This window comes from Diospyros lotus, chromosome 5 (genome assembly GCF_014633365.1).
Source record: "Diospyros lotus cultivar Yz01 chromosome 5, ASM1463336v1, whole genome shotgun sequence".
In the NCBI taxonomy this organism is placed as follows: domain Eukaryota; kingdom Viridiplantae; phylum Streptophyta; class Magnoliopsida; order Ericales; family Ebenaceae; genus Diospyros; species Diospyros lotus.
Window position 1 is genome coordinate 8,257,484 of NC_068342.1, and position 144,179 is coordinate 8,401,662.

Here is a 144,179-nt window from a genome sequence, read left to right on the forward strand (position 1 = left end):
CGAATACGACGCTCTGTATTATCGGAGTATGGCCACTATAATAATCTGTTTCGCTTGCCGCCAAGCACGTGCAAAAATTTCATACTGTTTGGGTATCTGAATCTTAGAATATTTATTTTTTAATATTTTATATGAATTGATATTTTTTATATAAATATTTGATAAAAAAAATAAAAATATATTATATATTATAAATTATACATTTTTTATTTATATATCATAATATAAAACATTGTTTTATACATTAAATAAAATAACAATAACGCAAAAAAATATCATTTGATTTTGATAAAATTATTATATTATTCATATTAAATAACATAATAAATAATTATCCGATGTAAATAATTGGAGAGAAGGGACGTGGACCCCACACACCACCAGTGGAGCCCACACTCCCTGACGGGCAATTATCAATCCTCATAGTTTTGGATATTTGTACTTTAAAAAATTATTTGTAGCCCCCTCCGTTCAATATTTGAACTCTTCAGTTTAAAAAGTTATTTGTGGTATTTGGACTCACTCTTAGTGTTTTCATCCTAATGTAATTTTTAATTTTATGTTTTGAATGTTTATTTTAAAATTATTGAAAATATGTGTTTTTTTTTAAATAAAACACTTTACATTCACGCCTCATTTCTATTTCTATTTTTATTTTTTAATTTCTGATGATATATTCTCTTTTGGGCCAAAAACACTTCAAAATATTTCATAAATTCAACATATTAAAATTAAAATTCAACATATTTCATAAATCTCCCAATTATTGAAAATAAATTTGTCCACGTTAATTGCCCCATTTCAAACTTCTGTTTCTTTTTAGTTTCCCTGATTTTCAGAATAAATTAAATAAGATACTCAACGTTAATATATATATATATATATAATTTTGCGTGGATAGGATAAGGATGAAGTTGTATAATTATTATATATTATCTTTTGGGAACTGGTTGTTCCTCAGTTAATTATTACCTTTCTTGAGATTTGTTGTAATTGGAAAGACTGACCATTCACATTTTGATCAAGTTGTATAATTATTATACATTGGAAAAATTCTTGAGAATTGGTTGTTCCTTTGTTAATTATTATTGTGGCCGTGCCTCCATTAATATCGTTCACGTCTCTCTCTCTCTCTCTCTCTATCCTTGTCTTGTGCAATTAATTCAAGACAGGCTGTACTTAATTTGGACTCTTAACTTGTGCAATTTTTTATTTATTTGCATTGCTGTAATGTCTCATGCTTTCCTTACGTGCCATTATTGGTTGACTAAAGATTGAAGAAGCATAATGAGAATTCCCGTACTGTAGCAATAGTATTATTTTTCAATTCCATCACATCATTTTCTAAGTTATTTTTCAAACACGGACTCTTTGTGGCTTATAATTTATTAATCTCAAATATAAATTTATTTAATCATCAAATATATATTCTTAAATAAAATTATTAATCAATAATATTTATTAAAAGATAAAAAAATTTTAATTACTCAATTCACCCCTACTCTAAAATAGTTAAGCCACAATATAGAAAAAATAAATAAATGAGACACAAGACAATTTATAGTGATTTGGTGTCTTTACATACACTTAGTCCACTCTCCCAAGGTCTCAACCATCATAGGGGTTCTACTAATCTCACCACAGTTTTAACACTAGTTTACATTGGAAATTAGATACATCTAAATTTTCAATGGTTCTAGGAAATCAATATACTAAGGTTTTCTTTTTATCTCACATTGAAAACTAAATTCACCTAGATTTTCTACAGTTTTAGAAAACTAATATAATACTCAACAAAAGTTTAATAGTTACAATATTTGTCCACGGTTGGATGCAATACCTTAAGGGACTAATAATTGATATAAGAACAGGTTTCTAAAATAGTTAAACCCCTAGTTTATACTTTAACTTAAAAGAGATCTAGATGGTTTCATTCACCAACCAAGCTATAGCCGAAGTACTTTTACCCTCTAGACCACCATTCTTTGATGGCACAAATTTTGCTTATTAAGAAATGAGGATAGAGTCATATTTATTTTCAATAGACTATTATTTGTTGAAAATAGTTAGAGATGGTTTTGTTTCATCTAAAACCGAAGAAAAAGATTGGAATGAAGAAGACATTAAAAACACCAAATGAAATTTTTTGTTCAATCTTTCTTAGTGAATATGAAAAATTATCTATTTGTTCTACATCACATGAAATTTAGAGAAAATTAGAAATAATATATGAAGGTACCAATCAAGTAAAGGATATTAAGATTAATCTCTTAATGTCTCAATATAAAGAATTTAAACTACTTCAAAATGAAAATATTAGTGATATGAATGGTAGATTTCAAAAGATTATAAATAATCTTAAAATGGTAGGAAAAATAATTTTAGAAGAAGATCAAATTAAGGAAATTCTTAGATCTCTAATAGTATCCCAAGCTAAGAATCTAAAATAATTAAAAATTGAAAAACTAATGGGAATACTATTAACTCACGAATTAATATTAAGTAAAATGAATGAAAACATGAAGAGTAAGAAAGATAAGAAAACCTCAACCCTAAAAATAAACGAAGAGAAATGCTTTATGACTATAGAAGAAGAGAAAGATAACATTGAGCTTGAAGAACTCGAAAAAGCATATAAACAATTATACAAAAAATACCAATCTACTAAGAAAGAATTAAAAAACACTAAGAAATCCCGCAGGAAAGAAACCAATAAATTAAAAGATGAAATAAAAAAATTAAAAGAAAAAGATCAAGACTTAAGAGAAGAAAGTAAGAACAAGGGTGATGATCATGTGATCAAAATTTAAGAAGAAAATAAAATATTAAAATCTTAAAATAATAAATTATCAACAGAAAAGAATGTAATTGAGAAAACTTTAGTCACATTAATTTCAAAAAAAAAATCTAAACCCAAACCAAGGTACAAGGTGCCTAATAGAAAATTGAAATAAACCCCATGGAAACCTCAATCTAGGAAGAGCAATGAGGTGCAAATTTGGATACCAAAAGAGGTAGTCCAAAAAATGAAATCCTTAGATCATAAGATCTCAAAAATTGTTAATGACGTTAATGTAAATGCTTCAAAAGCATTTGATTTAAATAAAGAGAAATTTAAGGGACCTACCTCTAGATGGGTACCCAAAAATTAAAAAGTGATTTTGAAATGGCAGATGTGCGTGAGGGCCACAATGGGTAGTAAATGATATATGAATAAGTGGATGCTCACTTGGTGAGAGATCTATTTATAAGATCTCACTCCCAAAGATGGAAAGTCTATTTCTTTCCAAGATAATGCCAAATAGTAAAGAATGAGAATATTATTTTTGTGGCATAAAAGATATATTAGATCATGCAAATCTAAACTTAATCAAGAAAATTTTGATCTAGTTGTTGAGCTTACTAAAATGAAAATCAGTGAATAAATTTTTTGTGATGCTTGCTATTAAAGAAAGCAAAGTAGAGCCTAAATCTAAGAATAAAATATCAATCAATTAGCAGTTACAACTTTTACACAACATCTAAAAAAGCATAAATAGAATATTCAAGGGATACAGTATCATTACAGAATTCATAAAGCAATTAACCCACGTTGATAGCTAACCATTCTAACCATAGATCCAAGGTTATACAACATCTTCAAAATATTTCATATTTCAACATATTTCATAAATTCAACATATTAAACTTAAAATTCAACATATTTCATAAATCTCCCAATTATTGAAAATAAATTTGTCCACGTTAATTGCCCCATTTCAAACTTCTGTTTCTTTTTAGTTTCCCTGATTTTCAGAATAAATTAAATAAGATACTCAACGTTAATATATATATAATTTTGTGTGGATAGGATAAGGATGAAGTGGTATAATTATTATATATTGTCTTTTGGGAACTGGTTGTTCCTTAGTTAATTATTATTGTGGCCGTGCCTCCATTAATATCATTCACATCTCTGTCTCTCTGTCCTTGTCTTCTGGAATTAATTCAAGATCAGTGCGATCCGCATGTGAAACGGAGAAGACAGGCTGTACTTAATTTGGACTCTAACTTATGCAATTTTTTATTTATTTGCATTGCTGTAATGTCTCATGCTTTCCTTACGTGCCATTATTGGTTGTTTAAAGAATGATATATTGTGTAAAATGCACAAAAGTCATTGTCCATCCCAGCCTTCTTGCTTGTTTTATTTTTTCCCCCCTTAGTCAAAGTTTTACGAAAAAGTTTATAATAATAATAATAATAAAATGACACCTCCCCGTTGTTTAATTTTTTATTTCTATTAAAAATAATAAAGGTGTGTTTAATTATAAGTATAAAATTTGTATGGAAAGAAAATATTTTTTAAGTAATTGAATTACATATAATTAAATTTTAGAGAAAATGTTCATTGAAGATGTTAAATTGGTTTAATTTTTTTACTTAAAAATTGTTGTGCTTTTTTTAACTTTTAATGTTTGTTTATCATTATTTTCTATCAAAATAATCACATACACACATGGAGATAATTAATAATCAAATACACAAATTAATAATCAACTACATAAAATAATCAAATATACACATATTTAAAAAATAAATCAAATATACATATACAAAATAATCAAATATTTAGGCAATGGATCTCTAGTTGACCAGCAAGTCCAGCCACAGTCGCCGTCACTGGCTGCCGTTGTCGATCGAGTCACCATTTATCGTCATCGTCGCTACCTACTGTCAAGCCGTGGAATCGCCACCCCTGCATTGCGACCTTCTATCTTCCTCCTACAACGTATCTATTCGTCTTCTCTAGTCATCGCTCACGCCTTCATCGTTGCCTATGCCTTAGTCGATCACCGTCACCTATGTCTTCTCCAATCACCGCCCACACCTTCGTTATTGCCTATGTTAATAGCAAGTCGCTGATGGCCACCGCTGCACGTCGTCGCTACTCATTGCTCGTCGATGGCCGCTGCAACCGTCGAATCTAGTTGATCCTTCTCTTCTCCACCAATCCTTCTCTTTTCTTCTCCATTGATGGGCGGTGGTAGAAGGGGAAGGCCAACTATGTGGTGGGTGGGTTTTTTTATTTCCATGGAAAATTGCATCTACCCCCTTCCCCATGAGAAAACCAATTCTAGGAAAAGTGAAAAAATAGCTTCACCTGACCACAAGTGAGAAAATATTTTTCATGAAAAATTTGATCAATCAAACACCTCAAAAGTTAGAATTTGAGTGAAAAATGATCAATTTTCATGAAAAATATAGCCAATCAAACAAATTCTGATTGTAAATTTGAGAGAAATAGAATGGGTAAAGGAACAATTGTATTTGGATTTTTATGAATAATTCTTGTCCTTTGCAAAATTGTCAAAGAAATTTCCGAAATCATCTTGTTCGCGCTTTTAGTTCTAGGAATACCCAACCAAAGACTCCTAGGTCTCTTGGAGACTCTTTTCGTGGGGGTTTATCAAGACTCTCCAGACAATCCTCTTTTCATTGAGAGTCTACTGAGTAGATCATCCAAAAACCTATCTCTTAATAGGGTTTTTTAGACCGTTTGTAGCTCTCTCTTATGTTTTAACCTATATTTTATATTTAGCTTGTGAATTTATTTTTCCTAGGTTTTGTGATTTTGTCAATATGTATTCGCGAAATTGATTCTTTTGCTCTAAGTCTTTTTCCCTCTTTTTGTGCTTCTCTTGGGACTTCCTTTTAAGTCTCTGTTAAATATATTTCATTGGGCTTTGGTTAAGTACATACACATCAAATATAAATTCAAAAAATACTTGATTGTGGGATTTAAATTAATTGCACAAAAATTCGTGAGATTTGCTGTAATTGGAAAGACTATTCACATTTTATAAAATAGCAAAAAATTCCTTTCTTTCTATTAGTCGAATATTATGTAAAATGAAAAAAATGATAATTTTACCCTAATAAAATAAAATAATTTCTGATTAAAATGAAAATAGAAAAGTTAATTATAAAAACCCCAAAAAATTCATTGTAGATAGCTTAAACTGGATCCTGAAGTTACAAAAATAGGACCAATATATGGATACAAATTTAGATAGCAAAAAAATATGTGGCCAATCACCACTAATAAAACTGAATGAAAATGGCCATGTCTACTTTAAATGATATCATTTTAAATTTAGTTATTTGACATTTATATAGGTGTCGTTTGAATTTTTTCTAGTTTTTGGATCCATGTCTACTTTAATTAGGTTTGAGTTCATATCAAAATACTTTTGCAATAAGGATGAAATGTTAAACTAGTCCCTCAAGGTTAACAAATCCAAATAAATAGTTGTACTTTTAAACTTAGAGCCACATAAATCATTATGGTTAATGGTATCTTGATTTGATTTGGTTAAAGTACTAAATTTTGACTACTATACTTTAAATTGATCAAATAAATTGTTATACGTTTAGATTTGAGAATGCATTAGCCATTATAATTGATGATAGACGGCATCTTAGCGTTGTGAATGATATTATTTTAATTTCATTGAAGATGCTAACTATATCTTTACCTAAACTTTAAATATTTAAAAATTTCATCCAAAATCATATTTCAAACATTCATGATCGTAATTATTGCATTGTGAGGACATTGCGCCATGGAGTATACTTCAAATTTTGATTTGAGCTACAATAGTTACTTTATTAATACCAAGATACTTTTTTCATTGTTCATAATGGATACTTGGACCTAAGTGGTGGAGTCACGTTTTGATCAGCTGGGGCCAAGGCCTAGCTGACTTTTTTATTTTTTTGATTTTATATATATATTACTATAAATAAGTATAATTTTTATAATTTTGTCAGGACTAAAATTATAATTTGGCCCGGATTGAAATTTTTTCCTAACTCCACCACTATTGGACCTCCTATTTTTAGAGTCAATACCATTATTCTTTCTCGAATTTATCCTCATCTTTAAGGATGGTAACAAGATAGGTTCAAAGTAGAGATGGCAAACGGGCCGACCCGGCCTGCCACCAAGTGGCCCGCGGGCCAAGCGGGCCGGGCCAAATTGGCCCGCTTAAAAACGGGCCAGCAGATTGTTGGCCCTAGCCCGGCCCTACACGGGCCCGCGGGCCAAACGGGCCCGCCCAATTTTTTTTTTTTTTTTATACCATTTTTGGCCCAGAGACAGGTGGCGTGAGTGAGAAAGGGCGAGGGGCGAGACTGAGAGCGAGGGGCGGGGGCGACAAAGGGAGAGCGAGGGGTGCAGGCGAGGGCGAGGGCTAGACAGAGGGCGAGCGAGGGCGAGAGTGAGGGCGAGGGCGAGAGCGAGGGGCGAGGGCGAGGGCGAGACAGAGGGCGAGTGAGGGCTAGAGGGAATGGCGCGGGCGAGGGCAAGACAGAGGGAAAGCGAGGGGCGCGGGCAACGACGACGAGCGAGGGCAAGACGAGGGCGAGACGAGGGTGAGGGCGAGGGCGAGGCAAAGGTGAGGGTGAGGGCAAAAGGCGAGGCTGAGGGGGGCGGGGGGGGTTTGTGGCCGATTAGCGGGCTAAGCGGGCCGAGCCAAATCGGCCCGGCCTTAAATGGGCCAGCAAAATACTGGCCCTAGCCCAGTCCCGGGCCGGGCCCCAACTGGCCAGCCCGTCGGACCGAGCCCATTTTGCCATCTCTAGTTCAAAATGGGGCAACCTTTCTCATCCCCAAACTCAATTCTGTGTATCACTCCCCATCCTTATCCCCCTACCTCGGCAGGGCAAAGAAGTTAACCCCCAAGCACGAAAGGTGGGATGAGGATTCCCCATTGCCTTGACAAATAATTTTAAAAATATTTTATTATTAATTTTTTTATAATAATAATAATAAACAAAAAAAATATAGAAGAAATTATGACATTATTAAGAAAATGTTTGCAAAACCTATCAAGGATTTTTGGAGATTAAAGAACAAAAAAATAGCAAAATCTCTCAATTAAAAACCACAATAAATTAATTATCCACAATAAACCTTGATTCCTTCACAAGTACAGTGATAGATTATATAATGTAAAAAACAATTTATATAAATCTAATTTAATTTTTTATATATACATTTATCTAAATTGCACTGACTACTCTTATATTTTTACAAATGTTATTCACCTTCCTTATTGTTAATAGATTGAATAATTGACCATTTTATCTCTCTCTTTAAACTATATTTCTTTCTTTCTCTCTTTTATCTCTCATTTCATCTCTTTTTATCTCTCATTTCCCACACACTAGCAACTATCTCTAGCCATATGCTCTTTCTTCCCTTTTCATCTTATTTTTTCTTGAAAAAAACCCTAATTGATAGAGGGTTTGGGTTTCTATAGAAATCTTGACCAATGGCAGTGATGGTGGAAGAGGTTTAAATTGTAAATCAATCAAAGTTTAAATTGGATAGCAATGGTAAAAAAAAACCCATTGCTATCCAAATTGAGGGTTTCTTCTTTTTTCAATTCAAGTGGGTTTCATGATATGGTCATTGGAGACTTTAGCACGAGGCATCATTAGTAGAAATGGTACTAAGTCTATCCCAATCGTAAGTATGTGTGTGTATATATATATATATGTATAGCTACAAAGGCGAACCCAAATTTTTTGACATTTTGCTTTAATTTAATTTTTCTCTCACTATGTGTGTGTGTTTTGGGGGTGGGGGGTGGTTCTAGGTTCAAAGATGAACTCAGATTCTATATACATACGTGTAGGTGCAAAGACGAAATTCTTCAATATCTCTCTTTGATTTAATTTCTCTCACTATGTATGTGTGTTGGATAAGGGTGTTCTAGGTTCAAAGATAATCCAGATTCAACTCCTTTCTTTTTTTATCTAACTTCAAAAACAAATCTATATTCAACTTCTTTTATTTATTTATTTTTTTTGGATTCAAAGATGCAGATTCAATATTTCTTTTTCTTTCTCTCTTCTTCAATCTCTCTGTCTTTGTTTTGGGTTCAAGTACAAACCCAAATTGAACCTATCTTTTTCTATTTCAATCTCTATTTCACTATTTTTTTCTTTTTTGGGTTCAAAATCAAACCCAAATTCAACAACTTTCTCTCTCTTCTTCAATATCTTTCTCTCAATTCTAGATTAAAGACAAACCTAGATACAATTTCTCTCTCTTTCTAGGTTCAAAGAATACCCAAGTGGCCAATGATGACATTGCTAGCTACCTACATCACCTTTTTATTTGTTTTGTTTTTTTATTTTTTAAGGTATGTTGGAATTTTTAATAAAATGAACCCCTACTACTTAATTATAGGGTATATGATGGACGGTAACATATCTCAATGGAGATTGGTGATATTTTTAGAAAGAAAAAGGTGATTGATGCAATTTAAACAAATCTCAAGGATTATATATGAAATTTATACAAAAAGACACAATCAAATGATATCCACACAGACACAAAAAAATACAAATAAATAAATAAAAGTTATAATGAAGAAAATAAGTATACAACTGAAGAATTGAAGGTTTGTTTTTACTTTTTCTGAACGTACTTGATAGGCAGCCGAGGATACGCCAAATCCCTTTAGAAAGCACTTGATCGATACCGTATAACTTGAACGATTGCAGTACTCAAATCATTAAATCAGAGCTACCTTCAGGGTAAAGATTGCAATAGCAGTTCATCGGATCTGAATTTGTAAATTATGTTTATAGCAATCCTCACATGACAATAGTGCTGCATTTTGTTATAAATATCTAATATATATATATATAGAGAAATATTTGTGTGTATGCACTCTGTGCTAAAAATAAAAATAGATAACAAAAACTGAAGCCACTTGTATGAGGCGAAGAAATTGCCAAAAGTAATGGAACAAGCTTTTGGGTTACCTTATCAATAGACATTCATGTTTTCCCATCAGCCCAACTCCCAAAGGTCGGTCCAGCAGCGGCCGCCATTATTGGACAATGCAAATCCAGTCCACATGGAAACTTTCAAGTGGGCTTCATACCAAACCCATGAGCCCACATGCCCTCTCTAACCCAAATCCCAGCCAATCAAATCTCGAAGAAAGCAAACGTATATACTAGAGTTAATGAACCATCACCCCACTGGATGAGAGCACGAGGGCAGACGTGGATTTTGTCCACTCGTCTGGCATTCCACACAATTTTTATTTAATTTTGGGTTGGGGTTATCTGTATTCACCTCTCGTTGATAATCTTTTAACAAACAGTACATTTGAAACTACAGACCATTACTTGGCTGATTTTGTTTATGAAAGGAAGCAGCTTCAATCATTGGACAACTAAATTACCTGCGCTCGTAAGTTAGAAATTATAGCAGCAAAACGAAGTATCTTAATCCATGGCACAACCCATAAAGAGAGAGAGACAATGGCCTGAGTTAAGCAAATTGCTGGTGATGTGCTTGACGAAAACAGGCATCTGTGGAGCTATAGAAACGAAACTTGAGAAGAGAGTGGAAAGGCCTCACCTATCCCTATTTGTCTTCCCTTTTTTACCACTTCTACTGAACTTCTTTCCCTTGGATTTGCTCTTCATATAAGAAATTCTGTTTGACTTTTTCTGCCTTTCCTTGCGAACTTGTTCTACATCTTTAATTTCTGAACGGACATGAGCATTGGGTACTGATCGATACTTCTTACCGCCCCTGATGCTTCTGTTGTCTCTTCGTAATCCATTACCTCCTGCCAGAAATATATTAAGCATAGATCAGAAAGTCCAGCCTCTCAATCTTTTCTGGAACTGTAAGTGTCAAAATTAGAAAAGGCACGAGAAAATGAATAAAATAGAAGATAAAAGAAAAAGCACCCATCCAAGGCAATGAGCTCATTGAACATGCCAACATAAAGCATATGCAGTGAGCCTATCTGCCTTAAAAGCAAAAGGAGAAAAGTATCATGAACTGTTATAAGGAGACTGCAACCTTTTATGATATAGAGCTTAGATTAAAAAAAAAAAAATCAACGCATTTTTTAACTGTGTTCTGATAACCCCGTAATTCATGAAAAAGCAATGGTATACCTACTTTGTATTGTCACCACTTCTTTAAACCCAATTCAAATAGAATTCCTTCATGACAGAATTTTTGGATCTATCAAAGTTGCCATTTGCAACCATTACTATATCAAAATCTTCCTTTGCATAACAAAAATCCCCTGAGAAGAGGATACGCTGACATATTTTCAATAACCATGATTTAACCTTCTAGAAAATACCAAGGCAATGATATTGTAAAATTCTTGGAATTTGTTGACTGACACATTTGTTAGTTCTCGATTATCATAGCTTCAAATTATTCATCAGACATTATCAGTAAACAAAAGAATTAATCTCACAAGATGAAAACAGGCCAGCTAATATTCACCATGTGAAAAACCATATAATCGAAATTCTGACAGGGAATTACCATTAAAATCACATTGCTGCTAAAAAAACTAAAAGCATATAAATCAGACCAAACAATAAAGAAGAAGAAGAAGAAGAAAGGAACTATAATTTACAAGAGGGAAAGAAAATTAACATTTGCACAACAATACTAGACAAGAACTAATGATCAATAAGCTTCCAAGATAACAAAAACTTCAGAACAGAATAACTTCCAATGAAAAATTTACCTGCTAAACCCGTAGCTTCTTCAGCATTGCCCTCACTATTGGTTCCTTTAAGAGAGATTTTGTTGTGTGACCTCTCTTTCCACCTCTTGTATATTCCAGTTTTTTTGGCTTTGACTTTCTCCCCACTCTCTGTCTTTATCTGCTCAGATGTAAAACAAATCCTAGTTATAGCAAAACATAGCAATGGATCACGCATATTAAATGAAGAAGAATGATTTAATACGGTTTAGATTCATAGTCATCAGATAAGACCTCATCTTATAATAAAGATATAATATGGATGGTGTTAGATATAAGCCTTTAACACCAGTTCTAGTAACACAAAAAGGCTTGATATTGTAACTTTTTAAATTTAATTTAATGGCAAGTTTTATGTTTAATTTAAATTGCAATATGGTTTGAATTAAACATATATATATATATATATCATTTAGTATAATAAAGAGTGGATACCATTCTTAAATGTTAAGAATAGCCGTGACGGTTAATCCACAATATGTAATGCTATAAATGAGTTTCTGGCCATAGAGTTTCTAACCCAAATATTAGCAACTCACAAAGGCCGGCACATCATTTTCCTCCTTATTCGGTATGAGATATTGAAAGATAAGATTAGTGAATCTCGTGCCATTCTGTATGAAATATAGAAGGAAGATGAGTGGGTGCTTGTTATAAGAACGAATTCCCTAAACGGGACTGTTAAAATTGAATCACATGGATCAATAATTCAATATTAACTACGGATGTACAACTAGTCCTTAGACCTGAGATGATATGGATATCTGTACATTGATGGATTAGGATATCAGAAATACTATATGGTTATTCTAATCAGGGACGATCATACGTATCTATGTGCCTAGTTCAATGATGCATGAGGTATGCGTGCATCAGACATGGAATCTATCATCTCGAAATTTATGAGGATATCCTATGCGATCCAATAATCACTTGACTATAAATTTTTGGCCGAGGTAATATGACGATGGAATGTGTGTTCCATAATGATTGTGTTGTATTAGTCAAAATTAATTTTGAATTTGGTCATATGACGAGATTTGATTTGCTGACCATGATCTCATATTTTGTTGGGATATAAAATGATAGAAAGACCGTATTGCAAGGTATCATAGTAAAAGGTTCACAATACCCGCTACACGTTAAATTGGGTAATAATGACATATTGTTAGATGTCATTCATGATTTATGAGAATTAATAATTAATTAATTTTTGTTGCCAATTTAATTATGAACTTAGAAAGTCCCACCCAATAAGAAATCACTTTTAAAGAGAATAAAGATAAATTAGTAATTATGGTGCATTTATTTATTAGATAAATAAGAATAATTAAATGATTATATTATGAATATAATTATTTAATTATTAATAATTGGATCGGGCTTTTTGCTAGCACATTAAGCCCAGCCCAATGGCACCTAGGGTTTTCAATGGTGCTCTATAAATAGGACCATAAACACTAAATCAGAGCAATGTGAATCCAGATTCAGTCAAAAAAAATTTAGAAAAAATTTCTACTTCTTCTCTCTAGACTCTTGGATCAGAGTGGTTTCAGATGGACTAACTCAACATCCTACACTTGGAGGATTTTACAACGAATTACCAACTGGTGGAATTTGATTTCGTCAAAAGGTATTCTTCTATCTAGTCTTCAGATTTTGTAAATCGTATTTTCTAAAAAACATGATACTTGAAAAATCTAAATTTTATTCCGCTGCACATGATCCAATCATCGTAATCTAATAGATGGGTCATCCATGTATCTCGCCATGCGCTAATTGCACACTCCTCTACATATTATGATAACCAATCTGTATGAGTCTGCATACAAATCAATATCATCATAGACTATTGTCAGATCCGTAAGGATCTGGCAATACTCGAGGATTGATCTCTCTCGATTTATAGAGATCTCAAGAAGAATGAGAAGAATCTCATGAAGCAAGGGGAAAGAGAATTAAAGAAACAGAGAGATAGAGAAGGATAGAAGAATCGAGAAGGGAATGGGGAGGGAATCAAGATTTCATTCAAATTCTAGATTATTCCAATAGTAGGGTTGGCCACAATTTATAACCTTCCCCCGCATGCTACATCTCCCGCCAAAATAACTGCCTAAGTATTACACACCACTACTACCCGTGTACAATGGTTTATAGCACCTATTACCACTAAATTCTATTTATTATAGTATGCCCTCTCGGTACATGACAAATACCCTCCCCTTAAAGACATTTCTTGTCCTCAAGAAATGGTTAGGAGACTAACAGCTCTGGGGAACTGCTTAAGTAAGTCCAGGAGGTACTCCCAAGTGTTGCTGTCTGGAGGCATGTTGGACCACTACTCCAGTACCTGCATGATTGGGGCCCCATGTTGATAAATGAGACTGCGATCTACAATAGCAACTGGTTCTAGAGGCAATTCAAAGTCCAGGGGTCTCTAGGGCAACTGGTTGGTTCCTTACCGACTTCAACAACGAAACATGAAACATCGGGTGGGTTTGAGTTCCCTCCGGTAGCTACAGTTTGCAAGCTACATTTCCCGTAGCCACACTAGTGGGGCTAGGTAGAGCCACCAATAAAGGGGGCTAGTAGCCAAAGGGGGCCTCGAAGGGTGACATTTTAATGGCACTGTGGTAGGTGGAATTATACCTTCACTGTGCTACTGAAATCCACTTGTGCCAGCTCTTGGGGTGTGCAAAACACAAGCACTTGAGGTAGGTTTCGAGGCATTAGTTGACTCTCGGTTTGCCCATCCATTTGGGGATGGATAGGGAAAGGAGAGGCTCAGCTTAGGTCCCAGAGATTTTATTAGTGACTGCCATAAGAGGTTGGTGAAGACCTTGTCTCGGTCTGACACTATAATCTGCAACACCCCATGCACTTTCACCACCTAGCCTAAGAAGACCTAAGCTACCTCTTGTATTGTGTAAGGGTGAGTAAGGCCCAGAAAGTAAGCAAATTTGGAGAATTCATCCACCACCACAAATATGCAATCCCTCTCTTCCGACTTCAGGAGCCCTTCAATAAAGTCCATGAAAACACTCTCCCATGCCAGCCCCGGAATATTCAACAGTTGTAAAAGCCCTAGGTAAGCCACCGTTTCATATTTGCATCTCTTACACATGTCACACACAAGGACAAACTTCATCACCTTCTCTTTCAACTTAGGCCAGCTAAACACTTGCTTTACCTTGTGACAAGTTTTTTAGACTCCTGAATGGCCTCCAAGATGGGATTCATGCAAGGAATGTAGTATCCTCTTCTTCAATTTTGTGTTGTTCCCTACCACCAGCCTACCCTTGTATCTTATCATCTCATTTGCCAGAGTATAACCCACCTTACTTGCAGGAGCAATTATCAATTGCTCCAAGAAGGCCTTGGCCTACTCGTCCCCCTCATAACTATTGGCCACCTCCTAACACCACTCTGGAACTAAAGCTGAGATGGCAACAGTTGTTCCCTCTTCATGGCATCTAAACAGAGCATCTGTCGCAATGTTCTCCTTCCCTTTCTTATATTGGATTGCATAGTCCAGGCCCATCAATTTAGTCATCCCCTTTCTCTGCAAATGGGTGTAAAGTTTCGGTTGTAGTAGAAACTTTAAACTCTCATGATCGGTCTTTATAATAAACTTGTTCCCCTAAAGGTAATGTCTATCCACTACAAAAATGACTGCTAACAACTCCTTTTCATACACACTGAGGCCCATGTATTTTGGGGCTAAGGCTCGACTTATAAATGCTAATGGTCTACCTTCTTGCATGAGGATCGCACCTATGCCCATTCCACAAGCATTTGTCTTCACCACAAATGTCTTGCCAAAGTCTGGTAGATCGAGCACTGGGGTTTCACTCATAGCCCTTTTCAATGACTCAAAGGTTGCCTCTGCCTTATGATCCCACCCAAAGTTGTCTTTCTTCAGCAGATCCATGAGTGGCCTACTTATGTCTCCATATTCCTTTACAAATCTTCTATAATAACCGGTTAACCCCAAAAAACCTTTCAGGGCCTTAACAGTTGTCGGTCTCGGCCAATTGGTCATGGCAACCACCTTTTTGGGGTCTGTACTCATTCCTTGGCTCAATATGATATACCCCAAATATTCCACTTCGCTTTGTGCGAAGGCACACTTTGATCTCTTAATATAGCTTGTTGAACTTAAGAATTTCAAATGTAGTCCTCAAATGTTTTAGGTGGAGGTTAAAGGTTGGGTTGTATATCAGAATATCATCAAAGAACACAAGAATAAAATCTCTGAGGTATGGCTAAAAAATCTGGTTCATTAGAGATTGAAAGGTGTCCGGGGCATTGGTCAAGCCAAAGGGCATGACAAGGAATTCATGATGGCCATGGTGAGTTCTAAACACGGTTTGGGAATGTCAATAGGATTCATTCGAATCTGATGGTATCCAAATCTTAGGTCCAACTTAGAAAAAATAGTAGCATATTTCAGTTCGTTTGGCAGGTCATCAATGAGTGGGATGGGGAATTTGTTCTTGATGGTTATGTCATTTAACTGGCGGTAATCAATACAAAATCGCCGGGAACCATTTTTTTCTTCTTTTTTTTTACCAACAATAATGGAGATGCAAAAGGGTTGTGGCTGGGTCTTATGAGGGACTTGGGGAGCATCTCCTTAACCAAATTTTCAATCTCTGTTTTCTGGTTATGAAGGTAGCGGTAGGCACAAATGTTAACAGCTTCTATGTGGGGCTTAAGGTTGATGGTGTGGTCAATGGCTCGAGTTGGGGGCAAGGAACGAGGCTCTACAAATAAATTCTCAAATTCAACTAGGAGCATATTAAGTAGATCAAAATGATGTAACTTAGTGTGGGATTGTGAGAAACTTCTGATAGTTAACATGAACTCCCCCTCTGTGCCCAGCTCCTCCACCCCTTTCTCAGTGGCTTGATCAGAGAACAACTGAGCCACTTGACTCATCTTGTGCTTGAATAGCTTCTGTAACCTCTTGCCCGTAATCATTTTGCATATCCCCAATTCCTTGCTACCTCTTAGCGTAATCTTCCTTCCCTCCTTCTCGAAGGTCATCTCCATCTTGTTAAATTCAAAACAAATTGGGCTAACATTTTTCATCCAATCGACCCCCAATACTACATCACATCCCCTGAATTTTAGTAGCCTCAAATCGGCCTCGAATCCCTCTCCTTGCATCTCCCAACAAGACCCTGCACAGGCAGACTTGCTCATCACCTTCTTCCCATTGGCTACCATCACTATCAATGGCTAAGTGGAAATTAAGGGACATTTCAACCTCCGAGCTGTACTCTCATCCAAAAAACTATGGGTACTCCCACTATCAATCAAGATCATTAGCTTACTCTCCTCCACCTACCCCTTCACCTTAATTATCTTCTTGTTGGTGAGTCCTTCTAGGGCGTGCAGAGAGATCTCACCATTGTCTTCTTCTTCTTCCTCTTGCGTGTTTGATGCTTCCCCCTCTTCCACTCATAGTTACCTGGTTCATGGAACGTCCGATACGTGGAACACGGTACGAGAACGTGGTACGCCACTTTTTCCGGAACGCGGTACGTGGGGGGTAGGCTTCTTCGGTTCGCCACTTAGTTTTTTAAATATATTAATAATAATAAAAATATTAAATAAATAATTATTAATATAATAATTATAAAATCATAAAATTTAAAAAAATAGAATGAGATGTTGACTCCCAATGAAAAGCTTTAGCCAAAAAATGAAATCAGAACTCACGAGAGAGGCTAAGCTTTATTGTCTCCACCAGCTAATGCAAGTGGGAGTCTCCACCAGCTGATGCGACAGAGCGAGAGAGCCAGAGAGGCAGCAAGCGAGAGACCGAGGGGAGAGCCGACGGCCGGTGACGGCGAGCGACGATCGAGGGCGAGGGGGTGAGGTGGCGCAGGCGAGCTACGGAGCTAGAGAGAGGCAACAAGGAAGAGCGATTGAGTGAGGCGAGCGACTGAGGAGGGCGAGCGAGTCAGCGACCTTGGCGACGGTCTGAGTCGTCCGACGAAGGCACAGAGGCCGGAGCGAGTGAGAGTGAGAGACAGTAGCCGCAGCCGGCAACGAGCGAAGCGAGAGAGGGAGAAGGGCAGAGGGGGTGGGCGGCGGGCACTTGAGCGAGAGAGGGTCTGAGGAAGGATTAATGGCGGGCCTGAGTGTAGGCTAAAATTAATGGCATCAAAGATCCGGGTCTTCATTATAGGGGAACTGGGATGCGTCCCCAAGCGTTCCAAGACACAAATGCACCGCATTCCAGTGCGCGCGTACTAGAATGTGGTTCCTGGGGGAGAGGGGCATATTAGGTAACTATGCTTCCACCAAATCTCCTTCTTCCCCTTCTAGTAGGAGTTGTTTCTTGCATTGATGCCCCACGTAATACTTGTCTCCACTCCTGAAACGAAGGCCCACCTGCCTCCTCTGTTCTAGGGTCTTCCCACCTTGGGGGTTGGGGATTGGTAATGCCAAATTCTTCATGCCTGGAGATCCCCGTCCCCATTCCTTGGTATAACTCTTTCCTGGCAGTGAATTCCCTGGGACAACACTCTTAGTCACCGCCCTCTACTTCTTCATTAGTGCTTCTACTGACATCTCATGCAACCTAGCACTGTCAATGGCATGCTCTAGGGTCCAGGGTCTTAGCACCTTCACCAGAGGTCTCAATTCCTCATTCAAGCCACTTATAAAGCTTGAAACGAAATAAGCCTCTATTAAGAATGGGTCGTGGTTGAGCATCACGGTCTTCAACTCCTCAAATCTTAGTTGGTACTCCAACATCGTTCCTACCTGCTTAATTTTGTTAAATTCCTCAACCATGTCCGATAGCCCTCGATCCCCAAACCTTTCACATAATTCTTCTACAAAATCTTCCTATCTGCAGAACTCCTGGGCCTTCGGCCACCCTTGGTACCAAGCGTCCTCTGCATTCTTAAGGTACGTTGCTGCTATTGCCACCTTTTGCCTCTCGACCATTCCATACCACTCGGACACCCTTTCACATCTCCTAACCCACCAGAGGGGGTTCGCCCATCGAACAAGGGAATTTTCAATCACGACATAGGTAAACCATGTGGATTGTGGCCTACCGACGCCTCCTGCCACCGTTCCCACCTAGCCTCCCCTAGCTCCCCCTGATCTTCTCCTCCCACCGAAGTCTCAGTAGTCCTCTGATTTCTTCCTCTCCCTAGAATAATTGGATCCGTTCTGCCCTGCCCTAGCAGAATTGGCTCTGCTCTCTCTTGAGGGGGAAAATCGAGTGGACTGCTTACCTAATGTTGCCTAGCGAACATCACCATAAATCTTTACAACTCTTCTCAATTTACGTTACCGCCACATCCAACTTCCTGTCAACAGCGACAATCGCCTCATGGTTCCTGTCGGATCCCAACTCCAATTGGTCTACCCTTGCCTGCAAATCTGCCATCATGCATCCACATTGTTGCATTTGAGTCTCCAAGCTCTTCATCCGCGTGCCTTCAACCATTGTCGTCTCCTTTGTTCACGAGTCCCAGAATTCAGCTCTGATACCAAATTGTAAGATCCACAAGGATTTGGTAATGCTTGAGGATTGATCTCTCCCGGTTGATAGAGGTCTCAGGGAGAACGAGAAGAATCTCGTGAAGTAGGGGGAAAGAGAATTAGAGAAACAAAGAGATAGAGAAGGGTAGAAGAATAGAAATGGGAATGGAGAGGGAATCAAGATTTCATTCAAATTCTGGATGATTCCAATAGTAGGGTCGGCCACAATTTATAACCTTCCCCCACATGCTACATCTCCCGCCAAAATAACCGCCTAAGTATTACACACCACTACTACCCATGTACAATGGTTTATAGCACCTATTGCCACTAAATTATGTTTATTACAATATGCCCCCAGGTACATGACAACTATTTTGATAAAAAGTAAAAAAATGCATTCCTCTAACATCACAAGCGTCATCCAAATATTTCCAAGGAAATATTGCATTATCACAAAGGAAGCAAAAGAAAGAAAGGTTACTTTTCTTCCCAGTTCGGGGTTTGATTACAGGACGTCAACAAGTTACAGGTAAAGTCGTCTAAACAATCAAATACCTCCACGAAGACTTTTCTTACCTAATACTGAACCTCAATTTCAAAGTCATTGTCAAAGACTCGACAATTGTCCTAAGAAATTTACAGCAACCCACATTTCATTTCCTTGATGTCTTTTGACATAGAGTTATAAGTAAAATGATCAAAACATTATAATGGATGATGCACTATAAATGATAGTCAACCAGGCAATTTATTTCTTTCCAAAACTTGGATTCTATAGATTCCACTGCTATGTAGATATTAGCTATGAAATAAGGCATCACTGTTTATCTAATTTTTTACTTCACATAGCAAGCCAGAAAGAAAGACAAGGATCAAGGAGAGAGAAGAGACTCAGCCCAATACATGCACTGGTTACTAAAAGAAGTCAAGAATAAACACAAGGTGGGACCAACAAGGACGGTGCAAAAAGTCAGCCATTGATCAGTCTGTAAGCCAAAATGCTGTGCTGTGATTGCGAAGCTTTAAATATTCAACACTATTAAAAAATATAAATAACATACATAATCCTCAATGACCTGGCAATAATATTTCCAACAAGAAAATCACCATATCTAATCTTGAAGCAATGCTTTTGTCTAAACTAGTTTCTTTATATGCCAATCATACAATGAAAAATGATTTACATATATGTAATAATACAAACGTGCTCAGTAAAATACCTTTCCACTAGCTGTCACGTGTTCCCCATTATTTAACTTGATATACTTCTTACTCCTCTGCCAGCAAAAAGATTGAGGAGGGTAAAAACAAGATACTTCAAAACAACGGAAAACAATCATCTACAGCATACCTTATCCCAGTGGTATCTAGATTTTTGTTTCCGCAAGCCCCCATTATCATCTGCCACTAGATCCAGTACAGCAGCTTCCAACCTATTCCGATAATTAATCATGATATATAAAGACAAGTCTTTTAGTAAGACGTAAAAATAACATGCAAAAATTCAGTAGAGTAATAAACATCTCTTAGACAAGAACAGCCAAGGCAATCATACAGCTTCTTTACAGTTTACTACTGACAAATTCTGTGAGGAAAGTATTTACTTATTTAATTTTTTTCTATTAAAACATCCACAGCATACTATCACCACTGATCAGAGTCATTGATGTACAGTTTAGTACATAAAATGTTACCCGTCCACAGTAAATTTATTCAGAAATTAAAATTTCAACATATTAGGTGGGGTCTTCAACATACATCCTTCATGCACTCTAATTATTTAACTTGGGAAAAAGAATATATCCAGTTAATTAAATTCAAAGGGTAAAACATTTTCACACTTTTCTGAAATACTTTTAAGCCTAAGTAAGCATAACCACCAAACATTCTCTTTCAGGAGTACACACCCCCTGATGCAGAAAGATTTTGGGGCTTTATAATGTCATCCTAGAATGATGTACAGTCTACAGACTTCTATACCCTTCACAAGTTTTCTTTCTTTATTTCTTTTCTCAGATGCACTTCCAAAGAGAGACACTAAGGTTTTACCAATGGCAATTAGATTAAAGCAAGAATCGGCACGGAATCCTTACCTTTTTACTCTTAGTGATGAATGAGCCCGCTAAGTATTTCCAAAAAAGGTGCCTAGTTATATGTTATTTGTGGCTGACATTGTCTTAGTTGATTAGACCAAATAAAGCGTGGATACTAAATGCAAGTTATAGAGGGACATCTTAGAATTCAAAGGCTTCAAGTTAAGCAAATTAAAAACCCAATATATGGAATGTAATTTTAGTAAAAAAAAAGAGGATGGACTTGAAAATCAAGTTATTCCAAGAAAAAGCTAATTCAAATATCTCAGATCAATTATTCAAAAGACATGAAAATTATTAGGGATGTTACTCATAGAATAATGCAGGATGGCTAAAGTGAAGTACTTCCATCATCTTACATAATTGTAAAAACCTTTTAAAACTAAAAGGAAAACTTTATCAAATGCTAAAAGACCAGCTCTATTGTATGATATGAAATGTTGAATAATCAAATACTAAAAAGTGCAAAATATAAGAGTAAGCTGAGGAAGTTATTGTGGATATGCAGTCATACAAGAAAAATAAAATTAGAAATGAAGTATATGTAATAAAGTTAAGAGTGAAGCATACTAAAACAAGATTCATTTATGATGGTTTGAACATGAGGAGAAGACTAATGAAGTATAATTAACACTACAAATATTTGGTCCTGGATAAAGATAATTGATGACCTAGAATACATATAAACAACCCACCTAGTGAGATTAAGGTTTGGTGTTATTGTAATAAACAGACAGAAAAGGAGTAGAACATTTGCATACTTCTGCCTCTTGAGGTTTTCAATATAACTTAAAGAATTCTCCATGATCCCGAATTCATCACTTTTGAATGCTATTTATTGCATTGAAGGATGCACTATGGTCTTCAATATGTTCACAGGGGCGATAGAAAAGATAAAACAGTTACAACAGCCTGCAGAGAAATGTGCACAAGCATGTATTAATCCTTACCTGTTTGATTCAAATCCTTCATTAGCTCTTACAGAGAGTCCTGCCTCTAAATGCTGCAAGGAATAAACCAGCCCAAGTTAAATAGTAAGCTTTGAAATACCCCAAAGAAGTTAATTAAAAGCCACTTCCGAAGGAATGGATTAAGCAGATGAACCTAATGACAAACTAAACCATAGTAATTGTTTCTGCACTGGCTGCTTTATTAAACACTAAACTTGGAAGCATTACAAAATCAGGCAGAAAAATGTGACATACGTGATTTGTTGGTATTGCACTTATAAAGTATTCCTCATCCTTGAAGGTTCTTGCCTTCCTTTTAGACCCAGAAACTGCAAAAGGTGAAGGAATGCCTCAGCACCAAGTAACATCAGTGTAAGATATGTGATCACCAACATGCAAAATAAAAATGAAATTATTCAACTGTAGCAAGTGTTGCAGTTCTATCATCAGCCAGATATGAGGATGTCCCCCATGCCATCTATGTCCTGTAATTCTAGCTTAAAGATTGTTGTTAAATCTTATTTAGGAATGTTTTCCAACTGCTACACAACTAGATTTACATAAAAACTAACCTCCTTTTTAAGTGTGTCCATCAACTCCTGTTTGACCACCATATCTGTAGGTCCCATTTTTAGGATAAAAATAACTCGCTGCTGGAATTTTTTATAGTTTGATATTTCCATGTTTCTTACATTAAGTTTAAAGATTGTTTTATGATATTATCCACAATAATCATCAATGAGTTATTTATCTTCTCTCTTTTTTAACATAGCCTATTTATGTTTCTTTCTCTATTACTATCTATTGCTTTAAAATTCATAAGGGCTTCCTTTTTGGGAACTTAATACAGTTGTCTACTGCAACAAAAAAGCAACCAAAAACCAAAATAAGATCCTTTACTTCTAAATAAATCCAATCATTCCAAGCAATTCTAACTCTTTATCCCGTTACATAATTCATACACACACACATATATATATATATATATATTTGTTATCTGGGTAGTATTGATTGAAATGTTATAGCATTCTTTCTGATAAGTGTAAAAAGTAAAGACTGACTGAACTTTTCATTTTGTTCAATCTGAAATACCAGCATTTCTTATATGCCCAGGTAATTTTAACCTTGAAAATCTTTATAGAGATTCGGAATTTCAAATCAAAAGACTTTTGTCACTGTCTTTTTTGAGTCAAGCCTTCATATTATTACAACTTCCAATTACTTATTTCTGTATAGAAAACTTGGGTTTGGGGGGCCCAACAAGCAAGTGGGGCCTCTGTTGGATCTTCAACGTTTTCTTCAATTACATCACTTTTTAAAGTTAAAGGTGGTCCAATTTTGCCTATTGGACCAGTTCAATTTTCTCTAGACTTTTAACCGCCTGGGGGGGCGCTTCTTTCTCTCTGTGTGGCTCAGGTGCCAGAGCCACTGTTTAGTCACCACTTTATAGGTGAAATTTCTGGGATTGGGACTACCTGTCTCTCTGAGACAGAAGGAAGAATAGCTTTTCTTTTTGGTCCTTCTATGAAAAACTTAGGGCAGGAAGGAATAATACCTTTCATTCTAAAGCTATCTCGAAAGAAAGGGAGCCAACCAGAGTGGCTTCTTTGCCTTCACATGACTCCATGCTTAACATTGATAACTTAAGAAAGAGAAGCATGTTGCAGCAGACTGATGTTTAACGTGCACAGAAGGCAGATAACAGTTCTATTATTACATTGCTTGATGGCTTGCCAATTGTAGGATCTTGTTCTTACACTCATTGGTTCTACTTGGGAAATGTCTCTCTGTTCTAGATTTACTTTTTACTTGGTGCTCGAGTTGACTACAAAGAGCTTGAAGACTTCTATAAAACATCACTTGCAGTTTATACAGAGAAAAAAAATAGCCTTTAAAAGTGTAGAAGTCTTTTGTATTTTTTGAAGAAATTTGTCTCATTTCCTTTTTGATGATAAAAGTAAAACTCCTTTTTTTGTATTTCTTCTCTCCTATTTTGCATGCAAGTTTTTCTAAAGACAATTAGGTTCAATAGTTTGCAGCTTTTGTACAGGGTTCATCACCTTACGGCATGCTTTCGGGATAACGTATAACATTTACATTTTACTTATCGAAGAAAAAAGTGGCAGTCTTAGACTTGCCCAAAAAAGGGAACAACCGCTAACCATAGGGGCCTTGGCACATGTGTTGAGATTGCTCCAGAACAACCTATGTTTCACCAGTCCAAAACATGGAAAAAACCTCCTACCTACAGTGGCTGTCTGGCTGAAGCTCTGTGCTACTTAAAATAAACTAGCAACTTCATTAGGATAAGTGCAGGCAATCTAACACCTGTTTTCTTTTTTTCCCCCTCTATGATTTCACATTACTGTTAGGCACCAAAAGGAGGATTCTAACTTCCAGATTCTCTTCACGAATAGATTGTTAGTTCTACCACCCCGGCTCTAAACCTCAAGGTAATCTATCTTCAGCTTTTGCTAATAATGTCTGGATAAGAGAGGAAACATATCATTGCCGTCAATACTTATATTAGAAGGATGTAGCAGATATATTACATGACAAAATTACTTGTAAATCTATATTGCCAGGATAGAACACAACTAGAATATTACAAGACAATGGCTGGGATGTGCAGCATGTGTGTTTGTGTTTGCGTGTGTGTGTGTGTGTGTGAGTCAGAGAGAGAGAGAGCAACATGGACCCTTTTTTTCTTTTTTCTTTGAAGAAGTGATTTCAGGCTCTGCTTCCTGCAACAAATATCAAGAGCGTTGTTTAGCTCAAGAAAGAAAAGAAATATCTGAGTAGTGAGATATATGCAAAACATGCTATTGGCCTGAAAAATGCATTGCCAGACAGCTACTCACCCCTCATCCAAGAGAAGCAAAACAAATAGAGAAAACAAAAACTAACCGAGAATTTTTCCAGTTCTGAATCAAAAGACTGGCGTGACATATACACTTTATTTAGAGATTTTACCTTTACCACTTGATTGTTAGTGTGTCGCTGGTGTACCAGATTAATTATCTCCTCATGAATAGCTCTTTTCTTCTTCATAACATCAACCCATTGACTAGAAGGGCCCTACAATCAAACCATAATCCACTAAATAGAATAAGAAAGTAAAGAAGTAGACCCAAAGACAAATGTAACTGACAATTCCATGAACATTACTTAGAATACACACATATAAATGAGCATTATGGAAAACATCTCCAAAACTTATATGTTCAAACTGCTGAGAAATTTAAGGGATAGGAAGTATTGAAATTCATAATATTATGACTTCCATAAAATAAAATACCACAAAAACAAGAAAAAAGGTGATAAAACTCCTTCATTATTGTCAAGGATATTATAGTCAAAAGAGGGTTTCAGCTTTGAGAAAACAATGCTATTGATATAATATGCTTCCTTCACAGGAGTATCAATCACATGTCCAATTAAAGGGCATGAACTTTTTCAAGCACTAAAGCAAACAAACCTCAAGAAGTGGAAAGGGAAAAGTCTGCCTTAATAGGGAAAGAAGTGTCCCACTAGAAAGCAAATATACAAGGAAATCACTGGGACAAAGAACTTGGGACTGTTTTTTATTATTATTATTATTATTTCCTTTGGGGTTGTTTGTCAGTGCCAAAGAAGTTGAGACCTTGGATTTAGAATGAGGATGTCAGGACCCTTATGGTAGCTAGATGTATAGAGTAAGTTGTAGCAGGTAAGGGGTAGCATAACAAGAAGTTGTTAGCAAAGCTGATACAGTTAGATCAGTTAGAAGTCTGTAACAGAAATAACAGTAGGAGCCAAGGGCATTAAGCGGGTGAAGGTAGTTGTAATGAGGATGGGCCTATATCAGGGGTTTTTCCTCTCAATGAGAATTATCAATGAATTTGTTGATGATATTCCAGCTCATCTCTCTCAATTTCTCTCTAATCTCTTTCTCTCTCAATTCTCTCCCTCTCTTTCTCTCTTAGAATCAAACCCTAATTCTCCTCATCAAGGAGAATTCTCGTCAGGATTGAGATCCCGACAGAGGATGAGTTCTAAACTATTAAGAGGGGACACTAATGGCATAAGATACTTTACCATATAAGATACATTGAGCCTAAGTCAACAATAGGATTGTATTTTACCAATGACTAAATTAGAAAGTAGTTTAAATTGGGTCAATCACTAATGGCCATGAGAGACAAGTTTCAAACTTCAAGCTGAAGGTCCTTAATCAATTAGTTCTAGCTGTCCTCAAACCGCATTTACTCTTGTACAGAATTGAGATAAGTTTCTCCTACAAAAGCTCCTTTAGCATGAATTTCTAAATTATATTAACTCTTGTTGCCTGGCTAAATAGTCAAGCTGACAATTCTAGTAACTGAATCTTGCCGTCATTTAGTACAATTAAAATAAAATCAACTTTTTTTTCTTTTGTAAAAATTTTTTTACAAGTATTCTTATACTGTTTGCAAAAGGCAACTGAAAATTTATTTATTTATTATGTTAGCAAAAATTTTAGAATCTTTGTGCCACCTTGTGAAAAATAGGGAGACACAAAATCAAAGAGAAATCACAGGAAAAAAGAGAACGAAGAACAAAAAGATGTAACATAGATTCAATTGCATACATGCATATGTACAAGGGCTGAGACGTGTCACGACCCCAAAGGTATTGTAGTAAATGTAATAGAAGTTATAGTATAATGCATTTATTGTATTGTACCTTAGGCTGCTGATTCATGTTGTACCTTTCAATTAACTACTAACTGAAAGATGGAATAGCCTATAAATACGCTAGATTAGTTCGAGAATGTCATTGTGGAATGAAAATCTGAATTTCAGTCATCTCTCTCTACATTTCTCTCTCTCGATCTCCTTTGTTCTCCCTCAATTCTCTCTATTCTCTCTTTCTATTCTGTTACTCCCTCCATTTCTGCTCTCTCCCCCCTGGTTTCTTCCAAATTCCTTTCTAAACCCTAGGACAACCCAAGGTGCATGTTGAAATATTGTCTCGAGTATATGGTATAAGAAAAAGAAAAGTGAAAGCAGTGAGTGATGGCAGTGTGCTAGAGGGCCATTGAAGAATTAGATAGAAGTTTATATCCCAAACTGTAATTAGTGGAAATTTGGGGAGTTAAACTGTAAATATCTAATGTCTTCTCTAGAGATAACCGCCAACTCTATAAATAAAGTGCTAGGGGGTGTGTGTGGCTATTCTATTCTATTCTCTTCTATTGTAACGAGTGCATTGTATTCTCTGAGAGGAATGCTAGAATTCTGTTTCTTAGCTTTGTAATCTTGGGAGAGAAGTTGTTGTTTTTGTACTCGGGAATAGGGGGAAGATCTTGCTACTGTACTGGTCTTTCTTCTCCTTAATAAGACTGCTAGGAGGGCTCTTTGAAGGCTGGATGTAGGTTTCCTCAAAGGAAACCGAACCAGGATAAATCCGCACCTACTTGTGGTTTGATTGTTTCTTGTTTTATTTTCATTCTGTTTTGATTGCTTATGTTTCTGTTCTCAATTCCTATTATCGTTGGGAAGGGTAGAGAGTGTTGAGAGAGGCATATTTCATCTAAGGGTAATTCCGCATAGTCCTAGGATAACAAATTGGTATCAGAGCCTATCCCTAGGATCAAGATTTGTCCAAGAATCTTCAAGATTTCATCTGTTTTGAATTCTCTATCATAGAACAGTGTCATAATGGCTGCAACTAGGCATGATATTGAGAAGTTTGATGGCCAGAATGATTTCGGCCTTTGGAGGATGAAAATGAGGGCATTGCTAGGGAATCTAGGACTAGAAGAGGCTTTAGATGAGGAAGAAACACTGCCTGAAACCTCCACTGAAGAACAGAAAAAGGAAAAATCAAAAGAAAAGAAAGATATTGACAAGAAAGCTTTTAACACCTTGATTTTAAGTTTAGGGGACAAAGTCTTGAGGGAAGTGGCCAAAATGACCACGGCATCAGACCTTTTTGAAAAGATTGGAGACCCTTTACTTGACTAAAACCCTGTCTACTAGGTTATATTTGAAAACCAAATTTTTCTCCTTTAGAATGGATGAAGGTAAGAAACTGCAGGAGCACATAGATGAGTTTAACAAGTTATGTTTGGATCTTGAGAACATAGACATTAAATATGATGATGAGGATAAGGCCTTAGTCTTATTGCACTCTCTACCAAAGTCATATGAAACCTTTGTTGACATCTTAAAACATGGTAGAGACAAGTTGTCTCTAGATGATGTGACCGGAGCCTTGAGTTCCAAGGAATTACAACATAAGGTTGAAGGAAAGAACTCTATACATGATGCTCTTACAGTTGGGACTAGACCAGAAAACAAGGACCCTAAATTTAAGGGTAGGTCTAGGTCAAAGTCTAGGAATGGCAAGAAAATGATAAGATGCTATCACTGCCATGATGAGGGACATATTAAGAAGAATTGTCCCAAAAGAAAGAGTGAAATCCTAGAGAAAAACCCTGAAATTTTCTCATCTCTGTGTGAGGCTGACTATGATAGTGCAGATGCCCTATAAGTGTCTAGAAATGCTGGAAATGTAGCATAGTTTCTAGGTTTAGGGTAGACTTATCATAGGAAATGGTTTTTTCAATTTATAGAGTCATAGTAGGTGATAAGGTGTTAGCACGCAATAATCAAGAGTAAAGTATCAAGCCCATTAGAGATCAGTTTCTAGGATCTAGGGGGACCTATCTAGGCCTTGTCTCATGGTGGAGCTAGGTGAAATGAACCTAGTGAAGATGGTGTGTTCCTAAGGAAGTCCCAAGCGTATATGAGCTTGCTGGAATTTAGGAAGCTTGCTAGAAATTGCTTCTGGTGTGAAGGGTTAGGTGTGTGGAGTTGTGTAATAGGTATACCTAGGTCTCCTAAAGCTAGGGTTCTTACCTATGAGGGAAAAACTCTACTAATAGGACATGGAATTAGTTGATTCCAAGGGCAAGGGAAGGAATCTGGAATGCTGTGTAAAGAAAAACAGCAAGGAGAATCCTTTGGGAATGTCCTAAACTAACCTATGAACCAGGGTATAGCAATAGGGAAATCTGGAAAATGTTTTGGTCATATTCATTGTGTAAGCTTGGGCTAGATTGTGAGAGGGAGGAAGCTAGTGTTTAAGATAGCTTCGGCTCTTGCAGTGAGGATCCTTGTGAACAGTGAGGGGAAAAGGGTGTGTGCCAGGGTTGTCTTGTATGGTGAAGCCCTTGGTTGATCAAAATCTGGATTAAGCAATGAAAGGGAAGGAGAGTCATCTTGTAGGTAATGAGCAAGGGAATAGAAGGTCTAGTTTTGCCTAGGATGGGTAAAAGATAGATCCTCAAGTAATCTACCAGTGAGGTATGGAATGTTGGGTTTGAAGGATGCTTAGGCTCAGGTTTGAGTGCTAAGGAGCAGGCTGGAAAATAGAATCTCTTGTATAAGAAGAGGTGATGCACCCTTGTCCAAATGAATGGCATGGAGCTATGTAAATTTGGGGAGAATGTTGGACTTAAATGGTATATCTCTTAGGTTAAAGGGGTGGAGTGCTGTTGTAGTGTCTATTTGTAATTAAGGAAGTGCTGGAAATGGGAAAAGTCTAGGGAAATGGCTAGACATGGCCATTGGTTATAGCAGCACATGAAGGCTTAATTTGGATCAAATAGGTGTCACTAATCAGCTAGTATCCATGGAAAATTAAGAGAGAAAAGTGATCTTATAGTGTAGCCAAGGGATAATAGGCTAGAGGGAAAGGTAAGCAAGGATTGGTTGCTTAGAAGGTCTCTCTAGGTATGATAGTAATTCCCTACGTAAGATATAAGATTGTGATAGTCCAAAAGGGTAAATTGAGTGCATGAGGAAACTGTGTCAATTTCAATGGTATGCCTAGGGAAATGGCTAGACATGGCCATTGGTTATAGCATCACATGAAGGCTTAATTTGGATCAAATAGGTGTCACTAATCAGCTAGTATCCATGGAAAATTAAGAGAGAAAAGTGATCTTATAGTGTAGCCAAGGGATAATAGGCTAGAGGAAAAGGTAAGCAAGGATTGGTTGCTTAGAAAGTCTCTCTAGGTATGATAGTAATTCCCTAGGTAAGATATAAGATTGTGATAGTCCGAAAGGGTAAATTGAGTGCATGAGGAAGCTGTGTCAATTTTAATGGTATGCCTAGGATAAGTAAGGCAGCTTCATTGATAGTTATCCAATGGGAATCTCAAGGTGCAGCTGAGGTTGTAGTTCAGTATTTGAGATTGTTGAAAGGAGGAGAAGCTGGAAAGGCATAGAGGTTGGAATAGAAATGGACAGCTTATGGCAGCCTAAGTTTCCCAAATCTTAAGCATATCTTGGTAGGCTGGTAGTTAGAAGAGTCTCAAGAGGTTGAGCAGTCTTGTTCTGAAGCAGACATAAGAAGGGAAGATAGAGGTAAAGCCTAAAGGCCGGCTTTGGGTGCTAGGAGTAAGTCTAGCAAAGTTAAGGCCAATCCGGGTAAGGTTCACTGTGTTGTGATGCTGTGTAAAATGATGGAACCTTTGGGATCAAGGAATAACATCAAGTATGGATTTTGGTTTATGGTGGAAGGTACCTAGATGAAGAGATATGTTTTTAGGATATATATGTTGCATTTGATGTGCAGTAGGAACCCTAAAGGAAAGTCTAGGTAGAAAAGCTAAAACAGCCAATGGACAGTCCATTTTGGCTTAGTCTTTAGTCCCTCCATGTAGTATATCAATCATATTGGTGTTAGGAATATGTTCATTAGGAAATCCCTTGAGGAGGATAATATCTAATGAAAGTTGCAAGTTTAGTTATTGCAGCTAGGAATTTATTCAAAGGTGGTCCATTGTTATGTTTTTTCAGCATTGTTTTGTTTGATATGTTTGTTTTATGTCTTGAGTGATCAGGAGCAGCAGGTCATATGAAGAGCAAAATGAGAGCAGAAGAAGTTCATCTATTAGAAGGCCAAGGCTTGATGGATGAAGGTTGAAGTATACTCAAGACAATGGTGGAGAATTGTTGAAATATTGTCTCAAGTATATGGTATAAGAAGAAGAAAAGTGAAAGCAGTGAGTGATGGCAGTGTGCTAGAGGGCCATTGAAGAATTAGATAGAAGTTTATATCCCAAACTGTAATTAGTGGACATTTGGGGGGTTAAACTGTAAATATCGAATGTCTTCTCTAGAGATAACCGCCAACTATATAAATAAAGTGCTAGGGGGTGTGTGTGGCTATTCTATTCTCTTCTATTGTAACGAGTGCATTGTATTCTCTGAGAGGAATGCTAGAATTCTGTTTTTTAGCTTTGTAATCTTGGGAGAGTAGTTGTTTTTGTACTCGGGAATAGGGGGGAGATCTTGCTACTGTACTAGTCTTTCTTCTCCTTAATAAGACTGCTAGGAGGGCTCTTTGAAGGCTGGATGTAGGTTTCCTCAAAGGAAACCGAACCAAGATAAATCCGTGCCTACTTGTGGTTTGATTGTTTCTTGTTTTATTTTCATTCTGTTTTGATTGCTTATGTTTCTGTTCTCAATTCCTATTATCGTTGGGAAGGGTAGAGAGTGTTGAGAGAGGCATATTTCATCTAAGGGTAATTCCGCATAGTCCTAGGATAACAGTGCATGACAACATGTTTCACACTTTGCATGCCAATGGAGATTTTGTCCACATCAATTTGGAAAATAAATTGATGCCAAAGGTAAAAGTCCACTTGAAATTTCACAGTGGTAAAATCAAAAATATTCCCAAACAAAAGCACTTGTCCACTGCCCATGCCAACATAATTTCCCTAGAAGAGTTAGTCTCACGTGGGTACAAGCATGTTGGTATTAAGAAATAGTGCAAAATGTACAGAGGTAACAGCTTGGATATGTCAGGAAAGAAGAATGAGAGCAAAATCTGTTGTTTGGATGGTCCTTCTCTTATTGAAAAGAGAAGAAGCAACAAACTGAATAAGATCCAAAAGACTAAGAAAAACTCAAGGTTTCTAACAAACTGAAGTGTCTAGGAATTTGGGTAGAGGGAGAAATTGTTAGATAGTTCCTCAAATTAAAAGGCAGATAGGAATGAAATTTTCCAGAAAACCTAATCCCACGCTGGATAGGGACAGAAATAGGAAACTAATCCTAATAAAGTAATTGCCTTTGAATAGGTAAGAATAGAACAAATGAGGAAATAAAAAAATAATAGAGAAAGGTTCTATAAAACTATATACGAGTCATCATTCCCCCACTTTTTGTATTTACTTAATTTCATTTGATTAGGGCGAAATTACTTAAAAACCTCCGCCTTCTTTAAAATGTCCTGAACGGTTTCTGTAGGTTGAGCACCCTTTTCAAGAAAATAGAAAATAGCAGGAACATTTAAATAAGTTTGATTATTTATTGGATCATAAAAACCCACTTTCCGAAGATCTCTTCCTTCCCTTCGGGATCGAACATCAATTGCAATGATTCGATAGACGGTTCATTGAGATAGATATAGATGAATAATACCCCCCCTAGAAACGTATAGGAAATGCTTCAATATAATTTTAAGTGTGCCACAATTCAATAACCAGTGTTTCCTGAAAGCAACCAGATTACCTTGAGTTATGTGAGTTGCAAAGGTTGTATTTGTCTATCCAAAAACTGTAATTTAACAGTGGATTATCTCAATTTTGGGGTTGTGGACGTACGACTGTTAAAGAGATTGAACCAGCTTAAATTTTCCGTGTCCTCTTTCTCTAAATTTCTGTGTGGGATTTATGTGATCTGATCCTAAATTTTTTTTTTTATTTTCATAATTCTTTTCAGGTTTTTTAAAACAAATGCTTTTGTATCTCTATCAAGTTTGATCTAACAATGAAAGACACAATAAAGTACAACAATGAATTCAAAGGAACTAATTTAAATGAGAAGATCTAGAGATGTCATGATGCAGATCAAAACACCTAGCTTTATGAAGAAAATTTAAAACATATAAGATAATAGATAACAGAGATAAATAAATTCAATCACCCACTAGACTGACACCATGATTCAAATTTGTTTTACTGCACCATGCACTAAAGCAAAACCAAATAAGGCGTGTACTATTGTACACAATATGTAAATTGCATATGTAGATCTAGAGTAGATTAAGTGCAGATAAACAATACTACAAAATCAACTACAAGGAAGATACTCTAGCAGAAAATTACTTTCATATGCTTTGAGTTCACCGCTGCACCTTCAGCTTCCAAAATAGTCTGCTTGGGTCTAGGATAGATCATCCAGAGAATGATCAATAATTGCATCACTTACACCTTATGACAATGAAAACAAAGGGAAAAAATTACACTTAAAGACACACATATTACCTGAAGGCTTTCAACCGTTCTGAAAAAGCCAGTGCAGTTAGCTCATTGCCACCTAGCATATTTTTGAAAATTGGATGCAACCCCTCATGTGGTAAATCCTTTGCTCTTTTAATAGACTCCCTTGATGGTACTGGTTTTGTCTTTGAATATAAGCGAAATGCATTTGTACAAGCTTTCTGCAAAGAAGTCAGTTCGGCAGACGAATCAATAATTTCACGAACTCTATCAGAAACAAGATCTACAACTGTTTGAGGGAAACGCCCATAGACAGTTTCTCCATTCGCAATTGCCTGATCAATTTTGGAGATTACTCCATCCATATCTTCTAAAACCTCCTCTTCAGTTGGAGCAGCTCGGATTGGCTTTGAGAGAAAGAGATGAAGATCTAAAAGGTAAGGCATATCTTCTGATGTGACAAAAGAAAATGCAGTTCCAGTCCGACCTGCTCGTGCAGCTCGCCCTACTCGATGGACAAAAAGTTTAGGTTTGGGCGGGAAATCCCAGTTAATGACATTATCAAGCAATGGGATGTCAATACCCCTAGCAGCAACATCAGTGACAATCAGCAACATAGTCTTTCTGGCCCTAAATCTTGATATATGAATCTTGCGAGCATCTTGGTCCATATCGCCATAACATACAGAGGGCTCAATACCCTCTGCTCTAAATAAAACATTAAGAAACTCCACATGATGTTTGGTGGAAACAAAAATCAATGTTTGTTGATCAGAACTGATTTGTTCTCTTATCAGATACAATAATGCAGCATATTTTTCTTCCTGACGGAGAGTGAAAAAGGTAAGCTTCAAGTCAGGGCTAATCCTGGTCTCTAGATCAAGTCGCACAAGATGAGGATCACGCAGACCAGCCTTTGCAAACTCGGCAAGGGCACTGGGTAAGGTAGCGCTGAAAAGAAGGGTTTGTCGATTCTCACTAAGCTGGGCGAGGATTTTATGCAACTGTTCAGCAAAGCCCATGCTAAAGAGACAATCAGCTTCATCGAAAACAACATACTCCACTGTACGCAATGACATATCCTCAATCTCAGACAAATGATGCATAAGCCTACCAGGGGTTGCAATTATGATATCAGGATTCTGAGCCAATTCTTCAAACTGACTTTCCATGCTATCACCACCAACCAGTAAACTAACCCGAAGATCTGGATAGAAGACAAAATATTCAACCAAAGCACATTATCTTGTCAATGATTTAAGTTAACGGAAATTGATTAACTCTTCACCTTGCATGACATCTTTGCATTCTTCAACAAGAAACAATACTATGCATACGATTCAAAATGTATGCATATCCTTTAAATTTCTTAAACCTGACTTCAAAATTTTCAATTTCTTTAACTCTGACATTGTAAAATGACAATGAAAACACTATCTACTAGTTTTCTTAGTTTCTTAGTTACTAAACAGAGTTTCTTAACAGTGGCAATTCAACAAAGAAACAATCAAGGAGCCCACCTTTAATTTGCCATAAGTTGTGGACACAAGCCCAGTTTGGTTGTCCTCAAAATTGAAAATTTCTAAACGGACTCATGCCAGTCCAAACAAAACAACTTTCCTATGAAATTATTTATTCTTGAATATTTTATTACTTCTGTAGAGACATGCATTCACATAATCAAACATTTGCAAATTATCAAACAATTAAGTTTACACATGCCATTTGCTAAATATAAGTAGGCACCTGTGAAACGGCCAAGTTCTTTGGTGAACTTGAAGGTCTGTAGCGCCAAGTCACGAGTGGGGGATAGAATAAGAGCCCTAACTCCGCCGGACTGAGGGACGTGTTGATGAAGCTTCTGGAGCATGGGGACCAGGAACGCAGCCGTTTTCCCGGAGCCTGTGCGAGCCATGGCAACGACGTCTGCTCCAGCGATAATAGGCGGCATCGTCTTGCGCTGGATCGGCGTGGGGACTCTGTAACCCTTGCGCTTGATGCCTCTGAACACATTAGGGCTCAACCCCAGCGACTCGAAACCGCCTGACTTTGCTTTCTTAGTCTGTTTCTCCTTCCGCTTCAGCTCCGCCTTCGAACTCACCAGAAGCCCCCCGCCGCCGCCTTCTCCCGCCGCCATGGGGAAGCAATTGCGAAACGCTTGAAACCTCTTTTAGATTGTTAAGCGAACGGACGGTAAGAGCGACTCAGTGACAACTGGTTCAACCTTATATTACTGTTAATAATTTATGAAAATAACTCCTAGTAAATTCAACAAAGTTGTATTTAGGAGGCGATATTTTAAATGTGATTTTAAATTATTATTTCAAATTTAAGAGTTTAGATAATTATTATACATAAAAATTTTAAATTTAATTATTCTAATATATATTTATATACATATAGATACAAGCATACATATATGAAATATAAATAGAAATTAAATAAAAAAATGATGACAATGAAAATTTTAGTGTAGTTGGGCTTAATACGCTTATGATCTCCTTATAAAGGAATACTATACTAATTAAAATAAATTAATTAATCTTTGTTGTAAAATAGATAAAAAAGAGAATAATTAAATATAATTATATATGAATTAAAGTAAAATCAACTCCAACAAGTCAGCGATGAGATCAGTACAAATAGAGAGAGAGAAATTACAAAAAAAAAAAATAATATAATATTAGCTCAAAATAATTGTGTTCTATTACAAACCAAATCCCTATATTTATAGAAAAAAATTAGGATTGTATGGGTACAATAGTGATTCACCAATAATTAATTATTTATAACACCCCCCTTAAATGATTATTTTATACAACAACTGTTTCATTAAAAACCTTGTTTGGAAAAAAAAAACACAAGGGAAAAAAACCACCAAACAAAGAAAAAGAGTACAGATAACTTATAAACTAACTTGGAGTGTCAATATACTGTCTCATTAAAACCTTTCCAGAAAAATCCAGTGGGACAAAACCCGAGCAAAGGAAAAAAAGTACAATTACTTCCCTTGATGTTGATCATTGGAGATTTTTGAGCCGACACATTCCAATTTCATGTACTAATTTCTTGAATGTAGACATTGGTAATGTCTTTGTGAATAAATCAGCCATATCATCACTTGAGCGAATCTGTTGAACATCGATGTTGCCATTCTTTTAAAGCTCTTGTGTGTAGAAAAACTTTGAAAAAATGTGTTTTGTCCTATCATCTTTGATATAGCTGTTAAAACAGGTAGGTTCTATGGCACACACCAAGAGGAGGGGTGAATTGGTTATTTTAAAAACTTAATTGATAGAACTTAAAATAAAAAATTTTTGATACAGATTGAGGTTTTAAAGTTTTAAAGCGTAAACCATAAAAATGACAAATGAACAAAGATAAATATGAGAACCGAGTGAGGAATAATGAAATGCTTGGAAAGATAAATATATCAAAGAACACAAGCATAAGAAAACACAAGGATTTATAGTGGTTCGGCTTAACTAAGTCTAATCCACTACCTTAGCTCCTCACTAAGGATTTTTCAAACCATCCACTAAAACCTCCTACTTAAACCAAGTAGGTCCTCTAGTCCAAGACTAGGAATTACAACCTCTTGCTTATACAAATAAGCCCTCTAGCACCTAGCTAGGAATTACAGCCACTTGCTTTAACGAGCAAGTCTTTTAGCACAAAGCTAGAAAAATAAAAGTGATACAAATGTAAACGAGATGCTAAAAGTTGGCACTCTTAGTTACAAGTTCTCTCACAATAAAAACAAGGCTTGAATGAATTAATACAAGTTAAAATCAAAGTCTTAAAGAGAGAAAAAATTGAAGCACAATCACTGTAAATACAAACTGAGAGTAACAGTAAGCTCAAATTATTTCATTCCCGTCCATTAGTCTTCTCTTGATCATCCATGACTTTTATTTATAAGCTTCCCACAAGATTGAAGAGAAATGAAGCTGTTTGTGACCGTTGGAGAATGAGAAACTAGCCGTTGGAGATTAAAAAACTAGCCATTGTAAGCTTCTGTGAAACACATAGTCGACAGAGAAAATAGGTTAGTCGACTATTTTATCAAATAAAACTAGCCATAGTCAACAGACAGAAAAGCATAGTCGACTATTTGCTCAACCAAAACTTCTCATAGTTGACAGATCAAAAATTACAAAGAAAATTTTGAATATCATAAACAAACATAGTCGACAGATGAAATAGCATAGTCGACTATTCTTACACAATAGTCGACAGAATGAAATATAGTCGATAGAGACCATATATAGTCGACAGAATAAACAAGCATAGTCGACTATCCTCATGCATAGTCGACAGCACTAAACAACATAGTCGACTATCTTCTTAGAAAATCTAGAAACTTAACAGATAACATGTAGAAGCACACTTGATTAATACAAAACATCACCACATATTTACATTTTGTTTAATTTATATTTTACCTTCAATTTACTTTAATACAAAAATGTAAATAAGAAAGTACCCCCATTTGGATTCAATAAAAATATCAAAAAAATCAAAATCCATAAGAATAAAAAAGTAGAATTTGGATTTTAGTAAGAACTTAGGATTTTGCGATTTTACCACCTCCAAGATATACACTTTCTATTTCTTGAAAAATTCATTAAAAATCATTTTATCACTAATGAATGTTAACTATTGAATTACCGGGAGTTAGTTTTCTAAAAAGGAAACATTTTCATATATGTCTCCTTATAAGGTGCTAGTCTTCCAGACTTAGAAAAAATATTGAAATGTTATCAAAACGAGTTTCAAAACATGATGCATGAACTAAAGGATTTTTCATACGATTAAGTTTCAAGCCAAAATCTTTTATGCACGTTTCAAAATATGAAAGCTTATTTTGAAGTATGAGATTAACATAAATGATTTTTCATACTTAAGATTGAATTTTCATCAAACACATTTATGTTCAAGTTAGTCTTTTGCCTTAAAACAATTTTAGCTCTATGTTGACCAACGACATCAAAGCTAATTTGAAAAACATTTTAGGAGATTCTTTTAAGACTAAATACTTGACTTTGCAAATCTCCAACTAATATAGGAAATCATAAATCTTTTTGGTTTTCATTTTAACAAAGCACTTGAAATTGATTTTTGTTGAAAACCATAGACTTGACTCATGACTTAGGGATAAAACAAGGTACTATTTTCATCATCAAAACTAAACACAAGGGTAGAATATCAATAGCCTCATTTGAGTTGTGTCATATAAGCTGCATTATATTTGTACAATATTGTTGTGCTATTTTTCGTCGAAACTAATTCGCAGGATATTTGGATATGATGGGTCATGTTCCTCAACCATACACATTCTTGACTTGTTTCATGGATTGCAATAATTTTAGAATGATTTGAAAATGTTGTTGTTAAGGTATGGTTCACTAATCTTCAAAATATGACTGTTTCTTCACGCGTAAATACATATCTTGTTTGTGATTTAGGTTTATGTGAATCCGAAAGATAACATGAATCTGCATATCCCACTAAAGAAGATTTAGATTTTTCTAAATAAAATAATCTCATATCATTGGTATCTTTCAAATATCGAAGAATGTGTTTAACACCATTCCAATGTCTTTTAATAGGTGCAAAGCTATATCTTGTAAGGAGATTTACAGAAAAAAAAATATGTCTAGTCGAGTGCAATTTGCTAGATAATTCAATGCTCCAATTGCACTAAGATATGGTACTTCAGGACTAAAAAGATCTTCCCTATTTTCAAGTAGGCAAAATTGATCTTTTTTCACGTCGAGTGATCAAACGACTATAGGGTGATACCAATAGATGTGTTTTATCCATATAAAGGTGTTTTAAAACTTTTTTTGTACATGATGATTGATGAACAAATAATCTTTTAGGAAAATATTCAATTTGCAAATCAAGACAGAATTTGATTTTTCCTAAATCTTTCATCTCAAAATCATTTTTCAAATAATTGCAATTTTGTTAAGCTATTCAAGAGTTCCAATTAGATTTAAATCATTAACATAAACTACTACAATTGCAAATCCAAAATTTGTTTTCTTTATGAAAACACAAGGGCAAACATCGTTATTTTTATAACCCTCTTTCAACATATATTCGCTAAGGCGATTATACCATATATGTTCGGATTGTTTCAATCCGTATAGTGACATTTGCAATTTAATTCAAAACATATTTTTGGGATATGTATTATTTGTTTCCGTTACTTTAAATTCTTCTAAGATTTTCATGTATATATGTCACTATCAAGTGAACCATATAGGTAAACAGTTACTACATCCATAAGGCGCATGTTGAACCTTTGTGACACAACCAGACTTATTAAAAATCCAAATGTGATAGTGTCCATTTTGAAAGAATATGTTTCCTCATATATAATCTATTCCAGATCTTTATGAGAAGCTTTGGACTACGAGCCGAGCTTTATATCTTGTAATTTCATTATTTTTATTTTTTTTCTAACAAAGACCCACTTGTATCCTATAGGGATAATATTTTTTTAGGTGTTTGGACTATAAGTCCAAACATTTTACGTTTTTCTAATGAATCCAATTCCATCTATGTGACTTTTTTCCATTTTGGCTAATCATTTCTATTTTGATAGCTCTTATAAGACTGTGGTCTAGGATCCTCATTTTACATAACATCAAGAGCCACATTGAAGGCAAAAATATTGGACAATATTGTTTCGTTCACATAATTTGTGAGAAAACAAATAATTTATTGAAATCTCATTTTGGACACTTATAGTTTTTCAGGAACTACAATATTTTTATTTGATTGATCAATCTTTTCTATTATTTTTTTTGACATTTTTATTTGATTTTTCTCAAGTACCTTTCTTTTTCTAGGTATAGAGTCTTTTACACCAACTGCTCGACCACGCTTATGCCGTACTTTAGATCATTTGCTACAGCAAATTGTCCTATAAGGACATCAATCTTTGCTGGAATATTTTTTGCTAGTATGTGTGATTTTGTCACTTTCTTGGCATCAACAAATATATTAAGGAGTTGATTTGAAACTCTTTAGAGGTGAATGATTTTTCCAACCTCTTACTCACATTGATTGCTGCAGGAATCAAAGTGAGATAGATTTGTCTCATTCCAAAAAATTTCATGTTATTTTTTAGGATATAGTTTTGTCTCTCTTAAAGTTGGGAAAGTCATTTCATTAAAATGACAATTTGTAAAATGTGTAGTAAATAGGTCACCCATTAAAGGTTTGAAGTATCGAATAACAGACGGTGAATCAAACCCAACATAAAGTCCAAGTCTTCGTTGGGGATCCATTTTGGTACATTGTGGGGGTGAAATTGGTATTTGGACAGCACAACCAAAAACTCATAAATGAGAAATATTATATTCTTGACTAAATGCTAACTGTAAAGGTGAGTATTGTTGATAAACAGTTGGTCTTATACGAATCAATGTTACAACATGTAATATGACATAACCCCAAACAGAAGTTGAGAGTTTTGATTTCATAAGTAATGCTCTAACAATTAATTGAAGACATTTAATAAACGACTCTGCTAAACCATTTTGTGTATGGATGTAATACCCTAAGTCACATTAAATAAACTAAATTAATTTAGTCAATATGATATTAAGTTTATGTAATTGATTTGGTTTAAATTAATGCTTAAGTATGTATGTGAGATATAAATAAATGTATAAATATGTAAATAAAAAAAAATAATAGTAAGATTAATGTGATTAAATTTAAGATTAAAAGAAATCTTTTTATGTAAATGAAAGTATATATGTAAAAGAAATCATTTTATGTAAATGTAAGTATATATGTAAATATGTATATCGTATATATATATATATATAAAAAAAAATCAGGAAAAATCCAGAAAATCCAGAAGTTGCAGGCAGCGCGCATGGCCGCCTGCAACCGGGAATTAATGAAGCAAGGGGGGGTTTTTAATGGCGATTGATCGGTGGCATGGCCGTCCCGGCCACGTGGGCTTCGATTTGACATGAGCGGCGTGCTTTTTCGGCTATAAATAGCCCAGTTCGCACAAGCCAACCCATCCGAAAATTACAAAGCTTAGATCGGTCGATTGGGAGAGGGTTTGAGAGATTTGAGAGTAGGGTTCTGATCTACAAGTCGTGGGCTTCGTTTCTGGAGAGTTTGGAGGCCAACGAAGCAGCGAAGAGGGAGATCCGAGCGTCGCTGGAAAATCGCGACTTCGCCGGAGCCAAGAGTTCAAGCCTTGAATCGAGGTATTTCGAGCTATTTTTCTCCAATTTTGATGCTGTATTTGGGTTCTGGAGGTCGAAAATAGGGGGGGAAAGCTTCGTTTTGAAGCTCGGAAGCTCGGAGGGGCCGCCGGCGGCCAAGGGGCCGCCGGAGAAGACGACCCAGCACGGGCGCGTGGCTGCACGCGCCCGCGAGTAGGAAGATGGCGCGTGCAGCCCACGCGCCCATCAGAAAAATAGAAAAAAAAAAGAGAAAAGAAAAGAAAAGAAAAGAAAAGAAAAGAAAAGGAAAGAAAAATAGAAATAGAAGAAAGAAAATGTTGTAAAAAGTTTTATTAAATAAGAAATTTTATGTATGCCATATTTGTGAAAAATATTTCTGGAAATGCTAAATTTATTAATTATTAAATGAAATTTTCTATTATGGAAATAGAGAAAAATAAGACTTTTAATTCCGAAAATTCCAAGAAAATTTCAGGATATTAGAAGTATTATGTGAGAAATATTAGTGAAGATAAATTTAATAAATGGAAAGATTAGGTAATTATTATGTAATAATTACATATTTAGATATTATAAAATAAGAGAAAATAGGAATGAAAGTTAGAAAATTACAAGAAAAATTCCAAAATACTAAGAATATTATTTAAGGAATATTGGTAAAAAGAAAGTAAAATTTTATGAAGCCTAGATAATTATTATGTAATTTTGGAAGAGATAGAGCTTAGAAATAAAAGAAAAAGGAAGAAATTATGAAAAAATTAGCAATTGGTATTCTAAAAATAAATCTATGTTGTAGGGGTCCTCGTGAGCAAGGAAATTAAGGGATAGCCGCTTGGCACGTAGATCAAGACAAATTAGCTGTAAGTATGCTGCCTGAGTTTAATACAGTTATAAACGTAAATGCTTTTAACATATTGGCATGCTATGATATGAAATCATCATGTAGACTGCATCAATGGTATGACTATGAAATGCATACATGCACAATGATACTGTTGGTCACATGCATATGAGGCCGTAGGGAGTACGAACTAACACCGCTGGCCCATCAATGGTGCACCCATACACCCCGGCTTCGAAGAGGTGGCCGCTAAAATGATAGGCAGCATGAGGGGTGTAGTTGACACCTACGATGAAAGACATTGCATACACTCATAGCATTGCATTTGGTATTCTTACTTAGATGATTCATCATCTAACTTGAGTTTGCCTCTGGAACATTCAACGTTCCAGCCGGGACTTGCAGAGATGATTCAGAGAGTGGTGATGTGTAGTGACACGAGACATCAAAATGCAAGTGAACGTACCATGATTAGTTTAAGATTTATGTATATTGTTCCATCATCAAACGCCTTATGTATTAATTTGTATTAAATGCCATGTACAAATATTAAATTGTATTACCATGAGCAGGTTCGATTCAGCTTCCGCTTTACATTTATTTCTAGTCTAGATATCTCATCTGGCACTAGATACGGTCTTAGGGAATTTTAAAATAATGTTAAAAAAAAAAAATTCAAATCAAATTTCCTAAGGCATAACATGCCCAAGAAGGCGGGCTGTTACAATGGACATAAGCAATTTAATGTTCAACTTCAATCCCAATCGATGTATAATACTCATCGAATGTTTGGGATCTAAATTCACCAGCATTATCAAGACGAATTGTCTTGATTGAATAATTAGGAAATTGAGCTTGTAATTTTATTGTTTAAGCAAGTAGTCTAGCAAATGCTACATTTCTCATTGAAAGTAAGCAAACATGGGACCATCTACTAAAAGCATCAATTTAAATCATAAAGTAACGAAATGGTCCACATGGTGGGTGTATCGGCCCATGTATATCTCCATTAATTCTTTCTAGGAAAGTCGGGGATTCAATATTAACCTTCGTACTAAAAGGTTTATTGACTAACTTGCCTTATGAACAAGCAGGACATGCATGGAACATCATTAGATAAAAGAATCTTTTGGTTATTTAGATGATGTCCATGTGAATTCTTAATTATTTGACGCATCATTATTGCTCCTAGATGTCCAAGTTGATCAAGGCGGGGATTCAATATTAACTTTGGTAGTAAAAGGTCTATTGACTAACTTGTCTTGTGAACAAACAGTACATGGAACATCATTAGATAAAAGAATCTTTTGGTTCTTTAGAGGATGTCCATGTGAATTATTAATTATTCGACGCATCATTATTGCTCCTGGATGTCCAAGTTGATCAATTCAAAGCATAAAGCTTTTTAGTCAATAAACTTTGGGTTTATGACATTATTTGACTCAATTATTTTTATGAATGTGTAATACATTCTAGAAGAAAGTGTTGAAAAATTTTCATATATCAGCTTCTGGCCAGATACAAAGGAATTAATGTAAAGATATTCAATATTATTATTTTTTGCATCGTCTCAATGTGGTATCCATTGTAGTGAATATCTTTAAAAGTAAGTAAATTTCTTCTGGATTTGCTAGAGTAAAGTGCATCATTTATATGTAATTTTGTATTATTTGGCAAAATAATACAAGCTTTTCCAAAGCCTTCAATAATATTTGATGCACCTAATATTGTATTAACAATATTTTCTACTAATGTTAAATCCAAAACTATTTTTTGTCTCGAAGAATAGTATGAATAGTTACACTATTAGCTAAATAGATATCACGACAATTCATCATGAATCTATAAATATATTAAAATTTAAAATTCATAATTATTAATATTGAAAAATACTTTAACTACCTTTATAAAATGTAGCAACAAGTAAATTAAATTTTCAAATTAAACTACTGAATAAACAAAAAATACTAAGTCATTAAAAATAAACTAGTCCATATCGTCTAGCACACCACCCCCGATCAAATGATCAATATTGTCATTTGGGTTAGTAAAGAAATTAGATACACCCAAGTGAGTCAAATCAACTGGATTATCCCAATCAAGAAAATTTGTCTCCACTTTTTCTTTTTCCTTAATTGATTTTTGGTAGAGACCCACAAGATATTTTATTGTACGAAAGGTACGTGACCAATGCCCTTTCATTCCACATTTATAACAACTTTTTTCAAGTTTCTTACTGGATGAACTGTTTTCATTTGCTTTATGCCTTTTAATGTTATTGCCTTGTTGCTGATTATTTTATGCATAGGCTTTTCCATGTCCATATCAGGGTCCACGTGTGTGCCCGCATCCATGTCCACATCCACATCTATGGTATGATGTTGCATTTGCTTTATGCAATGCTATGGAACCAGTTGGACATGACACATGATTTTTCATTAAGAATTCATTATTTTGTTAAGCTACAAGTAGGCATGAAATAAGTTTTGAGTACTTTTTAAATCCACGCTCACAATATTGCTACTGCAGAAGCACATTCGAGGCGTGAAAGGTGGAGAAAGTCCTTTTCAACATATTTTCATCAGTAATTTTTTCTCCACAAAGAGTTAATTTAGAAGTTATTCTAAAAAGTTTAGAATTGTACTCACTCATAGTTTTAAAGTGCTAAAGGCATAAATGTATCCATTCATAACAGACTCTAGGAAGGACCACGATTTCTGATGGTCAAATCTTTCTTTCAATTTTTTTCAAAGGACTTGTGGATTTTTATAGTGAGGTACTCAATCTTTAATCCATCATGAAAATGGTGACGAAGGAAAATGAGTGTTTTTGCACGATTCTACTAGGATTGAGTGTTTCATTCTTTTATTGTCTTCCCCAGATCCATTGAGATCAGATGAATCTCAGCATCAAGAATCCATGACAATTAGTTCTTGTCGAATATGTCTAATGTACTAAACTCAAGTTTGGTGATATTTGTCATTTGTATAACTCTGTAATGAGCAAATAAGATCCAATTAAAATTCGAAAAACGTAATTAAATATTGTATGATCATATAATTAATGTTAACAGGACAGAAGTTATTTGTTTTCCATCAAGGATAAGCATTAGATCATACATCACATATAGAAAACTGATATTTTACTCTTGTGTTTAGTTTTGATGATGAAAAAATTTCAAATGTATTTTTTTCTCAATCAAAGCATATGGTTTGGAAACAAAAATCAATTTCAAAGTGCTTTGTTAAAATGATCTATGATCTTTTATATTATTTGGAGATTAGCATAAACAAGTTTTAAGATCTAAAAAGAATCTCCCTGAAATCGTTGGTCAAAATAATTCTAAGGCAAAAGACCAACTAGAACATGTTTTTGAAAGTGTGTTCATTTTAGAAAGTGTTCATTTTAGAAAACTATCTCCTAGTATTTTGATATCTAATATCTCTTGGTAATGAATGGTTTTGATAAATGACTATATGAAAATCAATTTCTATTATGTGGATTATATGAATGAGAAAATGAATTTTTAGTATATAAGTTTTGAAGCAAGATATGAAAACTTATAGAAGAAATATTGAGTATAGATGAAAGATTGATTTGTTAAGAATAATTTGTTTCAAATCATACTTTTGATAATCTCAACTTGCTTTAAAGATAATTAAAATGAGTTTTTAAAGAATCAAATAAGGATGTATTGAAAATTCAAGTTTTTCTATAAAATAGTCGACTATCATGATCATTCTGTTGACTATGCTTCAAAATAGTCGACTATTTTTTATGTTCCGTCGACTATTTAAGCATCTGTCGACTATTTTAGCATCTGTCGACTATCGAGTAAAAATAGTCGACTATGCCTTCTGATCTGTCGACTATTTTTGTTCATGAAATTCAAAAATTTCTTCATATCTCAGCATCTGTCGACTATTGGAATGTGTCTGTCGACTATTGAAATTTTGTGTTATAAAATAGTCGACTATTCGTTTTGTCTGTCGACTATTTCTTGCTTTAGTTGTAAAAATAGTCAACTATATATTTCTTCTGTCGACAATTTCTTTTTGCAGAAAACTCCAACGGCTATTTTTTCAAATCCCAACGGCTCCAAACGGCTATATTTCTCTTCAACTTCGTGGGACACTTATATATACATGTCATAGATGATCAATAGAAGGCTAATGGACGGGAACGAATTGAATTGAGCTTACATTTTACACTCGTTTCTATTTACATTCACTGTGCTTCAATTTTCTCTCTTCAAGGCTGTGATCTTAATTTGTTTACATTCATTTAAGCCTTGTATCATTTTTGAGAGACATTGTAACTAAGAGATTCATCTCTTAGATTCTCTCCAACTATATATTTCTTGTTTTCCTAGCTTGTATAGCTAGAGGGCCCATTTGAGTGGGAGGTTTTGTAATTCCTAGTCTCAGACTAGAGGACCTACTTGGTTTAAGTAGGGGGTTTTAGTGGATGGTTTGAAAAATCCTTAGTGAGGAGCTAAGGTAGTGAATTAGGTTTGGGTTAAGCCGAACCACTATAAATCTTGGTGTTCTTGTGTGCTTGTGTTCTTTAAATCATCTTTATCTTTCCAAGCATTCTTTAATTCCTCACTTGATTCACATTTGTCATTTTATATGCTTCACATTTTAAATCATTAAAACTTCAACCTGTATTAAAAGGTTTTTCAAGTTCTATCAATTAAGTTTTTAAAATAACCAATTCACCCCCCCTCTTGGTGTGTGCCATAGCATCTCCCGTTCTAACAAACAAATATTATTCAAGATATGTGCTAGTTCAAGAGCATAATATAATTTGGAAATAATGACATATTTTGGACTATTACTACTTTAGCAGTAATAGTTTAATATTTTTCAAGAATATTGAAATTAGAATGTTATATAATATAATTTAAAAAATAATGACATATTTTGGACTATTACTATTTCAAGAGCAATAGTTTATTATTCTTCAAGAATATTGAAATATGGATATATCAATTAAAGAAGGAAATAATGTATGAATTAATGAAGGAAATATTGGCATATCAATTAAAAAAGAAAATAACATATCAATTAAAGGAAATATTGCAAGATTATATCAATTAATTAATTCTACATATCAATTTAAAGAAAATATTGTAAGATCATTTCAATTAAAGGAAATATTGCACAATTATATCAATTAAAGAAAATAATGAATGATTATATCAATTAAAGAAAATACTGCATAATTATATCAATTAAAGAAAATATTGATATGATAAAAAAATAATTTTCTAAAATTGTAATGACATATAATATTAGATCTAATAAAAGTTTGCTCTTAAGGAACATGTAATATTCTTCTAGAATATTGCAATAAGTTGTGTTACTTCAGGAGCAATAACATATTCAATCTAATAAATTATGTTCATTAGGAATAATTAACATATTACAAAAATGTAAAAGAAAACTGTGCTTCTTCAGGAGCAACACTAAGATATTCTTCTAAAATATTTGAAACAAGATGAAATTGTAATTCTTTAGGAACCACAATAGTATAATAATCTTTTGGGTTATTAATAACATTATAAAATTGTGAAACAATTGAGAATAAGATTCATGATAAGAGAGAGAGGCCAGTAGACAGACAAAATTGAAGAAAAGAAACTTGAGATCGTGGTTTAAAAAATTTAAGATTGTGCTGATAATGTGTTGTAAAATAGATAGAAAAGAGAATGGCTGAATATAATCATATCTGGATTAAAGAGAAATCAACTCCAACAAGTTAACAATAAGACCAGTACAAAGAGAGAGAGAGAGAGAGAGAGAGAGAGAGAAATCATAGAAAAGAGATCAATAAAATATTACCTCAAAAAGTTTGTATTTTATCAAGAACTAAAACCCTATATTTATAGAGAGAAATTAGAGTTGCAGAAGTACAATAGTTATTCATCCATAATTAATAATTTACAACAATCTCATGATTTTAAAATAATTGCTCATTGTAACGACCCGTTGTTAGGTCTAGGAGTTATTAATATTTTGTTTATGAGCATTGGGAATTTTACCTCTATTAAATTAAATCTAAGAAATATTTTATGTGGCAAATGTATATAAATAAATTATGTGTTAAATTAATGGATTGGGTTGCCCATTTGGGCTTAAGCCCATGTATTAGTGGGTTGTGTTTTAATTAAATGGGATTGATATTAATTGGGACCTAGGATGGAAATGGGCCATTTAGAACTTGACTATTGAAATGAGTTTTGAGCTAATGTGTTTGAAGTGATATGGATTAATGAGTAATGAAATAAATGAGAATGATATGGATTGGGCTTTGAAAATTGGTTAGACCCATGTGAAATTTTGTTGTATTAAATGAAGTTATAAAGTTGGCCCATCGGGGCAAGTATGTGTTGAATTATTGATTTGGGCTTGAGCTCAATTCCAAATTGTGTTTTAAGTTAAATGAAAATAAATAAAGAAATAAGAAAAATACAAAATGTCCAAAGTGGGTTTATATGTTGATGTGGGCATAATGGGTTGAATAAAGAAAGGAAAAAAGAAATGAAAAAAAGAAGAAGAAGCAAAATGTCAAAATTGGGCATGAGATATTTTGTGTTGTGTGTGTATATATGAGGGCATTTTGGTAACTTTCGAGAGGAGAGTGGTTGGCTGCCCACTTCTCCCCATCTTTCTCTCCATGCCTTCATGCTTCTTCTTCATTCTTCTTCTTTTCCCGGTGGAAGTTTTTCATTCTTCTTATTTTTCTCCAATTCCATTTATCTCCTTGTTTGGAGCTTCAAGAAGTAGGGATGTTGACTTCATTAGAAGGCTTTTTTTCTCTTTGATTTTCTTTAACGAGACAAGTTCTTTTTGCACCTATTTATCGAGTTGTGCAAGTTTTCTATTGTTCCTTTCCTTTCATGCAACTCCACATTCTCACCGAATTTAATGTATAAGAATACGACCTTGTGTGCCTCATTTTCTTGCTAAAAATTATTTTTAAAGAAGTTTGAAATTTTTTCTATTTTTCTCCAAAAACTGGTGGGTTTTCCATTTGAGATGGTTTTGGGGTCCCTTTTGAAGTCTCCATGGGGTATATTTCATCTCATTTTTCTTTCATAGAATGACATTGTGGGTTAAGAAGCTAGAATGAGAGTTTTTAGGTGATTGGTGTCCATTTTGTGTGTTTTTTGTGGGTTTCTAGCGAGTTTTCTTTGTTCTCAGCCAAGTTGACTCGTTTGGGAGATCAAGTCGACTCGATTTGCCCTCAAGTCGACTCGGCTGCAACTTGACTACACTGTGTATGCTTCATTATTTTGCCCATAAGTTTTGATGTAGAAGGCGGAATTGAGATTTGTTTAAAGAATCATAAACTAGACTTCGAAGGATTCGATTTGATATATAATATCATATATTTTGGTTATGATTTGAGTTAGTTAAGGCTTTTCTTAATCCAAAACATGTAAAATTGTTAAAGCAAATTATTTTTAAATGATTCCTTTGATATCCCTCAATCCTCTAAAATGATAGGATGTGGTTGAAGACACCTATAAATATATACATAGGATTCATGTGATAATAGCGTAAATGAGTTTCATGAGGAAGCATGATAATCATTTGAGAAGTTAATAAAAAATGTACTTGGTTGGTATGTCCATGGAGTCTCATGGGTGACGTATTGCTAACATTATATGAATAATTGCATTTAAATGATGGGGTTTCCATAAATAGATGTGAATGAAGTCATATGCATGATCATGATGCGATGTTGTAACGCCCCGCTTTTCCGAGCGTTAAATAACTTAGGAATTTCGAGAAATATATATATATATTTTTTATAAACCATCTCCCGACAATTCCGTTTTACCTTCTCAGCATACCAAAATAAAAATCAATAAGCTAAGACAGATAATCATCACATATACGAAAGTTTAAAATCGAAACCTGATATGGTACATACCTGAATTCACCTTATATTGTATCATAAAGAATCTGTACCAATTATTACATCATATTCTCAAATATAAAATACATGGAGATTCTATAAACATTCTAACAAGACTAATCATCAATAAAGCATAAGCTAAAACATATCCGAATCAGCTCATTGAATTCATCGGCTACGCCATCACGTACCGTCTCATCTCAACCTACTTCTTGTCTAAGCTGCAAGTCTAAACTGAAACGTTGAATGTTCTAGGGGCATAACCCATTAGAAGATGAAACTTCTAGTGAGAGTCCAAGAACATATATATGAATGCATGATGCAATAACATGAACAACATTTGCCCTTAATGTAACTTCCCAGACCGACCAGCCCAGCACAGAATCCTAGGCAAATCCCGAACCTCTGCAGGATAAGCCTAACGTTATTCCATCATTACCCTAGGAGAATTACGGCTACACTCTGGGGCGACATCTCATTCCCATGCACAAATATCAATGTGACAATAAAATCGTGCTGTGCAAATATCACAACTTTCAATACAATATGATAAAATAAATCATATTTTTCGTAAATATTACGCATATATAAGCAATCATATCTTTCATAAATATCATGCATAATATACAATAATATCATGTAGGATAGGAAAAACTCACATTTAGCACGAAGTTTGAACTTCCTGGAAAAATGCGCATCGCCTCGATATGCGTGCCTGACCTCGATTCTCGTGCCAATCTCAAAAGTTGCACCAATCACATCATCTCGATCACCTCAATCATCAAAATGATATTTAATTACTAAATATCCTCAATATTCTATTTATTTCATTTTTCCTTCATTTTCTCTCATTTTTCCTTTCCAAAAATTTCAATAAATACCTCGGGACTATTTTCTCAAATCTAATTTCACAAAAATTCATTATAGACTATGAACTTCAAGGGAAAAATATTAGACTTACCCGGATGTTGCGTTTTCACCAAAATGAGGTTCTTTAGTGCTAAAATCGAGACATCGAGAACTCGAACCTCAAAACTTTTTGCACGAATCCCCGTAACTTATTTTTCCAAATTTTTATACATTTTTTTCACAATTTTCTAGGCCTTCACACGCCCTCACACGCTGGCGAGTAGGCTGCACGTGAGATCCGCTCGTGCAGCTCACGCGCGTTTTCTTCTCAAGCGATTCCTTCACCGCCGGCCACCTACAACAAGCCCTGATGCTCATTTTGACTCCACCATCTTGAAAAACTCATTGAGTAGATTACCATGGAACCATTTGGTGGTCGAGAAACATGTCGGAATCGGCTCAAATGACCGATAAACAAGTCGCCTCCAGCGGTTTCGCATTTTTTTGGCTAGCGCTCGAAACCCACTCAAATGGTCACCAAAACTCACCAAATTTTCCAGAAATAAACTACTCCTCATGGGCAACAAAAGCCCCTTATTTTGGTCACTCAATTCATTCAAAAAGGGTCTCGATTTGAAGCTAATTTCTTCCTTAAATTCGGCCTTTATTGACGCCTATTTATAGGCCATTTTGATCCTTCAAAAGCTCAATCTCGACCAACCCAAGTCTCCTAGAGCCTCTACCTCCCCCAAGTCAGTCCAAAAACCCACCAAAAACTCTATTTTTCGCGATCTAAGTGTCCAAGCTTTCGGTCGAAAGTTGGCTCGATTTTAATGCGATTTTGGCCACTTGTTGGCCAAGAATCTCGTCTTGGCCTTGCCCCCGAGGTCCTCCAGCCATTTCCTCGTGTCTCCCATGGCTGGATTTGGCGACGGGATGGCTGGTAGGCCATGGTTGCTTGGGGTTTTCTTGAAATTGCATTTTAGCCCCTTACATTTTGGCTTTCTCACTTTAACCCATTTTTACAAAGCCCCTCAACTTTGCATAATTGTGCTTACGACCCTCAAGCCCTAAAACATCTATTTGACCCCTGAAGATTTCAAAAAAATATCGTTTCAGCATCTCTCTGGCAATTTTGAAAAACTGCACTTTGGCCCGAATCTTTATTTTGGCCATAAACCCCTTTCGTTTCTTCTTGAAACCACTGAAGGATTGTTACTTATGAAAAATTGAAGCCCCCTCAAGCTTCCGTTGACTTCCCGAAAATCGTCTATAACAATTCGGTATTGCAGCCTAATTGGTAGCTGCATTTTAGTTGTATCAAAAATTGTCTATGATTCGATTTCTTTTGACACCATAAATCCTATCTCGGGGTGCTTGTTAATTCCACATCATTTTTCTTTGGCCTCTCGGCTCTAGGGTATTCCCGACAGTCGATTCAGTCATCTATATGGTAATAAATTACCATTATACCCTTCATTTATCCTTAAATTTTATTTTTTCCCCCAAGATAATTTACCCTTGAGTCCTTTAGAATTTTTCAGGTATTACAGATGTGGCCTAAAATCCTAGCAGGTGATTTTAAGCCTGTCGTTGTGAAGTTGTGAAGATGCTTGAATGTCTATGCATATGTATGTATGTATATATATATATATTGCCTTAGCGCACCTATTATTTTGCGTGGAATAAAGTAAGTGAATATCCCCAAGACATGCCATGGCAAGAAAAGCGATTTGTCCGCAAAGAAAGAAATGTGAAAAATGTGGTTCGTCTGCAAGAAAGAAAGAAGGATATCCTACCAAGGCAACTCGCCCGCATTTGTTTTTGGTATGTGTATCATGTACTTTCTTATGCTAAGGATTATGTTGATTAAGTGTGTTGCACTATGGCATCAAGTGTGTGAATGTTACTTGTTGTAATTGTACTTACGGTTGTGTTGCATTGCATTGCGTAATCATATTTCAAAGGCGATGTATCCGCAAAAAAGTGGTGTGTCCACAAAATGGTGGTGTGTCCGCATTATTTTTGTGCTATAAGCTATGTTGATAACATGACTTTGTGCTATGGTCTAAGTGGGTGAATGTTATCTCCCATGGTAAAGTGTGTGAATTTTTTGGCAAGAAAAGAAAGCATGATATATATAGATTGAATCATGGTTAATGAAGAAAGTATCGATTGGTGTGTCATTTATGCTTGATGTTTGGAGTAAATCTGGTCATATCTAGTTTTCGTTATTTTTATACACTTCTTGAGCCTTATGAATCACTTTGAAAAATGTGATTTAATGAAATGTAATGAATTATAATTTCTTGGGAGATGATGTTGTCAAGTGTGGAAGGCATGAACTCAATTGAGGTTTAGTGGTTGGGAAGTGAGTTTCCCTTGGCTTTTTGTTATTCATGTTTTCGTATATTGATCTTGAAGTAATTTCTCTTTAATATGCTTGCTGAGCTTTGTGGCTTACCCTTGCTTTTTTTGTCATTTTAGGGAAAAAGAAAAATAATTATTTGGGACGAATTCTGGATAGTTGTGTACAAAGATCTCCCGGCCTCAAAGATCCATAGGTATAGTTTGAGGGCATGATTAGAGGGTTTAATTTTGCATTTAAAATCTTGATGTCCCTTTTATTATGAAAATGTATGGGTGGTAAGCTCTAGATGATAATGTAAAGAATGATGTAATATTTATTTTGGCTCCTATTGATAATGAGCAAATATTTATTTTGCATTGGCTCTTATTAATAGTTATTTAGCAAATATTTATATGTATATATATCGTATATGTACATATCGTATACATATGTACATACCATATCTACAAAATATATATATTCACATATATATATATGTTTATACATGCAGTAAAATATTTTAACAAAAACACATATGCAAGTATTTGTTATTAATGAATGAAAATAAAATATTTTATAATTAATATGTAATTAAAAAAAATAGTCCAAATGACACAAGTGGTGTCATTTGAAATTCTCCCATTTTTAAGTCGAAATCCATTATGAATTTAGACTAAATTTAAATATTTCTATAAAATAATAGTCAAGTATTGGATTTGAGATTTCAAATTACAAATCATAGATAATGGGTTAAATGATCACATCCAAACACAACTTTATGTAAGCAAGCAATTGATTTGGTACTTGAATTATTTTTTATTTTTAAAAATACCCGTTATATTTAGAAAAATTCCATTTGTGATGGAACTTCTTTTTTTTAATGGAAACTTACAATCTCCAAATCGAAATAAACTTTACCTTACTGTTTTGGTTCTCACCATCTAAGTCCAATGGTCGATTCCAATAATCTTGCAACTTCTATGGAATTTACTTTTGTGAAGCGTATTTGAGATACAAGGCGATAGATCAATTTTGGACTTTTTTCTTTGGGGTGATTCCTTAATTCACTTTTAAAGAAAGGCTTTACCTGGGCAATGTGAAAAATACTTCATATTTTTATAGATCCATTATTACTCTTCCTTGAGTATTGGGTGATACCTTAGCATGAGCTAATGGCATGGGGTTTTAATTAGCTATTCTTTTTCTCTTGGGACTATAAATGTGAAATTCCTCACCTTAAGGGCTTTTTGCAGTTCAGCCCTATAATTTCTATAAGAGATGTAAATCACGGAACCCAATAGTGAGAATCGAACACAAAACCTATGACCACCTATATAGCGGCTAGAATTCAGGGCTCTTGAGATCAACATATATACGGTCTCAACCGCTGGGGTATGCCCACGGAGGCGCTATTCTTCTTCTCTATTGTTTGGCAATATATAGCAGCATTGGTGTATTGTTCTTTTTTTTGGCTCTTTAGCAATGAATTATATAAGGAGAGATTATAACTTATAGATCAAGGCTAAAATTATTATTGCTTAACCTTCAAGGACAACACAAACATAATACATGAGAAGTGTATTGTTTTTTTGGGGGGGGCTCTTTAGCAATGAATTATATAAGGAGAGATTATAACTTATAGATCAAGGCCAAAATTATTATTGCTTAACCTTCAAGGACAACACAAACATAATACATGAGAAGAGAATTGCTCACACAATTACATTATAAAAATTTATTAATACAACTCAATATTAGAGTGAAGATTTATAAGAACACGCTGATCTTCAACTTATTGATAACATGACAAAACTAACCAACACACCAAATGAAATCACTTCAGGTCTTTTAATCATTCAACTTATTAATGAAGTAGGAATTTCTTGTACCAAGCTGCAGACTTTTTCAGGCATCTTTTAACTTCATTTTGATAATCTACATAAATGAGACCATATCTGAGAGTGAAACCAGAACTCCATTCCCAAGTGTCAAGAAGAGACCAAGCCATGAAACCCTTCACATCAACACCATCACTGCAGGCATAAAATATAAAATGAAATCTTAGTGAAATTCCTATTTTACTTATGTTCAAAAAATAAAAAATAAAAAAGCTCAAGTGGGGTATATGCATAAAAAATTACTACTTTAATTAAGAGTTGCTGAACTAGGAATAATACATCAATATAATGAAATATCTTCTATATGTTAATTTACAGGGTTTAGAACTCACTCAATAGCCTCCTTGAGAGCCGAAAGATGGGCACGGTAGTACTCTATCCTTTCTGGATCCTTGATACAGGTCTTTTCTGGATTATTGGTATCTTCTTCAATTATTTCGTTACTATCACCTAATCCTGAGAATGATGAAAATCAACTATAAATATATTTAATTTGGAAGATGTCAACAAGCGATATATATGAGCAAGATAATTATTTTCTTACCATTTTCTGTAATGTACATTCTCGGACTTTTGTAATGGTTTTTAGTATAATTCAATATTTTTTTAAGTCCTTCTGGTACCTTATACGTGTTTCCAAGCTACAAGCCATTTATCATAAGTTGATTACAAAACAAAAACTAATATTAGTTATGAAAGGCGAACAGAAAGTAAATCATCATCATATTGTTATTAGTATGTAAATATACCGGTTTACCAATAGGCTTTCCATCTTTCTCACCTATAAACGATAAATACAAATGAATTAGAACTTTTCAATAGATTTAGGTCCATTCAGTTGCAATGTAGCATCAAACCTTTTAAAAAACAAATATACTTACTTGTCAAAATAGCCAAATCATCAGTTGAAAAGCTAAGATGGGCAGGTTTATGATGACGGGGCACATGAACCGCATAGTTTGAGCTATAATAGTTTAGGGCAATGAAGTCGTAAGACCCTATCAACAGCGTAGCTTCTGAATCATTGAATTTTGGTAACCTATCTCGCACATGATCTTTCATGATTCGCGGATAGTCGCCGTAAACCAATGGATGAATAAACCTATAAAAGTTAAAGACTTTTTATCTTAGTGACAATTTCTAAACACCTTGATATAGTCTTAAATCAAAGATTACTTTTTGGCATTTTGATCAATATATTCAACTCACCATCCATACATAAAGTCAAGTGCACGATTGGCTGCTTTTTTGTCTGCGAACTTTTTAGAGTAAGGATACATCCAACCGACAGCCAAAGTTATTCCTATTTCTCCTTTTTGGGACTCCTGCAAGTCAAGTCACGAAAATTAAAAATCTCACTTGGTATTCCTCCATGTACACTTTGGCTGCTTTTGCATGAGCAATAAGCATATTATGACCAACTATGTAAGGTTCTGTTGAAGAATTCCCATCTGGGCAATTGTTAATTCTCCATGCAGAACATCGTCCCGGTGCCATGTCGCCCAAGTCATAACCCATCAAAATGTAAACATATGGCTCGTTAAAGGTTATCCAATGCTTGACCTTACCACCAAATTCCTTGAAACAAAATTCTGCATAGTCCTTGAAGTCATCCCTGCGCATCAAAATATATCCATTTTGTTTTACTAAAGTCATTAAGTTTTCTGGCTAGATATATATATATATATATAATCATGTAGAAAATAATGTATATATTTATATGTATATTCCTCAAAAATCACGTGTAGTGCTCACTTTAAAGAGTGTGTGCGTGTGTATACGCATGATGTCCGATATTGAAATATTTACTTACGTAATGTTGGGGTTCAAAAAGCCTTCACATTCTTTTTCTAAGGCTTGCGGAAGGTCAAAATGAAAAAGTGTGACAAAAGGTTGAATACCTATATGCGTATCTTCACCAAGGAAAACAAAAATGAGGCAGTAGTTAGTTGTTTAAGTAATTTTGTAAAGAATAATCATACAAAAAAGAGAGAAGAGATTATATATAGAAAGAACCATTTGCAAGAAGCTCATCGATGAGACTCTTATAGAAGTCAACTCTTGTTTTGTTCACTCCTCCACTTACCCCACCACCTGAGCAAACAAATCATCATTTAATCTAATAATGAAAAACACAAATTGGATATAGGATACGAAATAAAAATAGATAAAAAATGCTTGTGTATATAAATAAAAGTACATTTTTAAAAAATAAATTATATACATCTTGTAAAAAAATTTAAATTTTATTAAAAAGAAATTAAAGATTAGGTCTTTGGCCCTTGTGCAAAGCGAGGATCGAACTCACAACCTTCCAGATTGACACCAGCATATTGTTCATCCGACCACCTATACTCCGAGGGCTTATTAAAAAGAAACTTACTGGGTAATACTCTCGCCCAAGAAATGGAAAATCTGAAAACATTCATCCCAATGTCTTTCATTAGTTTCACATCCTCCTGCCACATTAAATTTTAGACTGTCAAAGATTGTTCAAAATAAAACAAACATTTTAATCTAAGTAGAAAGAGGTTGCCGCATATGATAAATAAAAATGATGTATAACCATTGGTTACGGTATAATAAATATATATTATTTTTAATTTAAAACATTCCAATTAATTGATAATAAATGTATCCTATTTTTGCAATATTCAATCAATTATTAAAATTATTTTTGATATTTTTGGCATTTTGAATATTTTAACTATCACTGTTTAACAAGAGAAATGATTTATACAAGCTTGAAACCTTAAAAGGTCTTAGTAAAACTTAGGTGTAGTTAGTGTATTTTATCCTTCTTAAAGTTCAAACCAATCATCTTTTTCAAAAGTTTTAAACCGAATAAAACTATTCATAACTCTAAATTGAGGAATACTAAAAAAATATTTATATCATATTTAAGTTAAAAATAATTTAACAAATATTTATAGTCACACCTTGTAGTGTTTAAGGAAGTCGTCAGTCACATTCGCATTGCTACGATCCGCTATTTTATCTGCAACATATTAAAAGGATCATCATATACAATATTTATAAAGTAATTAAAAGGATCATCATAAATGTTTTTTTAATTAATAAAAAATTATAATTACTATTAGATGAGTATATGCTTAGAATAACACACTCATAATAATCAAGAAATTACTCACTCTATAATAAGTACACAAAAATCTTTTTAGAGATCCTAACTCTCATAAAAATTTGAACCCTTGTATAAAGAAGTATATTAATTTCTTTATACTAGAGGCCAACATCACTAATTAATACAAAGAGTTTATTTTACTTACACTGAAGAAACATTTTTATCATCCAATTTATATTTACAACTTTGTTTTCTTTCTTGCGTCAAAGGAAGTAAAAAATACGATCGAATGCCAGTGCCAGCCTCTTTTTTTTTTATGTGAGATGATTCAATGGAGCCTAGCAGATGATCTCATAGCATTAAGGCTTTGTAATGATAATATAAGAATTTTAAGTAAGGTTAACGAGTGTCTTGAGTACTCGTTAGAATATAATAAATGTATTTTAATTTTTTAGGAGACCCATAACACACTTATTTTCATACTCTTAATAATTTAATTAATACATAAAATATCTTAAAACTTGATATATTTATAATCATAAGATTACTTGAGAATTAAATAGAAGATACAATAATTAAATATGTTTTTGTTGTAGATAAAATATAATTATTACACGCGGGTTAAGAATTTTAAAAGTAGATTTCAATAAAGTGAAGAATTTGAACAGTATAAATGAATGGAGAAGACTCGGAAGAGGTGGTAGATTAGAGACATGGAAAGTCGCGAACAAAAGCTTCCCATATGGTGTCGCCTCGCGTGCCTGGTGAGCCCTCGTACTGAATCACAAACACGAGTATATATTCAGAAGAGTCAAACCACGAACTTGTCTTTGAGCAAGAGAACGAACGTAACTAATTAAGAACAAAATTAAACACTAGCTAGCTTAATTACTTGATAAGCAGACGATGATGCTCCGAACAGAAACCCTTCGGGAAAGCTGGAGCGGTTGAACTTGTCGGAGACGAGATACTCGGCGTTGGCCGCAGCCAGGACGAGGAGGCCAAGCAGAAACCAGCTCAGGTGGGTTGCCATTGCAGATGAGTATACTCCCTGTGGTTGGAACCTTGAAGCTGCTTCTTCCACCAGCACACCTATAAATAGCAAAAAATCTGAAAATACGTACAGTTCGCTGCCACGTGAATTAATTTTTTATTTCCTCGTGAACGCGTCTGTCTTTGTCGTACGGACGATCAGAAAAGCCCCGTGAGGGTGTTTGGCTTACCATTTACCTTAAAAATTACATTATTTATTTTGTCAAGCATTTTTTAAAATTTTAACAGCTTAAATTCTATCAAACTTATAAATTATTTTAACAGATTAATAAATTTACTATAAATATTTTTGTTAATTTATATTTAATATATAAATTTATAAATTACATTACTTATTGTATGCATCATTTGCTGCCTCATCTTTGTATATATATATATATTTAATATATATATATATTGTATTAATATATTTTTTCATAATTATGTATAATTTATTAATATGTAATTGTAATAATTTTATTAATTTGATATTAATTTATAATTTATTTTTATTAAAAATTATTTTTTTATATTATTTAGTAATATGTTCATTTTTATTTTTTTTTTGTTAAGTTTTGATAATTTATTAATTTTTTAAATCAAATACATAACTATATAAATAATAATTTAAAATATATTTATTTAAATACGTTATCAAACTATCTAACTTTTAAATTTTACATAATTTATAAATATAAAGGGTTATAAGCCCCTACAAAAAAAAAAAGGAGTAAGCCAAACAACCTCCAACAGCGTTGCAATGGCATTTTGTTTGTCACATGATTGGCTGTGGGCTTTGGCTACTTTCACTGCTCTATCCATTAATTAAGCTGGTAGAATGGAGCTTTCTTCTTGCGTTATCGTGTATTTATTAGAAAATTCCACTCTTATGGATCCAGAAAAATAAATTTCGTTCCCTATTTTGAAAGTCGTCAAGCTGAGTGTTTAATTAAGGGTAGATGTAAGAAGTGCTAGGGGGGCGAGCTACGATTTTGATTAAGTAGGAATGAATTTAAATATAAAAAATATAATTTTAAAAATAAAATAATAATAATAATAATATTAAAAAATAAAATTTTTTTATAATTATTTCTTACGACTTTTCATACTTTGATAATGCTGCATAATGATCTCATTATCAATTTTATTAAATACATCTTTTTCAACATACACAACTAAGCTATCATTTATTCATTAATTTTCAATTTTATTACACAATCAATTCTTCACAATGTTTATTGTAGAAAATATTTTTTCAACTATAATAATAGTAATCGAAAAAGTTAATGCTAAAGTTGGAAGTTAATTGTAAACTAATGGGTACACTATTTTTTTTCATCACAACCAATTTACGTGAAGTTTAATGAATTCTCGTAATTCTTCAAACTCTTTTTTAAAATATAATTTATGAAAAGTTATTTGAGTATTTAATTTATTAACATAAAATATTATTTATTTAAATGCTTAAAAACCAGAGAAGAATCCTGGCCACTGGGCCTCATGTGGCTCCGCCCTTGTGAAGGGCCAACTGGGATGGGCCATGGTCACATGTGTGTTTAATTAAGGGTAAACAAGAGGGATCCTGTTAGACAACTGAAACTAGTATAAATTGGTTATTAGTTAAAATATAGGTTGATTTTTAGGACATTGCGATTCAAGCATATGAAAGAAATCATGGGCCAAGGGATGAAAAGCAAGACATGCAGTAAAAATGTAATTGGATGCTAAATCTCATTTTCCTAAATCATGGGCCACTTATTCCTCTTCTTAAAATTCCTCTTAATTAGTTATTTTTTCTGTTTTAATGTCTATAATTATAAATTTTAAAATTTTAATTAATGGTTAATAATTCATGCTTTATGTTAGTTTAATATATATTTTAAAAATATTAATAATTTCATTGTAATAATATATATTTATATAATCTAAGCATTATCTTGTTTTTGTGGTTTGATGGCAGATGTGACGAGTTGTGTGGGTTTGATTCTTTGCAGATCACGACCTTTTGTTATTTCCGTTGTGGAGCCACAAGACATAAATTTGGCCCACAAAAGATTTCCCTTTCTGCTTTGTAATGTATTGATTATTTTTCATATTTTTTTATGATTCAGATGTAGGTTTCGCTTGCTTAATTTTATTGAAGACTGAAATTTTTCTAGTTTGGTCTCTAGTAAATCGAGTGCAATTATAAATTTATATATTTTTAAGCAGATATGCGATCAATTTTCACAAAATAAAACATTTTTGCTTCTATAGGAGTCAAACCTCCGTCACTCCCAAGAAAATTTAAGAGTTTTACCATTTACATGATGCTCTAGGGATAATAATTTTCTATTTTCATTAAAAATTACGACAAGCAAGCATTCAAAAAAAAAAAAGAAATTAAAACTCTAATCTATGATTACGGCACATGTTAGTTTAAAACATTTATGGTTATGATTATAATAAAAAATAAATATATCTAATCTATGGTTACCGGCACATGTTAGTTTAAAACATTTATGGTTACGATTATAATAAAAAATAAATATACCTAGAAGCACCAAACATTTCATCATTCATTAAATCTTGATGAATATTAAGTGGGATTTGACATAATTAAACATCCAGTGACTCGTTAAATTTAGTAGAATACGCAAAATAGTTTGAATTTATCAAATTGAATGAAATTCAAAAGTCGTTTAACTTTAAGGGGAATGATTGAAATTACTTAAAATAATTAAGATTAAGAAAGTTTAGTAGAAATTTAAAAACATTTATACTAAACTGAAATTTTTAAGTAATTTCAATGTGCTCAACACAGAACAATTAACTTGATATTATTTTAGTGTCAAAAAGGAACCTACACCAAATTTTTTAACACTAATTTTTTTTTACTCCAATGTGCTCAACACTAAATTAGTGCAAAAAATATCTTCAAAGAATATATTTTATAAATAATTTTTTAACCAATATTAATTAATTTATTTAATATAAAATATTATTATTAAAAATAATTAGTAACATTTTACAAAAGAAAAAATATTTACTCTCATAATTTTTTAATTTTTTTTTACAAAATATGTTATTCTAAATATGGTAGTTTAGAATTAAGTATATCAAGTATTTTATTTTTAAGCCATGTTGTTGTTGATTTTTCTTTTAACCTTTTTTATTTTTTTATTTTCATTATGTATTTTTAATTTAAGTTAATAGAAATGTTGTTGCTTTTTATTAGATTATTGAGTTTTTGCATTAAGAATATTATCTTTTTATCAAGTAATTATTAAAATAATAAATTTTAATATACATCAATAAAGTTAGTTCATTTTATATTAACATAGTCTTTACAATATATATTAAAATTTTTAAAATATATTCAATATTATACTTATTTTATACATCTCAATAAAATATTTCCGGTATATATTCTTTATAATAATTTAATTTTATATTTTTAATTATTAATTTATATACAAATATAATAAACATAATAAAGAATATAAAGAGAATAATTTATTTTCAATAAAGTTAAAAATAAAATAAAAAAATAAATTTAGTGTTCATAAATTGTATAACACCAAATTTAGTGTTATACTATTTACTCAATATCAAATTTAGTGCTTGAAATTTGTATCCAACACCAATATGATATATTTATTAGAGCTTGTTTTTGACACCATATACCAATTTGGCGTATTAATTAGAGATGCTCTAAATAGCAGGCTTCATGAAGGAGAGAGATAAAAGAAGAGAATGGAAGTCGTCCCTATCCTGTCATTATAAGAGAATAGAAGGTTGGTTGAGGGATGGAATCTAAGAATATTTTTGATATTTTTTTTAAAACATCAAACATATTTAAATTAAGGTATTAAACTTTACAGCTAATTAAGAGTAATGTGTAAACTAATTTATAACATAGTCTTTAGTTTTATAAAAAGGAAATATACTAAAAGATGCCATCAAAATTGATTCGACAAGATGTGGACACGGCCAGGGCTAGATCTTTCATGAGGCTGTTGCCTCAAGGCCCATGAATATTTGATTATTTGGGAGCCCATAAAATTGGGAATCTTCCTTAGGGCCCATTGTCCAGCTGTCCACCCCCTCGCCTTCCGCAAACTTGGCTCACCCTTGACCTTCTCTCTCTTTCGCTTTTGCTCGTTGCCCAGTCTTTATCTCGCTTCGTCACTCCTTGCTTTGCCCTGCTTCGTCGACCTTCACTCGCTGCCTCTCTCTCCCTCCATCGCTCGGTCCGTCGGGCGCTCACCCTAGCCAGCTCGCCGCGCCCTCGTGGCCGGTGGCTTGCTCTCCATCGCTGCTGCCTCTCTCTCGCTCCATCACTCGGTCCGTCGGATGCTCACCTTCGTCGACTCGCCTCGCCTTCGTGGCTGGTGGGCGATGGCTCGCTCTTTGTTGCTCGCTACCTCTCTCTCACTCCGTCACAGTTTCGCACATTGACCCTCGTGGCCGGTGGCTCAGTGCTCTTATGTCTTGCCTCTTGCTCCGTCGATGGTCGATTAGCTCATCAGACTTTGTCTTTTAGATCTGCTTTAACTTTCTTTCTATCTGACTTCTTAATTAGCAATTAGTTGCTCCTTCACTTCGTTTTGTTTATGATGCATTCGGAGATTTGGCTTGCTTGCCTATGTTTATTTTATTGATCTTTGTTGAATATGTAAAAGCATATTTAATTTTATTGATGTTGCTCTATTTTGTTTATGATACATGACATGATGACAATTGTTTTCCTATTAGAAGTTAGAATTAGAGTTTAGAGATGACTTATTGATTTTAATTTTCTTAATATTATTACAAGAAATTAAGTTTAATATTATTATTATTTAAGTGTGCCTATAAACATATGTCTAGAGATCAAAAAAAAAAAAAAAAGAGAGAATATGTTTAAATATTTTAATAGCAACAAAATAACATAGAGAGAATAAATAGTTGAAAACCTGGGTGAAACTTTGGTGAAGGAACAAGAAATTTACCGAATATACCAGTTACAGTTGCATCTGGAAAAAAAAGTTTCTCTAACTTGAAGTTGATTAAGACTCATCTCTACTCAATTATGTTACAAGACAGATTTAATGGATTTGGCTATGTTGTTCATTAAGAAAAAAATGCTTGAACAACTTGATTATGTAAGCTTAATTGATATTTTTGCCTCTAAAATTTTAAGGAGAGTAGTTTTTAATTGATAATTTAGAAAATTTTTAATTTTATTCTTTGACATGGTATACATATTTATTTAATTTTTTATGTTTTATTATGAAAAAATAAAATTTAAATATACTCTATGATTCGGGAGCCCATTTTTAGATTTTGACTTAGGGCCCCAAAATCTCAAGTACAGTCTCTGGATGTGACAACCTATGGATAAACTTTAAGAACTAAATGTTCGTTTGTAATTTATTTTCTCTATCAAAATTAAAGATATAAACAACAGATGACTGTATAAGGACAATAATTAAAAAAATTACAAAGGAGAAGGAGGAGAAGGGGTCTGATGATGAAAATAGCAACATTCATACGTGGAAACAATTTCGTCTGAACAATGGAATGGAAAAATCTTTTGCTTTTTGTTATAGAAAAGGGCAAGTGCTATAAAGAAAAAAATCTTTTGCTTTTTATTAGATCATCATGTGTTATGAAACGTGACACTGTATTATTAGTTTGAGACACAATAACATGATCTCGCTAAAAGAAAAAAACTGGACTTTATCGATAGCTCCACCTATGGGTCTTCTTGAGAAAGGAAACTGAATACTTTATTTATCGATAGCTCCACTTATGGGTCAAGGAAACTGGAAAAGCTTGATGCAGCAGAGCTTTGTCGAACAGTGATTGATATGCTGCCTCAACTCAAATGACATTAATTGATCGGGATCATATGGGCTGAGCTGTTAAGTTACTTTTTCTGAAAGATAATGACTCTTCATTGGAATTAAGGATACCTTGATCTAATTTGTCGTGTATAGATGAAACCCAATTAGATAAGTTCGATCGAATTTTATCCCATGATAAAGCTCAGTCAAGCTTCATCATGGAATGAAGCTCGATTGAGATGAAGCCTGATTGATGAAGCCTAATCAGGCTTCATGATTGATAAAGTTTGATAATTGATAATAAAATTCGATTCAGTCATTAGATTTGTATATCTCGTCGATACATGTAATACGGTCCAATTTATATATAAATAGTTACTCTTGAGGCCTATGCATTAATTGTGGCATTTATACTAGTTATTGTTATACGGATACAATAATAATTTTAATTAATTAAAAATATTGTGATTAAGTCGTTTGAATGTATACAAAAATAAATAAATAATCAAAGGATGCGGGAATATCTCTGCGTAAATATTTTGATACTTAAATTAAACACTAAAAATGATATAAACTGTATTGATATTAATATCAGATGCGTTGTCCATTTTTAGGAATAAATGCGTGTTTATGTATAGAAGAACGTAGAATAATTTTAATTAATTTGAGATTAAGATTCTTTATAGATAATGTCTATTTTGATTATTGTCAATCTGATTAGGACTATGATCGTTATAGATAATGTCTATGACATTTATCTTATCATTTTTTGAAGATAAAATTTTTTAGGAATGATATTTATCTTAATATTCTGAAATTATTTTAAGATTAGAATTTTTTATAGATAATTATTTATCTTTTTTTAAAAAAATTTAAATATCAAAGTTATTTAATTTATTCGGCATAAAAAAAATTTATGCTATTTAATTCAAAATATTATTTTAAACTCTTAAATTTTTAATAAGTGTTTACTTATAACACAACTCTTAACAATAAATATATCACATTTGAACGTACCGACACACCCTAAACCATCTTAATGTACCACATATGCGTTCGTTATTTATTATCTTGTATTTTTTAATTTATTTTAAAAGATTTCTTCAATTTTAAAGGACCCATCCCCATCACATAATAATATTTTAAGTTTTAACTGAAATCTTGCAGCGACTTTCCTTAGAATACATGCATACATGCATACATGGTGGGGGTTGCACGCGTTGTGCGTGCTTGACACATTGTTTAACTTATTATATTTTGTAAAAAATTTGTGTACTCGTTATTTATTTATTTATTTTGTAATAAAATTTGTGTAATAAAAGGCATCAATTATTTCCACAATTTTGTTTTTTTTTTCAACTTAAATCTTAGGTGTGAAATTTATGTGGTTGTACGAATTTGTCCATAAATAAAAAGTAATGTCTGGAGATGAGCGGAACGTGACGCAATTTGAATGGTGCAATGAATACGGCACTCTATAGCTTCTAAGACTATGGCATTATAATAATTTGTTTCGTTTGCTGCCAGGCTCGTGCAAAAATTACATCTGAATCTTAGAATATTTATTTTTTAATATTTTATATGAATTGATATTTTTTATATAAATATTTGATATAAAAAATAAAAAATATATTATGTATTATAAAATTTTTATTTGCATATTATAATATAAAAAAGATTATTTTATATATTAAGAGTGTGTTTGATTGCACACATTTATTATAAAAAATGTATAAATGAAAAAATGTGTATGATATAAGCATTTAAAGATTCTTTCCAAAAAAATTATTTTTCAAGGAAATGGGATAATTTTTATTTTTTAGATAAATATTATCTAAAATTAAGTTTTAAATAATATAATTAAACAAACTCTAAATAAAATAGCGCGAAAGAATGCCATTTGGTCTTGGATATTTGCAATTTCAAAAGTTGTGTAAACTGGAAAGAACAGATTATCAGTTGATTGAATATCTACATGCCCCCAATCAATGTCGTGTATTTCACGTTTATGTTCCATCCCCATCCCCATTCTTGCGATCCCCTTCGTCATGGCTCGATCTCATAATTTTTGACAAAAGAGATGGTTCCATCACCGTTCTCTCTTCCCCCATTATGCTCTATATATAATCAAATATATTTATTAAAACTAAAAATTCCCACCGCAGCAATAGTATTTGCCAATTCCATCGCTTTCTGATAATAAATTTCACCATACCATTTTCTAAGTTGTTTTTCAAAAACACTCTCTTTGTAAGCACCCCCGCTTGGATATCCCAATCATCCGGTCTATCCGAACGAAAGCGCTTACATAAGGGAAGAGAAAAAGACATAAGGCAAAAATACCCTGACATACATACATGAGAAATATAGCAGCGGAAGCAAAACGGAAAACATGCATGCCCACAAGTACCCCGCTGACACAGCGGTCATGGAATAAATAGATATACACAAACCCTGTGCCAATAAATAGGAGATACAAGGAACAACCTAACACAGTAAAAAAAATGAGAGACAGAACTCCTAACAAAACATCAGAGACAATGGGGGCAACCAAACTACACCGTACACCATACCAACTTGACTAGCTGCTAGGTAGAACGATCTTCGCCCTCGGCCTTCGCTTTACCCTTACCTGGAATGATGGAAAGCAAGGTGAGTCGCAAGACTCAGCAAATTTATATGAAAAGGAAGGCTATAACATGAATCGAAGAGGAGATCACCCCAAATATAAACCCACATGTACACACAAGCCATGTGACGCAACCAAACAATAGTGCCGCGTAATAAAAGCACATACCGGTCATTGGGGCCCACATAAGACACCTGGCACCCAAGTCCCATACCAACCTACCGCTGCCCTAAAAGGCAACATAAATCTCCATAAACCTGTGTGCACTGTCCTGGGTTGGTACTCCCGTCACCCGTATCCCTACCGGTACTCCCGACAACCGAGCCAAAGGCTCCCTCGGAACGGTACTCCCGTCCGAGAACTAAATACTACCAGTATCCATGCAATTCACATAAAATGCAATGGCGTAATGAGCATCAACGTAATACAAGGCGCCCATACATCCAGGCATCAGGCCATGCTCCGCCCACATAGTAAATCACACGCAATGCATATGCCCGTACTGGATGCAATCTAACCAAACTAGAATGCCCGTGACCAAGCATAACCAAATCATGATAATCCCAACATGCAGCCCGTACCCATGTGCACACTAAACCATGCCACAAGAATAAAATATAATCAGGCATGCTATAATCACATAACGGTAGAGCTAGTTAGCAGTGCCTGGCACCGGTCAGCAGTCAGTGAATAGGAGAGACTAGTTGACAGCCTAAGATAGACTGTACGATAGTCACACCATCACCGAACAGCCAATCCTTGCCCCCACTGCACAACCGCTCTAGTCAATAAACAACCAAAAATCCAATAATAATACCCGAACTACTAAGAACCTAGCCCTGGGTGAGTATGGCATCATTCCCATAGACTTGGGGGTGGTACAAACCCCTGTAGGCAATCAACGAATAAAATCCTCGAAGCCAGGTTAATAAATTAAAATTTTAAAACACTTCGTTTAAAATCCCATAATTTACTAACAGCCAAAATAAACGAAGGGAGGTCAAACAAATTGATAACAAAAGAATCGACGAGGTGGGTGTAAAGAACTTGCCTTTACGAAGATATCCTTAGGCTTGATTCAATCCAACACGATAAAAATTATACACATTGCAATATCCTAATTATTTGCCAAAATTAATAAAATTGGGCTCTAAAAGAAATTCTGACCGTACAGAATATTAATTACTAGCTGCTCTACACACCTGGCTAATTAAATCGCTGATTAAACGAGATTTAACTTGAATTTAAACCCCAAAATCACCTAATTTTTCTCCCGCACACGCTGCCTTCTTTTTGAAAATTCGCTTACTGTTTAATTGCAAAAAGAACGCCCGAAATAGGGCTTAAATCGGCCAAAAATGAGCAGCTGAGGCGCGGCCACGTGGCAGCGCTGGAGCGGCCACTGGAGGCCACCGCCTTTATCCCAAAACGACATTGTTTTGGGACGCTTGGCTGATTAAAAATCAGCCCTCGCGCTCATAGGCCCTCTCCGGCGATTTGATCCCGCAACCGGCCCCTCGCACACACGCCCGCGTACCGCCCGCGCCACGCTCATGCCTTTACCCTTATACAACAACCATTAAATTTAAAGGTACATTTGGTCCCTTTTACAAAAACGCACCAGCCACCCCCAACTTCCATTAATTACACAACCACCCCTTATATTAATTACATTAATGCCCAAAACTTCTAAAAATTCCACAATTTGATTTATTTTAATTTTTCTGAAATTTCAGAAATTCCTAAAATAACAAAATTAATTATCTTAATTTTTTATTTCCTTAAAATCTCATAATTTATTTTTATTTATAACAACAAGTTATTTTAATATTTCTTTTAAATTAAATTACCCCAAAATTAAATTAAATTGCCATTTACGAGGCGTTACAAATCCTTCCCCCCTTAAAAGAATTTCGTTCCCAAAATTCATACCTGGCTAGGCAAATAACTGAGGGTGAAGTTGCCTCATGTCCTCCTCTAGCTCCCAAGTAACCTCCTCAGGGGTATGCCGCTGCCACTGGACCTTCACATAGGGAATCGTATGGTTGCAAAGCACTTTTTCTTTCCAATCCACGATACTGACAGGCAATTCGTTGTACGACGCGTCCTCTTGCACCACGAGCGGGTGATAATCAATAACATGCCCGGGATTTGCCACGTACTTGCGAAGCATAGAGACATGAAAGACATCATGTACGTGGGCTCACTGAGGGGGTAAAGCTAACCGGTAAGCCAACGATCCAACTCGCTCCAATATCTCGAACGGTCCCACATAGCGAGGACTCAACTTACCAGATACTCCAAAACGTCGAACACCCCTCATCGGCATGACTCGGAGAAAAACATGATCACCCACATCAAACTCCAAATCTCGGCGTCGTCTGTTCGCATAACTCTTTTGACGATCCTGAGCTGCCTTCATCCTAGCCCGGATCAACTGGATCTTCTCTGTCGTCTGCTCCACCAACTCCGGTCCAAGCAACGTTCGCTCCCCAATCTCTGTCCAGCAAAGCGGTGATCTACACGGTCGCCCGTATAATGCCTCAAATGGTGCCATCCCAATGCTGGCCTGGAAGCTATTATTGAAGGCAAACTCCACTAGCGACAAATGATCATCCCAGCTCCCATGAAAATCCAGTACACAGGCGCGGAGCATATCCTCCAAAGTCCGTATGGTCCGCTTCGACTGCCCGTCAGTTTGAGGGTGGAAGGCTGTACTGAAAGTCAGCTGAGTTCCCATAGCACTCTGCAACGCCTCCCAAAATCGTGAGGTAAACCGAGGATCCCTGTCTGACACAATGCTAGCTGGGACTCCGTGTAGTCTCACCACCTCATCAATGTATAACTTGGCCAGTCGATGAATAGGATAGGTTTTCTTAACAGGTAGGAAGTGCGCTGATTTAGTCAATCGATCGATAATCACCCATATTGAATCATATCCCCGGCTAGATCGCGGCAATCCCGAGACAAAATCCATAGCTATGCGCTCTCACTTCCACTCCGGTACAGATAAAGGTCGTAACAATCCTGCGGGCCCCTGGTGCTCAGCTTTGACTTGCTGGCACACTAAACATCGCGAAACAAACTCTGCTACGCTCCTCTTCATGCCGCTCCACCAATATTGACGCCGTAAGCCCTGGTACATCTTCGTTGCCCCAGGATGGATAGTATAGGGAGAACGATGAGCCTCCTTTAGGATCCTCTGCCTGATATCACTGTCACTCGGTACACAAATCCGTCCACGGAACAATAGCAAGACATCGTCTCTCTGGTTTTGAAACCGCCGCTAAAATTAAAATTTAATTTTTTTTATTAATTTTCGTGGCGGTTTTGAAATCGTCGCTAAAATTAAAAATTTATTTATTTTTATTAATTTTCGCAGCGGTTTCAAAACCACCGCAAAAATATAATTAACGGCGATTATTCCAGCGGTTGCTAAAAACCGTCGCTAAACGCTCCACGACTGTTGACTTAGCAGTGGTTTTGAAAATCGTCGTTAAATTACTTAGCGGCGGTTAAAAACCGCCACTAAATGCAAAAGAAATCGCCACTAAATGCCGATTTTTTTGTAGTGAAAGGTGGAGAAAGTCATTTTCAACATATTTTCATCAGTAATTTTTTATCCACAAAGAGTTAATTTAGAAGTTATTCTGAGAAATTCAGAATTGTACTTACTCATAGTTTTAAAGTGCTAAAGGCATAAATGTATCCATTCATAACAGACTCTAGGAAGGACCATGATTTTCTGATGGTCAAATCTTTCTTTCAATTTTTTTCAAAGGACTTGTGGATCTTTTGCTGTGAGATACTCAATCTTCAATCCATTATGAAAATGGTGACGAAGGAAAATGAGCGTTTTTGCACGATCCTGCTAGGATTGAGTGTTTCCTTCTTTTATTGTCTTCCCCAGACCCATTGAGATTAGATGAATCTCATCATCAAGAATCCATAACAATTAGTTCTTGCCGGATATGTCTAATGTACTAAACTCAAGTTTGGTGATATTTGCTATTTGTATTACTCTATAATGAGTAAATAAGATCCAATTAATATTCAAAAAATGTAATTAAATATTGTATGATCATATAATTAATGTTAACAGAACATAAGTTATTTGTTTTCCATCAAGAATAAGCATTAGATCATACATCACATATAGAAAACAAATATTATTCAAGATATGTGCTACTTCAAGAGTATAATAAAATTTGAAAATAATGACATATTTTGAACTATTACTACTTTAGCAGCAATAGTTTAATATTTTTCAAGAATATTAAAATTAGAATGTTATATAATATAATTTAAAAATAATGACATATTTTGGACTATTACTATTTCAAGAGCAATAGTTTATTATTCTTCAAGAATATTGAAATATGGATATATTAATTAAAGAAGGAAATAATGTATGAATTAATGAAGGAAATATTGGCATATGAATTAAAAAAGAAAATAAGATTCAATTAAGATATCAATTAAAGGAAATATTGCAAGATTATATCAATTAATTAATTCCATATCAATTTAAAGAAAATATTGCAAGATCATTTCAATTAAAGGAAATATTGCACAATTATATCAATTGAAGAAAATAATGAATGGTTATATCAATTAAAGAAAATACATCATAATTATAACAATTAAAGAAAATATTGACATGATAAAAAAATAATTTTCTAAAATTGTAATGACATATAATATTAGATCTGATAAAAGTTTGTTCTTAAGGAGCATGTAATATTCTTCTAGAATATTGCAATAAGTTGTGTTACTTTAGGAGCAACAACATATTCAATCTAATATATTATGTTCATTAGGAACAATTAACATATTAAAAAAATGTAAAAGAAAACTGTGCCTCTTCAAGAGCAACACTAAGATATTCTTTTAGAATATTTGAAACAAAATAAAATTGTAATTCTTTAGGAACCACAATAGTATAATAATCTTTTGGGTTATTAATAACATTATAAAATTGTGAAACAATTGAGAATAAGATTCATGATAAGAGAGAGAGTCCACTAGACAGACAAAATTGAAGAAAAGAAACTTGAGATCGTGGTTTAAAAAATTTAAGATTGTGCTGATAATGTGTTGTAAAATAGATAAAAAAGATAATGGTTGAATATAATCATATATGGATTAAAGAGAAATCAACTCCAACAAGTTAACAGTGAGACCAGAACAAAGAGAGAGAAAGAGAAATCATAGAAAAGATATCAATATAATATTACCTAAAAAGTTTGTATTTTATCAAGAACTAAAACCCTATATTTATAGAGAGAAATAAGAGTTGCAAAAGTCCAATAGTTATTCATCCATAATTAATAATTTTCAACAATCTCATGATTTTAAAATAATTGCTCATTGTAATGACCCGTTGGTGGGTCTAGGAGTTATTAATATTTTGTTTATGAGTATTAGGAATTTTACCCCTATTAAATTAAATGTGAGAAATATTTAATGTGACAAATGTATGTAAATAAATTATGTGTTAAATTAATGGATTGGGTTGCCCATTTGGGCCCAAGCCCATGTATTAGTGGGTTGTGTTTTAATTAAATGGGATTGATATTGATTTGGACCTAGGATGGAAATGGGCGACTTGGAACTTGACTATTGAAATGGGTTTTGAGCCCATGTGTTTGAAGTGGTATGTATTAATGAGTAATGAAATAAATGGAAATGTTATGGATTGGGCTTTGAAAATTGGTTAGGCCCATGTGAAATTTTCTTGTATTAAATGAAGTTATAAAGTTGGTCCATCGGGCCAAGTATGTGTTGAATTATTGATTTGGGCTTGAGCCCAATTGCAAATTGTGTTTTAAGTTAAATGAAAATAAGAAAGAAATAAGAAAAAGGCAAAATGTCCAAAGTAGGTTTATATGTTGATGTTGTGTAAGAAAAAGAAGAGAGTAAAATGGTAATTGGCATAATGGGTTGAATAAAGAAAGGAGAAAAGAAATGAAAAAAAAAGAGAAGCAAAATGGCAAAAATTGGGCATGAGATACTTTGTGTTGTGTGTGTGTATATGAGGGCATTTTGGTAACTTCCGAGGGGAGAGCGGTTGGCAGCCCACTTCTCCCCATCTTTCTGTCCGTGCCTTCATGCTTCTTCTTCATTCTTCATCTTCTCTCGGTGGAAGCTTCTCCTTCTTCTCCTATTTTTCTTCCTTTTCTCCTTCCATTTATCTCCTTGTTTGGAGCTTCAAAAAGTGGGGTGTTGACTTCATCGGAAGGCTTTTCTTCTCTTCGATTTTCTTTAACGAGGCAAGTTCTTTTTGCACCCTTTTATCGTGTTGTGCAAGTTTTCTATTGTTCCTTTCCTTTAATGCAACTCCACATTCTCATCGGTTTTAATATATAAGAATACGACCTTGTGTGTCTCATTTTCTTGCTAAAAATCATTTTTAAAGAAGTTTGAAATTTTTTCTATTTTTCTCCAAAAAGTGGTGGGTTTTCCATTTGAGATGGTTTTGGGGTCTCTTTTGAAGTCTCCATGGGGTATATTTTATCCCATTTTTCTTTCATAGAATGACATAGCGGGTTAGGATGCTAGAATGAGAGTTTTTAGGTGATTGATGTCCATTTTGTGTGTTTTTTGTGGGTTTCTGGTAAGTTTTTTTCGTTCTCAGCCAAGTCGACTTGTCTGGGAGGTCAAGTCGACTCGATTTGCCCTCAAATCGACTCGGCTGCAACTTGACTACACTGCGCATGCTTCACTATTTTGCCTATAACTTTTGATATAAAAGTCAAAATTGAGATCCATTTGAAGCATCATAAACTAGACTTTGAAGGATTCGATTTGATATATAATATCATATATTTTGGTTATGATTTGAGTTGGTTAAGGCTTTTCTTAATCCAAATCATGTAAGATTGTTAAAGCAAATTATTTTTAAATGCTTCATTTGATATTCCTCAATCCCCTAAAATGATAGAATGTGGTTGAAGACACCTATACGTATATACATGGGATTCATGTGATAATAGCGTAAATGAGTTGCATGAGGAAGCATGATAATCATTTGGGAAGTTAATAAGAAATGTTCTTGGTTGGTATGTCCATGGAGTCTCATGGGTGATGCATTGCTAACATTATATGAATAATTGCACTTAAATGATGGGGTTTCCATAAATGGATGTGAATGAAGTCATATGCATGATCATGATGTGATGTGTCCTAAAATCCCAGCGGGTGATTTTAGGCCTGTCGTTGTGAAGATGCTTGAATGCCTATGCATATGTATGTATATATATATTGCCTTAGCGCACCTATTATTTTGCTCAGAAGAAAGTAAGTGGATATCCCCAATTAAGGTATGCCATGGCAAGAAAGGCGGTTTATCCGCAAGGAAAGAAATGTGAAAAAGGCTGTTCGTCTACAAGAAAGAAAAAGGGATATCCTACCAAGGTGGCTCGCCCACATTTGTTTTTTGTATGTGTATCATGTACTTTCTTATGCTAAGGTTTATGTTGATTAAGTGTGTTACACTATGGCATCAAGTGTGTAAATGTTACTTCTTGTAATTATGCTTGCGATTGTGTTACATTGCATTGCTTAATCATATTTCAAAGGCGATGTGTCCACAAAATGGCGGTGTGTCTGCATTATTTTTGTGCTATAAGCTATGTTGATAAAATGGCTTTGTGCTATGGTGTAAGTGGGTGAATGTTATCTCCCATGGTAAAGTGGGTGAATTTTTTAGCAAGAAAAGAAAGTATGACATAAATAAATTGAATCATGGTTAATGAAGAAGGCATGGATTGGTGTGTCATTTATGCTTGATGCTTGGGGTAAGTCTGGTCATATCTAGTTTTCGTTGTTTTTATACACTTGTCGAGCCTTATGAATCACTTTGAAAAATGTATTTTGATGAAATGTAATGAATTATAATTTCTTAGAAGATGATGTTGTCAAGTATGGAAGGCATGAACTCAATTGCGATTTAGTGGTTGGGTAGTGAGTTTCCCTTGGTTCTTTGTTATTCATGTTTTCATATATTGATCTTGTCGTAATTTCTCTTTGATATATGCTTGCTGAGCCTTGTGGTTGAGTCTTGTGGCTCACCCTTGCTTTTTTTGTTATTTTAGGAAAAAATAAAAATAATTATTTGGGGCGAATTCTGAATAGATGTGTACAGAGATGTCCCGCCCTCAAAGATCCATGAGTGTAGTTTGAGAGCATGATTAGAAGGTTTAATTTTGCATTTAAAGTCTTGATGCCCATTTTATTATGAAAATGTATGGGTGGTAAGCTCTAGATGATAATATAAAGAATAATGTAATATTTATTTTGGTTCCTATTAATAGTGAGCAAATATTTATATATAAACATATCATATGTGTACATATCGTATACATATGTACATACCATATTTACAATATATACATATTCACATATAAATATATGTCTATACATGCAGTAAAATATTTTAACAAAACACATATGCAAGTATTTGTTATTAATGAATGAAAATAAAATATTTTATAATTAATATGTAATTAAAAAAAATAGTCCAAATGACACAAGTGGTGTCATTCGAAATTCTCCCATTTTTAAGTCGAAATCCATTACGAATTTAGACTAAATTTAAATATTTCTATAAAATGATAGTCAAGTATTGGATTTGAGATTTCAAATTATAAATCATAGATAATGGGGGTTATATGATCACATCCAAACACAACTTTGTGTAAGCAAGCAATTGATTTGGTACTTGAATTATTTTTTATTTTTAAAAATACTCGTTATATTTAGAAAAATTCCATTTGTGAACTTCTTTTTTTTAATGGAAACTTACAATCTCTAAATCGAATTAAACTTTACCTTACTGTTTTGGTTCTCACCATCTAAGTCCAATGGTCGATTCCAATAATCTTGCAACTTCTATGGAATTTACTTTTGTGAAGCGTATTTGAGATCCAAGGCCATAGATCAATTTTGGACTTCTTTTCTTGGGGTGATTCCTTAATTCACTTTTAAAAAAGGCTTTACCTGGGCAATGTGAAAAATACTTCACATTTTTATAGATCCATTATTACTCTTCCTTGAGTATTGAGCGATACCTTAGCATGAGCTAATGGCATGGGGTTTTAATTGGCTATTCTTTTTTTCTTGGGATCATAAAGGTGAAATCTCTCACTTTAAGGGCTCTCACAGCTCAGCCCCATAATTTCTGCAAGAAGGGTAAATCACGGAATCCAGTAGTGAGAATCGAACACGAACATTGTGACCGACTATATAGCGGCTAGAATTCAGAGCTCTTGGAACCAATATATGTACGGTCTCAATTGCTGAGTTATGCCCATGAAGGTGCTATTCTTCTTCTCTATTGTTTGGCAATATATAGCAGCATTGGTGTATTGTTTTTTTTTTTTTTGGCTCTTTAGCAATGAATTATACAAGGAGAGATTATAACTTATAGATCAAGGCCAAAATTATTATTGCTTAACCTTCAAGGACAACACAAACATAATACATGAGAAGAGAATTGCTCACACAATTACATTATAAAAATTTATTAATACAACTCAATATTAGAGTGAAGATTTATAAGAACACACTGATCTTCAACTTATTGATAACATGACAAAACTAACCAACACCAAATGAAATCACTTCAGGTCTTTTAATCATTCAACTTATTAATGAAGTAGGAATTTCTTGTACCAAGCTGCAGACTTTTTCAGGCATCTTTTAACTCCATTTTGATAATCTACATAAATGAGACCATATCTGAGAGTGAAACCAGAACTCCATTCCCAATTGTCAAGAAGAGACCAAGCCATGAAACCCTTCACATCAACACCATCACTGCAGGCATAAAATATAAAATGAAATCTTCGTGAAATTCCTATTTTACTTATGTTAAAAAAAAAAAAAAAAAAAAAAAGCTCAAGTGGGGTATATGCATAAAAAATTACTACTTTAATTAAGAGTTGCTGAACTAGAAATGATACAACAGTATAATGAAATATCTTCTATATGTTAATTTATAGGGTTTAGAACTCACTCAATAGCCTCCTTGAGAGCCAAAAGATGGGCATGGTAGTACTCTATCCTTTCTGGATCCTTGATACAGGTCTTTTCTGTATTCTTGGTCTCTTCTTCAATTATTTCGTTACTATCACCTAATCCTGAGAATGATGAAAATCAACTATAAATATATTTAATTTGGAAGATGTCAACAAGCGATATATATGAGCAAGATAATTATTTTCTTACCATTTTCTGTAATGTACATTCTCGGACTCTTGTAATGGTTTTTAGTATAATTCAATATTTTTTTAAGTCCTTCTGGTACATTATACGTATTTCCAAGCTGCAAGCCATTTATCATAAGTTGATTACAAAACAAAAACTAATATTAGTTATGAAAGGGGAACTGAAAGTAAATCATCATCATATTGTTATTAGTATGTAAATATACCGGTTTACCAATAGGCTTTCCATCTTTCTCACCTATAAACGATAAATACAAATGAATTAGAACTTTTCAATAGATTTAGGTCCATTTAGTTGCAATGTAGCATCAAACCTTTTAAAAAACAAATATACTTACTTGTCAAAATAGCCAAATCATCAGTTGAAAAGCTGAGATGGGCAGGTTTATCATGACGGGGCACATGAACCGCATAGTTTGAGCTATAATAGTTTAGGGCAATGAAGTCGTAAGACCCTATCAACAGCATAGCTTCTGAATCATTGAATTTTGGTAACCTATGTCGCACAAGATCTTTCATGATTCGCGGATAGTCGCCGTAAACCAATGGATGAATAAACCTATAAAAGTTAAAGACTTTTTATCTTAGTGACAATTTCTAAACACCTTGATATAGTCTTAAATCAAAGATTACTTTTTGGCATTTTGATCAATATATTCAACTCACCATCCATACATAAAGTCAAGTGCACGATTGGCTGCTTTTTCGTCTACCAACTTTTTAGAGTAAGGATACATCCAACCGGCATTCAAAGTTATTCCTATTTCTCCTTTTTGGGACTCCTGCAAGTCAAGTCACGAAAGATGAACACTCATAATATATATTATAAACTGAAGAATCAGAAAATTAAAAATCTCACTTGGTATTTCTCCATGTACACTTTGGCTGCTTTTGCATGAGCAATAAGCATATTATGACCAACTATGTAAGGTTCTGTTGAAGAATTCCCATCTGGGCAATTGTTAATTCTCCATGCAGAACATCGTCCCGGTGCCATGGCACCCAAGTCATAACCCATCAAAATGTAAACATATGGCTCGTTAAAGGTTATCCAATGCTTGACCTTACCCCCAAATTCCTTGAAACAAAATTCTGCATAGTCCTTGAAGTCATCCCTGCCCATCAAAATATATCCATTTTGTTTTACTAAAGTCATTAAGTTTTCTGGCTAGATATATATATATATATATATAATCATGTAGAAAAATAATGTATATATTTATGTGTATATTCCTCAAAAATCACGTGTAGTGCTCACTTTAAAGAGTGTGTGCGTGTGTGTACGCATGATGTCCGATATTGAAATATTTACTTACGTAATGTTGTGGTTCAAAAAGCCTTCATATTCTTCTTCTAAGGCTTGAGGAAGGTCAAAATGAAAAAGTGTGACAAAAGGTTGAATACCTATATGCGTATTTTCACCAAGGAAAACAAAAATGAGGCGGTAGTTAGTTGTTTAAGTAATTTTGTAAAGAATAATCATACAAAAAAGAGAGAAGAGATTATCTATAGAAAGAACCATTTGCAAGAAGCTCATCGATGAGACTCTTATAGAAGTCAACTCCTGTCTTGTTCACTCCTCCACTTACCCTACCACCTGAGCAAACAAATCATCATTTAATCTAATAATGAAAAACACAAATTGGATATAGGATACGAAATAAAAATAGATAAAAAATGCTTGTGTATATAAATAAAAGTACATTTTTAAAAAATAAATTATATACATCTTGTAAAAAAATTTAAATTTTATTAAAAAGAAATTAAAGATTAGGTCTTTGGCCCTTGTGCAAAGCGAGGATCGAACTCACAACCTTCCAGATTGACACCGGCATATTGTTTATCCGACCACCTATACTCTGAGGGCTTATTAAAAAGAAACTTACTGGGTAATACTCTCGCCCAAGAAATGGAAAATCTGAAAACATTCATCCCAATGTCTTTCATTAGTTTCACATCCTCCTGCCACATTAAATTTTAGACTGTCAAAGATTGTTCAAAATAAAACAAACATTTTAATCTAAGTAAAAAGAGGTTGCCGCATATGATAAATAAAAATGATGTATAACCATTGGTTACGGTATAATAAATATATATTATTTTTAATTTAAAACATTCCAATTAATTGATAATAAATGTATCCTATTTTTGCAATATTCAATCAATTATTAAAATTATTTATGATATTTTTGGCATTTTGAATATTTTAACTATCACTGTTTAACAAGAGAAATGATTTATACAAGCTTGAAACCTTAAAAGGTCTTAGTAAAACTTAGGTGTAGTTAGTGTATTTTATCCTTCTTAAAGTTCAAACCAATCATCTTTTTCAAAAGTTTTAAACCGAATAAAACTATTCATAACTCTAAATTGAGGAATACTAAAAAAATATTTATATCATATTTAAGTTATAAATAATTTAACAAATATTTATAGTCACACCTTGTAGTGTTTAAGGAAGTCGTCAGTCACATTCGCATTGCTACGATCCGCTATTTTATCTGCAACATATTAAAAGGATCATCATATACAATAATTATAAAGTAATTAAAAGGATCATCATAAATATTTTTTTAATTAATAAAAAATTATAATTACTATTAGATGAGTATATGCTTAGAATAACACACTCATAATCTTTTTAGAGATCCTAACTCTCATAAAAATTTGAACCCTTGTATAAAGAACTATATTAATTTCTTTATACTAGAGGCCAACATCACTAATTAATACAAAGAGTTTATTTTACTTACACTGAAGAAACATTTTTATCATCCAATTTATATTTACAACTTTGTTTTCTTTCTTGCGTCAAAGGAAGTAAAAAATACGATGGAATGCCAATGCCAGCCTCTTTTTTTTTATGTGAGATGATTCAATGGAGCCTAGCAGATGATCTCATAGCATTAAGGCTTTGTAATGATAATATAAGAATTTTAAGTAAGGTTTACGAGTGTCTTGAGTACTCGTTAGAATATAATAAATGTATTTTAATTTTTGAGGAGACCCATAACACACTTATTTTCATACTCTTAATAATTTAATTAATACATAAAATATCTTAAAACTTGATATATTTATAATCATTAGATTACTTGAGAATTAAATAGAAGATACAATAATTAAATATGTTTTTGTTGTAGATAAAATATAATTATTACACGCGGGTTAAGAATTTTAAAAGTAGATTTCAATAAAGTGAAGAATTTGAACAGTATAAATGAATGGAGAAGACTCGGAAGAGGTGGTAGATTAGAGACATGGAGAGTCGCGAACAAAAGCTTCCCATATGGTGTCTCCTCGCGTGCCTGGTGAGCCCTCGTACTGAATCACAAACGCAAGTATATATTCAGAAGAGTCAAACCACGAACTTGTCTTTGAGCAAGAGAACGAACGTAACTAATTAAGAACAAAATTAAACACTAGCTAGCTTAATTACTTGATAAGCAGACGATGATGCTCCGAACAGAAACCCTTCGGGAAAGCTGGAGCGGTTGAACTTGTCGGAGACGAGATACTCGGCGTTGGCCGCAGCCAGGACGAGGAGGCCAAGCAGAAACCAGCTCAGGTGGGTTGCCATTGCAGATGAGTATACTCCCTGTGGTTGGAACCTTGAAGCTGCTTCTTCCACCAGCACACCTATAAATAGCAAAAAATCTGAAAATACGTACAGTTCGCTGCCACGCGAATTAATTTTTTATTTCCTCGTGAACGCGTCTGTCTTTGTCGTACGGACGATCAGAAAAGCCCCATGAGGGTGTTTGGCTTACCATTTACCTTAAAAATTACATTATTTATTTTGTCAAGCATTTTTTAAAATTTTAACAGCTTAAATTCTATCAAACTTATAAATTATTTTAACAGATTAATAAATTTAATATAAATATTTTTGTTAATTTATATTTAATATATAAATTTATAAATTACATTACTTATTGTATGCATCATTTGCTGCCTCATCTTTGTATATATATATATTATATTAATATATTTTTTCATAATTATGTATAATTTATTAATATGTAATTGTAATAATCTTATTAATTTGATATTAATTTATAATTTATTTTTATTAAAAATTAATTTTTTATATTATTTAGTAATATGTTCATTTTTATTTTTTTTTGTTAAGTTTTGATAATTTATTAATTTTTTTAAATCAAATACATAACTATATAAATAATAATTTAAAATATATTTATTTAAATACGTTATCAAACTATCTAACTTTTAAATTTTACATAATTTATAAATATAAAGGGTTATAAGCCCCTACAAAAAAAAAAAAGGAGTAAGCCAAACAACCTCCAACAGCGTTGCAATGGCATTTTGTTTGTCACATGATTGGCTGTGGGCTTTGGCTACTTTCACTGCTCTATCCATTAATTAAGCTGGTAGAATGGAGCTTTCTTCTTGCGCTATCGTGTATTTATTAGAAAATTCCACTCTTATGGATCCAGAAAAATAAATTTCGTTCCCTATTTTGAAAGTCGTCAAGCTGAGTGTTTAATTAAGGGTAGATGTAAGAAGTGCTAGGGGGGCGAGCTACGATTTTGATTAAGTAGGAATGAATTTAAATATAAAAAATATAATTTTAAAAATAAAATAATAATAATAATAATATTAAAAAATATTTTTTTTTTATAATTATTTCTTACGACTTTTCATACTTTGATAATGCTGCATAATGATCTCATTATCAATTTTATTAAATACATCTTTTTCAACATACACAACTAAGCTATCATTTATTCATTAATTTTCAATTCTATTACACAATCGATTCTTCACAATGTTTATTGTAGAAAATATTTTTTCAACTATAACAATAGTAATCGAAAAAGTTAATGCTAAAGTTGGAAGTTAATTGTAAACTAATGGGTACACTATTTTTTTTCATCACAACCAATTTACGTGAAGTTTAATGAATTCTCGTAATTCTTCAAACTCTTTTTTAAAATATAATTTATGAAAAGTTATTTGAGTATTTAATTTATTATCATAAAATATTATTTATTTAAATGCTTAAAAACCAGAGAAGAATCCTGGCCACTGGGCCTCATGTGGCTCCGCCCTTGTGAAGGGCCAACTGGGATGGGCCATGGTCACATGTGTGTTTAATTAAGGGTAAACAAGAGGGATCCTGTTAGACAACTGAAACTAGTATAAATTGGTTATTAGTTAAAATATAGGTTGATTTTTAGGACATTGCGATTCAAGCATATGAAAGAAATCATGGGCCAAGGGATGAAAAGCAAGACATGCAGTAAAAATGTAATTGGATGCTAAATCTCATTTTCCTAAATCATGGGCCACTTATTCCTCTTCTTAAAATTCCTCTTAATTAGTTATTTTTTCTGTTTTAATGTCTATAATTATAAATTTTAAAATTTTAATTAATGGTTAATAATTCATGCTTTATGTTAGTTTAATATATATTTTAAAAATATTAATAATTTCATTGTAATAATATATATTTATATAATCTAAGCATTATCTTGTTTTTGTGGTTTGATGGCAGATGTGACGAGGTGTGTGGGTTTGATTCTTTGCAGACCATGACCTTTCGTTATTTCCCTTGTGAAGCCACAAGACATAAATTTGGCCCACAAAAGATTTCCCTTTCTGCTTTGTAATGTATTGATTATTTTTCATATTTTTTTATGATTCAGATGTAGGTTTCGCTTGCTTAATTTTATTGAAGATTGAACTTTTTCTAGTTTGGTCTCTAGTAAATCGAATGCAATTATAAATTTATATATTTTTAAGCGGATATGCAATCAATTTCTACAAAATAAAACATTTTTACTTCTATAGGAGTCAAACCTCTGCCACTCCCAAGAAAATTTGAGAGTTTTACCATTTGCATGATGCTCTAGGGATAATAATTTTCTATTTTCATTAAAAATTACGACAAGCAAGCGTTCATAAAAAAAAAAAGAAATTAAAAATCTAATCCATGATTACGAGCACATGTTAGTTTAAAACATTTATGGTTATGATTATAATAAAAAATAAATATATCTAATCTATGGTTACGGGCACATGTTAGTTTAAAACATTTATGGTTACGATTATAATAAAAAATAAATATATCTAGAAGCACAAAACATTTCATCATTCATTAAATCTTGATGAATATTAAGTGGGATTTGACATAATTAAACAGCCAGTGACTCGTTAAATTTAGTAGAATACGTAAAAAAGTTTGAATTTATCAAATTGAATGAAATTCAAAAGTCATTTAACTTTAAGGGGAATGATTGAAATTACTTAAAATAATTAAGATTAAGAAAGTTTAGTAGAAATTTAAAAACATTTCTACTAAACTGAAATTTTTAAGTAATTTCAATGTGCTCAACACAGAACAACTAACTTGATATTATTTTAGTGTCAAAAAGGAACCTACACCAAATTTTTTAACACTAATTTTTTTTTACTCCAATGTGCTCAACACTAAATTAGTGCAAAAAATATCTTCAAAGAATATATTTTATAAATAATTGTTTAACCAATATTAATTAATTTATTTAATATAAAATATTATTATTAAAAATAATTAGTAACATTTTACAAAAAAAAATATTTACTCTCATAATTTTTTAATTTTTTTTTTACAAAATATGTTATTCTAAATATGGTAGTTTAGAATTAAGTATATCAAGTATTTTATTTTTAAGCCATGTTGCTGTTGATTTTTCTTTTAACCTTTTTTATTTTTTTATTTTCATTATGTATTTTTAATTTAAGTTAATAGAAATGTTGTTACTTTTTATTAGATTATTGAGTTTTTGCATTAAGAATATTATCTTTTTATCAAGTAATTATTAAAATAATAATTTTTAATATACATAAATAAAGTTAGTTCATTTTATATTAACATAGTCTTTATAATATATATTAAAATTTTTAAAATATATTCAATATTATACTTATTTTATACATCTCAATAAAATATTTCCAACGGTATATATTCTTTATAATAATTTAATTTTATATTTTTAATTATTAATTAATATACAAATATAATAAACATAATAAAGAATATAAAGAGAATAATTTATTTTCAATAAAGTTAAAAATAAAATAAAAAATAAATTTAGTGTTCATAAATTGTATAACACCAAATTTAGTGTTATACTATTTACTCAATATCAAATTTAGTGCTTGAAATTTGTATCCAACACCAATATGATATATTTATTAGAGCTTGTTTTTGACACCATATACCAATTTGGCGTATTAACTAGAGATGCTCTCAATAGCAGGCTTCACGAAGGAGGAGAGAGATAAAAGTAAGGTATCCGATATCATGTCATTATGAGAGAATAGAAGTTTGGTTGAGGGATGGAATCTAAGAATATTTTTGATATTTTTTTTAAAAAATCAAACATATTTAAATTAAGGTATTAAACTTTACAGCTAATTAAGAGTAATGTGTAAACTAATTTATAACATAGTCTTTAGTTTTATAAAAGGGAAATATACTAAAAGATGCCATCAAAATTGATTCGACAAGATGTGGACACGGCCAGGGCTAAACCTTTCATGAGGCTGTTGCCTCAAGGCCCATGAATATTTGATTATTTGGGAGCCCATAAAATTGGGAACCTTCCTTAGGGCCCATTGTCCAGCTGTCCACCCTCTCCCTTTCCGCAAACTTGGCTCGCCCTTGTCCTTCTCTTTCTTTCGCTTTCGCTCGCTGCCCAGTCTTTATCTCGCTTCGTCACTCCTTGCTTTGCCCTGCTTCGTCGACCTTCACTCATTGCCTCTCTCTCCCTCCATCGCTCGATCCGTCGGGCGCTCACCCTAGCCAGCTCGCCACGCCCTCGTGGCCGGTGGCTTGCTCTCCATCGCTGCTGCCTCTCTCTCTCGCTCCATCACTCGGTCCGTCGGGTGCTCACCTTCGTCGACTTGCCTCGCCTTCGTGGCTGGTGGGCGATGGCTCGCTCTTTGTTGCTCGCTGCCTCTCTCTCACTCCGTCACAGTTTCGCACATTGACCCTCGTGGCCGGTGGCTCAGTGCTCTTATGTCTTGCCTCTTGCTCCGTCGATGGTCGATTAGCTCATCAGACTTCGTCTTTTAGATCTGCTTTAACTTTCTTTCTATCTGACTTCTTAATTAGCAATTAGTTGCTCCTTCATTTCGTTTTGTTTAAGATGCATTCGGAGATTTGGCTTGCTTGCCTATGTTTATTTTATTGATGTTTGTTGAATATGTAAAACCAAATTTAATTTTATTGATGTTGCTCTATTTTGTTTATGATACATGACATGATGACAATTGTTTTCCTGTTAGAAGTTAGAATTAGAGTTTAGAGATGACTTGTTTATTTTAATTTTCTTAATATTATTAAAGAAATTAAGTTTAATATTATTATTATTTAAGTGTGCCTATAAACATATGTCTGGAGATCAAAAAAAAAAAAAGGAAGAATATGTTTAAATATTTTAATAGCAACAAAATAACATAGAGAGAATAAATAGTTGAAAACCTGGGTGAAACTTTGGTGAAGGAACAAGAAATTTACCGACTATACCAGTTACAGTTGCATCTGGAAAAAAAAGTTTCTCTAACTTGAAGTTGATTAAGACTCATCTCTACTCAATTATGTTACAAGACAGATTTAATGGATTTGGCTATGTTGTTTATTAAGAAAAAAATGCTTGAACAACTTGATTATGTAAGCTTAATTGATATTTTTGCCTCCAAAATTGTAAGGAGAGTAGTTTTTAATTGATAATTTAGAAAATTTTTAATTTTATTCTTTGACATGGTATACATATTTATTTAATTTTTTATGTTTTATTATGAAAAAATAAAATTTAAATATACTCTATGATTCGGGGGCCCATTTTTAGATTTTGACTTAGGGCCCCAAAATCTGAAGTACAGCCTCTGGATGTGGCAACCTATGGATAAACTTTAAGAACTAAATGTTCGTTTGTAATTTATTTTCTCTATCAAAATTAAAGATATAAACGACAGATGACTGTATAAGGACAATAATTAAAAAAATTACAAAGGAGAAGGAGGAGAAGGGGTCTGATGATGAAAATAGCAACATTCATACGTGGAAACAATTTCGTCTGAACAATGGAATGGAAAAATCTTTTGCTTTTTGTTATAGAAAAGGGCAAGTGCTATAAAGAAAAAATTCTTTTGCTTTTTATTAGATCATCATGTGTTATGAAACGTGACACTGTATTATTAGTTTGAGACACAATAACATGATCTCGCTAAAAGAAAAAAACTGGACTTTATCGATAGCTCCACCTATGGGTCTTCTTGAGAAAGGAAACTGAATACTTTATTTATCGATAGCTCCACTTATGGGTCAAGGAAACTGGAAAAGCTTGATGCAGCAGAGCTTTGTCGAACAGTGATTGATATGCTGCCTCAACTCAAATGACATTAATTGATCGGGATCATATGGGCTGAGCTGTTAAGTTACTTTTTCTGAAAGATAATGACTCTTCATTGGAATTAAGGATACCTTGATCTAATTTGTCGTGTATAGATGAAACCCAATTAGATAAGTTCGATCGAATTTTATCCCATGATAAAGCTCAGTCAAGCTTCATCATGGAACGAAGCTCGATTGAGATGAAGCCTAATCGGGCTTCATGATTGATAAAGTTTGATAATTGATGATGAAATCCGATTCAATCATTAGATTTGTATGTCTTGTCGATACATGTAGTACGGTCCAATTTATATATATACATATATATAAATAGTTACTCTTGAGGCCTATGCATTAATTGTGGCATTTATACTAGTTATTGTTATACGGATACAATAATAATTTTAATTAATTAAAAATGTTGTGATTAAGTCGTTTGAATGTATAAAAAAATAAATAAATAATCAAAGGATGCGGGAATATCCCTGCGCAAATATTTCGATACTTAAATTAGACACTAAAAATGATATAAACTGTATTGATATTAATATCAGATGCGTTGTCCATTTTTAGGAATAAATGCGTGTTTATGTATAGAAGAACGTAGAATAATTTTAATTAATTTGAGATTAAGATTCTTTATAGATAATGTCTATTTTGATTATTGTCAATCTGATTAGGACTATGATCGTTATAGATAATGTCTATGACATTTATCTTATCATTTTTTGAAGATAAAATTTTTTAGGAATGATATTTATCTTAATATTCTGAAATTATTTTAAGATTAGAATTTTTTATAGATAATTATTTATCTTTTTTTAAAAAAATTTAAATATCAAAGTTATTTAATTTATTCGGCATAAAAAAAATTTATGCTATTTAATTCAAAATATTATTTTAAACTCTTAAATTTTTAATAAGTGTTTACTTATAACACAACTCTTAACAATAAATATATCACATTTGAACGTACCGACACACCCTAAACCATCTTAATGTACCACATATGCGTTCGTTATTTATTATCTTGTATTTTTTAATTTATTTTAAAAGATTTCTTCAATTTTAAAGGACCCATCCCCATCACATAATAATATTTTAAGTTTTAACTGAAATCTTGCAGCGACTTTCCTTAGAATACATGCATACATGCATACATGGTGGGGGTTGCACGCGTTGTGCGTGCTTGACACATTGTTTAACTTATTATATTTTGTAAAAAATTTGTGTACTCGTTATTTATTTATTTATTTTGTAATAAAATTTGTGTAATAAAAGGCATCAATTATTTCCACAATTTTGTTTTTTTTTTTCAACTTAAATCTTAGGTGAAATTTATGTGGTTGTACGAATTTGTCCATAAATAAAAAGTAACGTCTGGAGATGAGCGGAAGGTGACGCAATTTGAATGGTGCAATGAATACGACACTCTATAGCTTCTAAGACTACGGCATTATAATAATTTGTTTCGTTTGCTGCCAGGCTCGTGCAAAAATTACATCTGAATTTTAGAATATTTAGGTTGCATTCTTTTTTACTTTTTAATTTTCAATTTTGAGTTTTGAATTCATTTTGAGTTTTCTGTTTTAATAGTCTATTTTTAAAAAATTGAAAATGGGTTCTTTTTTTCATTTTAAAAAACTATTTCTCAAAACAAAAAATTAGAAAACGCGTTCTTTTTGAACTTTTGAAAATAATTTTTTAATAATATTTTATTCAATAAATTTGATTATTTAGTAAATTAAAAATATTCAATGTTAATATATTATTAAAAAATATATACATTTTAAAGTTAATGAATTTTGTAATATTTTTTCCTATTATAATAATAAAATACAAATAAATAAACGTGTTTTGAGTTTTGAGTTTGTTTTGAATGAAAACACTCAAAATAACTTTTTGTTGTTTTGAATTTTTTTTGTAATTTTTTTTTTGTTTTTAAAAATGTATTTTTAAAAACAGTAAAGAGAACGAGTTTTCTTTATTTTAGAAAACTGAAAACTAAAAATGACTTGAAAACAACAAAGAGAACGCAACCTTATTTTTTAATATTTTATATGAATTGATATTTTTTATATAAATATTTGATATAAAAAATAAAAAATATATTATGTATTATAAAATTTTTATTTGCATATTATAATATAAAAAATATTATTTTATATATTAAGAGTGTGTTTGATTGCACATATTTATTATAAAAAATGTATAAATAAAAAAATATGTATGATACAAGTATTTAAAGATTCTTTTCAAAAAATTTATTTTTCAAGGGGATGGGATAATTTTTATTTTCTAGACAAATATTATCTAAAATTAAGTTTTAAATAATATAATTAAACAAACTCTAAATAAAATAGCGCGAAAGAATGCCATTTGGTCTTGGATATTTGCAATTTCTAAAGTTGTGTGTTCCCGTCCCTTCAATATAAAATGGAAAGAACAGACTATCAGTTGATTGAATATCTACATGCCCCCAATCAATGTCGTGTATTTCACGTTTATGTTCCATCCCCATCCCCATTCTTGTGATCCCCTTCGTCATGGCTCGATCTCATAATTTTCGAAAAAAGAGATGGTTCCATCACCATTCTCTCTTCCCCCATTATGCTCTATATATAATCAAATATATTTATTAAAATTTTATTAAAACTAAAAATTCCCACCGCAGCAATAGTATTTGCCAATTCCATCGCTTTCTGATAATAAATTTCACCATACCATTTTCTAAGTTGTTTTTCAAAAACACTCTCTTTGTAAGCACTCCCGCCTGGATATCCCAATCATCCGGTCTATCCGAACGAAAGCGCTTACATAAGGGAAGAGAAAAAGACATAAGGCAAAAATACCCTGACATGCATACATGAGAAATATAGCAACGGAACCAAAACGGAAAACATGCATGCCCACAAGTACCCCGCTGACACAGCGGTCATGGAATAAATAGATATACACAAACCCTGTGCCAATAAATAGGAGATACAAAGAACAACCTAACACAGTAAAAAAAATGAGAGACAGAACTCCTAACAAAACATCAGAGACAATGGGGGCAAGCAAACTACACCGTACACCATACCAACTTGACTAGCTGCTAGGTAGAACGATCCTCGCCCTCGGCCTTCGCTTTACCCTTACGTGGAATGATGGAAAGCAAGGTGAGTCGCAAGACTCAGCAAATTTATATGAAAAGGAAGGCTATAACATGAATCGAAGAGGAGATCACCCCAAATATAAACCCACATGTACACACAAGCCATGTGACGCAACCAAACAATAGTGCTGCGTAATAAAAGCACATACCGGTCCTTGGGGCCCACATAAGACACCTGGCACCCAAGTCCATACCAACCTGCCGCTGCCCTAAAAGTCAACATAAATCTCCATAAACATATGTGCATTGTCCTGGGTCGGTACTCCCGTCACCCGTATCCTTGCCGGTACTCCCGACAACCAAGCCAAAGGCTCATTCGGAACGGTACTCCCGTCCGAGAACTAAATACTACTAGTATCCATGCAATGCACATAAAATGCAATGGCGTAATGAGCATCAACGTAATACAAGGCACCCATACATCCAGGCATCAGGCCATGCTCCGCCCACATAGTAAATCACACGCGATGCATATGCCCGTACTGGATGCAATCTAACCAAACTAGAATGCCCGTGACCAAGCATAACCAAATCATGATAATCCCAACATGCAGCCCGTACCCATGTGCACACCAAACCATGCCACAAGAATAAAATATAATCAGGCATGCTATAATCACATAACGGCAGAGCTAGTTAGCAGTGCCTGGCACCGGTCAGCAGTTAGTGAATAGGAGAGACTAGTTGACGGCCTAAGATAGACCGTACGATAGTCACACCATCACCTAACAGCCAATCCTTGCCCTCACTGCACAACCGCTCTAGTCAATAAACAACCAAAAATCCAATAATAATACCCGAACTGCTAAGAACCTAGCCCCGGGTGAGTATGACATCATTCCCATAGACTTGGGGGTGGTACAAACCCCCGTAGGCAATCAACGAATAAAATCCTCGAAGCCAGGTTAATAAATTAAATTTTTAAAACACTTCGTTTAAAATCCCATAATTTACTAACAGTCAAATAAACGAGGGCAGGTCAAACAAATTGATAACGAAAGAATCGACGAGGTGGGTGTAAAGAATTTGCCTTTACGAAGATATCCTTAGGCTTGATTCAATCCAACACAATAAAAATTATACACATTGCAATATCCTAATTATTTGCCAAAATTAATAAAATTGGGCTCTAAAAGAAATTCTGACCGTACAGAATATTAATTACTAGCTGCTCTACATACCTGGCTAATTAAATCGCTGATTAAATTAGATTTAACTTGAATTTAAACCCCAAAATCACCCAATTTTTCTCCCACACACGCTGCCTTCTTTCAGAAAATTTGCTCACTGTTTAATTGCAAAAAGAATGCCCGAAATAGGGCTTAAATCGGCCAAAAACGAGTGGCTGAGGCGCGGCCACGTGGCAGCGCTGGAGCGGCCACCGCCTTTATCCCAAAACGACATTGTTTTGGGATGCTTGGCTGATTAAAAATTAGCCCTCGCGCTCACAGGCCCCCTCCGGCGATTTGATCCCTCAACCGGCGCCTCGCACGCACGCCCGCGTACCGCTCGCGCCACGCGCACGCCTTTACCCTTATACAACAACCATTAAATTTAAAAGGACATTTGGCCCCTTTTACAAAAACGCACTAGCCACCCCCAACTTCCATTAATTACACAACCGCCCCTTATATTAATTACATTAATGCCCAAAACTTCTAAAAATTCCACAATTTGATTTATTTTAATTTTTTTGAAATTTCAGAAATTCCTAAAATAACAAAATTAATTATCTTAATTTCTTATTTCCTTAAAATCTCATAATTTATTTTTATTTATAACAACAAGTTATTTTAATATTTCTTTTAAATTAAATTACCCCAAAATTAAATTAAATTGCCATTTACGAGGCGTTACAAATCCTTCCCCCCTTAAAGAATTTCGTTCCCGAAATTCATACCTGGCTAGGCAAATAACTGAGGGTGAAGTCGCTTCATGTCCTCCTCTAGCTCCCAAGTAGCCTCCTCAGGGGTATGCCGCTGCCACTGGACCTTCACATAGGGAATCGTACGGTTGCAAAGCACTTTTTCTTTCCGATCCACGATACTGACAGGCAATTCGTTGTACGACGCGTCCTCTTGCACCACGAGCGGGTAATAATCAATAACATGCCCGGGATTTACCACGTACTTGCGAAGCATAGAGACATGAAAGACATCATGTACGTGGGCTAACTGAGGGGGTAAAGCTAACCGGTAAGCCAACGATCCAACTCGCTCCAAAACGAGGACTCAACTTGCCAGATACTCCAAAACGTCGAACACCCCTCATCGGCATGACTCGGAGAAAAACATGATCACCCACATCAAACTCCAAATCTCGGCGTCGTCTGTTCGCATAACTCTTCTGACGATCCTGAGCTGCCTTCATCCTAGCCCGGATCAACTGGATCTTCTCTGTCGTCTGCTCCACCAACTCCGGTCCAAGCAACGTTCGCTCCCCAATCTCTGTCCAGCAAAGCGGTGATCTACACGGTCGCCCGTATAATGCCTCAAATGGTGCCATCCCAATGCTGGCCTGGAAGCTATTATTGAAGGCAAACTCTACTAGCGACAAATAATCATCCCAGCTCCCATGAAAATCCAGTACACAGGCGCGGAGCATATCCTCCAAAGTCCGTATGGTCCGCTTCGACTGCCCGTCAGTTTGAGGGTGGAAGGCTGTACTGAAAGTCAGCTGAGTCCCCATAGCACTCTGCAACGCCTCCCAAAATCGTGAGGTAAACCGAGGATCCCTGTCTGACACAATGCTAGCTGGGACTCCGTGCAGTCTCACCACCTCATCAATGTATAACTTGGCCAGTCGATGAATAGGATAGGTTTTCTTAACAGGTAGGAAGTGCGCTGATTTAGTCAATCGATCGATAATCACCCATATTGAATCATATCCCCGGCTAGATCGCGGCAATCCCGAGATAAAATCCATAGCTATGCGCTCTCACTTCCACTCCGGTACAGATAAAGGTCGTAACAATCCTGCGGGCCCCTGGTGCTCAGCTTTGACTTGCTGGCACACTAAACATCCCGAAACAAACTCTGCTACGCTCCTCTTCATGCCGCTCCACCAATATTGACGCCGTAAGCCCTGGTACATCTTCGTTGCCCCAGGATGGATAGTATAGGGAGAACGATGAGCCTCCTCTAGGATCCTCTGCCTGATATCACTGTCACTCGGTACACAAATCCGTCCACGGAACAATAGCAAGACATCGTCTCTTTGGTTTTGAAACCGCCGCTAAAATTAAAATTTAATTTTTTTTATTAATTTTCGTGGCGATTTTGAAATCGTCGCTAAAATTAAAAATTTATTTATTTTTATTAATTTTCGCAGCGGTTTCAAAACCGCCGCAAAAATATAATTAACGGCGATTATTCCAGCGGTTGCTGAAAACCATCGCTAAACGCTCCACGACTGTTGACTTAGCAGTGGTTTTGAAAATCGTCGTTAAATTACTTAGCGGCGGTTAAAAACCGCCACTAAATGCAAAAGAAATCGCCACTAAATGCCGATTTTTTTGTAGTGAAAGGTGGAGAAAGTCCTTTTCAACATATTTTCATCAGTAATTTTTTATCCACAAAGAGTTAATTTAGAAGTTATTCTGAGAAATTCAGAATTGTACTTACTCATAGTTTTAAAGTGCTAAAGGCATAAATGTATCCATTCATAACAGACTCTAGGAAGGACCATGATTTTCTGATGGTCAAATCTTTCTTTCAATTTTTTTCAAAGGACTTGTGGATCTTTTGCTGTGAGATACTCAATCTTCAATCCATTATGAAAATGGTGATGAAGGAAAATGAGCGTTTTTGCACGATCCTGCTAGGATTGAGTGTTTCCTTCTTTTATTGTCTTCCCCAGACCCATTGAGATTAGATGAATCTCATCATCAAGAATCCATAACAATTAGTTCTTGCCGAATATGTCTAATGTACTAAACTCAAGTTTGGTGATATTTGCTATTTGTATTACTCTATAATGAGTAAATAAGATCTAATTAATATTCAAAAAATGTAATTAAATATTGTATGATCATATAATTAATGTTAACAGAACATAAGTTATTTGTTTTCCATCAAGAATAAGCATTAGATCATACATCACATATAGAAAACAAATATTATTCAAGATATGTGCTACTTCAAGAGTATAATAAAATTTGAAAATAATGACATATTTTGAACTATTACTACTTTAGCAGCAATAGTTTAATATTTTTCAAGAATATTAAAATTAGAATGTTATATAATATAATTTAAAAATAATGACATATTTTGGACTATTACTATTTCAAGAGCAATAGTTTATTATTCTTCAAGAATATTGAAATATGGATATATTAATTAAAGAAGGAAATAATGTATGAATTAATGAAGGAAATATTGGCATATGAATTAAAAAAGAAAATAAGATTCAATTAAGATATCAATTAAAGGAAATATTGCAAGATTATATCAATTAATTAATTCCATATCAATTTTAAGAAAATATTGCAAGATCATTTCAATTAAAGGAAATATTGCACAATTATATCAATTGAAGAAAATAATGAATGGTTATATCAATTAAAGAAAATACATCATAATTATAACAATTAAAGAAAATATTGACATGATAAAAAAATAATTTTCTAAAATTGTAATGACATATAATATTAGATCTGATAAAAGTTTGTTCTTAAGGAGCATGTAATATTCTAGCATGTAATATTCTTCTAGAATATTGCAATAAGTTGTGTTACTTTAGGAGCAACAACATATTTAATCTAATAAATTATGTTCATTAGGAACAATTAACATATTAAAAAATGTAAAAGAAAACTGTGCCTCTTCACGAGCAACACTAAGATATTCTTTTAGAATATTTGAAACAAAATAAAATTGTAATTCTTTAGGAACCACAATAGTATAATAATATTTTGGGTTATTAATAACATTATAAAATTGTGAAACAATTGAGAATAAGATTCATGATAAGAGAGAGAGTCCACTAGACAGACAAAATTGAAGAAAAGAAACTTGAGATCGTGGTTTAAAAAATTTAAGATTGTGCTGATAATGTGTTGTAAAATAGATATAAAAGAGAATGGTTGAATATAATCATATATGGATTAAAGAGAAATCAACTCCAACAAGTTAACAGTGAGACCAGAACAAAGAGAGAGAAAGAGAAATCATAGAAAAGATATCAATATAATATTACCTAAAAAGTTTGTATTTTATCAAGAACTAAAACCCTATATTTATAGAGAGAAATTAGAGTTGCAGAAGTCCAATAGTTATTCATCCATAATTAATAATTTACAACAATCTCATGATTTTAAAATAATTGCTCATTGTAATGACCCGTTGGTGGGTCTAGGAGTTATTAATATTTTGTTTATGAGTATTAGGAATTTTACTCCTATTAAATTAAATGTGAGAAATATTTAATGTGACAAATGTATGTAAATAAATTATGTGTTAAATTAATGGATTGGGTTGCCCATTTGGTCCCAAGCCCATGTATTAGTGGGTTGTGTTTTAATTAAATGGGATTGATATTGATTTGGACCTAGGATGGAAATGGGCGACTTGGAACTTGACTATTGAAATGGGTTTTGAGCCCATGTGTTTGAAGTGGTATGTATTAATGAGTAATGAAATAAATGGAAATGTTATGGATTGGGCTTTGAAAATTGGTTAGGCCCATGTGAAATTTTCTTGTATTAAATGAAGTTATAAAGTTGGTCCATCGGGCCAAATATGTGTTGAATTATTGATTTGGGCTTGAGCCCAATTGCAAATTGTGTTTTAAGTTAAATGGAAATAAGAAAGAAATAAGAAAAAGGCAAAATGTCCAAAGTAGGTTTATATGTTGATCTTGTGTAAGAAAAAGAAGAGAGTAAAATGGTAATTGGCATAATGGGTTGAATAAAGAAAGGAGAAAAGAAATGAAAAAAAAAAAGAAGCAAAATGGCAAAAATTGGGCATGAGATACTTTGTGTTGTGTGTGTGTATATGAGGGCATTTTGGTAACTTCCGAGGGGAGAGCGGTTGGCAGCCCACTTCTCCCCATCTTTCTGTCCATGCCTTCATGCTTCTTCTTCATTCTTCATCTTCTCTCGGTGGAAGCTTCTCCTTCTTCTTCTATTTTTCTTCCTTTTCTCCTTCCATTTATCTCCTTGTTTGGAGCTTCAAAAAGTGGGGTGTTGACTTCATCGGAAGGCTTTTCTTCTCTTCGATTTTCTTTAACGAGGCAAGTTCTTTTTGCACCCTTTTATCGTGTTGTGCAAGTTTTCTATTGTTCCTTTCCTTTAATGCAACTCCACATTCTCATCGGTTTTAATATATAAGAATACGACCTTGTGTGTCTCATTTTCTTGCTAAAAATCATTTTTAAAGAAGTTTGAAATTTTTTCTATTTTTCTCCAAAAAGTGGTGGGTTTTCCATTTGAGATGGTTTTGGGGTCTCTTTTGAAGTCTCCATGGGGTATATTTTATCCCATTTTTCTTTCATAGAATGACATAGCGGGTTAGGATGCTAGAATGAGAGTTTTTAGGTGATTGATGTCCATTTTGTGTGTTTTTTGTGGGTTTCTGGTAAGTTTTTTTCGTTCTCAGCCAAGTCGACTTGTCTGGGAGGTCAAGTCGACTCGATTTGCCCTCAAATCGACTCGGCTGCAACTTGACTACACTGCGCATGCTTCACTATTTTGCCTATAACTTTTGATGTAAAAGTCGAAATTGAGATCCATTTGAAGCATCATAAACTAGACTTTGAAGGATTCGATTTGCTATATAATATCATATATTTTGGTTATGATTTGAGTTGGTTAAGGCTTTTCTTAATCCAAATCATGTAAGATTGTTAAAGCAAATTATTTTTAAATGCTTCATTTGATATTCCTCAATCCCCTAAAATGATAGAATGTGGTTGAAGACACCTATACGTATATACATGGGATTCATGTGATAATAGCGTAAATGAGTTGCATGAGGAAGCATGATAATCATTTGGGAAGTTAATAAGAAATGTTCTTGGTTGGTATGTCCATGGAGTCTCATGGGTGATGCATTGCTAACATTATATGAATAATTGCACTTAAATGATGGGGTTTCCATAAATGGATGTGAATGAAGTCATATGCATGATCATGATGTGATGTGGCCTAAAATCCCAGCGGGTGATTTTAGGCCTGTCGTTGTGAAGATGCTTGAATGCCTATGCATATGTATGTATATATATATTGCCTTAGTGCACCTATTATTTTGCTCGGAAGAAAGTAAGTGGATATCCCCAAGGCATGCCATGGCAAGAAAGGCGGTTTATCCGCAAGGAAAGAAATGTGAAAAAGGCTGTTCGTCTACAAGAAAGAAAAAGGGATATCCTACCAAGGTGGCTCGCCCACATTTGTTTTTTGTATGTGTATCATGTACTTTCTTATGCTAAGGTTTATGTTGATTAAGTGTGTTACACTATGGCATCAAGTGTGTAAATGTTACTTGTTGTAATTATGCTTGCGATTGTGTTGCATTGCATTGCTTACTCATATTTCAAAGGCGATGTATCCGCAAAAGAGCGGTGTGTCCACAAAATGGCGGTGTGTCTGCATTATTTTTATGCTATAAGCTATGTTGATAAAATGGCTTTGTGCTATGGTCTAAGTGGGTGAATGTTATCTCCCATGGTAAAGTGGGTGAATTTTTTAGCAAGAAAAGAAAGTATGACATAAATAAATTGAATCATGGTTAATGAAGAAGGCATGGATTGGTGTGTCATTTATGCTTGATGCTTGGGGTAAGTCTGGTCATATCTAGTTTTCGTTGTTTTTATACACTTGTCGAGCCTTATGAATCACTTTGAAAAATGTATTTTGATGAAATGTAATGAATTATAATTTCTTAGAAGATGATGTTGTCAAGTATGGAAGGCATGAACTCAATTGCGATTTAGTGGTTGGGTAGTGAGTTTCCCTTGGTTCTTTGTTATTCATGTTTTCATATATTGATCTTGTCGTAATTTCTCTTTGATATATGCTTGCTGAGCCTTGTGGTTGAGTCTTGTGGCTCACCCTTGCTTTTTTTGTTATTTTAAGAAAAAATAAAAATAATTATTTGGGGCGAATTCTGAATAGATGTGTACAGAGATGTCCCACCCTCAAAAATCCATGAGTGTAGTTTGAGAGCATGATTAGAAGGTTTAATTTTGCATTTAAAGTCTTGATGCCCATTTTATTATGAAAATGTATGGGTGGTAAGCTCTAGATGATAATATAAAGAATAATGTAATATTTATTTTGGCTCCTATTAATAGTGAGCAAATATTTATATATAAACATATCATATGTGTACATATCGTATACATATGTACATACCATATTTACAATATATACATATTCACATATAAATATATGTCTATACATGCAGTAAAATATTTTAACAAAAACACATATGCAAGTATTTGTTATTAATGAATGAAAATAAAATATTTTATAATTAATATGTAATTAAAAAAAATAGTCCAAATGACACAAGTGGTGTCATTCGAAATTCTCCCATTTTTAAGTCGAAATCCATTACGAATTTAGACTAAATTTAAATATTTCTATAAAATGATAGTCAAGTATTGGATTTGAGATTTCAAATTATAAATCATAGATAATGGGGGTTATATGATCACATCCAAACACAACTTTGTGTAAGCAAGCAATTGATTTGGTACTTGAATTATTTTTTATTCTTAAAAATACTCGTTATATTTAGAAAAATTCCATTTGTGAACTTATTTTTTTTAATGGAAACTTACAATCTCTAAATCGAATTAAACTTTACCTTACTATTTTGGTTCTCACCATCTAAGTCCAATGGTCGATTCCAATAATCTTGCAACTTCTATGGAATTTACTTTTGTGAAGCGTATTTGAGATCCAAGGCCATAGATCAATTTTGGACTTCTTTTCTTGGGGTGATTCCTTAATTCACTTTTAAAAAAGGCTTTACCTGGGCAATGTGAAAAATACTTCACATTTTTATAGATCCATTATTACTCTTCCTTGAGTATTGAGCGATACCTTAGCATGAGCTAATGGCATGGGGTTTTAATTGGCTATTCTTTTTTTCTTGGGATCATAAAGGTGAAATCTCTCACTTTAAGGGCTCTCACAGCTCAGCCCCATAATTTCTGCAAGAAGGGTAAATCACGGAATCCAGTAGTGAGAATCGAACACGAACATTGTGACCGACTATATAGCGGCTAGAATTCAGAGCTCTTGGAACCAATATATGTACGGTCTCAATTGCTGAGTTATGCCCATGAAGGTGCTATTCTTCTTCTCTATTGTTTGGCAATATATAGCAGCATTGGTGTATTGTTTTTTTTTTTTTTTGGCTCTTTAGCAATGAATTATATAAGGAGAGATTATAACTTATAGATCAAGGCCAAAATTATTATTGCTTAACCTTCAAGGACAACACAAACATAATACATGAGAAGAGAATTGCTCACACAATTACATTATAAAAATTTATTAATACAACTCAATATTAGAGTGAAGATTTATAAGAACACACTGATCTTCAACTTATTGATAACATGACAAAACTAACATAGTCTTTAGTTTTATAAAAAGGAAATATACTAAAAGATGCCATCAAAATTGATTCGACAAGATGTGGACACGGCCAGGCCAGACCATTCATGAGGCTGTTGCCTCAAGGCCCATGAATATTTGATTATTTGGGAGCCCATAAAATTGAGAACCTTTCTTAGGGCCCATTCTCCAGCTGTCCACCCCCTCTCCTTCAACAAAATTGGCTCGCCCTTGCCCTTCTCTCTCTTTCGCTTTCGCTCGCTGCCCAGTCTCTATCTCGCTTCGTCACTCCTTGCTTTGCCCTCCTTCGTTGACCTTCACTCACTGCCTCTCTCCCCCTACATCGCTCGGTCCATCGGGCGCTCACCCTAGCCAGCTTGCCGCGCCCTCGTGGCCAGTTGCTTGCTCTCCATCGCTGCTGCCTCTCTCTCTCTCTCCATCACTCAGTCCGTCGGGTGCTCGCCTTCGTCGACTCGTCTTGCCTTCGTGGCTGGTGGGCAATGGCTCGCTCTTTGTTGCTCGCTACCTCTCTCTCGCTCCGTCACAGTTTCGCACACTGACCCTTGTGGCCGGTGGCTCAGTGCTCTTATGTCTTGCCTCTTGCTCCGTCGATGGTCGATTGGCTCATCAGACTCCGTCTTTTAGATTTGCTTTAACTTTCTTTCTATCCGACTTCTTAATTAGCAGTTAGTTGCTCTTTCATTTCGTTTTGTTTATGATGCATTCGGAGATTTGGCTTGCTTGCCTATGTTTATTTTATTGATGTTTGTTGAATATGTAAAAGCAAATTTAATTTTATTAATGTTGCTCTATTTTGTTTATGATACATGATATGATGACAATTGTTTTCCTGTTAGAAGTTAGAATTAGAGTTTAGAGATGACTTGTTTATTTTAATTTTCTTAATATTATTACAAGAAATTAAATTTAATATTATTATTATTTAAGTGTGCCTGTAAACATATGTCTGGAGATCAAAAAAAAAAAAAAAAGAAATAGTGGGAAAAAGCATTAGTTCAATGTCAAACTAATAATATGTTTAAATATTTTAATAGCAACAAAATAACATAGAGAGAATAAATAGTTGAAAACTTGGGTGAAACTTTGATGAAGGAATAAGAAATTTACTGACTATACTAGTTACAGTTGCATCTGCAGAAAAAAGTTTCTCTAACTTGAAGTTGATTAAGACTTATCTCTGCTCAGTTATGTCATAAGGTAGATTTAATGGATTGCCTATGTTGTTTATTAAGAAAAAAATATTTGAACAATTTGATTATGTAAGGTTAATTGATATTTTTGCCTCCAAAATTGTAAGGAGAGTAGTTTTTAATTGATAATTTAGAAAATTTTTAATTTTATTCTTTTATATGGTATACATATTTATTTAATTTTTTATATTTTATTATAAAAAAATAAAATTTAAATATACTCTATGATTTAGGGGCCCATTTTTAGATTTTGACTTAGGGCCCCAAAATCTCAAGTACAGCCTCTGATGTGGCAACCTATGGATAAACTTTAAGAATTAAATGCCCATTTCCAATGAAGAATTAAAGATATGAACGACTCAGAACTGTACAAGGACAATAATTAAAAAAATTACAAAGGAGAAGGGGGAGAAGGGGTCTGATGATGAAAATAGCAACATTCATACGTGGAAACAATTTCGTCTGAACAATGGAATGGAAAAATCTTTTGCTTTTTGTTATAGAAAAGGGCAAGTGCTATAAAGAAAAAAAAATCTTTTGCTTTTTATTAGATCATCATGTATTATGAAACGTGACACTGTATTATTAGTTTGAGACACAATAACATGATCTCGCTAAAAGGAAAAAACTGGACTTTATCGATAGCTCCACCTATGGGTCTTCTTGAGAAAGGAAACTGAATACTTTATTTATCGATAGCTCCCCTTATGGGTCAAGGAAACTGGAAAAGCTTGATGCAGCAGAGCTTTGTTGAACAGTGATTGATATGCTGCCTCAACTCAAATGACATTAATTGATCGGGATCATATGGGCTGAGCTGTTAAGTTACTTTTTCTGAAAGATAATGACTCTTCATTGGAATTAAGGATACCTTGATCTAATTTGCCGTGTATAGATAGATAAGTTCGATCAAATTTTATCCCATGATAAAGCTCAGTCAAGCTTCATCATGGAATGAAGCTCGATTGAGATGAAGCCTGATCGGGCTTCATGATTGATAAAGTTCGAAAATTAATGATGAAGTCCGATTCAGTTATTAGATTTGTATATCTCATCGATACATGTAGCACGGTCCAATTTATATATATACATATATATAAATAGTTACTCTCAAGGCCTATGCGTTAATTGTGACATTTATATTTGTTATTGTTATACGGATACAATAATAATTTTAATTAATTACAAATGTCGTGATTAAGTCGTTTGAATGTATAAAAAAATAAATAAATAATCAAAGGATGCGGGAATGTCCCTGCGCAAATATTTCGATACTTAAATTAGATACTAAAAATGATATATAAACTGTATTGATATTAATATCAATGTCCATTTTTAGGAATAAATGTCTGTTTATGTATAGAGGAACGCAGAATAATTTTAATTAATTCGAGATTAAGATTCTTTATAGATAATGTCTATCTTGATTATTGTCAATCTGACTAGGACTATGATCGTTATGGATAATGTTTATGAAATTTATCTTATCATTTTTTGAAGATAAAATTTCTTAGGAATGATATTTATCTTAATATTTTGAAATTATTTTAAAATTAAATTTTTTTATATATAATTATTTATCTTTTTTTAAAAAAAATTTAAATGTCGAAATTATTTAATTTATTCAGCATAAAAAAAATTTATACCATTTAGTCCAAAATATTATTTTAAATTCTTAAATTTTTAATAATCGTTTACTTATAACACAACTCTTAACAATAAATATATCACATTTGAACGTACCGACAACACCCTAAACCATCTTAATGTACCACATATGCGTTCGTTATTTATTATCTTGTATTTTTTAATTTATTTTAAAAGATTTCTTCAATTTTAAAGGACCCATCCCCATCACATAATAATATTTTAAGTTTTAACTGAAATCTTGCAGCGACTTTCCTTAGAATACATGCATACATACATACATGGTGGGGGTTGCACGTAGGGTTGGCAATGGTTCGGTTTGATTTCGATTTTTGCCAAAATCATAACCAAACCAAACTTAAATTACTAAAACGAAAACCAAACCATTACCCATTTAATTTTAAAAATTTAAAACCATAACCAAACCATTTGGTTTCGGTTTAACCATGGTTTTTTTAGTTTAATCCATATCAACAAACAAAAACAAATAGCATTCAATTTTTGATAATTTCACAACAAACAAAGATAAATTCTAATAAAGTTATCTTATTCTTGCATAAAGTTACAAAACTTATTGGATATAAAATCACATTTCCAAACCTACAATTGTTAAGATCAATAAATTAATATGTGCATAATTAAATTGTAATTTAAGCTAAAAAAAATTAGTTACAAAAGTTAATACCTTCATCAACAACATTAATATATTCTTCGTAAATTGATGCATATTCATCTAAAATGAATGAGCTAACTCCATCTAACAAAATTATAAATATAAAAAATAAATTAATATGAAGAGAGATGAGGCAGAGAGTGAGAGGCAGCGAGGGTGAGAGAGATCGAGGGCGAGCGAGAGCAAGAGAGATCTAGCGAGGGCGAGTGAGAGCAAGAGAGATACAGAAAGCGAGGGCGACTGGCGAGCTCGAGCGGAGGAGCACGAGAAATGAGGCAAAAAGGGTAAAAGAGATCAAGGGCAAGCGAGAGCAGGGGCCGAGCCCTAGCGAGAGCAAGAGAGATCCAGCGAGGGCGAGCGAGAGCAAGAGAAATGCAGAGAACAAGGATGAGGGCGCGTGGATGAGCGAGAGGCAACGAGGGTGAGAGAGAGTGAGAGCGAGGCCGAGAGAGAAAGGAGAAGAGAAAGGGAGAAGGGTTTGCAAACAAGGCAATTAGGCTCAGGTGGGCGAGGTTGTATATAATATATATTATATATACATATTATACATATTATATATATATATATTCGGTTTGGTTCGGTTACCCACCATTCGGTTCGGTTTCGATTCGAGTTTTGGTTTGGTTTTAGTGAAAATCATAACCAAACTATTACCCAGTCAAACGATTTTTAACCGCGTTGACCGGTTCGGTTTCAATTCGGTTCCCCACGGTTTCGGTTGCAATTGCCATCCCTAGTTGCATGCGTTGTGCGTGCTTGACACATTGTTTAACTTATTATATTTTGTAAAAAATTTGTGTACTTGTTATTTATTTATTTATTTTGTAATAAAATTTGTGTAATAAAAGGCATCAATTATTTCCACAATTTTGTTTTTTTTTCAACTTAAATCTTAGGTGTGAAATTTATGTGGTTGTACGAATTTGTCCATAAATAAAAAGTAACGTCTGGAGAGGAGCGGAACGTGATGCAATTTGAATGGTGCGATGAATACGACACTCTATAGCTTCTAAGACTACGACATTATAATAATTTGTTTCGTTTGCTGCCAGGCTCCTGCAAAAATTACATCTGAATTTTAGAATATTTAGGTTGCGTTCTTTTTTACTTTTTAATCTTCAATTTTGAGTTTTGAATTCATTTTGAGTTTTCTGTTTTAATAGTCTATTTTTAAAAAGTTGAAAATGCGTTCTCTTTTTCATTTTAAAAAACTATTTCTCAAAACAAAAAATTAGAAAACGCGTTCTCTTTGAACTTTTGAAAATAATTTTTTAATAATATTTTATTTAATAAATTTGATTATTCAGTAAATTAAAAATATTCAATGATAATATATTATTAAAAAATATATACATTTTAAAGTTAATGAATTTTGTAATATTTTTTCCTATTATAATAATAAAATACAAATAAATAAATGTGTTTTGAGTTTGTTTTGAATGAAAACACTCAAAATAACTTTTTGTTGTTTTGAGTTTTCTTTGTAATTTTTTTTTTGTTTTTAAAAATGTATTTTTAAAAACAGTAAAGAGAACGAGTTTTCTTTATTTTAGAAAACTGAAAACTAAAAATGACTTAAAAACAACAAAGAGAACGCAACCTTATTTTTTAATGTTTTATATGAATTGATATTTTTTATATAAATATTTGATATAAAAAATAAAAAATATATTATGTATTATCAAATTTTTATTTGCATATTATAATATAAAAATATTATTTTATATATTAAGAGTGTGTTTGATTGCACATATTTATTATAAAAAATGTATAAATGAAAAAATGTGTATGATACAAGTATTTAAAGATTCTTTCCAAAAAATTTATTTTTCAAGGGGATGGGATAATTTTTATTTTCTAGACAAATATTATCTAAAATTAAGTTTTAAATAATATAATTAAACAAACTCTAAATAAAATAGCGCGAAAGAATGCCATTTGGTCTTGGATATTTGCAATTTCAAAAGTTAATATAAAATGGAAAGAACAGACTATAAGTTGATTGAATATCTACATGCCCCCAATCAATGTCGTGTATTTCACGTTTATGTTCCATCCCCATCCCCATTCTTGTGATCCCCTTCATCATGGCTCGATCTCATAATTTTCGACAAAAGAAATGGGTCCATCCCCGTTTTCTCTTCCCTCATTATGTTCTATATATAATCAAATATATTTATTAAATTTTTATAAAAACTAAAAATTCCCACCGCAGCAATAGTATTTGCCAATCCCATCGCTTTCTGATAAAAAATTTCACCATACCATTTTCTAAGTTGTTTTTCAAAAACACTCTCTTTGTGGTACTTAAAATTTTGAACTTTTAAAAATTCCCTAATGAAAGTCATTGTCCACGATCTCCTGTAAAATGCACAAACGTCATTGTCCATTGCCAACCATTTTTTTTTGTGTATTTTAATTATCGATTCTTCTATGTCCTTGGAACCTTCTTGGTTGCTTTATTTTTTCCCGTTAGTTAAAGTTTTACCAAAATTGTTTGGCAATGCTTATAATAATAAAAATAAATTGTCACATCCCATTGTTTAATTTTTTTATTTCTATTAATAACAATAACTGTAAATTTGAGAGGAATAGAATGGGCAAAACAATAACTCTATTTAGATTTTTGTGGATAAGTCTAGTCTTTTTGCAAGATTATCGGAGGATTTTTCGGTGTTGTCTTGTTCATGCTTTTAGTTCTAGAAATGCTTAGGTGAAAACTCCTAGGTCTCTCGAAAACTCTTTTGATGAGAGTTTATCAAGACTTTCTTGACAACCATCTTTCCATTGGGAATCTAGTGGGTAGATTTCTCATAAATCCTTCTCTTAGTAGGGTTTCTCATGTCTTTTGTAGTTCTCTCCTTTGATTTAACCCTTATGCTTTATTTTTAATTTGAGAATTTATCTTTCATGGTTTTTGTAATTAGGTCAATATATATTTCTTGGGTGAATTTTTTTGCCTTAAGTCCTTGTCACTTAAAGTCTCCTTGTGCGCTTTGCTCGGAACTTCCTTCTTAGTCTCCATTGAATATATTTCATTGGGTTTTGGTTCACATAATTAAGCATCAAGTATAAATCCAAAAATTACTGGATTGTGGGATTTAAAGTAACTGGACAAATAATTCTTGAGATTTGTTGTAACTGGAAAGACTATTCACATCTTATAAAATAACAAAAAATTCCTTTCTTTCTATTAGTTAGATATTATGTAAAATGACAAAATGATAATTTTACCCTAATAAAATAAAATAAAAGGCACTAGATGGAGAGCCAATACCGAAAATACACCTTCACATATAGCCAAGCCAATGCTTCAAACACATTCCAACCCCACCTCTTCCACCTTCCCGCCCTCTACAAACTCCTCTAAGACACCACCTTCCATGAGCCATTATGACCAAGGGAATAAGTGAATTTAAATGATATTGTGAGTGATGTGTTTTAATGTTCGATTTGGATAATATTTAGCATGTTTATAAATATCTTTCATAAAAGATAAGTTTATCATCATGTATTAAACACTCTACTCTACTTTATTATATCAATGAGTTATTAGATTTTCTATTTGAGGGTATAACATTTTAAGAATAATACTCTACCTTCTATACCCTCTACAAACTCCTCAATACACCGGCTTCCATGAGCCATCATGACCAAATAAGTGAATTTAAACGATATCATTTTAAATTTTATTTATTTAACATTTATATAGGTGTCATTTCAAATTTTTCTAGTTTTTGGATCCATGTCTACTTTAGGTTTGAGTTCATATAAAAATACTTTTGCAATACGGATGAAATGTTAAACTAGTCCCTCAAATTTAATAAATCTAAATAAATAATTATTTTTTTAAACTTAGACTGACATTAACCATTAAAGTATCAAATTGAATACTATACTTTAAATTGATCAAATAAATTATTATACAACGATTTGAGAATACATTAGCCATTATGATAGATGGTGGATGTCATATTAACGTTCTGAATGATATTTTAATTTCACTTAAGATATCAATTATATCCTTAACTAAACTTTAAATATTTAAAAATGCCATCCAAAATCATATTTCAAACATTCATGATCATGATTATTGCATTGTGAGGCAATTGTACTATGGAGTATACTTCAAATTTTGATTTGAGATTCAATAGTTACTTTATTACTAAGATATATATATATTTTTCATTTTGCACAATGGATACTTGGACCTCCCATTTTTAGAGTCAATACCATTATTCTTTCTCGAATTTATCGTCACCCTTAAGGTTGGTAACAAGGTTGGTTCAAGGTGGGACAATCTTTCTCATCCCCAACCTCAATTCTCTGTGTGCTCCATCCTTATTTCGTACCTCAACAGGGCAAAGAAGTTAACCCCAAGCTTGCCTCCAACGAAGGGCGGGATGTGGATTCCCATTGCCTCAAAAAATAATTTAAAAATTATTTTATTATTAAAATTTTTGATAATAATAATAATAATAAAAAAATATAGCATTCTCAAGACTAAAGAAATTATAACATTATTAAGCAAATGTTTACAAAACCTATCAGGGATTTTTGAGATTAAAGAACAAAAAAAAAAAAAAAAAAAAAAAAGCAAAATCTCCCAATTAAAAACCACAATAAATTAATTATCCACTTCCAAAGCCGTTGAACCTTGCTTCCTTCACAAGTACAGTAACCTCAACTCAACTTTATTTATATATTCATAATAGATTATATAACGCAAAAAATAATTTATATAAATCTAATTTAATTTTTATAATATACATTTATCTAAATTGCACCCACTACTCTTGTGTTCTTAGAAATGTTATTCACCTCCCTTATTGTTAATAGACTAAGTAAATTGACCATTTTATCCCTCTCTTAAACTATGTTTCTTTCTTTCCTTTTCTTATCCCTATTTTCATCTCTTTTTATCTCCCTTATTGCTAAACTATCTCTAGCCATCTGCTATCTCTTCCCCTCTAATCTCTCTTTCTCTTGCAAAAACCCTCATTGATTGAGGGTTTAGGTTTTTATAGAAACCTTGACCAATGGCGGTGATGAAGGGAGAGGTTTAAATTGTAAAAACCCCATCGTAATCATCAATCAAGGTTTTCTTCTCAATATCAATGATAAAAAAACCCTATAGCTATCCAAATGGAGGGTTTCTTTTTTCTTCAATCCAAATGGGCTTCGTGATATGGTCATTGGAGACTTTAGCACCAGGCATCATTAGTAGAGACAGTGCTAAAGTTTATCCCAATCGTAAATGTGTGTGTGTACATATATGTATAAGTACAAAGATGAACCCAAATTCTTCATTATCTCTCTTTGATTTAATTTTTCTCTCGCTATGTGTATGTGTGTTAGGGGGGATGTTCTAGGTTTAAAGATAAACCCAGATTCAACCCCTCTTCCTTTTTGTCTAGGGTTGAAAATGAACCTAGATTCAACCCCTACTTTTTCTTTTCTGGATTCAAAGATGAACTTAGATTCAACATCTCTCTCTCTCTCTCTTTTTCAATCTCTTTGTGTTTGTTTTGGGTTCAACTACGAAACCCAAATTCAACCTATTTTTTTTTAATTCAATCTCTATTTCACTATCTTTTTCTTTTTTAGATTCAAAAATATTGAACTCAAATTCAACGTCTTCGCTCTCTCTCAATGTCTTTCTCTCAATTCTAGGTTCAAAGACAAATCTAGATGCAATTTCTCTCTCTCTCTAGGTTCAAAGAATACCTAGGTGGCCCAGGATGGAATTGCTAGCTACTTACAACACCCTTTTATTTGTTTCGTTTTTTTTAAGATATTTTGGGATTTTTAATAAAATGAACCCCTATTACTTAATTATAGGGTATATGATGAATGGTAACATATCTCGATGGAGATTGATGGTATTTTTAGAAATAAAAGGCACAATCAAATGATATCAACACAAACACAAGTATACAACTGACAAACTAAATGCTGGTATTTACTTTTTCTAAACATATTTGATAGGCAGCTGAGGATGCGCCAAAGAGAAAATCCCTTCGGGAAGCTGTGGTGGTTCAACTCCGCCCGCCACCGGCTTCGTTTGAGCCAATGATGCGGCGATGAGGAGGAACCCTCGCACAACTATGACTTTACAACTTTTGCTTTCAACGTATAACTTGATTGATTGCAGTACTTAAATCATTAAATCAAAGCTGATTGCTTACCCTAATTTGTCAGGGTAGAGATGGCAATAGCACTTCACCGGATCTAAATTTGTAAATTATGTTTATATAGTAATCCTCACGTGACAATAGTGCTGCATTTTGTTATAAATATGTATTGAATTCTTTTAATTCCCAAGTCAATTATATCTTAGAGAAGGTCATTGGACGACAATCTATCCACTTATTTGGTTGAAGACGATCTCCTAGTACTTTCGGGATAACATGCACTAGTGAGGAGTCTAGTCGTCTAATCTACAATCGATTTGTTGAAGATTTGAACCAGTACTTGGCTATTTTTCGAGAGCTCCAAGGAGACGTAAATATGCTGCTACAAGTGTTGTTTGAGAAGAATATTATGTTTTCTCCGTCTACTCCATATAAACCATCAAATTATATTTCAGAACGATCCCGCCTCAGCCCTTCCTGCCTCAACCCATTCAACTTTAGCCCTTTCCGTTATTCTACTGAACAAGAGTTCAGCGATGGGATTTAATAATTTATGTTATACTTTTTTTTTCCATTTATGCTTGAACTTTTTAGATGACTATGATTTTATATTTATTTTGTAACTTTATGACTTTTTTGGTGTGTAATGTTTGAACTATATTGTAATAGATGTTGCAACAATTGAAATTTTAAATATAAAATTTTAGTTTTGTCTACACATAATATGTTTTTTAGCCACACATGAAAATTATTCTCTTATACAAAAATTATTTTTTATATTATTGCCCACATATAATATGTTTGTTACACATTATATTTTTTTTACCCACACATATTCAATTTTTTTTAAAATTATTATCCACACATAATATTTTTTTTGTCTACACATAACTTTTTTTACCCACACATATAAAAATTAATTTTTATATTATTACCCACACATAATCTTAACTTTACCTACACATGAACAAATACACGTGTCATGCCACATCATTATCCAATTAAAGCCACGTCATTAGCCACATCATCAGCTATGTCACAATTGCAACTTCCTAACATAAAAATACCCACACATAAAAAAAATATTTACCTACACATATATGCGTGGATCTTAAGTTTTTCCCACACATAAATATATGTGTGGGTAAAAGTTATTTTCTACCACCTTTTACCCACACATCTTGACATTTGGATTATGTGTAAGGAAAAATTATAGTTGACACATAAGGTAATTTTTACCCACATTTACGTGTGTGGGTAAAACTCTCAAATTCTTGTAGTGTGTGTATTATAAGAAATATCTAATATATATATATATATATCAATATTTGTGTGTATGTACTGTATGCTAAAAATAAAAATACATAATTGTCGACGTTCAAAATCATCCAACCGTGATTGGTAGGCACACAATGAGAAAATGAGCCGAAATGCAAGGAGGAAGGACTAAGTAGAAGCAAAGACAAGGGAATTTTACGTGGTTCGGCCAAAACAATATCTATTCCACGACTATTCTCTGGTTATTCCAGCAGAGTAACAGTATGTAATTATTTTTATTGTTCTCTCTTTCAATAGTGTTTCTGACTCCTATTTATAACGAAGGGTGTTTATAATTGCATAAAATGCTAAAATGTAGAGATGATATCATGGGGGACGACATGTCCTTATTATTTCCATAAAATCGGGAGTGGGCTCCATATTACTAAGAATCTGATTTGCCTCACAAAAGTAAGTGTGTCCCTGCCTCCGATTATTTAACAATCTTGTTGTTATGTGAGCTGAAGGATTAGGCGAGTTGAACAGTTAGGCCAGCGAGCTAGAAGCATTGTTGGAAGCTCGTTGGGCATATCGCTGAGAGCTCTTTGGAAGCCTAGTTGGGAGCTTGCTAGGAGCTCGCTTGGTTTTGCGATTTGAGCTCAGATTTCAGCGATGTATGAATTTGCTCTGATGAGCTCGACTGGGCTTTAAGCGATTGGGCCGACCTATTAGGTTGAGTCTAGCCCGTAAGAAGTGGTGCATAAAATATGTATAACAATAACAAAAACTACTGTCACTTGTATGAGGCGAAGTTAAGTTTACAAATTTAGATCCCATGAAAATATCTAATAATTGAATTTAATTTAAAAAAGAGTAAATTATACTAACTTCACCTTGAGTTAAGTTTAAGACAATTCAATTATTTTGAGAAATTCTGGAAACTTGTGAAAAAATAAATAAATTACCCCTAATTTTCTCTCATCCCCTCTTCCTCTTCCCCCCTCATCTCTCTAATTACATAAAAAGTTACACCTTAATTGCAGGGAAATCAAAGGCAAACAAACCTAGTGTGGAAACACTATTAACTTTGATAAAAAAGAAGAAGATACGCACGGGAGAGAATGGAGATTTGAAAATTGCTTCATATGTGTATTTGATAGACATCAATATGTTTATAATACATACCAACTAACCACAACTAACTATGGTTACAACCTCTAACCAATTAATAGTAAACAACCCCTAACAGTAAACAATAATAACAAAAATCAGTTTACTTAACTAGCTTAACACCCTCCTCAAGTTGGAGATGATGGAACAAAATGTCCCAACTTGGAAAAGAGATGATGGTAATGAACCGTGGATAAAGACTTGGGGGAAGAGATTTGCAAGCTGATTAGCGGAGGAGATAGAAAAAGGATGAACAAAGCCACATTTGAGATGCTCTTAGACCAAGTGACGTCAATCAATGTTTAAATGCTTGGCACGCTCATGGAAAACAGGGTTGGCAGCAATGTGTACGTAGGGCAGCTTGATTGTCACATTATAGAGAAATAGGCAAAGTGAGAGAAACCCGAAAGTCCTATAACAAATATAAAATCCATAACAATTCGCATATAGTGGTAGCCATGCTGCGGTACTCGGCCTCAACAGAAGAACACGAGACAATCTTTTATTTCTTCGTCTTCCAAGAAACAAGAACTCCCCCAAAGAAGATACAAAACCCTGTGAGAGATCTCCTAGTAGATCGACAAGCTGCCCAATCAGCATAGGCAGTAATATCAAGTGAAATGGATGCTGGATAAAAAAAGGCCGATAGAGATAAAATCCTTAAAGTACTTAAGAAGATGTATAGTAGCATCAAGATGAGGTTGTCGGGGAGAGTGCATAAACTGACTTAAGTGCTGCACAGAGTAACTAATATCAAGATGAATTAAATTTATGTACAAAAGACGCTCAATAAGCCTTCAAAACTGGTCAGGATTAGAAAGAAGTTCCCCCTTATCAGGGGACAAATTTAAACTCGGAGATAAAGGAAAAGAAGACGGCTTTGCATCTTGTAAGCCTGCATCCTGTATGACATCGAGTATAAATTTCTGTTGACTTAAGAAAGTACCTATGTCTGAACGAGCAATTTCGATGCCCAGAAAGTATTTTACAAAACTAAGATCCTTGATAATAAATTTATCATCAAGTTGTTTTTGAACCAAATGAAGGTGGTCCAAATCACTACCAGTCAATAAAACATCATCAACGTACACAATCAAAGCAGTGAAACAAGTTTCAGATTGCTTAATGATGATGGTTTTTGGGACCGACCACCACGTGCCACCTCTGCGACTGGACCTCGGGAATGGAACCTCGGACTTGGGGATGTCGGACCTCGGGTGTAGGACCTGCAAGACAATGGAGGGCCGGGGCTTGGATCCCCCGGGGTGGACTCCGACGCTCAAATCAGTAGAGTGAAGCAAGTAGTAGTAAGTGAGAGAGCTGTAGAGCTTGTCTATACCTGGCGAGAGTCCTTGTCTTTTATAGGCGAAACCGTTTTGGGGTACCCGAGATGAGCGGGCACGACCCCCGAGAATCCCGGTCAAGCTGGAACGGGTCTTGCGGTTCGGCCCGGATTTCCCGGGCTCCACTCCGGAGTGTTGACTTGCCACGTGTCGGTCTCTCAGGTGGTCCGCGTGGCAGGTGAGACTATCAGAGCGTAAGGGTATTCTAGTAATTTCAGTTGATGCCGCATCACTTGCCCCCCACTCCTTGGGCCGAGCTGAAAATCATGCTGGGCCGAGGAGTAGGTTGCCTGACTGTTGATTTTTACCAAGGCGCACGAGAGTATTTTTAAAATTGAGATTAGTGCTTTAAAACCTCATTTACTACCCTGAAATTATAGGGATGAGTTTTGGTTGGAGGGAAGAATTCGTTTGGAGGGAAACATTGTCATTTTGAATTTTTCTTCCTTTGGGTCCCCTCTATATAAGCCCTAAGGCCCCACCCCACACTTATTATTTCAAGACAAGCATTCATCTCCTTGAGGTTAGTCTTTCCCATCCTCCTTTGCTTTTATTTTTTCTTATTTGTTATTTATTTATTTTTTATCTTTTCTTCTCTTTTTTTTTTTTGCTTTTTTTTTTTTTTTTTTTTTTTTTAAAAATTGGGTTTTTCCTCGGCCAGGCGCCCCTGCCTGGCCGAGGTCGACCTGGCCAGGCCGCCTCGGCCATGGCCGAGGTCGGCCTGGCCTGGTCTGGCCCGACCTCGGCCGCGGCCGAGGTCGGCCGCTCTCGGCCTCGCCAAGGCGAGGCCGAGCTTGCTCGGCCATGGCCGAGCTGGCCGAGCTCGGCCATGGCCGAGCTGGCCGAGCTCGGCCATGGCCGACATGGCCGAGCCAGGCCGAGCTCTGGCTCGGCCATGCTCGGCCTCGCCAGATCTCGGCGAGGCCGAGCCCCTTGGCCACGGCCGAGCGCTTGGCTCGGCCTGGCCGAGGTCGGCCAGGGCCGAGGGGTTCGGCCCTGGCCGAATCGGCCCTGGCCGAGGTCGGCCATGGCCGCCCCCCTCCTGCTCTCCTTCTGCAGATTTTTTCTCTTTTTTTTTTTTTTTTTTTTTTTTTTTTTTAATATATATATATACATATATAGATATAATATATATATGTTAGGGGTGTCCTTGGGTCGGCCATGGCCGACCCTTGAGACTTTTCCCTTTTTTTTTTTTTTTTTTTTTTTTTTTTTTTAATATATGTATATACATATACATATATAATATATATATGTTAGGGGTGTCCTTGGGTCGGCCATGGCCGACCCTTGAGACTTTGACAAAGTCCTCGGGCTTTTCCTTTGTTAATAATAACAAAAACGATCTTTAAAACAAGACAACTTTACTAACCTGTTTCCTTGGCTCTTCTTTTTTTGCAGGTGTGACTCAAGGTTTTCCCAAGCTAAATCGCGTCTACTGAGCTCTCCGAGGCTCTAGCCCAGTCGTGGTTGTTTTTTCTTGACCTCGGCCTTTATTCTCCTGGTCAGTGACCTTCTCTTAACTACTTCTGCTCGTTTTTTAGCATGTCTTCTTCTTCTTCTTCTTCCTCCGATTCCGAGAGCTCTAGTACCAGCTCAAGTAGTGAGGAATCACACACCGAGTTATCCAGCCCCCCTCACGGCCCCCTTCGTAGGCCTGGGAAACTTAGGAGGCCTGAGAGAGTTTCACCTCATCCCACTTCGGAGTCTCATGTGAGTAGTGATCCCAACTTAGAAAGCTTACCCGAGGATCTAACCACGGACCATTCTACCATAACCGAGAGGGAGTTGTTTCCCCTCCTCCGAAAATACCGTCTCATTCATGATGAGTATTGGTATAGTGAACCCCGAGGTTTGAAAGCTCACCAGGCCCCCTATGGCTGTATCACCGTCTACGAGCAGGCCTTGGCTGCCGGCCTTAGATTTCCTCTCGCGACTCCTGTAGTTGAGGTGTTTGCTATCGTTGGGTTATGCCCCTCTCAGTTGACTCCCAATGGCTGGAGGTGCCTATCTACCTTCATTCTCTGTTGTCGAGCTCGGGACATTGAGCCCACTGCTCAACTTTTCTTTAGGATGTTCAAAGTAATTTCCATTAGCAAAACTGAACCTCGATTTGCTTTTTCCCCCCTCAACCAGCGTCAGTTCGTAGTCGATAACCCCACATCGGTAAAACGATGGAAGAGTAGATTTTTCTTTGCTGGCTTGAAAGACCGGGGGGTCAGCTTCGGGGTGCCAGTTGAGTGGGCTTTCCAGCCCTCAAAGGTCCGTAGTCGCAAGATCACGCAGGACGAGCTTCACAATATTCAGATTTTGAGAGAGCTGAACCCTATCAGCGCTCGGGTCCTGATATGTGATCGCACCTTGTACCTGGGGGGTTTATCCACTCACACTTGCTTCGAGCCTGATGTCACTTTGGGTAGTCATTTTCCCACTATCTTCATACTTTTCTACCTCGCTTTTCTTGCCCCTAATATCTTGTTTGCACATTTGCAGCTGAAATGGTGAGCACAGCTTTTATCTGGGGGAAGAACAAACGGAGACCCGTGGAGGACGAGGGTGCCCCAGCTCTTACGGGGGGAAAGGTTGCCTTGAATGCTCCTCCTGCTGAGGAAGGAGAGCCTAGTCGTGCTAAAAGGAAGAGGACTTCCCATCCTCCGAGAGAGCTCATGCCAGCCCCGGAGTCTCCTCCCCATAGTCCAGACCATGTTCCCGATTGGGGAGTGAAGGCAAGTGATCTCAGCCGGAACACTCAGGTGGCCAGACGTATGATTCATCACTTTGCCACTCCCGCCGATCGTCAGGTGTTGGCCGAGCAGTCCTCGGAGGCCGTAGAAGCCACATTGTGCAAGTATCTGGCCCAGGTAATCATCTATACTTTATCAACATCCTCCAGTCTCATCTATGTTGTCCTTACTTGCCTTGCCTATTGTAGGTGGTCACACTCGTTTCGGACTTTTCCGGACGTTTCTCTCAAGCTTCCAAGAAGACCTTGGAACTAGACACCCAGCTGCAGGAAAGAGACGAGTTACTAGAGAGCCACAGGAAAAACTTGGATGAGTTGTCCTCCCAGCGGCAGGCTTCAGACCTACGTATTCAGGGGCTAGAGGCAGAGCTGTCTCGGATGAGCTCCAAGCTATCTCGGGCGAACTCAGTCATTCGCCAATACGAGCGCAAGTATGCCGAGCCCATCAAGCTTCCTGAGGTAGAGGAGTTCCTCCAGAAGAACCTGCAGGACGCTTGGACAAAGGGATTCCAAGCTCATGAGATAGAGGTATTACGAGCTCATCCAGACTTGGACATGTCCACTGTTCGGTCTGTTGCGGAGATTGTGGCCGGAATGGAGGACTCGGAGATGGCTGACGATGGTGATGCGCCTCCTGATGCTTGAGCTCTTCTTCTTCTTCTTTTTTTTTAGCTAGGGCCTTTTTGTACTTCCCCTATTATCATGTATTGGATCCTCTGGTTTTTATATAGTACTTCACTTTGACTGTTCATCTTTTGCTTGCGAACATATGGACTGAGACTAGTTGAGCCTCGATCCCTTCCATAGTTGACGAAGGTGAATTTGACTCTTGGTTCTCCCTTGGTCGACTATCATGGGGGTGCTGTGTTGTAATTTTTCCTTGGCCATTAGTCCACCGTTGGGGACAGCCTAGGGCTCGTGACCCTGGGATTCTAGAGACTCCCACGCGAAGGAGGGTGTTAGCCAGAGTTTTTCCCTGGCCTTTAGTCCTCTTTTGAGAACGGCCTAGGGCTCGTGACCCTTGGTTTTTAGCCACTCCCACGCGAAGGAGGGTGTTAGCTAGGGTTTTTCCATGGCCCTTAGTCCTCTTTTGAGAACGGCCTAGGGCTCGTGACCCTTGGTTTTTAGCCACTCCCACGCGAAGGAGGGTGTTAGCTAGGGTTTTTTCCATGGCCCTTAGTCCTCTTTTGAGAACGGCCTAGGGCTCGTGACCCTTGGTTTTTAGCCACTCCCACGCGAAGGAGGGTGTTAGCTAGGGTTTTTTCCATGGCCCTTAGTCCTCTTTTGAGAACGGCCTAGGGCTCGTGACCCTTGGATTTTTCTTCGACGAAGTATGATCCTTTGGACCATTGCTATTAGATGAAGAGAAGCCTTGCCATTAGTCGTAAAGAAAAAGAGTACAAAGAGATTCAGGGAATTCCCCTACTCATTGATAAAACTTCCTTAAGTTCTGCACATTCCAAGTATGCTTCAGGGGCTTGCCTTCCATGTCTTCTAGTCGATATGCCCCCGGACTTAGGGATTCCACCACCCGGTACGGCCCTTCCCAATTCGGAGTTAGTTTATTCATGTCCCGAGGATGGCTCACGTCGAACCGTCGTAGGACAAGGTCTCCTGGCATGAAGCTCCTAGCGTGGACTCGTCGATTGTAGTACCTAGCAATGCGCCGGTTATATGCGGCTTGTCGAATTCGTGCCAGATCTCGGAGCTCATCCATCAAATCCAAGTTGCACCTTAGCCCTTACTCGTTAATCTCGGGATCGAAATGCTCCACTCGATAGCTCCTTACCCCAATCTCGACAGGGATGAGAGCCTCCGAGCCATAACACAATGTAAAAGGGCATTCTCCTGTAGCCGTTCGCGGTGTGGTTCGATAAGACCATAGTATACTGGGGAGCTCATCTACCCATTGGCCGTCTGCCTTTTCAACCCGAGCTCGGAGTCCTTGTAGAATGGTCCTGTTCGTAAGCTCTACTTGCCCATTAGCTTGAGGATGGGCGACCGAGGTAAAATGTTGCTTAATCCCCAACTCTCGGCACCATTCTTGCACGGATCGGTCTTCGAATTGGGTGCCGTTGTCAGTTATTAGTACCCTTGGAATACCAAACCGGCAGACGATGGATTTCCAAAGGAACTGTTTTACCCTCCGACCTGTAATAGTCGCCACAGGCTCGGCCTCCACCCACTTAGTGAAGTAGTCGATGGCTGCTATCAAGTATTTGTTCTGTCCAGCCGCTAGTGGAAAAGGCCCGAGGATATCGACTCCCCACCTGGAAAACGGACAAGGTGAAGCCAGGTGGGTGAGTTCGGCTGCCGGGGTGTGAACCAGGTTGGAGGTTTTTTGGCATCTCTCACAAGTCTGGACCAAATGCCCAGCGTCGCTCATCATTGTCGGCCAGTAATACCCCTGCCGGAGTGCCTTCTGGGAGAGAGACCGAGCTCCGATGTGACTGCCGCAAATCCCCTCGTGGATTTCCCTTAGGATGTAGTCGGCTTCGACCGGCCCCACACACTTCAGTAGCGGCTGAGTGAAGGATTTCTTATAAAGGTCTGATCCCACCAGTAGAAACTTGGCAGCCTGGCGCTTGAGTTTTCGACTTTCCAGTTCCTCCTCAGGTAGCCATCCCTTGGTCAGATGTGCTACGATGGGATCCATCCAACTTTCAACCCCTTCTACGCAAAGCTGCTCTGCCTCAGTCTCTATGCTCTTCTGGGGCAACGACTCCATGTAAACAGCTCGGGAATTCCTAGGGAAGGAAGAAGCAGCTATCCTCGAGAGAGCATCCGCCACTGCATTCTGCGCTCGTGGGACATGATTGATTTTCACTATCCGAAATCGTGCCATAAGATCCTTGGCTATCGCCAAGTATTGGGCCATGACGTCCTCTCGAGCCTCGAACTCTCCTGTGACCTGCTGCACAATCAAATTTGAGTCAGAATATACCTCCAGATCCCTGACTCCCATCTGTTCCGCTAGTCTGAGCCCGGCAATGAGCGCCTCATACTCGGCCTCATTGTTAGAGGCATTGAACTCGAAGTGGAGGGCATACGGCCAAGCCTGGCCATCGGGGCCCTGCAGTAGTAATCCAGCGCCACTGCCTCCGACACTTGAGCTGCCATCTACAGAGAGAGTCCAAGTCTGGGAAATCCCCTCGTTTGCTTCATCTGGTAGGGTGCCTTCCACGATAAAGTCGGCAAGAGCCTGTGCCTTGATGGCCGGCCGAGGTCGATAGTCGATGTCGAAAGCACTCAGCTCTACTGCCCATTTGAGCATCCTCCCCGACAAGTCCGGCTTTCCCAGCACATGCCTCAGCGGCTGACTTGATAGGACGATAATGTGGTGTGCCTCAAAGTAGGGTCTCAACTTTCGAGCGGAGATGACTAGGGCATAGGCCAACTTTTCTGTTGGAGTGTAACGAATCTCAGCGCCAGCCAACCTTTTGCTCACATAATAGACCGGCTTTTGGATTTTGTCTTCCTCCCGTACCAAAACCGAACTGACAGCTTCATCTGAGGCAGCTAGGTAAATATATAGTGACTCTCCTGGCTGTGGTTTTGCCAGGACTGGGGGGGAGACTAGACATCGTTTCAGCTGCTCAAATGCCTCCTGGCATTCCTCTGTCCACGCAAAATTCTGGACTCGAGTCAAGGCCTTAAAGAATGGCAACTGTCTTTCCGCAGATCTTGACAAGAACCTCCCTAAAGCTGCTATCCTCCCGGTTAGCCTCTGCACTTCTTTGATACTTCGAGGGGGAGGCATCTCGAGTATGGCTTTTATCTTCGAAGGGTTAGCCTCAATTCCCCGGTAATGCACCATGAACCCCAAGAATTTACCAGCTGTAACCCCGAAGGCACACTTGGCCGGGTTGAGCTTCATCTGATACTGGCGTAAGGTTCTGAGGCACTCCTCCAAGTCGTCCGGATGTTGTTCAGCCAATAGACTCTTGACTAACATGTCATCCACGTAAGCCTCCATGTTTCGACCGAGTTGAGCTTTGAACAATTTGTTGACTAACCTCTGATATGTAGCTCCAGCGTTCTTCAGCCCAAAGGGCATAACTCGGTAACAATAGGTAGCCTTATCCGTGATGAAGGCCGTCTTTTCCTGATCTTCAGGGTGTAGTGGGATTTGGTGGTACCCCTGGAATGCATCCAGGAAGCTCATTAGCTGACACCCCGCTGTTCCGTCAATCAACGCATCAATCCTGGGCAGGGGGTAACTGTCTTTCGGGCAAGCCTTGTTAAGATCTTTAAAATCAATACAAAGCCTCCATTTTCCCGATCCCTTGGAGACAAGAACCACGTTGGCTAACCACTCTGGGTAATTGACTTCCCGAATATGATTAGCCTCCATAAGCTTTTCCACCTCCGCCTCTATAGCTTTAGCCCGCTCCGAGGCAAACTTCCTCTTCCTTTGTCTTACCGGCACACAATCCGAATAGAGCCCCAAGCGGTGTGTCATGATCGCTGGATCTATCCCCGGCATATCTAGGGTAGACCATGCGAACACATCTTGATATCGGCGTAGGAGTGAAAGGATCTCGGACCTCAAGGGCTCTTGTAACTTGGCACTGATTCGCACCGTCCGACCGAGCTCTTCCCCCAGTGGGACTTCCTCGAGCTCATCCACTGGCTCTGAAGTCTTAGGCTCTTCCGGACCTTCCAAGATGAAACTAGTAACCACAGTGGGAGGGGCAGCGGAATTCTGTCCCTCCTCCCTTACTGACCTCTGACCTGCTCCAATACTCGGGTTTCTCACCTGTTCCGTCTCCATCTGACCCTGACCAGCTTGAGGGACCGCCTCCCGATTCGGTCTTGAGTCTAACTCTGACCCCTTGGCCATAGTGGCACTCAAGGAGGCCACGTAGCATTCCCTAGCCTGCCGCTGGTCTCCTCTTACCTTGCCAATCCCTCCCGAAGTAGGGAATTTCAACACCATGTGATACGTACTCGGTACTGCCCTCAGAGCACTAAGCCCAGACCTACCAAGGATCATATTGTACGCCGAGGGCACATCTGCCACTAAAAAATCCAACGTCACTCGGGATTTATGAGAACCACTACCGACCGTCAGGGGCAACCGGATCAAACCTTCAGAATGGATCACCATTCCATCAAAACCCACCAATGGGACACGGACTGGCCTTAGCTGATCGAGCGTGAACCCCATCCCTAGGAATGCCCTCTTGTAGAGAATCTCTGAAGAGCTACCTGGGTCCACGAGGATTCGCCTCATCTCCCACTCTCCCACTTGAGCAGTAATCACCAGAGGATCCGAATAGCTGGGATAACTCGGAAGATCCTCCTCAGAGAATGTGATGACCACCCCTTCCTTTACCGTGCTCTTGGGAGCAGTTGAGTGGGACCCTGGAACTGTCCCTGCCGCCAGCGTGTACAAGATAAACTTCTGTCCTCCCTCCTCGGCGGGCTGCTTTCCTTCTCTCCGGGGGGGGTGTTCGACTTCGCTCTCGAAAGCGATCTCGAGTAGGAGACCTCCCTCGATGCTCCGACTTGGGTTCTACCTTGCCCGAGCTCGTACCTCCTCGACCCACGAAATCCCGAAGGTATCCTCGGTTGATAAGCTCTTGTATTTCTTCTTTCAGTTGGATGCAATCCTCAGTATCATGGCCGTGGTCGCGGTGAAAACGACAATACTTCTTTTTACTTCGAGTGTTGGGTGGAGATTTCAGCGGGGAAGGACGCCGTAAATAATTCTTATCCTCCAATGCTAGGAGAATCTCTGCTCGACTTGTATTCAGGGGAGTGTAATTCACCGGGCTTCCACGTGCACCCCCAAAACTCGGGCGATCGGGAGCTCGGGAGGGACGATAGTCCGTCTTCTGCTCTGGGGCCGGTTTTTTCTTCTCTTTTTCTCTTTCTTTCCTGTCAGGTTGTTCCGCCCGCTTCACCTTCATCACCTCTTCGGCGTTGATGTACTTATTAGCCCGGGCTAAGGCCTCTGTGAAAGTACGAGGTGGAGTTTTAGCTAAGGACTGAGCAAATGGCCCAGCTCTCAAGCCATTCTGAAGAGCCACCATTGCGATTCGCTGGTCAAACTCATCGATACTTAATGCCTCTTCGTTGAACCTAGCCACGAAATCTCTTAGGGATTCACCCTGGTTCTGCTTGATGTTCACCAGAGCCATGGAAGACTTCCGGTGGCGCTTCAAGGGAGCGTAGTGGGCTAAGAAACAGGTCTTCAACTCTTCCCAGCGGTTGATGGAACGATGGGGAAGGCAGGAGTACCAGGTCCGGGCATGTCCTCCCAGAGTGGCCGAAAATGCCCGGCACCACATCGCGTCCGACCCCGATTGCACCAGCATGTGGGAGGAGAAAAGCTCGACGTGATCATAGGGATCTGTGCTTCCATCATAGAGCTTGATGGAGGGGATACGAAACCTTTCCGGTGGAACCTCTGCCATGATGCCCTTACTCAAGGGTTGGTTAGAGCCGGGGTGGAGCAACTCTTCCTTTCCCTTCTTGAGTTCGTGGACTTGCTTCTCTAAGAAACGCAATCGTCTCTCCTGCGAAGTCCCTCTTTCTCGCGAGGGGGCAGAAGTGGATCCTGCCGCCTCCGAGGAGTGGATTTCCTGACCCGTCTGGCGGGATTGACGAGGCTCCCGAGCAGGAGGAGGTGACTGATGCTCCGCCCGCTGAGAGGGCACATGCGAACGATGTTGTTCGGTCTGGTGTAGATAACCAGTCAACAACTCAGTTAGCTGTTGGACCTGGTTTTCCAACCTAGTGAGTCGGTCCTCCGGCATGGGATTGGCTGGAGGTGGTGGATTCTCTCCTTGTTGCGGGGCTTCTAGATTGGCTCCGACCTGGCTGCGAGTCACGTCTTTTCGGGGAGCCATGTGGTTAGTTGTGGCGAGGAGTGAAAGTCGTTTGACACTCGCGAAAAGACCGAGGTCCGAGGTGAGGAGTTGAAGTCCGAAGCGCGAGGTAGGGAAAGAAGAGGTTAGCGAGAATGGACGTCGGCCCCACGGTGGGCGCCAAATGATGATGGTTTTTGGGACCGACCACCACGTGCCACCTCTGCGACTGGACCTCGGGAATGGAACCTCGGACTTGGGGATGTCGGACCTCGGGTGTAGGACCTGCAAGACAATGGAGGGCCGGGGCTTGGATCCCCCGGGGTGGACTCCGACGCTCAAATCAGTAGAGTGAAGCAAGTAGTAGTAAGTGAGAGAGCTGTAGAGCTTGTCTATACCTGGCGAGAGTCCTTGTCTTTTATAGGCGAAACCGTTTTGGGGTACCCGAGATGAGCGGGCACGACCCCCGAGAATCCCGGTCAAGCTGGAACGGGTCTTGCGGTTCGGCCCGGATTTCCCGGGCTCCACTCCGGAGTGTTGACTTGCCACGTGTCGGTCTCTCAGGTGGTCCGCGTGGCAGGTGAGACTATCAGAGCGTAAGGGTATTCTAGTAATTTCAGTTGATGCCGCATCACTTAACAAATAGACAATGATCATGGGCAAATTGACGAAAACCAATGCTGAGTAGGAAGGAAGAAAATTCAACGTTCCATTGTCTAGATGCTTGTTTCTCTTCTAGTCCATAGATATTTTAGGGTCACTCGACCTCTTTTTTGTCTTCAGGACTTCCATTGTCATTTGTTGACACACACACCTCTACCTATTACAACATCTTTGTATCCATTAACCAACTATGTTTCTTATTCCAACTTGTCTGACTCTCATAGAACTTTCCTTCTCAATGTATCTTCTAATTTTGAACCTTACATTACTATCAAACAATGCACTATGATCACTGGAGGGATGCTATGAAAGCTGAATTGGATGTTATGCATCTTAATCATACATGGTCAGTTACTACTCTTCCCTATGATAAGCATGTTATTACGTGTAAATGGATTTACAAGATTAAATATAAGTTTGATGGTTCTATAGAAAGGCATAAAGCACGTTTAGTGGCTAAAGGATACACGGTAAGAAGGGTTGGATTTGATTGATATGTTTTCCCCTATTGCCAAGTTAGTGGTTGTCAAGGTGCTTCTTGCTTTAGTTGTTATCCATAAGTGGTCTTTTGTTCAGTTTGATGTTAACAATGCCTTCCTCAATGGTGATCTTTTTGAGGAAGTTTACGTGGACCTCCCATTCGATTATCAACCTTAGGTCCCTGCTGCATGCCCTTCCCTAAGGGGGGGGGGGGGGGGGGGAAGGGGGGGGGGGGGCGATTGGTCAGTAAACTTCATAAGTCTATCTATGGTCTCAAGCAGGCCTCTCGGTAATGGTTTTCTAATTTTTTTGCTACCCTCATTAAGCATGATTTTCTTCAGTCTAAATCTAATTAATTATTCCCTATTTACAAAGGGTATTGGTTCTTCTTTTGTGGCACTTCTTGTCTATGTTGATGATATTGTCATCACTGGTTCAGATGTTGCAGCTATAAATTTGCTAAAATCCTTCATTCACAATCAATTTAAACTCAAGGATCTTGATCATTTGAGGTATTTTCTTAGGCTTGAGATTTCTCACTCTTCCAAAGGTATATTCTTCTCTCAAAGACATTATACTTTGCAACTCCTTGAAGACTCTAGCTTTCTGTCTAGTAAACCAGCTACATTACCTATGGTTCCCAATATCAAATTGAGTTCTTTTAAGGGTGAACTACTTGAGGATGCATTTGTGTATAGGAGACTCATTAGCCGGTTACTTAACTTAACCATATCTCGACTTGATATTATATTTGTTGTTCATAAACTCAGCCAATTTATCTCCTAGCCTAGAAGAACTCATCTTGATGCAGCTTATCATTTATTATAGTATCTTAAGGCAACCCCTAGTCAAGGGTTGTTATTTTTTGCTGCCTTTTCTTTACAGATTCAGGCATTCTCAAATGCTAATTGGGGGGGGTTTCCCGAATTCTAGGCAGTCTGTCACAAGGTTCTACATCTTCTTCAGAGATTCTTAATTTGGTGTCTTGGAGGGCTAAAAAGCAAGGCACTGTGTCTCTCTTGTCTGCTGAAGCTGAGTACGTAGCCCTAGCATCTACTACTAGTGAGATTGTATGGTTTAATAAACTCCTAACTAATTTTCAAATCTCTTCTAGAGCTCATGCTCTACTCTTTTGTGACAACCAAGCTGCAGTTCACATAGCTTTCAACTCAATTTTTCATGAACGCACAAAACATATTGAGTTGGATTGCCACTTTATTCGAGACAAGATTGCTGATGGGCTTCTCAAGCTTCTCCCTATTTGTACTTAGCATCAGCTTGCTGATGTACTCACCAAGCCTTTATCTACTGCCCAGTTATTTCCTTTATTAGCCAAGATGGCCATTCTCAATGTGCATGGTCGATCTTGAGGGGGAGTAATACATATTATTGTTTTGTTGTATTTTCAGTTAGGAAGTATAGTTATTGGTTATGTGGTTAGGAGCAGAGTAGTGTTTGGTCCTTAGCGTTTGGTTCTCTATTTTCTTCTCCCTATTTAAACGTTTGTATTGGCGCTTATTCTGGTTAATGAAAATTAGAGGCATTCTTTACATCTTGTGTCTCAATACAAGGCTAGCAATAGAAAGAAAACAGATAGCTCATTGAACATGCCAACATAAAGCATATGCAGTGAGCCTATCTTCCTTAAAAGCAAAAGGAGAAAAGTATCATGAACTATAAGGAGACTGCAACATTTTATGATACAGAGCTTAGATTAAAAAAAAAAAAAATTCGACGTCTTTTTGATCTGCGTTCTGATAACCCTGTAATTCTTGCAAAAAGCAACGGAAAAATATAATTACAAGTATTCTTATACTGTTTGAGTATAATTTTTTAATTATACTCAATTAACAGTATAAGAATACTGGTAAAATCCTCAACTCTTTTTTCTTTTGTAAAAAAAAAAAATTACAAGTATTCTTATACTGTTTGCAAAAAGCAACTAAAAATTTATTTATTTATTATGTTAGCAAAAATTTTAGAATCTTTGTACCATGTAGTGAAAAATATATAAGGAGACACAAAATCAAAGAGAAATCACAGGAAAAAAAAGAACAAAGAACAAAAAGATGTAACATAGATTCAATTGCATACATGCATATGTACAAGGGCTGAGACACATGTCACGACCGGAAAAGTATTATAGTAAATGTTATAGTAGTTATAGTATAATGCAATTGTTGTATTGTACACTGTTACTCCCTCCATTTTTACTCTCTCTCTCTCCTGATTTCTTCCAAATTCTTTTCTAAACCCTAGGACAACCCTAGATGCATGACAACATGTTTCACACTTTGCATGCCAATGGAGATTTTGTCCACTTCACTTTGGAAAATAAATCGATGCCAAAGGTAAAGGTCCACTTGAAATTTCACAATGGTACAATAAAAAATATTCCCAAACTAAAGTACTTGTCCGCTGCCCATGCCAACATAATTTCCCTAGGAGAGCTGGTCTCACGTGGGCATGTTGGTATTAAGAAATAGTGCAAAATAGTTTTCACAGCATGATGTAGCAATAAAACACAAGAAGGATAACAGAAGCATTGGAGGTTTGAATCTTTGTAACGTCTTGAAAGGTAACATTATTGTTAGAAGGCAAGTCACCCTCGTAGAAGCAGAGTTATGGTGCGCCTTGTAGCTCCTCTAGGGGGTCTTATCCGCACGACATGAAGGCGAGGTTCACGGGAAGGAAAGTCGTTTTTCAAAAGTCTGCTCCGAGTATATGTAAACTGTAATCGCATCTAGACTTACTTAGAGAGCAAATCAAGGGGGAAGACCACTATTCCCCAAGACTAATTGAGGGAAGCTCGAAAGCTGGGTTATCAAAAAAAAAAAAAGAAAAACAAATAATGCAAAATGTACTGAGGTAACAGCTTGGTTATGTGAGTGAAAGAAGAATGAGAGAAAAATCTATTGTTTGGATGGTCCTCTGATTGGAAAGAGAAGAAGCAACAAACTGAATTAGATCCAAAAGACTAAGAAAAGACTCAAGTTTTCTAACAAATTGAAGTGTCTAGGAATTCGAGTCGAGGGAGAAATTGTTAGATATAGCTCCTCAAATTAAAAGCAGATAGGAATGAAATTTTCCAGAAAACCTAATCCCACGCTGGATAGGGACAGAAATAGGAAACTAATCCTAATAAAGTAATTGCCTTGAAGTGAAGCCCTTCGATGTAATTTTAAGTGTGCCACAATTCAGTAACCAGTGTTTGCTAAAAGCGACCAGATTACCTTGAGTTATGTGAGTTGCAAAGGTTTGTATTTGTCTATCCAAAAACTGTAATTTAACATAGTGGATTATCTCAATTTTGGGGTTGTGGACATACGACTGTTAAAGAGATCAAACCAGCTTAAATTTTCTGTGTCCTCTTTCTCTAAATTTCTCTGTGGGATTTATCTGATCTGATCCTATTTTCTTTTTTCATTTTCATAATTCTTTTTCAGGTTTTTTAAAACAAATGCTTTTGTATCTCCATCAAGTTTGATCTAACAATGAAAGACACAATAAAGTACAACAATGAATTCAAAGGAACTAATTTAAATGAGAAGATCTAGAGATGTCAGGATGCAGTTTAAAACACCTAGCTTTATGAAGAAAATTTAAAACGTATAAGATAATAGATAACAGAGATAGAAAAATTCAATCACCCACTAGATAAATTCAGCACCATGATTCAAAATTGTTTTACTGCACCATGTACTAAAGCAAAACCAAATAAGGCATGTACCATTGTACACAATATGTAAATTGCATATGTAGATTTAAAGTAGATTGAGTGCACATAAATAGTACTACAAAATCGACTACAAGGAAGATACCCTAGCAGAAAATTACTTGCATATGCTTTGAGTTCGCCGCTGCACCTTCACTTCCAAAATAGTCTGCTTGGGTCTAGGATAGATCATGCATCCAGAGAATGATCAATAATTGCATCACTTACATCTTATGACAATGAAAACAACAACAACAACAACAACAACAACAACATATTTAGCCTTTATCCCACTATGTGGGGTCGGCTATATGAATTCTAGACTTCCATGTATTTCTATCTTTTGTCATATCTTCATTGAGATCCATACACTTCATATCAAACTTTAATGTCTCCCTCAAAGTCTTCTTAGGTCTGCCTCTATCTCTTTTTTTGATTAATTGTTCCATTTCATCAACTCCCATCACAGGAGCGTCTATTTGTCTTCTTCTCACATGACCAAACCATCTTAGTCTAGTCTCTCTCATCTTCTCCTCTATTGGCACTACTCTTATCTTATTACGAATAACTTCATTTCTAATTTTATCTTTTCTTGTATGGCTGCACATCCATCTTAACATACTCATCTCCGCTACACTCGTCTTTTGCTCATGTTGGTATTTGACTGCCCAACATTCTGAACCGTACAACAAAACTGGTTTTATAACTGTCCTATAGAATTTTCTTTTCAATTTTAATGGGATTTTATCATCACATAACACTCCCGATGCATTTCTCCATTTTAGCCAACCTGCCTTAATTCTATGTGTGACATCCTCGTGAATTTCTCCATCTTTTTGAATCACTGGTCCCAAATATTGAAAATGGTCTTTTCTTTGTATGACAATGAAAACAAAGGGGAAAAAAAATTACATTTGAAAGCCACACATATTACCTGAAGGCTTTCAACCATTCTGGAAAAGCCAGTGCAGTTAGCTCATTGCCACCTAGCGTATTTTTAAAAATTGGATGCAACCCCTCACGTGGTAAATCCTGTGCTCTTTCAATAGACTCCCTTGATGGTACTGGTTTTGTCTTTAAATATAAGCGAAATGCATTTGTACAAGCTTTCTGCAAAGAAGTCAGTTCAGCGGACGAATCAATAATTTCACGAACTCTATCACAGACAAGGTCTACAACTGTTTGAGGGAAACGCCCATAGACAGTTTCTCCATTCGCAATTGCCTGATCAATTTTGGAGATTATCCATATCTTCTAAAACCTCCTCTTCAGTTGGAGCAGCTCGGATTGGCTTTGAGAGAAAGAGATGAAGATCTAAAAGGTAAGGCATATCTTCTGATGTGACAAAAGAAAATGCAGTTCCAGTCTGACCCGCTCTTGCAGCTCGCCCTACTCGATGGACAAAAAGTTTTTAGGTTTTGGGTGGGATGTCCCAGTTAATGACATTATCAAGCAATGGGATGTGAATACCCCTAGTAGCAACATCAGTGACAATTAGCAACTGTTAGGATTAATGATTCAAAATGTATTTTTCATATAATTAATATGTGCTGTTTGTATGCATTTTGTTATATATATTTGGGTTTCATTTATATTTGCATTTCAGCTGCATTCCATTATTTTATATATATTCTATTTTGGGCTGTGCATTTCAAGCCCAACAAACAGTTCAACAAGCCAAGCCCATTTGACATGCTGCCCATACTTTTTGCCCCAGCCCGGTTGCCTGCTGTAGCTATATAAGGGCAGTTTCTTGCCCTAATTTGTTCAGATCTGCTATTACTCTTATTCTTGAAACCCTAAGTTTGGCGCATTCAAAGTGAGACTCTCTCTCGCTTGTAAATCCTTCTCTCGTTCGATTGGCTTTGGTTTGTTAGTAAGATCACACGGTAAGGTAGTATTGCTTTAATCTCTGTTGTTGAATCGCCTGAGGCGTGAGAGATTTGGTGTAACTGATAGATCAGATTCTTGACACGATCTTGAGATCGGTAGAACAGATTCTATACTTGTTCTTGCATTTGTATTCTGATTTCAGTTGATGTATTTGCAATACATTTTTATTCTTGTTGTGATCTTGTAATCCGGTTGTAATCGAAAGCTATTAGTGGATTGACTAGAGGCGGAGCCTCTATCGTGAGTAGGATCTATTTATCCGAACACGTAAAAGCTTTGTGTTTTTGTGTTCTTTACTTTTCTCGGTTTTATGCTTGTTCTTGGTTGGTTTGGCCGATTGTACAGGTTACAATACATTAACAGCAACATAGTCTTTCTGGCCCTTAAATCTTGATATATGAATCTTGCAAGCGTCTTGGTCCATATCATCATAATATACAGAGGGCTCAATACCCTCTTCTCTATACAAAACATTAAGAAACTCCACATGATGTTTTGGTGGAAACAAAAATCAATGTTTGTTGATGAGAACTGATTTGTTCTTTTATCATATACAATAATGCAGCATATTTTTTTTCTTGACGGAGAGTGAAAAAGGAAAGCTTCAAGTCAGGGATAATCTTAGTCTCTCGATCAAGTCGCACAAGATGAAGACCATGCAAACAAGGCTGGACCTTTCATGAGGCCTGTAGGTTTTGTATAACCTGATTTCTCAGCCAAACACAAATTAAGCGCGATACACAGTAAACCAAAACTTTAAACAGAAAAGTATAAATGCAAGACATAGCGATATACGTGTTCGGATCAATAGATCCTACTCACGGCAGAGCCTCCGCCTCTAGTCAATCCATTAGATCTCAAGTTTACAAATGATTACAAGACCATGAACAGTAAAATAGAAACAGTATTGCAATACAACTGAAAAATAGAAACGAAAATAACAAGATCAAGGTAGATCTATTCTATACCGATCTCACGATCAAGGCAAAGATCTGTTCTATTAGTTTACAACCTCTCACGCCTCAGGCGTTCTAAAAACAAATAGAGATTTAAGCAATAGCCATTCTTACCGTCAGATCTTACCATGGAAGCAACCAAAGAATCGAATGAAACATAGATCAGAACGAAGGATTCACGAATAGTGTCTCGCTTCAAGAATCGCCGACTTAGGGTTTTCAGAGAGAGAGCACAAGACAAATATCAGAGAGTTCTGGAAATTAGGGCATCGAGCTGCTCTTTTATAGCAACGCCAATCATGGGCTAAACAGGAATGGACTCGGCCAGCAGCACACAAGGCAACACGGATGGGCTCGGCCCATATAACACAACAGCCCAAATAACATGCAGCTGATATATATTAACAACATATATATATATATAACAGGATATAATGAGACATTTATATTTAAATGAAACAAGTATAATAAAATACATCTCAGCAACATGTAACAGCATGCCAGAAATCTGATAAAAAAACATTTTTGAATCACATAATATCAACAAATTCCACCTTGATTCAAGAATGGATTAAAAATAGTGGATGTTGACTAGAGACCCCTGCATATCTTCCACAGCTACGTTGGAAGAATATTGAGCAAGTCCATAGCCTGCTCAAACTTCACTACAGGTACAGATTTAGTTAGGATATCTGCAGGATTTATCAAGGTAGAAATTTTTTCTATTTTTACCTGACCTTTAGCTATAATATCTCTAACAAAATGAAGACGCACATCTATGTGCTTGGTTCTTTCATGGAAGGCATTGTTCTTTGAGAGATGTATTGCACTTTGGGAATCACAATAAATTTTAGGAATTTGGTTACCTAAACCTAGTTCTCTAACTATTCCCTGCAACCAGATGGCTTCTTTCATAGCTTCTATTAAAGCTACATATTCGGCCTCAGTGGTTGATAATGCCACTATGTGTTGGAGATTTGCTTTCCAACTTATCACATTTCCACCCAAAGTGAAAACATATCCTGATAAGGATCTTCTCTTATCCAAATCAGCTGCAAAATCAGAATCATAGTAACCCTTAATGCTGCTGGAATTTTCAGCATTTGATTTAAACACTAAACCCTTATTCACCGACCCCTTTAAATACCTAAGGACCCATTTAACAGCTGACCAATGTTCCTTAGATGGATTTCACATGAATCTACTTACTAGGCTAACCCCATAGGCTATATCAGGCCTGGTACTTATCATGGCATACATGAGGCTTTCCACTGCATTAGAGTAGGGAACCTTCTTCATGTAGTCAGCTTCTTCTTTAGGCAAGTTTCCTTTTACAGCTTCGAGCTTAAAATGAGGAGGTATGGGGTTTGAAACAGGTTTGCAGCCTTCCATATCAAAAATGCTTATTACTTTCCTTAAATAGCCTGATTGGGACAAGGTCAATATACCCCTTTTTCTATCCCTAGTGATATCTATCCCTAAGATACGTCTGGCTGCTCCTAGAGTTTTCATTTCAAATTCTGATTTTAATGCTTGAGTCAATCTATCTATTTCTCTCTTCTCTTTACATGCAATAAGCATATCATCAACATATATAAGGAGATATATAAACAATTTTTCTTTAAGTTATTTATAATAGACACAGTGGTCAAAGTTACACCTAGTGTAATTTTCTTTGAGCATAAACTCATCAAATCTCCTATACCACTGTCTAGGAGATTGCTTTAAACCATATAAGGATTTTTGTAACAAGCAGACCTTATTCTCCCTTCCCTTTTCTATGAAACCTATAGGCTGGTCCATATATATTTTCTCTTCTAGGTTTCCATGAAGGAAAGCAGTCTTAACATCTAATTGCTCAAGCTCTAGATTATTTAAGGCTACTAAGGCTAAAACTAATCTTATAGAAGTATGCTTCACTACATGTGAGAATACTTCATGGTAGTCAATGCCTTCTCTTTGAGAGAAACCCTTGGCAACTACCCTAGCCTTAAATCTGGGTGGTTCTACACCTGGGATACCTGGTTTTCTTTTAACTATCCATTTACAACTTATAACTTTCTGGTCTTTAGGTTTATTTACAAGAATCCAGATTTTATTCTTTTGAAGAGATTCCATCTCTTCCTTTATTGCCTTTAACCAGTTAGTTTTATACTTACTGGAACAAGCTTCTTGATAACTAAGAGGCTCTTCATGCTCTATTGAGTCTCCAATGTTAAGAGCATAGGCAATCACATCAGCATGAGCATACCTAGAAGGAGGTTTAATTTCCCTTCTTATCCTATCCTTAGATAAGACATAATCATCTAATTCTGGAATGGTTTCTGTTGAGTTTTCATTATCCTCACTCTCTATTTCAGCTTCAGTAAAATCTCGTGAGCTAGACTCTTGATGACTATCGTGGTTAGTCTCTACTATATTCTCATTAATTTTATCTCTTTCCACCTCAAGTTGAAATTTATCAGCTTGATCTTTCTTAGCATTTTCCACCTTATTTGGGGTATAGTATTCTGATTCTTTGAATACTACATCCCGGCTGATAACAGTTTTCTTTTCATCAATCAGCGATAATTTGTATCCTTTTACCCCTTGAGGGTATCCCAAGAATACAGCCTTCTTGGCTCTAGGGTCTAACTTCCCTTCTTTCTTATGGACATAAGCTGTACATCCAAAAGGTCTAAGATGGTTAAGAGATGGGATTTTCCCACTCCATAGCTGCTTAGGAGTTCTAAATTCTATGGCGGAGGAAGGAGATCTGTTTATGAGATAACAAGCAGTTGAAACTGCTTCAGCCCAAAATTTCTTGGGCAAGTTTGAATCCTTTAAAAAACATCTAACTTTGTTTAAGATGGTTCTATTCATGCGTTCAGCAACTCCATTTTGCTAAGGTGTTTCACTGCATGTTCTATGCCTTGCAATGCCTACTTATGTGCAGTAATTAGAGAATTCTTGATTACAGAATTCCAGGCCATTATCTGTTCTAAGGGTCTTTATTTTCTTGCCTGATTGTAATTCTACATAAGTCTTCCATTCCTTAAATTTAGCAAAAGCTTCACTCTTATACTTAAGGAAATAGACCCAAACCTTCCTGGAATAGTCATCTATAAAGGAAAGAAAATATTGGGCACTTACTAGGGACTTGGGGAGATCCCCAAAGATCGGAATGAACATACTCTAGAACATCTTTGGACTTATGAGTTGTAGAAGCAAACTGCAACTTGTGAGACTTGCCCAAGGCACATGTCTCACAAAAGTCTAGGTTTCCAATCTTCCTGGAATCTAAGATTCCTTGCTTACTTAATTCTAGAAGGCCTTTCATTCCTATATGACCTAGCCTCCTATGCCACAACACAGTGTCATCTATTTCAGAAGATGAAACTGCAGCACACCCAGAGATTGACTCTCCTTGAAGGACATACAGTCCTTGCTTGCGGATTCCCTTAAGAACTACCATGGATCCTTCAAACACCTTAAGGACCCCATTTTCAGACTTATAAGACCCCCCATTAGAATCTAACATACCTAGAGCAATAAGATTTCTTCTAAGGTTTGGCACATACCTCACATTGTCTAAAGTCCTATATGTTCCATCCCACATTTTAAACCTAACTGACCCTAAATCGGTTACATTGCAGGATTGATTATTACCCATTAGGACTTTGCCACCTTCTATATGCTGGAAGTTGAGCAACCAGTCTTTCCTAGGTGTCATGTGAAAAGTGCAACCTGAATCTAAAATCCACTCATTATCTATGGTATGTTCTGTTATAATTAGGCCTTCTGCACTATCATATCCATCAGAAATATTTGTTGCATCCTGATTACTTGGGTTTTCATTTTCTAGATCTTTCTTTCTCTTATAGCAGTTCTTTCTTATATGACCCTCTTTCTTACAATACCAACAGGTTCTTGTTTTTGAGGATCCTCTACTTGTTCCTCTTGATTTAGACTTTGACCTTGTTTTACTCCTACCCCTTGAATTCCCTTTGCCTTTGCTCTTAGATTTCTGTTCCCAATTACCCTTTACATTTAAGCTTTCTGCACTATTTATTTTCTTGTCTTTCTTCTCATCTTCAAGATCCCTAGATCTTAAGGCAGACACTACATCCTCTAGGGTTAAAGAAGTTCTACCATACTGCATTGCAGTCCTTAGATCTCTATATGATTCAGGCAAGGCATTTAGAAGAATTACAGCTTGATTTTCTTCTGAGATACACTCATCTATGTTTTCTAGACCTATTACAATGACATTAAAGTCATCTAGGTTTTCTTCTAGAGTTTTAGAGGTATTCATTTTAAAACCAAACAGTCTTCCTTTTAAGAAAATCTTACTTGTTAAAGACTTAGTCATATATAGAGATTCTAACTTATTCCACACCTTTAAAGCAGTCTTCTCCTTATTTACTTGTCTAAGGACTTTATCGGAAAGGTTTAGGATTATTAGACTGTAAGCTAACCCATCCATTTTCTGCATTTCAGGAGTAGGTGGAGATTCTATTTTATCCTTCTCAGCTGCAGAAGGTTCATCCAGTGCTTCAGAGCACTGGTTTTGAACCAATACTGCAGTCATTTTCTTTTGCCATAACGAAAAATCACCACTACCATCAAACTTATCTAATTCATACTTAGATGGAGCCATTTTATGGATAGGAATAAAGTAGAAATAGGAACTAATAGGTATGAGGAACAGATAAGATATAAATCTTATTTAGGTTTTGAATATAAGAATTTGAAATTTAATTTTTTCCAGAAATTAACTAAACCAGAGTTTGAATTTTCAAATTCAGACAAGAATATAAGGTAAAGAATGTTACAGAACAAGGTAAATGATAGATTACTTATTCAAGATCAAGAAGTACAGCTTGAATTAAAGCATGCAGAATAGCGATTTGGAAAAACCCTAAGTTTTTGAAGTTCTTACCAGATCTGAGATTTTACATTTCGGATCTGAGACAGTCTGACCGGGATCTTAGAACCTCGTGGCTCTGATACCACTTGTAGGTTTTGTATAACCTGATTTCTCGGCCAAACACAAATTAAGCGCGATACACAGTAAACCAAAACTTTAAACAGAAAAGTATAAATGCAAGACACAGCGATATACGTGTTCGGATCAATAGATCCTACTCACGGCAGAGGCTCCGCCTCTAGTCAATCCACTAGATCTCAAGTTTACAAACGATTACAAGACCATGAACAGTAAAATAGAAACAGTATTGCAATACAACTGAAAAACAGAAACGAAAATAACAAGATCAAGGTAGATCTGTTCTATACCGATCTCACGATCAAGGCAAAGATCTGTTCTATCAGTTTACAACCTCTCATGCCTCAGGCGTTCTAAAAACAAATAGAGATTTAAGCAATAGCCGTTCTTACCATCAGATCTTACCATGGAAGCAACCAAAGAATTGAATGAAACATAGATCAGAACGAAGGATTCACGAATAGTGTCTCGCTTCAAGAATCGCTGACTTAGGATTTTCAGAGAGAGAGCACAAGACAAATATCAGAGAGTTCTAGAAATTAGGGCATCGAGCTGCTCTTTTATAGCAACGCCAATCATGGGCTAAACAGGAATGGACTCGGCCAGCAGCACACAAGGCAACACGGATGGACTCGGCCCATATAACACAACAGCCCAAATAACATGCAGCTGATATATATTAACAACATATATATATATATAACAGGATATAATGAGACATTTATATTTAAATGAAACAAGTATAATAAAATACATCTCAGCAACATGTAACAGCATGCCAGAAATCTGATAAAAAAACATTTTTGAATCACATAATATCAACAAGGCCCATGAGACAATTGCCTGAGGGCCCATGAATATTTGATTATTTGGGGCCAATAAAATTAGGAACCCTCTCTCTTTGTAAGGGTCCATTATCCAGTTGTCCATTCCCTTGCCCCTGTCCTTCTCCCTTTCTCGCTTTCGCTTGCTGCCCAACCTTTCTCTTGCTCCATCGCCCTGGCCCTCGCTCTCACCTCTTTCTACTTGTCTTCTTTGTCGACCATCGCTCGTTGCTCGTCTGCTTTGTTGACCATCGCTTGCTGCCTCTCTCTCACTCCATCACTTAGTCCGTCGGTTACTCGCCCTCACCTCGTGTCGGTGGCTCACTCTCCGTCTCTCGCTGCCTCTTTCTCGCTCCGTGGTAGTTTCGCACCCTCACCGGCTCGCCCTTCGTCGCTCGCCCTCGTGGCTGGTGGCTCACTACTCTTGTGTCTGGCCTCTTGCTTGCTGTCGCTGGTCAATCGCTGCCTCTCAATTGCTGATTGGCTCATCACTCATTGGTTTCAGTCTTTCAGATCTGCTTCTCAGAGGCCCTGACTCCAGTCTCCAGATCTTCTTTAACTTTCTTTCTATCAAACTTCTTAATTAGCGGTTAGTTGCTCTTTCATTTCGTTTCGTTTATGATGCATTTGGAGATTTAGTTTGCTTGCCTATGTCTATTTTTTTATGCTTGCTAAATCTGGTAAAAACAAATTTAATTTTATTGATGTTGCTCTATTTTGTTTATGATACATGACACACGATGACAACTATTTTTTTTGTTAGAAGTTGGAACTAGAGTGTAGAGATGTGTTGTTTATTTTATTTTTCTTATTATTATTACAAGTCTCGATATAGAAATTAAGTTTAACATTATTATTATTTAAATGTGCCTCTAAACATATGTTTGGAGCTAAAAAAATAAAAATAAATAAAAAACAGATAGAAGAAGCATTAGTTCAATGTCAAATCGGTAATATGTTTAAATATTTTAATAGCAATAAAATAATACAAAGAGAAGAAATAGTTGAAAACCTATGTGAAACTTTGGTGGAGGAGCAAGAAACTTGCTGACTATACCAGTTACTGTTGTATCTGCCAAAAAAAGTTTTTTCAAGTTGAAGTTGATCAAGATTTATCTCCACTTAATTATGTCACAAGATAGATTGAATGGATTGACTATGTTGTCTATTCAGAAAAAAAATGCTCGAACAACTTGATTATGTAAACTTGATTGATATTTTTGTTTCTAAAATTACAAAAATAGTAGATTTTAATTGATAATTTAGAAATTTTTAATTTTTTTCTTGATATGGTATAAATATTTATTTATTTATATTTTATTATAAAAAAATAAAATTTAAATGTACTGCATGATTCGGGGTTCGTTTTTAAATGTACTGTATGGTAGAATTGATGTTCCCCTGCTCTGTCTGCTCTAGCTGTAGGCTCTTTAGCAATGAATAATATAAGGAGAGATCGTAACTTATTGATCAAGGCCAATATAGCAATATCTGATCAAAATTATTATCGCTTAAAATTGAAAATTTCTGAACGGACTCATGCCAGTCCAAACAAAACAACTTTCCCATGAAATTATTTATTCTGGAATATTTTATTACTTCTGTAGAGACATGCATTCACATAATCAAACATTTGCAAACTATCAAACAATTAAGTTTACACATGCCATTTGCTAAATATAATAAAGGAGCTAAGCAGGCACCTGTGAAACGGCCAAGTTCTTTGGTGAACTTGAAGGTCTGTAGCGCCAAGTCTCACGAGTGGCCGGGGGATAGAATATTTAAAATTTAAGAGTTTGGATAATTATTATACATAAAAATTTTAAATTTAATTATATATTCTAATATATATTTATATACATATAAATAAAAGCATACATATATGAAGCATAAATAGAAATTAAATGAAAAATGATGACAAAGAAAATTAGTGTAATTGGGCTTAATAGGTTTATGATCTCCTTATAAAGGAATAATCTACTAATTAAAATAAAATAATTAATCTCATGATTTTAAAATAATTGCTCATACCACAATGAGACTCTAATTATTAACTTGAAGAATGCACAATCACACGTTAATCTAAATATATATATATATATATATTATAAAAAATATTAGGAGTGATGAATCAACAAGTGAACTAAAGGTTATCAATTTATAGACTCTAAATTACAATTATGAGATTAGGCCTCCTAAATTTATTTTAATCCCTTAATCATATTTGGTATCTAATAAGGATTATTTGGAAGACTTCTTTTACATCATATTAATTTTATTAAATGAGATAAAACATATCTCAATCAAATTAATATTTGAAGGGTTATTTAACGCATTTTTATGTATAAATATTGTATATGTACATCTCGTATACATACCTAAATATGATATATATAAAATATATATATTCATATATATGTCTATACATACAGTAAAATATTTTAACAAAAACATATATGCAAGTATTTGTTATTAATGAATGAGAATAAAACATTTTATAATAAATATTTAATTAAAAAATTTAGTCCAAATGACAAAAGTGGTGTCATTTGAAATTCTCCCATTTTAAAATCAAAATCCATTATGAATTTAGACTAAATTTACATATTTTTATAAAATGATAGTCAAGTATTGGATTTGAGATTTCAAATTCCAATAATCTTGCAAGTTGTACGGAATTTACTTTAGTGAAACGTATTTGAGATCAAGCCAATAGATCAATTTTGGACTTCTTATAATTCACTTTTAAAGAAAGGCCTTACTTGGGTAATGTAAAAAATACTTCATGTTTTTATAGATCCATTATTACTCTTCTTTGAGTATTGGGCGATACCTTAGCATGAGCTAATGGCATGGGGTTTTAGCTATTCTTCTTCTCTATTGTTTGGCAATATATAGCAACATTGGTTTGTTTTTTATTTTTTCTTTTCCCAATGGCACATGCTAATTTTGCTTTTATTGGTTTTAACTAATTTTGTTGTTTTTCTTTTTGGTTTAATTATGCTGTCTTTTGTTGCTTTAGTTAGGCATTTGTTTTTTCCTTTAATTTTGTTTGTTAGAATTGATGTTCCCCTGCTCTAGCTGTAGGCTATTTGGCAATGAATTGTATAAGGAGAGATCATAGCTTATTGTTCAAGGCCAATGTAGCATCTGATCAAAATTATTATTGCTTAACCTTCGAAGACAACACAAACATAATACATGAAAAGAGAATTACTGACACAATTACATTATAAAAATATTTATTAATACAACTCAATATTAGAGTGAAGATTTATAAGAACACTGATCTTCAACTTATTGAGAACATGACAAAACTAGCTTAACACACCAAATGAAATCACTTCAGGTCTTTTAATCATTCAACTTATTAATGAAGTAGGAATTTCTTGTACCAAGCTGCGGATTCTTTCTGATGTCTTTTAACTCCATTTTGATAATCTACATAAATGAGACCATATCTGAGAGTGAAACCAGAACTCCATTCCCAATTGTCAAGAAGAGACCAAGCCATGAAACCCTTCACATCAACACCATCACTGCAGGGCATAGTTGAAATATAAAATGAAATCTTAGTGAAATTCCTATTTTACTTATGTTCAAAAAAAAAAAAAAAGCTCAAGTGGCGTATATGCATAAATGCTTTGAATAAGAAAAAAAAATACTACTTTAATTAAGAGTTGTTGAACTAGGAATGATACAACAATAATGACATATCTTCTATATGTTAATTTATAGGGTTTAGAACTCACTCAATAGCCTCCTTGAGGGCCAAAAGATGGTCATGGTAGTACTCTATCCTTTCTGGATCCTTGATACCTTCTTGAATTGTTTCGTTATTATAATCACCTAACCCTGAAAATGATAAAAATTAACTATAAATATATTTAATTTGAAATATGTCAACAAGTGATATATATGAGCAAGATAATTATTTTCTTACCATTTTCTGTAATGTAAATTCTCGGACTTTTGTACTGGTTTTTAGTATAATTCAATAATTTTTTAAGTCCTTCTGGTACGTCATATGTATTTCCAAGCTGCAAGTCATTTATCATAAGTTGATTACAAAACTAAAACCAATATTACTTATGGAAGGCAAATTGGAATTAAATCATTTAATACGTGAACATACTGGTTTACCAATAGGCTTTCCATCTTTCTCACCTATAAATGATAAATACAAATGAATTAGAAATTTTCAATAGATTTAGGTCCATTCATTTGCAATGTAGCATCATACCTTTTAAAAAACAAATATACTTACTTGTCAGATTAGCAAAATAATCAGTTGAAAAGCTAAGATGGGCAGGTTTATCATTAAAGGGCACATGAATCGCATAGTTTGAGCTATAATAGTTTAGGGCAATGAAGTCGTAAGACCCTATCAACAACACAGCTTCTGAAACATTGAATCTTGGTAACCTATTTCGCACCAGAGCTTTCATGGTTCGCGGATAGTCGCCGTAAACCAATGGATGAATAAACCTATAAAAGTTAAGACTTTTTATCTTAGTGACAATTTCTAAACACCCATAGTCCTAAATCAAAGATAACTTTTTGGCATTTTGATCTATATATTCAACTCACCATCCATAGATAAAGTCAAGTGCACGACTGGCTGCTCTTTCGTCTAACAACTCTTCATTGTAAGGATACATCCAACCGGCAACCAAAGTTATTCCTATTTCTCCTTTTTGGACTTCCTGCAAGTCACAAAAGATGAACACTCATAATATATATTATAAACTGAAGGATCAAAAAATTAAAAATCTCACTTGGAATTTCTCCATGTACACTTTGGCTGCTTTTGCATGAGCAATAAGCATATTATGACCAACTATGTAAGGTTCTGTTGCAGAATTCCCAGCTGGGCAACTGTTATTTCTCCATTCAGAACATCGTCCAGGTGCCATGACACCCAAGTCATAACCCGTAAAGATGTAAACATATGGCTCGTTAAAGGTTATCCAATGCTTGACCCTATCACCAAATTCCTTGAAACAAAATTCTGCATAGTTCTTGAAGTCATCCCTGCCCATCCAAATATCCATTTTGTTTTACTAAAGTCATTAAGTTTTCTTGCTAGATATATAAACATGTAGAAAAATAATGTATATATTTATATGTATATTCCTCAAAAATCACGTATAGTGCTCGCTTTAAAGAGTGTGTGTATGCATGTATAGTGCTCGCTTTAAAGAGTGTGTGTGTGTATGCATGATGTCCAATATTGAAATATTTACTTACGTAATGTTGGGGTTCAAAAAGCCTTCATATTCTTTTTCTAAGGCTTGCGGAAGGTCAAAATGAGAAAGTGTGACAAAAGGTTGAATACCTATATGCGTATTTTCACCAAGGCAAACAAAAATGAGGCTATAGTTAGTTATTTAAGTAATTTTGTAAAGAATAATCAAACAAAAAAAGAGAGAAGAGATTATATATAGAAAGAACCATTTTTAAGAAGATCATTGATGAGATTGTTATAGAAGGCAACTCCTATCTTGTTCACTCCTCCACTTACCCTTCCACCTGTGCAAACAAATCATCGTTTTAATTATCCAATAAAGAAAAACACAAATTGGATATAGGATATGAATTAAAATTAGATAAAAAATAAATGCTTGTGTATATAAATAAAAGTACATTTTTTAATATATTATATACATCTTATGACATTGTAGAAAAATTTAAATCGTACTAAAAAAAACTTACTCGGTAATACTCTTGCCCAAGAAATGGAAAATCTGAAGACATTCATCCCAATGTCTTCCATTTGTTTCACGTCCTCCTATCACAATATTTTTTAGCTTGTCAAAGATTGTTTAAAATAAAACAAACTTTTTGACCTAAGTAGAAAGAGGTCGTTGCATGATAAATAAAAATGATGTATAACCATTGGTTAAGGTATATTAAATACATATTATTTTTAATTTAAAACATCCAAATTGATTGATAATAAATATATCATATTTTTGCAATATTCGATCAATCATTAAAATTGTTTTTGATATTTTTTGCATTTTGAATATTTTAATTATCACTGTTTAACAAGTGAAATGATTGATACAAGTTTGAAACGTTAAAAAAGGAGGTCTTAGTAATTTTTGAAACTAGGTAGTCCTTATGATTATAGTAAAACTTAATTAGGGGTAGTTAGTGTATTTTATCATTTTTAAAGTTCAAACCAATTATCTTTTTGAAAAGTTTTAAACTGAATAAAACTATTTGCAACTCTAAATAAAGGGATGCTAAAAAAATATTTATATCATATTAAGTTATAAATAATTTAACAAATATTTATAGTCACACCTCGTAGCGATGGTAGAAGTCGTCAGCCACATCTGCAGTGCTGTTATCTGCTATTTTGACTACAACATATCATTATATACAATATTTAGAAAAGTGAAAGGATCATCATAAAAGGCTTTTTAATTAATAAAAATTTATAATTACTATTAGATGAGTGTATGCTTATAATAACACAACTCATAATAATCAAGAAATTACTCATGCTAATAAGTATACAAAAATCCTTTTAGGGATCCTAACTCTCATAAAAATTTGAACCCTTGTATAAAGAACTATATTAATTTCTTTATACTAGAAGCCACCCTCACTAATTACAAAGAGTTTATTTTACTTACACTAAAGAAACACTTTTATTATCCAATTCATATTTACAACATAGTTTTCTTTTTTGCGTCAAAGGAAGTAAATAATATGATTGAATGGAATTACCAGCCTCTTTTTTTTTTTTTTTTTTTGGTGTTATTATCATATATATTCCCTTTTTTTTGTAGGTACGTATCATATTCACTTTTAAAATTCCATTAACATAATTGATGTGAGATTATTCAATGGAGCCTAGCAGATGATCTCATAGCATTAAGGCTTTGTAATGATAATATAAAAAATTTAAGTAATGTTAACGAGTGTCTTAAGTACTCGTTAGAATATAATAAATGTATTTTAATTTTTGAGGAGACCTATAACACACTTTATTTTCGTACTCTTAATAATTTAATTAATAGATAAAATATCTTAAAACATGATATATTTATAATCAAAAGATTACTTGAGAATTAAAAACAAGATATAATAATTAAATATGTTTTGGCTGAAGATAAAATATAATTATTACACGCGGGTTAAGAATTTTAAAAGTAGATTTCAATAAAGTGCAGTATTGAACAGTAAAATGAATGGAGAAGACTCGGAAGAGGTGGTAGATTAGAGACATGGA

The 144,179-nt window shown here is 35.0% G+C and overlaps 5 protein-coding genes across 6 annotated transcripts in view; all 5 read right to left on the minus strand.

Moving 5' to 3' along the window:
• Window positions 1–10,020: 10,020 nt before the first annotated feature.
• On the minus strand, window positions 10,021–35,617 carry LOC127801605 (putative DEAD-box ATP-dependent RNA helicase 29). Of its 2 annotated transcripts, none has more exons than XM_052336871.1 (11): window positions 35,161–35,617; window positions 33,460–34,621; window positions 33,301–33,358; window positions 25,123–25,227; window positions 24,842–24,893; window positions 22,405–22,478; window positions 22,150–22,202; window positions 20,458–20,539; window positions 20,327–20,383; window positions 11,574–11,712; window positions 10,021–10,643 (listed from the first exon to the last, which is right to left on the minus strand). In XM_052336871.1, exons 1-11 carry the CDS (start codon window positions 35,549–35,551, stop codon window positions 10,426–10,428), a joined length of 2,391 nt encoding a protein of 796 aa, XP_052192831.1. In that variant the 5' UTR covers window positions 35,552–35,617; the 3' UTR covers window positions 10,021–10,425. The 2 variants fall into 2 exon arrangements, with proteins under 2 accessions (XP_052192831.1, XP_052192832.1); XM_052336872.1 differs by having other exon boundaries at window positions 24,848–24,893; window positions 35,161–35,616.
• Window positions 35,618–55,257: 19,640 nt separating this feature from the next.
• Window positions 55,258–70,484, minus strand: LOC127801572 (beta-glucosidase 13-like). The gene is made up of 14 exons (XM_052336816.1): window positions 70,355–70,484; window positions 59,484–59,683; window positions 59,305–59,368; window positions 58,446–58,504; window positions 57,818–57,965; window positions 57,523–57,600; window positions 57,320–57,419; window positions 56,866–57,121; window positions 56,716–56,831; window positions 56,388–56,608; window positions 56,256–56,287; window positions 56,051–56,147; window positions 55,839–55,962; window positions 55,258–55,641 (listed from the first exon to the last, which is right to left on the minus strand). Exons 1-14 carry the CDS (start codon window positions 70,482–70,484, stop codon window positions 55,473–55,475), a joined length of 1,794 nt encoding a protein of 597 aa, XP_052192776.1. The 3' UTR covers window positions 55,258–55,472.
• Window positions 70,485–77,486: 7,002 nt separating this feature from the next.
• LOC127801562 (beta-glucosidase 12-like) lies at window positions 77,487–81,918 on the minus strand. Its single transcript, XM_052336805.1, has 13 exons — window positions 81,731–81,918; window positions 81,552–81,615; window positions 80,734–80,792; window positions 80,178–80,253; window positions 79,811–79,888; window positions 79,608–79,695; window positions 79,151–79,406; window positions 78,958–79,073; window positions 78,630–78,850; window positions 78,498–78,529; window positions 78,293–78,389; window positions 78,081–78,204; window positions 77,487–77,881 (listed from the first exon to the last, which is right to left on the minus strand). The coding sequence occupies exons 1-13, from the start codon at window positions 81,869–81,871 to the stop codon at window positions 77,713–77,715; spliced, it is 1,521 nt and encodes a 506-aa protein (XP_052192765.1). The 5' UTR covers window positions 81,872–81,918; the 3' UTR covers window positions 77,487–77,712.
• A 36,423-nt stretch (window positions 81,919–118,341) lies between these two features.
• Window positions 118,342–123,457, minus strand: LOC127801573 (uncharacterized). The gene is made up of 3 exons (XM_052336818.1): window positions 123,066–123,457; window positions 122,140–122,687; window positions 118,342–121,979 (listed from the first exon to the last, which is right to left on the minus strand). Exons 1-3 carry the CDS (start codon window positions 123,455–123,457, stop codon window positions 118,342–118,344), a joined length of 4,578 nt encoding a protein of 1,525 aa, XP_052192778.1.
• A 16,701-nt stretch (window positions 123,458–140,158) lies between these two features.
• The window catches only part of LOC127801563 (beta-glucosidase 12-like), a 4,371-nt gene continuing 350 nt past the window's right edge, over window positions 140,159–144,179 (minus strand). The window contains exons 2-13 of the mRNA XM_052336806.1: window positions 144,175–144,179; window positions 143,246–143,304; window positions 142,649–142,724; window positions 142,388–142,465; window positions 142,184–142,271; window positions 141,712–141,967; window positions 141,524–141,639; window positions 141,201–141,421; window positions 141,069–141,100; window positions 140,877–140,973; window positions 140,686–140,788; window positions 140,159–140,472 (exon numbers count right to left, since the gene is read on the minus strand). The exon at window positions 144,175–144,179 is cut by the window's right edge and continues 59 nt beyond it. Of these exons, the coding sequence (XP_052192766.1) occupies window positions 140,304–140,472; window positions 140,686–140,788; window positions 140,877–140,973; window positions 141,069–141,100; window positions 141,201–141,421; window positions 141,524–141,639; window positions 141,712–141,967; window positions 142,184–142,271; window positions 142,388–142,465; window positions 142,649–142,724; window positions 143,246–143,304; window positions 144,175–144,179 (1,300 nt within the window). The 3' untranslated portion in view covers window positions 140,159–140,303. The remainder of the gene's footprint in view (window positions 140,473–140,685; window positions 140,789–140,876; window positions 140,974–141,068; window positions 141,101–141,200; window positions 141,422–141,523; window positions 141,640–141,711; window positions 141,968–142,183; window positions 142,272–142,387; window positions 142,466–142,648; window positions 142,725–143,245; window positions 143,305–144,174) is intronic.

Excerpts from the sequence above, each read along its gene's own strand:
- LOC127801573 (XM_052336818.1), bottom strand. The coding sequence starts at position 123,457 with ATGGCTCCCCGAAAAGACGTGACTCGCAGCCAGGTCGGAGCCAATCTA. Across the intron at positions 122,688-123,065 it reads CTCAAGAAGGGAAAGGAAGA|GTTCAACGAAGAGGCATTAA; the intron begins GTTGCTCCACCC and ends TTTCGTGGCTAG. Across the intron at positions 121,980-122,139 it reads GGATTTCGTGGGTCGAGGAG|GGACAGTTCCAGGGTCCCAC; the intron begins GTACGAGCTCGG and ends CGCTGGCGGCAG.
- LOC127801572 (XM_052336816.1), bottom strand. The coding sequence starts at position 70,484 with ATGAAGGCAGCTCAGGATCGTCAAAAGAGTTATGCGAACAGACGACGC. Across the intron at positions 57,601-57,817 it reads TGCTGGTGTCAATCTGGAAG|GTGGTGGGGTAAGTGGAGGA; the intron begins GTTGTGAGTTCG and ends TTGTTTGCTCAG. Across the intron at positions 56,609-56,715 it reads CTTGACTTTATGTATGGATG|GTTTATTCATCCATTGGTTT; the intron begins GTGAGTTGAATA and ends TAACTTTTATAG.
- LOC127801605 (XM_052336871.1), bottom strand. The coding sequence starts at position 35,551 with ATGGCGGCGGGAGAAGGCGGCGGCGGGGGGCTTCTGGTGAGTTCGAAG. Across the intron at positions 22,203-22,404 it reads GTGCAATACCAACAAATCAC|CATTTAGAGGCAGGACTCTC; the intron begins GTATGTCACATT and ends TATTCCTTGCAG. Across the intron at positions 10,644-11,573 it reads AGAAGCTACGGGTTTAGCAG|GAGGTAATGGATTACGAAGA; the intron begins GTAAATTTTTCA and ends TATTTCTGGCAG.
- LOC127801562 (XM_052336805.1), bottom strand. The coding sequence starts at position 81,871 with ATGGCAACCCACCTGAGCTGGTTTCTGCTTGGCCTCCTCGTCCTGGCT. Across the intron at positions 80,793-81,551 it reads TTTTGTTCGCGACTCTCCAT|ATAAAATAGCGGATCGTAGC; the intron begins GTCTCTAATCTA and ends AATATGTTGCAG. Across the intron at positions 79,696-79,810 it reads CGATGAGCTTCTTGCAAATG|GTATTCAACCTTTTGTCACA; the intron begins GTTCTTTCTATA and ends ATACGCATATAG.